Source organism: Myzus persicae, unplaced genomic scaffold (assembly GCF_001856785.1).
Source record: "Myzus persicae strain clone G006 unplaced genomic scaffold, MPER_G0061.0, whole genome shotgun sequence".
NCBI classification, from domain to species: domain Eukaryota; kingdom Metazoa; phylum Arthropoda; class Insecta; order Hemiptera; family Aphididae; genus Myzus; species Myzus persicae.
Genome location: NW_019104133.1, coordinates 548,751 through 692,929, shown reverse-complemented (window position 1 = coordinate 692,929; position 144,179 = coordinate 548,751). Strand labels below are relative to the sequence as shown.

Genomic DNA, 144,179 nt, shown 5'->3' with positions numbered 1-144,179 from the left:
AATTTTTAGTTTATGTTTTGGTAAACTAATTTATATTTTTACAGGGCTATGGCCTACGGATTTAATAATTTGAACACCAAGGATTAATAATAAATAATACCATTTTCGTTGAAATAGCTGATAAATGTTGCTTAAAAATGTCATAATAATAATATTAAATATCATTATAAAAGGAGATTACCTATACCTCGTTCGTGGTTAAATTCCATACTTGTATGATCTACCTATTCTACCTAGATATTAAGTATTTATACAGAACATATTAGGTATATATTAGGTAAGTAAGTATATTCTGACAACAATCATTTCTTCACTCATTTATCATTTAATTCATGTGGTAATTTTTGTAATGTCCATCGGTTAATATTTATAAATATTTAATTAATTTACAGTTATAATTTATAATACATTTATTTTGAGATATTTACCAATAGGAGATCATCTTGAAATCATTTGTTATTAAATAATATTCAAATAATTTGAACTGTACAAAACAATTTTTTTTTATACCTATACCTTAACAGTAAAATACAATAAAACTGGGCTTTTGATGGAATATTAAAAAAGTACCTTATACATTAAACGATTCAACAATACTTCGAGCCTTAAGGACTGCTGTCTGATGTTTAATACGTGATTACTGTATGGATATTCATAATTCATTTTTTGTTAATTATATGAGGGGTAGAACGGTAAAAGGGCGTAACCTCATCCACCACTATATTTTTATTAGACGCACAATAGGTCGATTCGTTTGGAAAATACCAATGCGGATGCATGAAGTATTTTATATCAATTGGCAATCTAAATTTCACCTGTAGTTTAAATTTTCAAGTTTCAACTAAATATTTAAGTACACCTGTCGGCTGTCACTCATTAATAAGCGAGGAATGCGGAAGACTAAATACTACGGTTTAATCGAGTTTGATAAACGATGGCATTTGAACATTTTCGAATATTGTAATAATGACGGCCACTGTCGCCATAACGATGGGAGACATTTAAAAAGCTATACACAACAAGTGGGTCACAAGTGCTTGTATTATTTCAGTACTATAGGTAAGTCACAAATCGTGATTACAATACCTACGACACAGTGAAGGTATAACATACACTCCGACCGCAGTAATATGTAAAAGCTATTGTTATTAATTAATAGTTATTATTCGAGAATCCTAAGCACTAAATAATATAAGAAACAATTTTCGTGTATGTGTAAATATATAAAGATTTTATAAATAGGTACTAAGAAAGTAAGAACACTCTCTTTTCGCTAATGTTTCTTTAGTGTTTTAAATATTGATTAATATGAAATGAGGCGTAACAATATGTGTCAGTTAGTATAAAGCCCGATTACTGCAGCAAAAAAAAAAAAAAAAATTAAAAAAATATTTACACGAAACGACCTAAACGCTTTTGCGTCAAGTCAACGAACAACATTGTGCTCGTACGAATAAAACTGTAACCAAATGTGTACATAATATAATAATTATTATGTTATTTATTATTGTTAAATATATTATCTTTTAATAATGATTATTATAACAACAACAACAATAATAATATTATTGTGCGTATATTGAAAATGTGTGTAGTTTCGGCGGGCAGACGGTTGCGATAACCTTTGCGGCTAGTCGCCCGCATCGGTGGCGGTGACGGTGGTGGCGGCGACCGGGACGAACGAGTGCGCGCCAATTCGTGCCGATAGATGTCGCTGCCGCGCGGCGCATTTGTGGCCGTCGGGTGGGACGCGCGAAACGCCGACCGCCGGTGGCCAACGCGTGACGCCCGATGTGGCCGGCCGCGGTCCCACCGGTGGAGCGTCCGGTTTCCGGCGTGCAATCCGCACGGCGGTCGTGCGAGAAGCGCGCCGCGCTCGGAAATCCGCATCCGGCCGCCCGGAAGTTCGCACGCCGCGCTCCGGCCCCGCACCACAGATATACGGGTGACGGACGTCGCAATCATCAGCTTTGCGCAGTGGCGATATCGTAACCAATGAGGTTTATCCGAGGTGCGATTATTGCTAGTTGAAAACTTTAACCAATACCCCGCCATGTGGACATGAAACACTGTCCGCGTAGGCAATTTTTGGCGGCCCTAACGGGCTCATATAGGCACATGCCTCGAATCCTGAGTTCTTCCCTCTGGTGGGTCGCGGGAACGCGATGCCACGGACCAGACGGATGGAGTTCATCTGATCCGTTCGACACCGTCGCACCACCCCACCCCACTCCTTACGTGCTCGAAACGTCGGCTGATAATCGCGTAATATCGTTGTCTCCGTCTCACATGTGTGCGTACAATGGTGGTGAGTTGTACGCTCAGTAAATCACTTCTAGCTCTACCAGCAATTGTTTCATATTATGAAGTTTAAACCCCAAGATTATTGTCTAGGGAATCTAATAGGCTTTTTGATTATATTTTAATTTTAAACACTAACTATTTACAATTTTAAAATTAAATTATCGTAAAGAGCCAATGAATCTGCCCCAGATAATAATCTCGCCTTTAAAATTGTATAAGAAGTCAATCACTGTAATTTTTAAGCTAACGAAGCCAAACATAGTGATCAGAATTTACTATGATACACAAGTGTAAGACGGAGACAACAAAAGTCCTTGTAAGTTCCCCTTAGCCATTTCTCAGGAATCGTCGAAGACGATCGGGTCAGGACTACTTTTTTCCGAATATATATAATAATAATGTATAAAATATATAAAATGTTTTCCGTTCACATGTATTTGTATTATAAGATTTATCATACTATTATTAATTTTTCCGTCATAATGTCTGGAATGCGAGACTTATATAACACAGACGATGCATTTAAAACGTTTTTGGAAGTTTTCAACCTTCGAGTTTGAACAATGTTGTTTTCTTCACCATTCCAAGTATCATTGTAGACATTCCTTATTATCTATTATTCCTAAGACAATGATAGGAACTATATCATTATAATCGAATCACACGTCTGTTTGCCTACACTGGCCACACGCGAATACGCGATACTGGCGATACGTCATGTTGCGAGTATTTTTATCGTGTTTTGACGATCGTAATAATAATAATTGTAATCTGTAATCGGACGGTTTTATTGCCTGTACACTTTTATCGGTGTTTGGCTAAACTATAGATTCGTCATATCAAGACACTTTGTACATATTTTATAATAATTATTATTGTATATTATTATACATGTACCTATATACTTTATTACAGCATATAGTATGTATTATAATAACTACTATAATGGGCCTTTATGTTTTTGAAACACAGATTTGTCGACCGAAAATAATTCCATTTGGCGCTATATAATAGTACAGATCAATCTACAGAGTGGTTGTTTTATCATCGGCGCCCCACCTGTTACTTATAGTCCCGTGTATAGGATTTACACAGCGTATTAAAATTCACACTTGAGATACCTACATACTTCCTCTACTGAGTACATACATAATGTATGTTCGCAATATATAATATGAGTTGATTTTTATCATGTACAATGATTATATCTTATCAGTGTATTTATGATACGATTATATTTTTTTTTAACTTTAATGCTAAAAATATATTTGAATAAATTATGAAAAATGACTCAATATAGTAATCAATATTTAGGTATGTGGTGTATGTTGTCTTAAGTTGAAAATAACATTAGGTAAACAAAATCGAATAACATGCCTGAAAATTATTTTCATGATAAATCGCATTCACTCTAATGTGTATACAATTGTACAATAATATAAACCTAGATACACACACCTGGTATTGAAATTAGATATAATATTATGTTGTGTATTAATATATTAGGATGAGTATACAGGATGAGTATAGATGTATAACAAGGGCGTATTTAACTTGTGTGTACGGTGGGAGGGAAGGAGAAGTAAATTATTTTTTTATATGTGCCCACGTAATACTTATAGGTATTGAATTCGAATTGAAAAATATTTTCAAAACAAAAATGTTTAAATAAATTGATGTATCATCTATAAAAATGAATGCGAGTCAATAATTAATGTATTACACTCATTATACCATCTTTTACGTGGACAGTAGACACTAGCCAGAGATTAATCAACATGTAGGACAAATATTCTTTTTTATTAATGGATCATGGATTAAAATTACTTTTACCACTATGCTCCCGTAATTCAGTTGATAACATTTCATTGATAACGTTCGACAAATGTTTATTATCAAAATAATATGTAATATGTAAATATCAGTATGTCTAAGAATTTGATGCCATATAAAAAACGAAAAAAATTTCACATAGTAAAAATATTAATGTAGGTACTAAAAATTAAATCAAAGTATCTACCTATACTTATAAAATGCACTAAAAATGAAAATGACGACCTAAGTATTAGGTTTTCAAAATCTTAAAAATTCAACATGCATTCTACAAAATTATTTAGTATGTTATGATAATTTGATACATTGATTTGCAAGGTTTGCACTGTTTGCAGGTAGATAATGCATAGGGGTAAATCCTACCCCTATCTATTAGTTATCCTTATCACAAAATTGTTTTTTCTCGTTGACCCCCCTTCTTGAATTTTCACCTGTGGGGAGCACGATTGTGTGAGTAATGAGTATGATGAACTCATTGTTGTAGACACTCCAACACAATAACATAATAAAAAACATTATTCACAAATACTTTAACAATAGTAAAAACACCGCAGACATTGCAGGATAATAATAATGTGTGGGTAGTTTGAGTATGTAAAAATCCTCGGTGGCTGTTTACTGCTATATAATTTTCGAGATAATTTACTGTAAGAATCTATAAAATATAATATTTTATAATATTTTTACTTTATTTTATGAATCACAAGCTATAATAATACAGGGTGATCCATTTAAGAGGGTACACTTCTTATCATATGTTCCTATTTAAAAAAGTTTTAGAAAAGCATAAATATAAAAGTTTTAAAAAAACAATTTAAAAAAAATACTTATAATAGTTTAATACTTTTCGAGATAGTTAGTGTACCCTCGTAAATGGATCACCCTGTATATACTAATATGAACGTCCGAACAGGTTAGACGCTCCCATTACACCTAATATAAGACAATGTCAATTGATAATAACATAATATAAAATAGTACATATTATAATATAATATTATCTTGTGTTCTACGGTCGGGTTTGGAGGGTCGATGGCCGATGATAAATTTATCATTACGATTAGTGAACTCTCGCCCCCGTACACAAGATGCAGAGCTGGACTTCAATGTTGATTATTAACATTATATTTACAAGAAGTTTTAAGTGAAGTCAGTTTCAATTCTTAAAAAAATAAATGACATAATAAATTATAATGGAACCATTATAAGCCGGTTACTAAAGATTGTCGTGTTAATGTGGGTACATGTTAATTCCACCGGCCTTAACCTGAAATAAAATTAGTAATAGGTTCATTATTTGTGTATAGATTTATTGTATCTAGGTATATTAATATATATTCCAATACTAATCTTAGTAACTTTTTAACACTAATTTAAAATAATATAGAATAATCAATAATGAGTGACTAGTTATAGTTAATACAAAATGAAAAGAAATATATATATATTTACCATCAGTTGTGTTAACATATTTTTAGGTAAAAAAAAAACGTACCGGTGGAATTGACATGTTAAAAATCTAACCCTAAAATCCACTAAGTACCTATAAATCGGCTGAATTTACAATCGGCAATTAATGGTTATGGTCTGGCGTCGTTACTCTTTTTGTATTGACGTGCACCACGGTCTTAGATTTCCGTTATGTATATACCTTCAAACTCATAGGTATACTATGTACCTATAAGGTATTATTGGTGTATGATATAAAATATGCACGTGAACTATCGATTGATAATAAATTAATAAACGACGTTTGTCACAACATGACACTCTTGGAACGCATTCGTATTTTTCCGCTGGTGCGAATGTGCAATACAAAATCATTATAATAATTAAATAATATTAATTGCAAATGTAATTTATAATAATTTCTATGACTATTATTATTATTACGCAACTAATATTGACTATTGTAATCGTTTGTATTATAAATCGAATACCGATCCCCTTAACCTTATTCACGTGTTGTATACTCTCCAATTAAAATAATAACTTCATTGCACGAGCTCGTGTTTAGGCGCATACAGCAGGCACGATATTGTTTTCTACTTATAGTGCCTACCTAGTACCTAGAGACTTCAATAAGATACAACAATAATTATAGTTATTGGGTAACGAAGCACTAAATTAGCAGATCGATCACAAAATTCCTGCTACTGAGACACAATAATATATTATACGTACCACACACAAGCGGCTAATTTTTTTGAGAATTTCGATGTAATCGTAATCACTGTCTTGAATGCTCGGGTGATCTATGTATCGACGAGATTGGCGGGCAAACGTTTGCAACACTCTGAGCAATCCTAAAATCTAAAATTATAGTTAAAGTGCATCATTATTTCATTATAACCGCCCATGTAACTAGTTATTTTTAGTTTTTACAAATGCTTGAAACGTGTTAATTAAATACAAATAACCTAACCATAATATTATACACCCAGCCACCGTAAGACAACCTTGGTATACACTACTTACATTATGGAAACTGCAATATAAGAGTAATGAACACTTGATATCCCTTTATGACTTCTCCAAATCAAACGTCTTACCCTAAAATATATATTATCAATTATTTATTTCTTTGATGACGGTGCGTGACTTGAGTACTTTTTGTGGGGGCGAGAGTGGTGCCCAAAGTCACCACAACCCACGGCTACGTATTTGATCATTATATTGACGGAATGCAGACTCTTATACCTATACGAATATAATGATTAGACAGCGTTGGGTCAATTACTTTTAACAAAAATAATGAAGTTACGTTACTCGTAATACATTAAATAGGTATTTTCACAGGCCGAGTTTCTGAAAAATATTTAACGGTGCTTATATTATATTCGACAACATGAGTGCCTTGGGGGCTTCCGCCTTAAATCCCCAACAAACTACCCTCTCTCTAAGTGTATTATGGTTGTGGTACAAAATTAAACCTATATTATAATAATACATTACTTAGGTATGGTTAAAATATAAATATAAATGTAAATAATATTTTATTTTTCTATTATTTATAATTGGGTATATTTATATAGTTACTACATAACGATAATATTTCTTTTTTTTAGTGAAAAGGTATACTTTATTATCAGTAAAATAGCCCCACCGATTTGTTCTCCGGTTGGAGTCTGCTAGTTATGGATGCCTCGTTTTATCGTGGTAGCCGGTAGGTATGTAGATAATAATATAATAGTTCTAAGAATAAAGTTGAACGTAAAGGTTCAATAATTAATGATGAAAATTGATTTTCTCAACATAAAAAATGTATCCTGATGAATCGTTTTAAATTATACTGCTGCAGAATATACCGAATATTCTGATGATGCACCTATATATGCATATCATACAGACACGTACGTGAAAACGTGCGGGAAATATATTTGTTTATTTTTCTCCGGAAGATAAACCAAGTTAAACTTAAATATGTACCTAAATACCTAATAAGTAATAATAATAATAAGCAATAATATGTGTGTGTAATCTTTAGACCAATTGAATGACAATGACGACGCGTGACGATCGGTATTCAAATTGCATTCGAATACATTGCGATGGATTCTGAGCGCTGCGATGATGTGATTGATTCCGGTGTTACTTTTTTTGAGGGGGGGGGGTAATGGGGATAATATATCTCTCTGCAGAGCTTATAGATTCTGATTGAAACGATGAATACATCGTTAAAATTATATGCTTTTTAAATTATTTTTGTGACTATTTATAGATTTAACTATTTTATACGATATTCAACTTCGAGGGCGATTTCTGATAAAAAATTGAATTTAGAGAAAACAGAAAAATGGTCTTATAACTGTAAATACATTCAATTTTCACCAATTGTTTATTTTATAATTTCCTACACACGTTATAATTTTCAAAATTGTTGACTTGTTTTGAGCTGTTAAAACTTTAATAGACATTTTAAATTAAAAATTTTTTTTTCCTTAAGCATCAATAAAAAATGTTAGTTGGGTCAACAAGATTAAAAAAATGAATTTAAGGTTCCTCGTATTAGTTATTATAATATCAGTTGAAATATATTGAAGATACATAGCACGAATTTTGTTTATAAGCATTTTAAGTTCAAATGTTGATAAAACTCATTTAAATCTCAAAAATTTCAAATTATTTCATAGCTAAAATTTTATAAAATGTTCAATTTAGATTGAAAATGTAGAACTAGGTTTCTCATAAGTAGTTCATTATTCAAACTGTAATCAAAAATGTATTCAACCACGGTTTTAATTAATAAATCTCAAGTTCATACGTTTTGTCATTTTTGAGAAATAGTAATCAGTGAGGTGGTATTTGGCTTTTATTGATAAAATACTACTTTATAATACTATAGATTAAAAAATATGTTGTTAAAAATAATGTGTTTAAAATGTTTAATATTAATTATCTAACCGAGTATAGTAGTGTATAAAAAAAACGGAGCTTTATGGCACTATGAGGGGGCGTCCCTCACCTGATGTTTATTTAAAAATTATCCATCCTCACCTAAAAAAAAATTATAACTACGCTACTGTAAGTTCCTAGTTGCGGGCATATATGTGTGTACACAATATAAACTTATATTAGTAGGTACTACTACAAAGGATTAAGCAATTTTAGCTTTTTTTTTTTCTACAAAGCTTACGTGGGTCGAGAAAAATTTAGACCTAATGGCCTAAAGTAATGGGTCAAGAGTCCAAAAAGGTTGAATGGAGGTTCTAGAGAATAGTCAGATTTCGTATTTTTTTAGATTCTGAGCGAAGCGATGAATGTATTGATTTTACAAATTATGTTTGTTTTTTTTGTCTGTACACATGATAATTGGTTGAAATGACATAAATTTTCAGCTTCTAGAAACTAGTTGGTGAATTCGGAAGGTCATAATTTAAAATACTCACTAGTTTCCAAAATCACCGGGAAAAACAAAAAATAATTAATGTTAAATGGTTTTGGTGTACCTACTATTAAAAAATGACTGAAGAAGCATAACATTTTCAGTTAATGTTTAAATTAGTATTTTCTATACTCCATTACATTTTGAAAATATTTTAACTTATTTTGTTATTTTTATAAATATAAGACATTTTCCATTATTATTAGTTTTTTAAAAATGAGTGTTGATTGTAAAATGTTGGCTCGGTCTAAAAGCTTGAGAATTTAATTAATACAAGGTTCCTCGTGAGATTTATATACCGGTTAAAAAAAACGAAGAATATTCTCGGACAATGTAGGCACAATTTTCACAAACCGCATAAATTAATTTTACACAATGTATTGACGGGTTTCTTAATAATAATGGAAAATAAAAACAACAAAAAAACTACATAGCAAAAACATTTATTTGTATAAATCTGCATAGGTAGTCCTTGTAAGTAATTTGTTCACTTAAACACATCCTCTTTGACCATCAATTGGCTTCAGTGACTTCTCATCGTAAGGTGAGAATATAAATCGACCGTTGGGGGGTCTATGAAACGAACTCGCAAAGTCGTCGGGCTTACGCGGTCACGAAAATTCCAACCAACGGAAGCGTTTCGCACTCTGCCCACAGCTTGAACACGAGCGGCGCGGCGCGAAAGTAAAGTTAAACAGCTCGTATGACTGTCAGAAAAGCCCAAAAACACACAAAACGTGGTGCCGACGGCTGCACGGTAAGTCGCAGGACAAATCTTCCCTGATGGTCGCCAAAGAGACAAAAAACTTCGGACGGGCGAATACGCGCAATGGAGAACTTGAACGGATTCGGAAAGGTGCGGCTGTAACTCGGGACTTAAGACATGAGGTCATGCCTTTTCAACAGTTCGAGTGGGTTCGTCAAGAGATCGGTGAAAACCTCAGGTTTGATCGAATCCTCCGGTGCTGTGTTCATCGTCATAATATTAATCTGATAAGTACGTTTAGTTCTAACGCTCTTACCGTATTATACTACCTTGGCAGAAATGTCCGTCGTAACAAATATTATGTACCGAGAACTGAATACCAAATACCGTGACTATAAGTTTCAGACACTTACGTTGGCTATGGCAACGAGTTTTCTAAGTTTCAGTAAATCAAGAACATGTATCTAGATAACATCAACACTGTTATATTTTGTTTTGCAGTGCACTGTTTGTGTTTTTTTACACTAACATTTACATTAAGGATATACATATATTTTTTTTTTGGTACAAAAATGAAAAAACAATACTATTTTACATTTCTATGATCATTTAGGTATATAGTTATTGATATTATATATTATGTCCGCCGTATATATAATGAAGTTATTATACGCATACAAGCATCAGGCGTTACCGATTTACTACAAATTACCTGCTCTCTATATTACAATACGCAATTATAATGTATTATGATGTCAGTAATGCTTGAGTTGCTATTACCTTTATGATTGGCACATTTTCGTATAAGGATTTTAATTGACTTACAGGTATCCCGAGTAAATCGTTGTAATTGATACATATATACTAGTTACTAACACGTTTTCAATTAAATACTACCCCACTATACTACATAATATCGTAGTATTACTGTGTTTACACATTTCAATCAATGATATAATAATACGTCATTTACAAGGCGTAGATACCGCCGAGTTCAATTCAGGCACTTGGTCATTTTTGAATAATTTTTTATAATTTTCTGTAGGCGTTTGCAGTTTTTCACTCCACAAGTAGGTACAAAATAAAGCGTCTACATAATATTACATCATGAAAATTCCCTATAACTGCGAAGACTTGAAATGTATTTTGTTTTGTGATTATAAAGTAGGTATATGCCTAGTTAAAAAAACTGCTTTGATTCAATCGGATATAATATTGTTGTTCATTATGAGTCAATAAAGTAACATTACGTGTACGAATAGTAAGTTATGAAATAGCTGGGTAAGTCGAGTGCAAAAACAAAACAACCTTTTTTCTTGACACCAATTACTTACTAATTTCAAATACTTACATAATATTATTAAACATATTATTGCTTTAGGTATCAGTGATGCAACTAGGCAAAATGGGTACCCAGTATCATTTTTAATAAAAAAAAAGGCAGGCTTTAATATAAGTTTTTTACTCTTATCCTCGTAAAAACATTTTGTGGTTGATAAATTGTCGATTCATAAAATATTCCAAAATATCAAATAAATCTATATTTTTTTAAATTAAAAAAAATACAGCAGGTAACCAAATTGTAAGTTTAATTTTTTTGTTATACATTTCATATAAGTCTCTTCTATAATTATATAGTACCTAAACATATTATTTAAATTTCAAAGTATTTATTGGTTTGTATACATTTTTTGTTATTAAGTAATGAGTTATGCTCAACATACAAAAAATTATATTTATAGAATTACATGATATATATTATATTTTATAATATACCGTAATAAAATACAATTTTAAATTTGAACCAATGAACAAAACCAAAGTTGAAAATTCATAACCTTCATAATAATTTCTAACTGCTATAAATTGAAATTAATAAAATTTGTTCTCTAAGTTCATATTGAACGCAAAATTTTCAAGATTTGTTTTCAGTAAAAGTACTTCAAGGAATATCTAAAAACAAACTTCATAAAGTTCAAAATATACTTGTACTTAATTTTGCCTTATGAAATTGCAGCTTACATTGTGTAAAATATATTCCCATAATTTTTTGTTGACTTGTTTTATTCACTGACTATACGCTATTAATAGAATAATATATTTGATGACACATTAATGCCGATCCCTGTAAATAATAGATAATATGCAATAAACATTCAATATTTTTAGTTTCTGATTGGAGCTATTATAAATGTATTGATTTCAAGGTATTTTTCTAAATAATCAGGAAAAACAAAAAAAAATTTAATAAAATACCTGAATTTTTACGTAATACCAGTTGTTGACAAAAATGTAGTAATAGTATTTTCTGTATACTAACTCAAAAACGAATAGCAATAGAGTTTTTACGTAATATCAATTTTGTCAAAAACTGGTATTACGTAAAAATTCCGGTATTTTATTAATTTTTTTTGTTTTTCCTGATCATTAAGAAAAGTACCTTGAAACAGTTGAAACCAATACATAGATACTTGAAATTTCCATCAAATGATTATATTATACAAAAACACACATCAGTGTAAAATCAATACGTTTATCGTTCCCTTTAGAATTGAAAAGTTTATAATGAAAAATCATACTAATTTTTTAAGGGCATTTGAAATTCAAAGTTTTTACAACATTGGATATTTACTCGTTAAATAATCTATTTCGCCTCAATCAATTTTAGATATTTTGTTATAATTCAAAAACGAATAATCGTAGACATTCGAAATTCGAAATTTGAGAAATGAAGTTGTTAGTTGTTTTTATTCTTAAAATCGTTGATCCAAAAGCTTGACAATTGAATAGGAACAAGGTTGCACGTAAGTAGTTTATATTGGAATCAAATTTATAATAATTTAAAGTTACAAGACCCATTGTAGTTTAGCAATTAACCTATCTAATTTTCTGCGCGTAGCCTATTTTACAATTATAGACAAAGTATTTTTCTTGTTAAAAAATTGAAACACAATAATCATAATAATATATTATTTAGTAAACTATTTTACTTCACTTACAAAAAACAGTCTGGACACGACGTGCTAATATTATGATAAGTGATAACACATTTTATTCACTGGGTTTAATGTATATAATATACTATACAAGTATACATATATTGACAAAATTGTGATAAAAGTTATATGTGGTTTAAAATTAAATGTATTTCATATTAATTAAAAAGTTTCAACCCTTTACCGATTTACGATACATTTGGTTCATTCACTACTTTATTGTATAAGATATTTTGAATAAATTAATATTTTTTAAATATTACTTATACTAGGTAACACGAAATTTGAGTGAACTTTTAAATCTGTAGTCTTAAAACAGACTTATAAATTGTAAACATTATTTAAATTTAAAAGGTAGGTTTGTAATACTGTGTACTGTAGTGTTATATAAAAGTATAAAATGGTATTATAGGCACAACAGTAGATTTATATTTTATGATCATTACCTAATCAATTTTAATTTAAACTTTATCAGTATTATGTACTCGTGGACCACTAGGGTTAGAAATTTGGATGGACACAGCTCACCCAACAAAACTATTAATTTGAAATACCATAACCGTAGGGGACTCATATCTAAATCAACGAGGGTTATTTTTGCTTTTTGGAGAGTTAAATCGTAGTCACAAAGGGGGATTAAGCTGCCCCTTTGTCCCCCTACTAGTTACGCCAACGCGCTCATGGCCATGTACTGATATCATGGAAACATTACAATACATCTTAACAAACTAATAAAAAATGCATTGAACTAAATATAGAAAATCGTAATTAAATTTCTGTTTACTCAATCAATATGTTTAAAGGAAATTAAAGATGATTTCGTCATTCTGGTAAATAACTTTTGTTTATCTGTTACATTCTTAGTCGTTCATTTCAAAGTTATTAAAATGTGCGAGTATACATCGCATATATTTGTGTATATAAACATAGTTATGGCGTAAGCAATTCGTAATCAACACTATTTTTAGTCAAAGTAATTAACTTTTTAGATTTCCATTTTATAAAGGAAAACCTTTAATAATCAGGAACTTAATTCAAACATCAACTTACGACCAGTACATTACAATTTATAATATACAAACTACGGACCACCAACATATTATTACCTACAGATTGAAATTAATTATTTTGAACTAATATGTTCTTACAGTTCAAATCTTCATAATTTCTCATCAATATAAAATTCAGATGTAAACTGTACTTACAAATTTACAATTCCATTAAAATTCTATTTGAAATGAAATTCACAATGTTATGGCGTAGGCTACTTCCAAGAAAATTGATTTTGAATAAAGTATCGCTATAAGCTGTAACTAGTAATTATTATAATTCTAATTAGAAATCATTTGAGTGGAATATAATAAATAATAAATATTATATATAAACCCACTATAATCAATAATATGTACACGTAATACATACAATTAAATGATTTTGAAACTTATTAAAGTTAGGACAACAAGTTGTTACATAAATTGTCATTCAACGATTTTTTTCTTACAAATTTACAATCTGTGACTCATGGCGGATATGATGAATTATTTTGAAAAGACGACGTGGAAATATTTCGTTGACATTATATTTTAATTGATAAAAAATACTCGTACTACCCATTATTTTTATATCACGCATAACTGTTTGTAGATAATATTATGAAAATGTCTGATGACAGTACGCATTAAAGTCACTTAAAAACTATTTAGTATTTATTTCTTGTCAGACCACTCCGTGACCTACTGCAGCAGCAGGCTGCTGTCGTGAAAATAAACATTTTTTAATTGTTATTGACATTGCGTTTGCCTACAATACGTTCATAACAATTATTATAATATTCGCAATGCAATCAACGAAATTCTCGATTACCCGGTTAATTGCCCGCCAAGTTCCTCTGCGGTGTTTCATGTCGACGCGTGAAAATATTTCCTTCCTTCCAAACATAATATTATTATTTTCTTGCGACGCGTCCCAGCGCGGACAACAACAAACAATAATATAATGACTAATGGGGATACGGATATTTTCCGATTTTTGTTTACCGGTTGACGTGATAAGAAACGTTGAACAGCACCATGTGTAGAGTGTCTATTATATACTACTTATTAGGCACATTATTATCGGTATATAGATGCGCAGCACCGGAACATTATAATTTAACACGTTTTAAATAGTCAATTGTACAGAAGGAATTCCTATCACATTGTCAACTCGCGGTGACGTGGAAAAGACATGTATAATGATATGATAATATACAATATCATATATGGTATAATGTGTAGTTTTGTTTATTTTTTAGGAAAGACATGTCATTATGAAATTAACTTATAATGGTACGTATGTAATTCTGTACGATAGCCGATAGGTATAAATATAAACCTATGGTAGATATATATAAATATCATATGTATATTAATACTAATGCAATACAAATGTTCGTAAAACCGTTCCTATAGGACGTTTTTTTAACACAACACACCTATAGATTATATTAAATATATTTATTTATTTTTATTTATTTTTAAATACATTATGCACCTCACTAAACATGTTCATGCGGATCTTAAAATACATTTTCATGTTAAGTAGACGTTAAAAAAAATTCATTTAAAGTACAATCTTTTTTTTGATTGATTTTTTATATATTCATATTATACTATAATAGGTATTTTTATACTAGATAAGTAAAAACATCAATATATTTTATATTATCGTAAAATATAAAATCGACTACAGTACAGAACGAGGCTAGTTAATTATAAATAATTATTAAAGTCATTGTTTTCGTGGTTAAATTTAAATTGAGGAATAAGTTATTTTCGCTAGCCATCTTTGGATTTTTCTGCAGTCATTTTGCCCACTATATAGCAAATATAATACTAGCTTTTAACAAAAAATACTAAATCGCCTGCAAAACAAGCAGCTTATCGCGGTGTATATTCAAGTCATTTATTTGATTTATATATTAAAGAGTGTGGGTGATAGATAGTAGTCCCTTGATGTTATAATAATATTATAACCTCTTGAGAGTTGGGACTTCAATAACAACGGGTTTGAGTAGTAACAAATAGTGTAGGATGTAGGTAATAGTGTAATACGATATGTATTTTTACGTTTTAATCAATTTGTAGGCACACCTACTCATCCTATATTCCTATATGAATTCAAAGCTACCGACAAAATATATTCTTATGCTTGGAAAACTATTTTTAAACACAAATATTATGCACCATGTACACTTACTGTTATAAATTATCAATGCAATTGCAAAATAATAAGTGTCAATTGACCATAATAAACTTGAAAAATGAAGGTCATTTACAAAACATTAAAAATTGTACTTTATGAATGTATGTACACTATGTAATATAATTATTGATTTTTGTTCTGTACCGTACATTTTTATATGTATTGATAAACCATATTATAAGTAGAATATTTTGCCATGGGAGTTCAACACTTAACTAAAATGTTACAATAATAAATTGTTTTTTTCTTCAAATATTCTCAAAAATGTTGGTGAAATATTAGCATTTATCAAAATATTATAGTGATTTCAATGGTAATAGATTATCAGGTATTGCACTATAGCAGCGAATGGTTTTATAATTTAAAGATTGTATAATTAATAAACTGTAGTCCGCAGAGCACTAATAATTAGTTATCATAATAATTAATTACCATAGCATTAATGTAAGTATATTGTATATTGTGTAGCCATGATGTCTTCTATAATATAGAATATAGATACATGTAAATATATAAAAATACAATAGACAGTTTTAAAATGTTATGAAAAAAATACAGAGCTCTCCTAGGAAAAAATCGGTTTCTCATAACACAGCGATATGACGTGTATAAGTCACAGTAATTCATCTTCACTGTGCTATACAATGCTTAGGTAATTGAAAAATATAACTTGTGGAGCAATTTATGTTTATCCATGTCAAAAAAAGTCAACAGACAAAATTACGAGAAAAACACTGTTGTCACACAAATTGTATGCATTCCTCACTTAGCGCTCATAATCCAGAAAAACATGATAAACGTTTATTATTCAAACACTGTTTTATCGATTAAATTTATCAGGAAAACTATTTTACGTTTGAAGTGTAGATACGTCAATGAATTAAACCTGAGACGCCGTTATATTTAAATTACTACGTAGTTTATTATTTAGCTTATACTATTAGTATTATGGAAGGTCATAACTCATAATACATACTTTTAAGTGTATTATTACCAGGGTTCAGGTCATTATAACAGCAATGATATGTTTTGAAAGACGATATAAACATACATATATACATATAAGTACTTGAAATTTTAGTTCCAACAATTTTGGAATGTATTACACAAAAAAGTAAAATATAATAGGTATATACCTACATTTTCTAAAAAGACATCGATTTTTTCTCTTATTAATCATACATATTAAATGAAAACTATCTTATCGTTAACAATGTAAATATATTAACCTGAGGTAGTACTATCATTAGTCATGCAATGATCTATGGTTATATTAGTATTCGCTATAATCACTTTCAGTAGGTTGAAGGTGCGTTGCGAGGTTTAATATCTAATATTCTTAATTTTTACTTCACGAAACTCAAAAGTTGTAACACAGTATACCTATAGAAACTCATTCTTCTTCGCTCATGGTATGTATAATATATTTATATGTATATGTACAACATTCATGATCGAATACTAACCCAGACAGATTTTATACGGTAATTTACTGTAATTTTTTATTCTAATTTCTAAAAAAAAAATGCAAATCTGTACTTGTGTACATTGTATTACGTATATGTTAGTCTAATGATCTAAATATTTCTTACTATATTATTATGAATGAAAGTTAATAATAATATTATTATCCAATAGTTATTGCACTTCGCGAATTACTTTGTAGAAATGGTTAGTATGGACGGGGGGAAAATATAGTAAAGATAAAATAAAAAAATATTCCATTACCTTTTGTGAGCTTCGACGTGTCAATATCATCTGCATGACGTGTAAAATTAAAAATACTAATTAATTAAACTCACCAATGTGTGAAAATCTGCGATAGGATATGGTTTATATCATGATTGTATTCAATGATTTCATAATACAAAACAAATGGATTAATATTACGCACGTCTGATAAACATTCAACAAGTGGCATGTTATAATACCCACATATTGCACAATCCAAGTACCTAAGCATTATTTTATTTTTTTAAGCATATAATATTTCAATAGTTAGTTGACGGATACATTTATGAAAGCAAACAAATACGTCTTGTAGCTGAAAAAAAAAACAATTCCACTGGATCGTTCATAATGATTACGTTATCCCTTGAATGTAATTTATCAATGAATGACATTGTATATTGAATAGTAATTAAAATCATAATTGCAAATTAATTGTTTTATTTTTAGTGTATAGGAAATTAATGTTACAGAAAAAAGTATTGCGCACTTATTCGGAGTATTAAATATTGATGTAATTATGTACAATGTGCATTTGTTACTATGAATAGACATTCACATCTGTTAAAAGGTTAATAATATGTTATTTTAAAACTTGTTATTAAAAAATTCAATACAGTAATAATTGCACTATCATCATCGAGGCAACGATCGTACGGAAACTGTATCTTTGCTGTGGTCTATTTGAAAATTAAATATTATTTATTATTGCTTTGTTAATAGTTATAAAACATTGTTTGCACGGCATAATTAGATTTCTTTTAAGTGGGTTACCGTGTTTATAGCTTAGGTTGTACACCTTATAATGGCTCATAGCGGTAGCACACACACTTAAGAAATGGTATGACCAGCGGGCAGCAAGTGATAACTAATTTTTTATTTCTTTTCTAACGGCAATACCTACCCAATCATTGACTATCCAATTTCGTTTACACTGCGTTAGGCATGCCTGTAAAATTTCTTTATAATCGTATCATACAATAATTATGACTCTCAACTAATAAAACCATACAACTTGAAACGTTTTAACCATTCAATTTAAAAGTTCTGAATTCCATTCATTTCACTTCACAGCATAAACTGAATTGATCTGGCCGTCTTCACCAAATCAAAATATTGTCAGTAAACAATAGAAAAGTATATATTATACAGTTTCAATTAACGATATTTATATTTCTTTACATATTATGTGTAGTACATATTATTGGATAGTGTGTACACCGAGTGAATTTATATTATACATAAAAAGATAGTAAATATTTTTCTTCATTCAATCTTTTAATTAGTAATAATAAAATAACTATCTTGCATAATTAACTCGTATAATTTTAAGTCACTTAATAATTATTTTGATACAGTTAAAATATGAGTAATACAACATTACAACTATACATAACATAAAGTACATAAGAATTAATATAGGAACATGAAATACTTTTAAAGACTATTTAGCTTAATAATCGTTGAACCCGATTATTTGTATATTTTAATAATAATAGAACATGATTAAGTATGTCATTCTGGTGAGTGATAAATGATAATAAATGAGTGAGTGACTGAGGTAAAGTGTGAACCTTAATATCTTCTACATCACAAATGATTCCACCACACTAGGTACCATCGAATAAATTATTTAGCTTTATGCCACAATTTATACCTATTATTAAAAAACAAAATAAGTAATGCACATTACTATAAAATATTATAAAAATAAAGATGATCTATTATTATTCGTATGACGTCATAATTACTAATAAATAATAACATGTATCTATTATCTATATCCATGCAATAGGTTTGCCTAGGTTTACGTGCAACAATTAATTAATACATCTATTCTATTATTGAGATGCGTGCTGAACTCAAAAATAGTTTTGCATGATCAAATAATTAATTGCCACGGTAATCATAAGTATACACTTATAGAGATCTCTCAAGGTCAGATTTTCAATGCAGTCTTTGCCGTTTAAATGGACTTCCTGGGAAACAATTTTGAACTTAATCCGATGCTTTTCCAGCTTGAGGGTGATTTTCACCACGTGTAGGATTAAAGTGTTTCGAGGTATAATCGTATAAAGGTAGATTCCGGGTAATTAATCATATATATAGATTAAACATCAAGTAAGACCCGGTAAAAATCCAAGAGTAAATTATGTTTAATGGGAGAATATGGACTTGGACGGAAATACACAGCTGCAGGCGGAGTGTCAAGGCCACGAGTGGCAGTTTTTTTTAATATAGTGGTTATAATTATTTTTATTGGAAAAAAACCCCTTGCGTACATTTATGACGTACAATTGAATAGGTAGTTCGAGATTTGCATGATGTAAAAACGAGGTGGTGTATCAACAGATTAATTAATTGAAAATAATAATGTGTTTACTAAATAATAAAATATATGAATAGACGATTAACTTCCATGTGTTTTTAATTCAATAATCACGGAAATGACATACAATAAATTATTAAATCAGTATGAATCAACAAGTATCTACTTGATGTCTATTGCTTATATGTAGGTATTATATTTATATTTACAATACCTATATTTTATATAAAAGGCAATGTGTGTGTATGGTTGTAGTTTATGGACTCAAAAACTAGACCGATTTTCATAGAAATCGCAGAGATTGATTTAGAGATACCAGAGGAGTTTAGACTTTAGAGAGTAGGTACTTGTAAGTTGTAACCATGTCCAATGGGTGGGCGGCTGAACACTTTTTATAATATTTTTTGTTAATTTCATACAAACTATAAACTTCTATCATACAAAACTTTGTAATCTATCCTTCCGTAGGCCAATTGCAGAATATATTTGGATTAAATTCAGAGAATCCATGTTTTTCACAAAGTCAATTATTGTATGTTGTATACTCCTGCGTAAGAAAACCAAATGATTTGTCCGAAAGTTTAATATTCAATGTGTGGCTTATTTTTAAATAATAATTTTTTTTATTGAATAAAATATGAGATTCTGTATACAAAAACTTCGTTTATTCGAAAAACAATAAGTATAGTCATACAAATAGCATAGTTTACTTCGTTCTGCCATTTCAATACGTACTTACCTATATATATATATTGTTATCGTAAGTACAGTATAGCACTATAGCGTAATTTATGGTAAACGGGACCAATCCTTTTTGGCCGTATTACGTCCATCGATAATCAATACAGAGACCACAACAGTTATAAAATTATATTACTATGTTGTACCTATGTGGTAGGTACCTGATTTGCACACAGATTCCGTTGACTTTGAGCAACGGACACCTTAGGAATACTAATCGAAATGTGACGACTTATTTTTTACGCGTTAAAAATAAAATGTTATTGTTAAGTTCGCAATACCATATGTCATTAACAAACCGAACGTTCTTATAAACCTACGTGTATAATATAATATACATTTCTGTGGCGTTTCAATGTTACTCGTAAAAATTGTGGTGACAAAAACTCGGCACACAGCTGCTGATGCCCCCGGTGGGAAACGTCCTGAGATTTTCAGACCGAACGGCCATGTTTCCGTTATTTATGATGTCTATTGGCTTTGGAAAGTCGTGTACGAGCCAAGGTTACATTTGAAAGTCCAACAGGCGTTCAGCTAAAGACGTCCCAGTTGGAATAAATCAAACAATGAAGTTGAACTTGTTTTTCAGTCACGTATGATTATAGTTGCAAATTTTAATTGTAGTTTTATTACAATTGGACATGACGTAGGTACTTGTTCAAGGTAGCGTTCGGAACTTTGCGTCATAATATGCAGGATCGTTCGCGGGGAATAATTAGCTTGCCGATCACACTTATTTTAACATGCCATTTTGCCAATCAAGTTTTGTGACCTTATTTTGACTACCTATTATTATATTACAACGAAATATAATATACCTTAATAAGACGCCCTACACTAATAATAATATTATATTTATATATAAGGTACACTTTCTCGTTCCTGTTAATTTTCTGCGTGTGACATGACATCAATAAAACGCGTTGTTTGAATCATAAAATTAACATATTATTACTTTTGATTGTAATCTATAGTATACCCGGTATACGTTAAAATAAAATCGCACAATTTCGCCAAGTGATCTGTTTGATGTTTAAAATATTAGTCAGCCGAGAATTATAAGAAATAATATCATTAATTACTATATAGATTGATATCATTGATACTAGTATTTATAATCAATGGATATAGGTAGGTACAATTTTATGATCACTTGATTCCTATTTAAAGTTTAAAATAATATCCTCTTTCCTATATACATTACACAGGATGATTTTTTGTGAATGCTCACCCCCCCCCCTCCTCTTTACTTTAATAGTATATTTAAGCATATTCTGATATTTAGAATTTTTAAGTAAGTAGGTACATCTAATGACCATATTTTTAAATTTCTGATATTTTATGTTCTACTTAAGGAGTGCCCTGTGGCGATACAAACTTCTATTTTTCAAATGAGAACCTCCCTTTTTTACAGCAAAATTATTTAGCAGAACATTTTTTTGAAAATTTGTGTATTTAAAAATTCTAATGAGTTTCTGAGTTATTAAAATGTTGATTATAAGTACTATAAGCATAATAATCCTTAAAAATGGTTTTATAAGAATACGATTATGTATAATATTAGATAATTTTTATAAATTATTTATATTGATAAATCAACAGTAATTACTAACTTTTTCAAATCGTCTAAGCCCTCTATGGCCCTATCTAAACTCATTACTATATTCATTTTATCATTTATATAACTTAAAAACTATTAGCTTTAATTTTGATTTAGATACATCAAAATTCTCAAAAAAATATCTACTTAGTAGTTAAAAACGAAAAAGGACTTCCTATTAAAAAAACGGAAGTTTCTATTGTCACAGGATCATCCTTAAGTGGTACGAAAATTGTGGAAAATATGGTCATAAGCGAGTACGGATTTAAAAATTCCAAAATTCAGAATTATAATAAATGCATAATTTAAATATAAAAATAGGGTGAACATGTTTAAAGAATCAAGCTAGATTCGTTGGTTAAAATAAATAAATTAGGTCATATGAGGAGCCTAAAATATATTATACACAATCAAATTAAATTAAATTTTTCACTTAGGAGTTAGGACATACGAATGTTGATGTTTGACATATGTGCATGAAATGTCTTGAGTCGCTTTTAACAACGGACTGGGGACCTATTTTACCACTAATCAATATTGACAAACGATAACTTATTAGTTGAAAACAGCCACTGCAATAGAAACATAAATATTGTCGATAAATAATAAATGGTAACGTTTACATTGATTGTTTAAAATTACAAATTAAACAAAAAATATGTAAATACGTACAATCACATTAGGTTTACACGACAAGAATTTAGACTGCAGACTTTGTTTTTCAGGATAGGTACATATTAGTTTCTGTTAGTTGAACAAATAGTGTTGATATTTTTAGGAATCATGTTTGAGATTATAATGCACGTATTTATATTTAATGTTTTTTTTTTATATATATTTATTGTTTTAAAGCAATGTAAAAACATTTGTCTATAGTCTACATTTTACAGTGTAACTACTAAAACTAGAATCTCTGACCATAATATTGTATTGTTCTACTAGAATATGACTAAATTGATTCATATTTTCATTCCCATTGAAAATATTTATATACATTTAGACGCAATAGGAACTACATAGTACACAGTACGTAATATTATCAACTATTTATCTCAAACAATACTCGTCATTTCAAATGAATTCCAAAACTCAACATAGGACTTTTCTTATTTAAATCACGTCCGTCAAATCTTGGATTTTGTGGTATAGCACTATAGCGTGTAGTTATAGTTATGTGTTAGAATGTGCGTGCATGCAGTGTAATAATATACTCTAACATTATAACGTGTAATAATATGTTTTAAGCAATCAGTTTAATAACTCGGGTTGTATTATATAATGCTATAATTCGTATTATTTCGCATGACCTATCCGTTTGACTGCATGATTTTACAAAACCGTTCGAATCTTAAGCGTAAAATAAATTTCTTAAGTATATTAATATCCTCGAAATAGTGTAATTAAATATAGACTGGAAGACACATTATACCATGATGTAAGGTTTCGATAATTTATTCAGAATTAATATTACTATTATAACAACTCGGATTGTATTATATAATGTTTATAATTTGCAACTTACGTTTTCAAAGTGTATAAAAAGTATATGATTTAATACACTTGTAAGTTTACACAGGAATAAATAACAGGAAATGTTAAGACACCCCCATAACTTCTCGGCGTTTTTTTAAAAAATTATTCATCGGTCAAAACGATCGTGCGAATTGGTCACCGTGACCTCTGGTTGACAATGTGTGTTTTTAAGAACTGAATGCGACGAGTCGCACTCGATTTAAATAACGACGCAATAGTAACTGGTATGATATTGTGAAATCCGAGAAAAATATATATAATTCGCCTCCAACTGTGAGCGGTTGAACGAACCTTAAGTTCTATTGGTACCCACTTATACACACACATTGCGAACCAAAAATTCGGCGACCGATTGAAAATAAAAATAAAATAATCCCAGTCGCACGACGAGGCGTTCATGCATATAAAAATACGTCCGATGTCGTACACAAACGACGGTCATAATATTTCTGCAATGAGCGCATGGTTCAGGGGTCACGGAGACTTTAATGGCAAACTCGGCCGTTCGTTATTATTACTAAACTTCTAAACGCATATAATTAACGATTTACGTAAACTAAATTTGTTCACGGCAATCAACACCGCAGACGTGAGCACTACTGTATTATACAGTGCACGTTAATATCGTGTTATATATTTAGCGCTGCACACTGCAGTCCGAAATCGCTCGTAACGGATCGACTCGCGAGTCTGTAATTATCAGCGGCGCCACTGTGTCTTACCCGGACGCGTTTCGAGCGGACGCGCTATGTATATATATATAAATGTATTTATAAATGACGCATTTACGTTCGTCTTATCAACTAAAAGTGATTTTTTTTTCAACCATATAATTAAAAAATAATAATATAGGTACTATACGCCATACGCCGGGTATATTAATCCAGGCCGATGCATCAATCACAATAATTACTCCCATCTTTTTTCCTATAATAATGATAATTTAATCAAATAAATTATGATTTTGATGATAAGGCAAGCACGCGCAAGGACCATATTTTCAATTATGTAGGTTTTTCTATACCATTAAAATATTGACGATAGACGATAGAAATGTATTTTTAACAAATGAAACCAACCTTTTTTCAGTTAAAATGTTGAGCAAATAATTTATTTGAAAGCGCAGTCGAATGCCGGTGTGTCTAAATCGACGATTCTGAGTGCCTATGTGTATAATGTATAAGAGGAAAGGATAAAAAAATTGGTTTTACAAGAAATTGAAATATATATGTATTTACTCGATATTAAATATAGTATTTATTATATTAAGGCAATTTTTAAAAACTAAAATGTTAACGGATTATTATAGACATATTAAATTACACTTATATTTTCAAACCATCATAGCCCCCATATCTTCGGCCATATTACTCAACATCATTAGACTATACTGCCGTGCTAGGCGAATAAGCAGTTATCTCCATCTAAGCAAAATGTTGGGAATAAGGTAAAAATAAACCAGCCCCGTCAGTGAAATACCTATAAGGGGGCAGTTGCCTCCCCCCTCCAGATTACGCCCATGGTGTAAATAAATATACTTCAAAGTGTATACAGAAAACGACTGTGAACTGAAATATCATATACCTACGACCATAATCGTGGTGTGATGCGGTCATTCATTCATAGTGTGTTAATAGGTATATGCAAAGAGACTTGGGCTTATAACACTGTACATACGGCATGGGTTTTTAGAGCACAGGTCTTAATTTTTGCACGCCGACGGAATTCGCGTTTTTGAGGTTTCCCTGGGAACGGTACGTGTTTGAAAATCACACACGTGGTCGACGGCGATGGTGTAGCATGACCAGTAGTATGACAAGCCGTAGTGTCAGGTATGTAAGGCATCTAAGGTTCTCATCGCGGGTACAGATAACATATAAACGAGAAAGCGCGTATAGACAGACGCTATATTATTATAATATTATGTATAATATATGTAAGCATGTACGGAGCGCAATGACTGCAGTACACACTCGAAGTACTGAATATCCGGAGAAAGCTTCAGCCCCCCCCCCCCACAATATTTTGAGCGATTATTTGATATTTTATTCGAGACCGGACTTGTAATACATCATACGCGTGTATCGTGCAGGATGTCATAGACACAATCTACCGTTACACTTTTAAATGCCAGCAGTGCGAGTGGAGATACTCGAGCGAAATATAGCATAATAAATTTTATGTGGAAGCCTAACCTAATCCATAGAAGATCGACGGCCGAAGACTAGCCGCCGCCGCAGCATAATATATATTTTAATATTATGATACGCTCGCCGCGTGTGTTGCGTCAGCTTGGGCAAAAATAAAATCGCGCGATCGTGCAGGCGGGCGCACATCGACGTGGGAGTGGTTCGCGACCGGGTTTAAATTTTAGATAATTATTAATTTTATTTTATTTCTTTTTTTTTTTTTTTTGCAAGTCTTCTGATTTAACGAGCCATCATGGCCGGCGGCGGCGGCGGTGGACCACACGTATTATAATACCACTCTCGTGCGTATAATTACAAGCCGGCTCGGGTCCGCGGCATCAAGGACTCCGTATAATATTATAAAATGTAAGGGCGTACAGATTATGATACGAGAGCAATTATCTCGTTCAAATTACAGTCATTAACGGTCGCGCGTGTGTGTGCGCAAAAATCTAGTTTCTCCCGGCCGACTTGACGGCGTTTTAAAATTCGCGACTCGCGCGGACAACGGCGAAAAACCCCGCGCGTGATGTAATCGCCCGCCGCGGTAATAGTCGCTAGCCTGTTATAATAATAATGTTGTACGCTCACACAAGAGCGGCTGCACGTCATGATCGTCCCGCGAGATCCGGTCCGTTTTTTTTCTTTTTTTTCCCCCGATCGTTTTCGTTCTTCCTGTGTGCCCGAGTGGTACCCATGTGTGTATATTATAACCGTGCGTCTTTCGCTCGGGATTACCGAGGGAAACGATTATCATACTTTGTGCGCGCGCCCGCCGTTTGACCGCCGCCGTGTGCGTCGAGCACATCATTACCAACGCACACGGATAGCTGGTATATATTATGTCCCGCAGGGGCGGGCAATTGGCCCTTGAATAGACCCGCGAGCCTCTTTTATCTGGCCCGAGCTGCGTTTTCAAATTACATCATACGATTTTAAATATACTCTACATGGTCTATTTAACACCAATTAAAATGTATATTTCGAATTTTTTTTCGTTTTCTATACCCTGGCCCTCCAGATTAAATGTTCTAAACGTTTGCCCTCTAGTAACTCTGAGTTGCCCATCCCTGTTATACGACCGTGTACCTAGGTGCTGTACATTACGGCGATTGGGTATAATACCGTTGATCGTATTATTTTGATATGTAATAATATATTGTGTGTCTAGGTATGCGTGCATACCTACGGCAGCTAACTAGCTCTGACACGTTATAAGCAATCGGCAGTACAAAAAAATTGTATTATAACTTTCAATATTAGCCTCCAGTACCGAGCCCGAACGGTATACCTGTACATAAAACTCGAATTTCATTGGTCTACCAGAGATCGCGCGATGTGCTTTCGTCAGCAGCGTGTGACGTCGCGTAAACATTGTAATAACATAGTGAAATGTATACAGTGATGAAAACTCAGTGTTCGTAAATTATTTTTTTTACAGGTATCGAAAAAACACTCGAATGACGGCCTCTAAGTGGTTCAATAATAATTAAAACGAGTACATATTTTTTATCGCCAAAACATTATTCATCCGCACAAATATTTTCCTATACGTATTACCTACGTCCCACAATAATTACATAATATACATTTTCATAATTTTTTTTTTTTATCTAAAAACCTCCACCTTATCGCTGCAGTGTAATAATATTTATTGTGGCGTAGTGTCTGGCTTCAGTCACAAATGTGCTCTGACTGCAAGCAACGGTCGGTGCCACAAGTTCCCGGATGGGTGACCACCAGTGTTCTTAGTGGCAAATGTTTGCCACATATACAAGTGTTCCAAACCAACCATATCCTCCCCCACAGAAAAAAAAACTACCAAGAAACCCCCCAATAGCCTGTATGCTACCGCGGGTTAATTAATAAAAAAATGTATTTATTATTTAATATACTAGGTATAATATTTAATGTATGTGTATCATAATGGCTCGGTGAGGCACGGTCGTACTCTCAATCTAAGCGGTACGTACTGGCAGTCGTTGCTGGCACTCGGATGGGTGACCACCCGGGTTTTTAGAAACACATACAAAAGGGTTCCAACCAACAGTTCCCGCTCCACGCAGTACTAGACTTATGACCTTAGTAGTTGAAGCCTTAATCCAAATAAAAAATATAAATAAAATGTATGTTATAAATTATAGTAAATATCCATCATTATAATGTTATTTACGTTTCATACACTATATATACATAATAAATTATGTAATTAAGAAAGAAATTAATTACATTTATATATATGTAAATAATTTCTAAGAAGTGTTACAGAGTATGAAGTAACTATATAATATAGATAATAATGGAGTATTAACAAACAATTTAAAAAGTACTTTTCCTAATTATTAGTAACAATATTTAAAAAAAACATGTTGTGTTATTAACATTTTAAAATATTAAATTTACTGATCTAGCCTATGTTATTTATATAGTATTCAATTGATGAACGAAGTTAAATATATAGTAAATACAGTACTGTACAATAAATAACACTTACAATAATATGATTCATTTTTTAAACATTTGACACTTGGTTAATAACTAAATATAGTGGATATAGAGTTGGAGTTGGAGTGTTTTTATAAAACTCTAAGTATTTTAGTGCAGATAATATTAAATTTCATTCAGTGAATTAATTTAAATATTGGCAACCTATTATTAGCCGTGTCTTAGGATTTATATGGGTAACATATATTATACTTAATGATAGATCAGTCAAATAAATAATTAAAATGAAAACGTATGAGAGGTGTCCATCAGGAAGGAACTCGGATGAGACATCAAAATAATCATTCAATTATATTATGTGTATAAAAAATATTTACAACCATAAAATTTTGATTTATCATTAAACGGTTTAAAATAATTAAAAATAAGTTTTTATTATTAATTAATAGTAGTCAAAGTATAAAGTTTTAACTATAGTTAAAGTAGTTATGATAGCTATTTTTGTATAAAAGTTCATAAGTAATAGTATTTAGTCACGTATTTTGGTTTTCCCCTGATATTACTCATTGCAGATGCCCTTGAAATCTATATATAAAAAAAATAATAAGATGCAATGAACCTTATTATATCATATAATTAGGAGCTTAAATATAGAGAGTTCGTTTTTAATATAATAACTATTTACTCTTCAGTGTGCATTGAACTGATATTATTTTGTTTTAAGCTATTATTCACAAAATCCTTGAAAAGTATAAGTGCAACTATCTTCGCAGCGTACAATATTTCTTATTTTATCGAAATGACGTAAATCGTTATTTTACGTATACGATTGAACTATATAAATCATATTTGAGTAGTCTATCTATTTGTATCAATAAAAGGCAATGTTTGTGTGTGTGTATGCGCGTTCACAGCCAAGTCTAAGCACTAAAATGGTTCTGAAATTTGGTTCATAGGTGATCCTATACCTGAGGATATGCACTTCGAAACCACTTTTGCTATTTCTGGCATTGTTAAATTTTTCTAGGGCAATACCGTTCATGATCAGCTATAATTAATACGTTTATTTACTAGGTAATCAAAGACCTAAGACAAATGACCATTATACAAAATACAAATCCACTGGCTTCTGATTGATTTTCATTCAATTTTCGTCAACAATTCAGCAAGATCCGTAGTATCATATTATGATTATTTTTACTACTTGATCTTTATACTAAATAACGCATACATTTTAAATATAGCCGAATCGCTAAAGACCATATTTCTATATAAATATAAATATATATATTATATTGTTAGAATTTTAAACCTGTTTTGCATATTTGGTCAAAATATCCCGAATAACTGTGTCAAAAATCTGTGCAGTTCACATTTAATGGAGGTTAAGAAAGGATAAATGGCCATTTCATTTGTCAAAACTTTTTTTTTTTTAAATTGATTATGTTTTCTATATGTATGAATGTACAATGTACTAAATTGCAATACCTAATATATTATGCTGTGAATTAGCAAGTATAATTGTACGTTTGATAAATAGATATAAATCTTTAGAAATTTCTTGTTCGATTTCACTTAATGACGTATTATTTAAAAAAAATTTCACACAAAGTAAATAATAAATTATCCTTTTTTAGACCCTTTGGTCCATACAGGATTATTCTTAAATACCTTGACCGAATAAGGCTGTAATTATTTATACAAGTAAAACTACTCTCTCCTTCATAAAATGGGAGTCAAATTACCAAATTTGTTTTATATGGAATGATCTGAACAGTGAACTTATATAGTTTATACCGTGTATAATATTGTATGAACAGTGAAGAGATTTTTATGTACAAACATACATTTAAAAAATATAATAACATAATGTATATGTAAAATTATTTAAGTAAATTGTACTTATGTTACCGACATGACCAAGTTAAACGTTTCTATATTAAGACCAATATCAATACAACCGTTGATCACCCAAGCTTTTTTTGTGACAAATATTTTTTTTTTTTCCTGCTTACAACTGGGAGTTTTTTGATATACAGAAAAATATAGAAATCAACTACCTATTCAATTCCGTTGACTTTATAGTTCAGAAAAACACGGAAATAAATCAAGGGGTCTTATCTTTTTGCATAACTTAAGTAAACTGTCTAAACTTGTCCACATGTAAACGTATACTTATATTATTTGATTAAGCAGGGAAACTAGGTGTTTAAAACATCAGAAAAATAAATTTAATTGCGAATCAGCCAGTAAAAACTTAAATATTTTTTGTAATTCGAAGAATGTGTAAAAATATTTCCGCCTTAGTATCTTGTAGTGTCTGTGCTGATTATGCAAGCTGATAATAAAACAAAATATTATTTTTGAATGAATTCTCATATCTGATAATATTATTGCGTATTCGCGTGCACACGACGTAGTCCTTGAGACAAAGTAAAACATTTGTTGGCAACGCGTTTTGGAAAATGTCACCACTGGACGGCCAGTATAATATAATATATATTCCTCGTACCCATACGAATCCGATGGACATATCCAATTATAACACAAACACGGAAAGGATCCAGCACATAAAATAATACATCTACGCATAGGTAGAGGTACATAGTTTTTTTCTCCAAAATATGTCATGTCTATATTAATCCCTCGAACTCATAAACTTTTAACTATCATTATTGCACGTAATGGTATATACTTATGCACGCACCATATCGTTATATTATAATTGACCGTGAAGCGACGGACTTTTAAGGTTTTTTCTTTTTTAATTGTTTTTCCTCCCGACACACATAACATATTATAACCTCGCGTGGCCGTGATTTATGCATATGACATATTACAGCCATAAGTGCGCGGTAATCAGATATAGTACCTAGGTATCTATCATCCATTAGGTATACACATAATAATAATACATATAGTAACACGATGCAGCGACTCGCGTGCTTAACGATCGCTTATATTATAGCGAACCATCCGTATCGGGGGGTGGATGTCATAGCGTATTATATTATTGTAGTTTATCATCGTGTGGAATGATTCCAAATCGCCTATCGAGAAACCTGCACAGTAGTGATTTCAACACATATATAAGTAGTGCGCTATAATAATGCGATTCATATTCATCGGTTCTTAAATGCGATGCATACCACCTCCGTTAAACAGCATAATATAAGGCATCACGTATCGTCATAATATTACTGTGATACAATATAACTTATAATAATTTATCGTATAGTGCTATTATATGTACAGTCATACGAATTGACACTATACTTACGAATGGAAACTTATCCGTGAGTGCGATGTATATAATGTATATAGTATATACCACTTAGATTTCATACCTATATATATATATATATATATATGATACGTACCTATACGTTCGTTGCCAAATTCACCTCGAACTCAAAAGTATATGATCTCAAATCGAACTTTTTAATCGTATAATATGTCCACCCGAACGCGATCCGAACAATTCGGTGTGATGTCGAACTCGTACTCTCTGCTTTGAATGGTTCGATCCACCTCTACTTAGTACCCAGGACGTCACTGCAGCTTGATTTTGCCAATCATTTATAATCATAGGTGAAACTACGGGTCAGGCCAGTCAGGCCCTGGACTGATCTAATACTGACTGAATAAAATTTAAAATTCAAATGAAAAACTTATTTTGTAATTAGAATTTTTTTTTCATATTTGTCATTTGGCCTTTCCTAATTACATTTCCAAGTTTCGCCTATGTTTATAATAAATGTATACATCATACTTCCATGGTACAATACCTAATACCTATGCATATACAAGTATAAATAATTTACGTAATGTATATACATCACATTATTATGGCCTATGGGTGTATATTGTAGATATAGTTTACTGTCTATCCATGACATGAAACACGTTTTATTCATGTATGTACGAGAAGAGTATATTATAATTTATACTATATTATATTATTTCGTCCTTCTATATACGAACGATTTTCTCTCCCAAGGTGGGAACTAAGAATTAATATTATATTATACTTGTATTGTTTAATAAACAAAAAAATACGTTTCTATATGGTCTTATATATAGATGAAATGTAAGTATTTTGACACTTAACTAGAATTATTTCTACATGACACGCTCTGTGATTTTATTGTAGAACAGATGTACAGACTAGTGACTATAGGTACATTAAATAAACGCGTGATCCAAAACTGTGATTTTTTTAACAGTGAAGATAACATTAAAAAAAAATTATAATTTTAAACATTGTAAATACATTTTTCGATTTCAAAAACGATCCTACATTGGAGAAAAAATAAACGGAAAATTTGTCCAAACGGTTTGACACCGATTAGACGATTTTACCGTGGGAGACTCGCGGTAGAGGAATGTCATAGGAAGGACGACGGTTTGTTTAACACAATCATAACTACTAACGTATACATACTAATTAATCACTTTCGATACTCACTATTGTAAATATATTAACATTATAAACAATTTAATGTCAGATAATTTTCTCATTCAGTCACGTGCATAATTCGTTAATTATTACCATAAGTAATCCGAAAATAGAACAATTTATATAATATTATGCACAGCGTAAATTTAATGATACAACCATAATAATAATTATACACTTGCACGTGCGATTTAGCCTATAATTATTAACACAAAGTCATATTTCTATAGAACCTACGTATTTTTACCAAGACATACCTACTTTATAATAATAAAGTTTACACGCACGTGCTTATCTACTTTTGAAAATTTCATGAAAAATGATATCAGAAATAAAAACAATTGATCGAGGCATTGTTGTGGCTGTAACAATTTTATTTGAAATATATATAATAATAATAACAGCTTTATAAATGCATATTATTATTGCTCATACCAAATTATGAAAATATGTATCGAATTTAAATAGATAAATTCAAAATGTCTTTATAGGAAAGTACGATAACCACGTGATATTATTTATTACACAACATTACGTTTGTATTTTAATCATAATAATAAAAATTAGTCTAAAGTAAAACAAAAAAAATAGTTTTGATTAAAATTTACCAAAAATAAGAATTCATTACAATTTTTGACACATTAGTCACATTTCATACATTATAGTTTATGTACGTATAATAAATATTTCGTTGATTATTTTTTATGGTTTGTGGTTCGTTTTATCGATTATAATAATTCTTTTAAAATCATGTTACATATATTTAAATGACCTTTAAATTTATCATGTGCACCTGTAGGTATATTATAATATACCTAGTGGATTGTTTCTATAAGGAAACCTGCTAAATAGTAGATACATAGATATCATAATATTATATATTGATATCATTGAAACCTTTAAAGTTGTATATAATACATTAATATTGCAATATCTACATTTATTATTTTTAAATAAGATTTTTTATTACGATTTACTACGATTGGAATACCTAAACTAAATATGTGTGTTATACAATAGATGGGTTAGGTAGGTACAAATTGTAATGATAACCTTAAATAAAATTAACAACATGGCAATTATATAGTTGGGCTGATTGAAGAAGCCGCCTTAAGAGGTCAGCGATTGTTACTTCTACCACAGAATAAATGAAATTTAATTTAATTCTTGCTTCTACTTTAGGATCGATACTATTTAAATAAAAGAGTACAAGTAACATTAATTGTCGTTCACATATTTTTAGCTTTAAAATAGTATAGTGAAAATAAACCTTACATTGCAGTAACAAAATTAAAATCAAAATGAATAAATAGTACGATTTCAGTATAAACTACAACACTAAATATATTTGTTTCATATAACCAACTAGCTATTGAGTGAATAACAAAAATCGTTTATTCAAAAATATATTAGTTAAAGAAGTAGTGTAAGTATAAGTAGATAAAATATGAAGTGTTGTGTTTTAAGTTTCTATTAATTGTAAATATTATAACATAATATGATTATAAAAAAAAACTATATCTGTTCGTATTACACGTATACCAATATCATTTAAATAATGTATATGTAAACTAGTAATAATGAAAAAAAAAACCATTAAATACACTCATGGTTCAAAATTATAGTTTATAACACATACAATCTATAAGTGTAAAGTGTAGATGTCGGTACTTTATTGAGTAAAAACGATGATTCATTCACAAATAATATAATACAATTTGAATTCTTCAACGATTATTTAATTATTTGCAGATTGTATCTCAAAGAAAATTAAACAAAAAAAAAAAGCTTTAAATAATAATTGTAGCGAAAGATTATAATATTTTATCTCAATTAATATATAAAAGTGCAAGTGTATACGTAACGCCTGAAATATACTGATGGATACAACACCGATTGCACACACATAATAGGTGCAATAACTGTGGAGGAATCCGATTGAGATTCTTGTGTTATTCATCTGTCCTACTCCTAAGAGTGCTCATAGATAAATCAAAAATACCAAAGTCACATCGTAATCGTAATTAAACAGAACGCGACATTGAGTCATTCGATACTATGTCGAAAAAAATGTCATTAGGTTGTTAATAATAATTGTATTAACAGCAATGCCACTGCGCGCGATATTATCTTACTACGAAATAATCCTTTCACGTTAAAACGTAATTTGTATGTTATTTTTTTAGTGTCCATTTTCGTCGAATTTTCAAACTGGATTCTTTGGTGAAGTCGTCAAGATGTCCTTATATAATATAATATAATATACGTTTCCAAGAATTGTCAACAAATAAAAAAATAGCTCTGTCGATTTGGTATAAAATATCATTCGCGTTCTGTCACCCACGGAAGTGATGAAAATTATTGATCACTTTCAAAATTAAAATTGACAAAAAAAATTGTGGTGAAATTTGACATTTTCATCCCGAAATAGGAATTATTGTAGAAACAATAGTAATTTGTTATGTCAATAGCATTCAAACAATTTCGTGTCTAACCAGAAGTTATTCTCGTGTTTTACTCTAACAGTGTATATTATTGTACATAATTTACACCTATTATTGTATAAATCGAAATTTATTATAATTACCGAGCTGAAACAATGGTTCACTTGTGGGTCTTCATAATGATATATACCTGTTGCAAGGGTTACCGACATGTTTCTCCATTGCACATATCTTATGGTCATTACTCTTATCAAGTTTTCAATTAGAACGAATAAACACAAATTATGTCGAATTGTTCTAAAGTTAAATTTGTTTATATCATTTCAATCGAAAAATTATATTTATATATTACTTAAGACTATTTCGTTTTATTTAATATTTTTAATTTATTTATTTTACTATTGATTACATAACTCTTATGTAAGTATCTATTGTGATTTGTAATTACAAGGGCATTAAAATTATTTAATTTCATAACTGATTAATTGAGTGTAATATACTTATGTATATTTATTATTTTATAATTCCTACTAAAAAAACAAATAACAGTAAATAAATAATAATAATATAAAATATCTATAAATGTCTGTTAATTACATAACCTGATAATAGTACTAAATAATAATAGTACTGTGAGCATATTTTGACGTTTACACAGATATTTATATTATGATTATCACTTAATAGCAAATCCTTTCGGTGAATTATGTGCAAACCAATTAATACAGGCAGATTTGTTATTTAATACCATCCGTTCATTAATTTATGTTAATATAGGTAGAATTGAGTATTAACCAAATCTAAACGTAAATAAGAATATAAAATGTGATAATGATAATATAATATAAGTCAGTGTTTACTATAAATAGTGATGGATAATTTTCTGCAGTTAGCGTATGGAATCATTTAAATGAATACTAAAACAATATGCGATTTGCCCTTGATTATGAATTTAGGGACCGGATTTAAATGACCGAAAAAAAGCCAAAATTGCTTAAAAAATATTTTTTATTTTTTACTACAATATTATTAAATTAAATTCATATTTTAATATTTAAGGAAGTTTAATAATTCTATAAAAAACAATTGAAATGACTAATCAGTAATCGGTGTGGGTTTTATCGATCAATAACATTATCTTGGGGCTATATCATTCATTCCAAACTTACTAACATAAAACTATTTTTATAAGATCATGTTAAATTATATATTCAGCTATAGTGGATTATGATCATTGCATTAACCTAACAACATATCTTTCATCTATATTTTGATGGATTATCAAATTTTTCTCTAAAAACTCGAAAAATCTATAAAAATGCAATATAAAGTATCTCCTTTGTAGGTTATAATTAAATATAATTTGTACTGTTGTTTTTAAATGAATGCGTTTATTTGTACTTATTTTAAGTGACATTTAACCTAGTTTAACTAACGTAAAATGTATTTATTTTTTTTATATTAAATATATTTTTTTAAACAATAGGTACAATGTTTTGTGTTTATCACAATACAGAGCACCCCTAGCTAGACCCAGAATGTTTTTACTCATATAAACAAAACACAAATATATAATTATATGCTTATTGCTTATGCATTATGTGTATACTGTATATTATACTATGTACTAAATAAGATAGGTACCTACTATAAATTACTTTAATTTTTGAATAGTAAATCACTCATAACAATCGTGCCAATAACTATAATTAAAAGTGTATATAGATAACACAATAATTAAATTACATATTGACTGTTGTACTTTCTTTAATAATTGTTATCGCTACGTTTGGTATATTCAATTTTTAACCCTCCCCGGTACATCGCCGTAAATCATCTTAAATTAACAAATTAAAAATATTACATGCACGTCATAATATAGGTTATCGGAACTTAAATCAATCTATTTGTAGAATGCAATAAATACATTATGAATAATAATATTATTATTATAGACTATAATTTATAATAATGTTATACTCGCGTTTTCATAAGCCACAAAATCTTAATAATTGGATACATATTTTAGAAATACATTTTTTATTTAACCATAATAATCTTTGTATAATAATTTCCATTGCACAGTTGTAATTTGAGCTTGAAAAAAAAGCTATTAACGATTTACTAATAACTTATTAGAAACGGGTAATCTAGCATATTCATGATAGTTATCGTATTATTCAACAAATAGATATAATTTGCCACGAAATTCAAGAAAATGAAAGTATTATATTGATTAAGTGTATTATGAGCTTTATACTTGTTTGCATTTATTTAAATTCTAATCATATGTATTCATGTTAATACATAATGATACATAGGTAAACAATAACATAAATTGACGACAAGTAAATGGTTATGTATATCTATTCTAGATTTGTAACTTTGTGCGTACTCTGTATAAGTAATAGATCATTTTTTATACTCATGTACGATAAAGAATAGAATACATAATTTTTAATTGGAACAAGGTTGCAAAATATTTAATCCTTTTAGCTTCCTAAAGAAGTAAACAAATAAACAAGAAAGGTTTTTATTTCAGACTAAATATTATGAAGTTTTATTCTCAAGTATTTTACAAATCACGAGGAAGACCATATTATAAACAATTTAACTAAAGAGAATAATGTACACAACTTTTACTTTTGTATGAAATTAATTAGGTTTAATTTGTTGTGTACAATGGAGGATACTAGCCGTAGAAACAAAATTTATAATTGCCATCATTACAGTAAAAGAACAATTTTTATTTTTACTTGTATTTAAAACTTTTATGTTTCTATCTAATATTTTTAAATGTTAATTCTTGAATTCCGAATTGCAAGCCAATAATATTTTTAACCATACCCAATTTAATAGTCAATAAATTAATGTGGTAAGACTTATGCAGTCTCTCAAGTCTGCAATTTGCGAATGGAATGAAAATAAAAAAAATATTTGATTGTAGAATATTCTCGGGTAGACTGAAAAAAAGTCATGAAAATAAAAACCAAATTTTAAATTTTATGATATTTTTTAAATATTATATAATTTTTTTGATTTGTATGTTCTGTATTTAATTTATTTACCAATCATTAATTTTTAATCATTTAATGAATGCTGTATACAAGTACGAGTATACCTATCATACCTAACCAGGTAGTACGTGGTCGGTTCTATGATTTAGCGACATTTGTAATTAGAAAATTAGAAAATCAGAACTAATGTCTAATAAATATGATATGTATAAAATCATTTACCAAACACAACTTTTATTTACGATAAATAAATGCCTATTGAGTGGTGACTAGTGTTCATTTATATGTCGACTGATCGTATTATTGTACAACTAGGTACTATGTATACGGTTTAGAAAATAATAATCTTTTATGATGCTAATTTATATACCTTATAATAAACCTTTATTGTTGTTATATCAGTCATTTATAATATTAAATTAATATCATTGAATACTTGAATGCAATAATGTATATTATATTTATTTTTTTTATTATTATTAAAGAAAAAGCCTCGATAGCGTGACTATTGGCTAGTTTTTTTACATGGTAATATGTTCTTAAATAATTTAAATTAAATTGTACAATTCTATATTATATTATATTGCATATATCTTTATATTTGTCGACAGTACAATATGTAACAATACGCGATGTATATAGGTAAAATCTATACTACATTATTACGAATACGAATACCTCTTTTACGACTAACAAAAAAGGATTTCGCTCAAGATATTTAATATGTTTTTGCTAATGGATTACCCAGACATGGAAATTTGATCACATTTGTCAAAATATCAAATCCGTTTATGGCGAACAATGGTTTTATGTTTACTTAGCTTAGAGAAAATAATGTTATAATATAATTCAACCAAGGACTCACCTAATATTTTACGCCTTACATTTCCAATTTCTGATAATTTATAAGTTTAAATACAGGATGATTCACCAAATATGCTCATCCCCATTTTTCCTTTTAAAATTCTGTTTTTGGAATTTTTAAATATACTCAAAGACCATACTTTCAAATTCTTGAATTTTTTTGTACTTCTACTTGAGGAGTGTTACGTGGTGATACAAACTTCTGTTTTTCAAATGATAACCCTCTTACCCTCTTTAACTGTAAATTAATTAGTGGATAATAATTTTGAAAATGTTGTTGTACCACATTCAAAATTCGAATGAGTATTTTTTTTTTTATAATTTATTAGGCTTCAAAAACAAAAGTTTTTAGCCTGTAATGAGTATTTTCTTAGTTATTAAAATGTTTGTATTTAGGACAATTAAAGTCCTTAATCCTGGGACGTATAATCCATACGTAAAATTGGATCTAGTATTCATTATAATATTGAGCCATTTTTATAAATTATTAATATCGATGGATTAATATTAATGAGCACAATTTTAGCCCCCATATCTTATAAACTCATTAGTTATTACTATGGACCTTTTATCCTTATTCCTTAGAACACAAAGTTAAATAACTCAAAAACTATAAGTACGAGATTTTATTGTGATGTGTCAAACATTTCTGAAAAATTATCTACAGTATAATTTATAGTTAAATAAGGGTGTCTTTATTTGAAAATATGGTCTTAAAGTATAGGTAAAAATTAAAAAATCAGATTTTGAATAACTGCATTGTTGAAGAAAAAAGGGGGTGAACATGCTTGGTTAATCTCCCTGTATATTTATTATGTATAAATGATACGAATATACAATTCCTATTAAACGGCATATTGTGATGATAATAATATCATGTAATAATTTAGGTAAAATACAAATTTCAAATTATATCCTTGTATTTGTAGATATGTTTATTTGTATTTGACAATAACAGGTACCTACCTAACAAAATATTCATGTATTTATTAGAAGAATATGTTAAGAATATAAAATATGTTGTTTATATAATAGGTACATAAACTATTTACAAATTAAGGTTGCTGTTATATTATATCCGTATACTGTGTAGGTATAGCCGGATTACTTCCTATATATATTATAATATGGTGTCTAGACAACTCTAAATTACTATTTAACGATGATTCAAGTCTTAGTGATCGTAGACATTTTTTTTTATACGTACCTATACAGCTAGTGAATATTAATGCACACACACAAAATTATCTTTGTAGGACAATCGTTATATCAGAATATTTATTTGAGTATGGGTATATAATGGTTTTAATTTTTATTTTTAAATAATGTTTTCTGGGCTCCAAATATTTTAAGTCAAACCAATTTTGAATTATCTACTAATATATGACATCAGTTTTGTACATTTAAACCTTCATAATATTTTCGTAGAACATTTTTGAGCACATTTAATGGTTCGACCATACATCTGATTCATAAAAATCTATATTTAAAATATTTTGAGTAGGTACTCTTCTATTGTAAGGCTTTAAAAAAGTTATTGATGGAAAACTGAGAATTGCATAATGATTAAAAATAGCTTTCGTAGAACACGGCCATTAAGTGTTACGTTACGGTCTGCGTTACCGAATTTTCGTCTGTAAAAATAATTCAAATTTAAATTTTACTAATTACAACTCATACTCGATTGTACTGTTTTTAAAATAGTACGGAAGAAAAACAAGAGAAAATAACAAGTGCCACACGATGTTATGGAAAGTGATTGAGAGTCGGCGGCGATGAAAACAAAATATACAACTATAATACATGTAAACATGCTACCGTACCATAATAAGTTCCGACATTTTTATTGGCACTGATTCCGCAAGGTTATGGGCATAAATAATGTGTGTGATTTGCACAAATTTAAACGGAATAGAAATTGTTTGCGTCGACGAAACAATCGAATCATTTAATTTGCACGTCACGCCTAGCCATCACTTCGGCAGTATTGCAATATTATAGCAAAGCGATACTATAAACGAAATACGCCAAAATAATTTGGGAAGAAAAAATTCGATTCGCAAATTGAATTAATTTCGTACAGACCTTGAACCGCCGAGACCTTGGGACGAAATACTGTTATCGTCCCACGTGCATTTCACGTGCTAGTGGTTAATATGTGTTTATTATTTCAATTCATCAAACGATCGATTTTTCGTTTCTTATCTACCCATATGCCTAAACTTACTAAAATGTTTATTTTTAATAACATAATAATAATAGTTATAAGTAGGTACCTATAATGAGTAATAACATTATCCATGATTATTTGTGTATTAACGGGTGATAACTCTATCTGATAACTCTACTGGCCTACAGCGAGTAAAGTCGCTGGGTTTAAAATTAGTTATTAGATTGTATAAATATTATTAGGTACTTACTATTATTGTATACCCAATGAATGCTGTATTATTATTCAATAAGTTGCAATGCACCGAATGGCGTATTATTCGTTATAACATGTAATGATTATACTATTATTTTTACAATTCGTTATCTATCTACGTTTTAACTTATAGAACAATATTGTAATACTATCACCTTCTAAATTATACTATTGTAATTCTTCCACTCATTCTAATTTTTTACAGTTTTTTAGCTGGCTGATGTAAAAATGATTATAACCACAAATATGTTGACTATGCACTTACTTACATAATAATACAAAATAAAGAAATTAAGTTACTCAAAAGCAGTGACCCATAGAACATTTGTAACCCTTTCCAAGTATAATAATAAATTGTATGCAGTCAGTGAGTCCAATTTGACTCTTGTATTTGTGACTCGCCTGCATAATGTAAGTACACAGTGTAGTCAGTGTAGATATACAATCAGTTTTTACAGAATTACTCATAAGCCCAAACTCCAAAGTATAAAAAAAATGCATACTTATTGTACATATAACATTACCAAACTATATAGTTTTTATGAATCACGTTGATTCAAGATAAAGTAACCACATTCCGCAAGAGTCAAGGGATAAAGTAGTTATTGTTTATAAAAAACAATTGGTGTAGGTACCTATTATATGCATTTGTCGTAATACAAAACCTAAAATCATTTGAATTTGTACTGTTTTCAAAAAATGTATTTTAGATGTTCAACTTAATATCTCGTATAATATATTTATATAATTTTAAATTTTTCGAGGAAGTGAGAAAAATTTCTTTCGAATTATTATAAGAGCCCCTAATAGTTGGTTATCCAATAGGTCTTACAACAATAACCGTCTGTTTTAATATATACATTAGTGATGGTTAACACATACAAATCGAGATATCTTGGCGATTCTATCCCTCTGGAAAAGGAGATGATGCGATAATGTATATATTGATGCCTCGTGCCAGTGTTGCCAGGTGAAATTTCAATCTCATCTTCAAAAAGTTTAGATCTGTACCATTAATCCCCAGATTTTGTTTTTTTGACGTGCAGTCGTACCTATCATACATTTATACACTAGAACGCTATTTGTGCTTAAATATTAGGGTGGTTATAGGTGCATATTAGAACCTATATTTATACAACTAATGTCATATTTTTACTTATGCATATTTAGTGTGTGTATATTTTTGGCCCTTTAAAAAAAAAACGACAGTTTTTCGTTGGAAAACTGTATTCATTATCATTCGATAAAAGGCCGACGGAAATCGTTAATTTTTTTTTCCAATACCACTTACTCGTCGTACGAGAATGACTATTATACACCCATAAATAAGAATAATAGCATACGATAGTATTATACACACGTCCTTTCGGAATTAGAGTTAAGATCAACAGAGGTAAACACAATTGTTTCAAACATTGTCATGGGACTCGTATGCGCATAAATCAGACTGATTTATCGGTTAGATGGCCATGCGACAGTGGAGTTATTTTCAAATATACAAGCTTATAATATTGTTATGTACCTATCTACTATCAGACTTCCTGTTTGGTAAAACCCTGCAGCACACGATATAGTCACAACGATTGGACATGTGCAGCAATAAATAATTAGCGATTGTTTGTGCGATGTATATGTACGAAGAAAAAATACATAAAAAATATAATATAATATTTTAAAGTGATTAGGGACAAACCGATACTAATTTCTGCAGAAATTGTTATTTGCAATAAGATAATGTTACATACGATATTGCAAGTGTATAGAATTCATCGAATCGTAGTGTAATTAATTTGTGGATTTTAAGAATATTTTACTCGCATAAATGCATGACAGTGCAATGTAGAGTAGTACATTACAGTATTTGAATATTTGATTAGATTTTTTAACTGTTCTCTTTGTTTCAATTTCTAGATAATTACTAATTTATGTATGTTTATTTATAAATTATATAGTTGTGTAGTTATGAATTGTAGTTACTAGTATAGCGATGTCTATTATGAAATCAAACGTAATGGAAAAAAAAAATTATAGTCTTATAGTCTTGGCTATTCACCCACCACCACTATAATGGCTTATACATCTATAATAAATCTTATTTATGTGTATAATTGTATAAATATACTCATAAGTCATAGGTATCCAATATATTACTGAGTACGTAAATACTATAAGTGCGTGTGCAAGATTCACGTTTAGAGACTTTTATCGGTTCAAAGACTACGAAGACTACATCTGCAAAATATTAAAATAGCAAAATAAAACGCAATTAATTTGGCATTTATCTATTATCCGATCGATATGCGTATTGTAAACAAAATCTCGCACATATACAATACAACTTTACGACTATTTGGCGGGATGCATGTAAGTCGTTCGCGTTTTTCTCAGACAAAAGAATAATGAAGAGTAATGATATTACATATTATTACTTTTGTGCTACAATTTCAACCATATTATAATTAAAAATAAACTCCTACCGTTGTGCGCTGAACTTAATCAAACGAAAATAATCTCGAAACTCGTTCCCCCTACGGCCCTACCAAATAGCTATGCTTATTTATTTATTTTAAATACCATTTCCACGTAGAAATAAAATATATCCACGGACGGGCATTTACTTATGCAATGGTCTCCGCTTTTTTTTGACTCACGACTTAATTGACTCATTTTTCTCATTCGACTCAAAAACGCTGATTCTGATTTACGCGTAATCTAACTTGCAGCAAAAAAATTCGTCGATTAGACTCACACACCGGTAAATGGGGTGATTTTGAAAAGAAGAATAGAAAATCCCAATCAACTCTGGATGGATTTTCATCAAAAATCTATTGGGTAAGTACAATATTTTACTACTTTATTTTTAACTAAACAAATCGTCTTCACAAAACATTATTTGTATTGTTATACATTGAATCGCACACAAATAGCCGACATCTCAATGAATATTTTTTAAGTAATTAATAATTAGTGTATATTTTTAATTTTTTGATCGCACTATATCGACTCATTCGGTCGACGGACTCAAATGGTCTGGTCCCAAAGTGATTCTAATAAGCGGCGACCATCGTATCATGATCCGTGTGCTATTATACGGCGTGCGCTGTATTCATATTGGTATATCATCGGATTTTTAGACACGTCTCGCGGCTGTCCGACCTGCCAAAATATCCGCAAAACCACATGTACACATATTATTTCATACCGTACAGAATATTGCACGCTGCACATACGTGTGCGTGTGTGAAAATCGAAGAAAACGCCAAGACTGTGTAACGTTACACCCGCCGCCGCCGTCATCGTGGCCGTCTCGCCGACCAGACTCGTCGGCAAATATCAAATGTGAATATTGTGTGCGTCGTGCGTGCACGCAAGTTCAGTGAACCACGCCATATATTATTATTATAGGTGTACCTGCGTACTATATGAAACATAGGTGAGAATATATAGTTTTCAAAACCTGCGCCGCCATCGATATCGCGAAAATGTAATGTATTTTAATATGCTTTCGACGGTTTATATTGGTACTCGTGGTATATACAGGGTGAATTTTTTTTTTTTTAAGACCACCTATTTTATACGCCGACGTGCCTCTGTCACTGTCGAGGGTCCCGACTCACGGTCACTGCTCGCAGTCGTGTCCTTGTTGTATTCCATCTATAGGTGTACAAAACGCGTACGGCAAAATTGCTTTTTAGATAAAATAAACATATAGAGCTTGTGACAAATATTCAACGCTGCAAGATTTTCGGAGAGATTTTCATCCAGCCCATAAAGATTTTACCGTGGGAACTAACGAGTTCGGAGATGTCTTACCACAATCACGAATTGGCGACAAGAGCATTCGTTGACAATATTTTTACGAGTCGTAATCATTTTATATAAATATTATTATACATATTAAAATAAGTTGTAAACCATAAAATTGCATAAAATCATTGTTTCAAGATATGTGTACAGCGAGAACGACGAGAATACATGGACTCCGAGTAAATAAAATCGCGAATAATTCTTGTCTTAGCTATCTAATAAAATAATATTATATGAGCCAAGTGCCAACAACACTAGTACAATAAATAGTTCTATGCAAACATTTTTTTCCAATACTTAGGTATTTATTATTGGTATCACTAATTGTTGCCTTAAATTTAGGTCAATGAACCTAAAGGTTAGGTTTGAATGTTAAACATTACAAAAGAGATAACATAAAAAAATATTTAAATTAGGAAGATTATATAAAATTATGTTACAATTTTCGAGCTGTTGAAGAATGCAATGATTAGATCCATGAAAAAATTATTGAGGATGTTCAGCTCATATAAAGAATAGGTGAATTTATTTAAGAGTAAAAATGGTTGAACTATAATTACTTATTGTAATTAACTAATAACAATATTTTGTTTTGCATAACACAATATTATGTTTATGCTCAGTGGTTTAAGTGGGAACAATGTCACCAACAACGTAGGAGCGTTCCCAACTTCTTGTTCTCACCAAAACCACAGTCTACATCTAACCAAACTGTTTTAAGAAGATCATGAGTTCTAAATTTTCATCATTTTTTCTTTCACACAAATATTTGTTCACAAAAAGTATATGTTAATAGAAAATACAAACAAATTCCCTCCTAAAAAAAATGATGCTACCTACACATATACTGTAGCTCAGTAAAAATAATTTTCAATTTAAAGCCTGAAATGTTAAAAAAAAGAATTTAAATTGTAAAGTTGTTTCAGTTGTAGATGTTTCATAAAAAAAAACAAATAAAAACAAATTTAAATTGAATATCGTGTTAATAAATGTCTTGTTAAGCGTCCGCCCGGACTTTTGAGATTTAAATTAAAGAGGACGCATGATCTAGCCTTAAATAAAAGGGAAGACTCCGCCCCCTCCATCCACCAACTTAACCACTGTTTATGCTGTATCGTAGTATGTAGGGTATACAATATAGTGGTGTATCGATTATGATATTCGGTATTTGTAAATCTTTTATAATGTTATACATTGTTATGAGTATTAAGTATAATATGCAGTGGGTATTGTATATTATTGCTGTACATAAATATTGAATTACAAGAATGATTAATTGTCTTAACTTTTTACAATTGATTTATTTAGTATAATACAATGAATATATGGTTGGTAATAATTTGAACTTCAAACTCTTTTTAATACAAATATAAACAAAATTACAATTTTCATAATACATTTAACTACTGACCCACTGTACAGTGTACAATAAGGGTTGACTATAATTTGTAGTAATTAAAAATATAATGATGTAAGTAATCAAAATATTTAATAAGCTGATTTTATGGTTTATAATTGTTTCAATTTCATAACTTTAACAGATACTACAATTATAAAGAATGCTACTAGCAAATATATTTCTTAAAGTCAGTTTAACATACCCTTTACTCATTTATTAACGAATTCAGTATTTTTAAAGAGTTATACAAGGTATTATAATTAAAAATATTTATAAAACTCACCTTTCATAAAACGATTTTCAAACCTATTATATTACTTTTATAATAATTAGAAACTTGGGAAGCGACTCTGCAGTATATTAGGTTTCGACTTTTCGAGTGTGCCTCGTCATTCAGTAGGTCAATGTAATGGATGTGTTAAATTTGATCACAACGATAAATCATTGTGTACGAAAAACGATTCTGATCGGCGACAGATCGTCAAAAGTAGAACATTTCAAATTCCAATAATAAAGTACAAAGAGCACAAAAAGAACCAAAATACGATCAACAAAATTGTATCATGAATACCTAGAAAATGCTTTTATAAATATTTGGCGAAAAATTCAATTATCTAAAGTTGTTTGTTTTTGATTTAAACTAAAAATCAAAATCGAGTTTGTCGAACACCGCTAGTTTGAAAATATTCTTGTTTATCCATGATTTATTAGTTTGTTTCTTTTTCACGATAATTTTAGAAGTAGGTTTTATTTATTAGAATTTATTTTGACGCCTTCCACCACCCACTAAAGATTAAAGTACACACTACATTCAATTTGTTACTAGAAACAACCCTCAAATATTGAGAATTAAAGCATTTTATCTGTTAATAAAAGATTCAAATATATTTGAAATAAAAACAATATATTATTGTTTCATTCTCTATGCAACCATTAAATCACAGATTAATAGATTATGGTATTTAAAAGTTCATAGTTCATGTTTTTTCAAGGTCAAGTTCAAATTTCAAGTGCTTTTTATTCAATATAATTTTGATTAAACGGTTTAATAGATGAAATAGTATTCTAGGACTTGAAAACGAAAATTATCTTTAAGATGATGATACCCACGTGTTTGCAAATTTTCATTCACTTGTTTCAATAGTGTGCTGTGAGTCTTATATTAGAGAGAATTGATCTATTATAACTAAACTTTTGGTAAGGTAAGAACATTATCTGTGCTTAAGCATCGTATTTTATTCGATATTTTATTTTTCAAGCAATAAATATGAGTATTCTTAATTTTTGATATATCACAAATCTTGCTTGAAAATGGAAATATCAAAAAATCGATGACGCTTAAGCACAGATAATGTTCTTACCAAAAAGTTTAATAACAATAGGTCAATTAAGTCTAGTATAAAACCCACAACATCCTATTGAAACTAGTGAACGAAAATTTGGTATGTCGTACTTTTGTAAGGCGGCGAAAACAAACACATAGGGTATAGCATATACTCTTAAACGAACCATATTACTATTTATTTTAGAAAACAACGCATTTAAGTGATGGTTAAAATTTGCTGAGTACTGTTAGATTACACTACATAATAACTAATAATTATTGTACAATATTTGTTTTATTTGAAAAGTACAATTTCAATGTCAATTTGGAAAGCACTTACATTTAATTGGATTCGCCAATTTCGTCCTTGAGTTTGATAAGATTCGTTTTAAATTATTGGAATCTATTGCACCTAAAAACGTTATAGGTGAGTAAAACTAATTAAAGACATTGGGCCTCGTTTCTTCAACTACAATAGTATTATCTACATATAACTTATATTATATAACTATAAATTTGTACTTATGTTACAGATCGTAATTTTTTTCCTGCTATAGTCATATGTGGACAATGGACATGGTGCTTTAGAGTTGGGCTCAATGCCACCAAAAATATTGAATATATGATCAATTCTACTAATCACTAACAAGAATACAAAATACATATTATACAACAACTGCAAAGATCACATAATATAGAAAAGTGTTTTTTTTTTTTTTGAGAACTTGTTAATAGTTTTATATAAGTAATAATTTGAGTAATTTGTTTTCAGTTTTAATAATATATAGCCATACAGGCGTCTTCAACCTATTTCGGATCTTTCAATAAATGTATATTTTTTTTATAATTTCTGTGATAAAGTTACGATCAAGTACGGCGCGTCATAATATTTACCACTGGATTGAGATATTTATATAAAATCGAGAAAACGTATTTATTTTGCTATGTCATTATTTTTTTCATTTGATGAGCAGGATACGTTGCAAAATGTTTTTCAAAGTTGTGTTATTATTTTTGTAAAACACTTCGTGGATGAACAAGTGTTATAGTTCCCGTGTTCTAATTATTATATAGACTTTTTGATACTAATTTTGTCGTTCTCTGATCACTGGCATATAATACCTCCTAATTATTGTTTGTGCTATGATTAGATGTTAATTTCTTTTTGATTAGTTCTTTTCTATCCAGTAAAATATTAACCCCCCCCCCCACGTACAAACAACACAGTTTTATCAAATATCCGTCTTTTCAACTAGTTTAAATTACTACCACATTTGAATCTAAACTCTGAGACAGTAGTTGGCATTCGATTGTTCATAATCAATAAATCATGAGAAATAATTAAAAATCACACATCAATTAGCTTGCTCTAATACTTACTCGTACTTCTAAAATAATAAATGTATAATGAGTGACGTATTGCATGTACTATAAATATAATTAGAACTAAGTACGAATGATAAGACATTATTATACTTTAAACATAATAAATAATGCTTTAATTTATTAGGGTCATCACTTATCTCAACGCATTATAAGCCAATCATTCGATAAACTTTTTTTTTTATCCAAAATCACTGTTGAATGATGTACCTGTACAATGTTCAATTGATTTCAGCTTAAACATTCTGTACTGTCTATTCGTTATTATCAGTTTTTGGGCTATATATAAATACAGTATTATAAGTTATAACGTTTAAGGATTACTTTGAGTTTAACTATATATATTATAAGAAAGTAATAAACGTACATTAATGGGTGCAAGTAGAAGACGACTAGAACATGTATAATAGGGGACATAAATACTTTTAGTATTCTTCTAATTAAAGAAAATGGAGCGATACACGTAATACTATAATGTTTATCTGTTAATGTGTATTACTAACCTATTTATCAAAATTATGTGTCAATGATGAGGTTAAAATATAAAAAATCATTATCTAATGACTAGGTAACAATATAGCAATAAAGTAAACACAGTTTATACTTTATAGTTTATACCTACGTAAAAAACATTGTATACAGTTTTATTTCTTAGATAATCTTAGATATTTAGAGGCAGACATACACTTATAGATTCATTCCGTCATAATCCAATATATTATATTATTATTATTGATTAAAAAATATGATAAATTATTAAATTAAAAAAATGAATACCTGCGCATAAACCTTGATACGTTTTATGGTAAAGACTTTGCAAAATTCTTAGTGTATTAGGTACTAAATATAATACATTCACCTTTTTTCCCAAAAGCGAGTTTCAAAGATAAAAGATATTTTAAACATTACATTTTTTCGGAGCACAATTTACTTTTGAACTTTAGGTAAACTCAAAATCACAATGTCCGTAGTGGAGAGTCGAATGCGGTTTTTGGCTCCAAAATGGGCGATCAAACGTCGTTGTCGAAACAATCATCGACACCATCATATACATACGTCTATTCGTCACCGATTTAAGCTTATTGAATTGCCAAGGAATGGGTGCTATCGGAATTCATATAGCCATATAGGTAGTTAATGTTATATGCATTCATTCTGCTCGCTACTGTCCAGTGTCCATGCTCGATAACCGACGGGACTTGTTTAATTTAATATTATATTACAATAGATGTTAGGTAAGACCACAAATCCGGCGGGTGTGCTAGACGGATGGTGTTTCCCTGGTACATATAATTATTACCAATGCGTATACATACATATATTATATACAAGTATACATATTAATATATTACTATATAGGCGAGTAAATAATATAATGATACAATGACGTGTGATTCGTGCGCCAACGATCTGCACGAACGAATAGAGCGTTTGTTGTATGAATAATAATATATGGTAACAATAATTAATTATATTTTATAAGTATATATAGACGCGGAAATCGCGCGGACGACGACGTGGTGTGGTGCGCGAGAGTCTGTCTATCTCTCTATCTATCTCTCTCTCTCTCTCTCTCTCTCTCTCTCTCTCTCTTTCTCTCACTCACTCCGACTCTATTTAGGTATCTATACGCACGTATGTCTCCGTTTTTAGATTCGCAATTTTTTTTCTTCTTTCATAACGCGGTTCCGTGAACTCACCCGCAAAAAAACCGGTCGTCCTGACCTTAACCGCCTCAATTATTATATATGTACGAATTATCTATACATTCATCGCACCGGGTGACGCGACTCGACCACAGAATGGCACAGTGGGCCGGGTGCACGAGAGCCGATATAAGATCCGGATCACCTTCGGGGTGGCTATATTTATATTATAATGTACACGTTACGTTTTTATTAAATATATATATATATATATATCGTTTACCTCTATACTACCATTATAATGTAAATACGATAAGCTGTATATAGCTCGCCCGCTCGCCCGCGCAGTAAACACTTGGCCGCATTATAATTTATTTATAATAATATTATGTTCAATAGGTACACGATATTATAATATCGCTTACTAGGTATATGCTTCAATCGCGCCCCTAGGATATATTTATTGCTAGATACGCACATACCCTGGCAAACCTATATATATATAGATACCAAGGTATAATGCGCCCATAAATAGTGTAGGTATGAGGTACCTGCAGGTATACACGGGCAGCAGGCGATGGTCTCGGTAGTTTTCCGCAGAGTTCCCGCCGTTACTCGTTGTAAAACGGGAAAACTCGATGTTCCGCCCTATGCGCCGTTTATATTATAATATAATTTATATTTATATATAATATGCACGAAAAGGAACAATAACTACGCATGTAATGTATATAAATAATATGGTAAAAACAAAAAATAAAACGAACAATATAGTTAGGTCGCGTCTTACCTGCTGCAGCTTTTTCGCAGTGTAGTATATAATATATATTATATTATAAATATAAATAAATAAATATATATATATATGTAGCGGCAGCGGTGGCGTTGGCGACACGCTCGTAAAATATAAAATGTCTATGTGCTCTCGATTCACGACTTACTGCACAGTAGTCGTATATTTTACTCGTGTGTTATTAATTAATATTATCGTATGGTATGAGCTCGCGCTGACAATACGTGTATATATCTATGTGAGTATGCACGTATCACGTATGTATGTGTGTGTGTGTGTATGTATGTATGTATGTATGTATGTATGTGTGTACGAGCGTGTGTGTGTGTGTGTGTGTGTGTGTGTGTGAGTGAGTGTGTGCGTGTGTAATGACGAGCGATGATTTTTTTTTTTAAAGATATTCAACTGGTGAAACGCACCCTTGGCCGTCGTCACGCCGGTCGACTTATCGGTACTGAAGAGCCAAGTTCGCGCGTTATGCAAGAGAACGGACGGGCAGAGAAAGAAACAGAGAGACACCGCAGAGGGATGGAGAGGGAGTGAGTGAGAAAGTGTGGGAGGGAGAATGAGAGAAAGAACACTAGCTATTACGGACAGTAAGGAAACACGGCGGTGACGATGTCGCACGGATAGGCGGAGAAAGAGGTTATTCTTTTTTCCATTTATTTTTCCGCCCACATCTCGAATCTGCAGCGGCGCGGAGTCGTCGTCGGTGTGTGTGCATCTGATATAACGAGCGCTGCCGAATATATATAACAGCGTCCGCCACACCATCATGTTACAAGTACCTATATTAAAATATACGCACTTGTATATTATGTATATATGGGACATATAGGTATGTTTGCTCGATAACGATACTGATGGTATAGGATATTGCATGATAATAATATAGTAAAATATCACGGGCGAGTGCTTACAAATCACGTGGCTGCCCGTCGGCCCCTAACGACTTGCCATTCAGGAGGACACTATATTACCACCGGTCTCCCCTCAAAATAATTGCGCAAACGGATCTCCTCCCGGGAAAATGGTGCGGCCCACGTGTGGTACTACACGAGTGCAAACTGCGTTACATAGGACCTACATAATAATAATATATAAGAAGCGTATATACCGATAACCTGCACGATGCAGGGACTCTCTGATCCTGAGGTATCCCACCCGCGTGCCCGCGGCACTTTATGGGTATCGGAAACACGATTCGGATTACCCGCGCAGGGATCGTATAATAATAATTATTATCACTCGCACGTATACTATATAATATTATATGTGTGTGTGTGTGTGTGTGTGTGTGTGTGTGTGTGTGTGGTGTATATTGTATGTGTAAACGGCATCATATAATCCACCCACGCGCCCCCGATGTGACGACGACATGATTATTGAATTTTGGATTTCGTCGCGCGTTCAAATCTATTCTGTATATTTTCACATATACCTACGACGTTATAACCTTTTTATAATAACGACGGGTATAACACCAGGGACACCGGACACGCCGTCTCGGCAGGCATTTCTGGGCCCTGCAGTGGCTTCCTCGGGTCCGACTCTGTACAATGTGGGTATAATGTATATAATATTTATGCACGTAACCGTGTTATGCGTATTGCGATGTATCTACGCAGCAACTATATTTTATGCAGTCATCATTCGACGATATTCATTATTATTCTCGAGCGCGTGCATTATTGCCTGCAAAAGGCTGTAGAACTAATATTGTTTCAATATAATAACAGTATATATCGTATGCACTATATATATGCACAGGATAAATTTCACGAGAGCTGTTTGTCTGAGTTCACTAAAACAATTAAAAATATTTTCCTTTTCCGTGCATACTGACGGTATATTACATGGATACTATATAATATTGTGTTCTCAGTTTCAATGAAAGAAATCGCCACTCGTTGTTATTTCATCACATTACTGGCCTAATCCGACAAGCGTACATCATCAGGCAAAATACGCCTAAATCCGCGAACGATTAAACAACTATTCCATCTGATTTCGTTGCGTAATAGCTAGTACCTACTTTAAGTATACAAAAAACAACTAGAAAATAATAATTGTTTTTGTAGAACTCCGTGTGTACTTTAAACGGTTACGGCTACAAGGAATTGTTAAGTTTTGAAAACAAACATATATTTGTATTACTGTCATCGTATTTGCACGTTATATAGATATGCGAATTAAACACTAAAAACGTATAAGTAGACATCTACTGCGTCTTCTTTAAATCGAATCATTTATAATCCAACGTTGAAATACCGTAATTATTTGTGATGTCAGCCGAAAACAAGTACAAACCGGATGATTACATCACGACAATGGTTATATTATTACATACACGCATATATGGCATATGGCATTATGGCATATGATCTGGGCCGATGACGGACAGCTTTCTATTTATGAAACTTAAAATAGTATTTAATTGAAATGGATTCTATGAATTATTGCTTATGCAAGTTTTAACTATTCTATTGAATAATGTAGTGTACAATATTTTTCTTGAATTTTCCTATAAATAGTTAGTACATAAACAATTTATTTTTAAATAATTATACAACTTATTTTTGATCACTTATAGACATACTCCTTAAAATTCCTACTACATACTGCTATACTAACATTTTTTTTAAAAATATTTTTAAAAATTAAATCATTCTGATTTTCATTAATATTGTATTTTGAATTAACAACACTTGATTAACACAAAACACTTATATTATTACCTATTTTGAGTTAAGTTGTCCCTCCTATGCTTTTAGTTTTTATTTTTTATTAAATACGTTAAATTTTAACTTTTGAATACTTTGTAAACCTCTACATTGCTATGACTTTTATTTTCATAAGTAGAATGTATGTAGGTATTTGAGTTCTATCATTCTATGTATAGTGTACACATTCTACTAAAATTGTAAACAAAATATTAATTTGTGAGTAAATGATTAAATAAATCGAATAATTCATACTTTGTAGTGTATATCAATGCAATAAATCGTCATAATAACATACGCATTATTTCGATGGATATCGTTTAACCATTTCATATATTATTATATAGCTATTTACTAATTTTGTAAAACATTAACAACAAATTGTTGTCACAATACACCTTAACATAGAATAATATGTACTTTGTAGTTATTATAACACTACGTCTAGTAGACAGTTATTGTCCACCGCCTAGTAGAAAATAAATCATTGTTAGTATTTATTATACTACTATATTATCGTCAAAATAGTTGCCTATATAATACTCCTTAATTGGTACACATATTATAATATTATAAATGTGTGATTTCGTTGAATCTAGCATTATATATGAATTATTAATAAAATATTGTAATACCGGTCAGTTTTTATTAATTATATCAATCACGTAACGCGGAAATGCAATCTTTATTGATACTCAATCATCAAACCCTTTCTAGTCACGACGGTTTGCTAAGATATTGCATTTCAAACCAACTACAGTGTACCTAACTATTTCGACAAACGATAAAATCTCCAAACACTTTCTCTGCGTAGGTACTACTCCATAGCAGTTAAATGTAGCCAAGAAAATTATATCGATTACATTACATTATGTGCGTGCTCCATGCCGATAGTTTATCGATTTTTCATAGCATGTAATAACTGAGTTTATATTATGTTTAATGTATAAATATAACTACATATATTTGATTTATACGAAAGCCCGTGAGAAAATCACAATCTAAAAAACTGAGGTGTGATTGTTATTGTTAAAGTATACTTTCTAAATGTCACATACAATAAATGAGTAATATATTTCGAACTGGTATTTTATAAACTATGATGTACCTTACAATCTATTATTTTACTTGTTGTTCAGAATAAATGTGAACATTATTAAAATATTTTTTTTTACTAAAAATTCGCTTCGAAATGTAGATTTATAATAATTTTCAATGAAAACATTCATGCCATCATGTCACGATGGAGATTTCTAATTAGAATAATTGAAAATAAGTGAAGGGCACCAATTTTTAGTGTACATGTCTAAGGAAATTAGATATTTTTCATACTGATTTAAAAGAGAGATGGAGAGTTTAGGCATATATCTAATAGAACAAAAGTTAGAAAGGAACACTTATAGACATATTTATATATATATCTTAAATTATATACTAAGAATGAATATATTTTAAATTGAAGTCAACAGATCATTAATTCACTTACCGGAACGTTTGATGCTGTTATGTGACACTTAATAAGAAAATGCACATCAAGTAAACTACACTGCGACACTGTTGATATTATATACAAAATATAGAATTTTTTTACAATTTGAGTAAAAACTAAAAAAAAACAGTAAATTTCAGTTTATAAATAGCTAAAAAAGAAACAAAATACATTTTTGAAAATTATATCATGTCTAGAAAAAAATGATATTAATAAGTTAAAATCTATGCTTTATTTAAAACCGAGTTACAACTTATTTTTTATTTATAAATAAATTCGATTTTCTTGAAATTTATGAAATTAATATATCAATGAAATTTATTTTGAGAACTGAGAGTTTTCATTTGAACCAAATTTATCCTATTTTCTACCGGACACTGTGCTCAAAATTAAAGGTTGGATAATTTTAACTGCAACAAAACGAGATGATCATTGTAAATCCAATATAGTATATATATAACATTCATGAATGTGTCAAAACCATATGTATCAAAACTGAGAAAAAATTGCAGTATTCTTACATCCAATAACCATGGATGCCACGGATCATCTATAATAATAATAAAAAGTACATTTAGTGTTGTATATCTAAAAGTGAAATTCATCAATGGGAAAATGTTTTCAAATACCTAGATATAGTTATATGTAGGTAGTTATAATATGTGTTCATATGTTTAATCTAACTCGTTTTAGTAAATTATAATGGGTCAGAGAAGAATGTAAAATTGCAGATAACCTTACGGAGCAATAGGACCCTATATATACAGATACCGACAAAATAATTAAATTCTTGGAAACAATTGAATTGTACAGTTTAATATAATGCAAATATCACTCCATATATCTAAATAACCCAAGCCCGACTGTATAACTGTAAGCCAATAACCTTGCCGTTGATTCCTAAAAATAATAAAAAATAATTGATTACCTAATTAATGTATTAAGACATTTGTTTTACTCTATAGTCTATAGGTATATGTGACTGCGATCTTTTACACCAGAAGGTACGAAAATATGCACATCATTATTAGTTATACGTTTATTGTATACAAGTTTTTCCCCTGTGATTCTATTTAACTCGAAATTAACAATGCTTTCTCGTAGATAAGATATGTACGATTCTTGTGAAGTCGTTAGTAGATGATTAAAATATGCATTTTTGGCATTTTTAACTAAAAGGGATAGATGATAACAGTTTTTAAAATCAAATTGCTGAATGTATACGCGGAACGAATCATTAATTAATGATTTTTTATTATTTCTATACGAACACTTGTATAATAGATAATCATATAATTTACAGGTAGTATATAATCAAACGACTATATACATTATATAGGTATGACGGTATGTATATTATTAATATTTTTAATGGTATAATTGATAAATAGGTATGTCGCATGTATATCTATCATATTACATATAGATAATTATAAATAATAATAATTTATTATACGTAATAAACTTTGCAGTATTGTATTTATTTGATTGTTTTCAATTTATATAATAGAAAAGTTAATTTATTTTGTTTTGATTTTATTTTCATACGGAAATGAGTAATAATAAGGCTAAGTAATTGCATAACCGTGCCATTGAAGACAATAAACTTTAGGTAAAATTAAAATAAGAATATCGTATATATTATGAATAAATATAATTCTCTATAGAATATTCATATATATGATTATTTATTACTGTATATAATCGTATACATACAAAAAGCATTACACCTAAAAATACTAATACACTATAAATTACTGAATCACTACTTAATCATGGATATCTGAAAAAAATATGTTTTTGAGTTTTATGAAAAATATCTAATACCTAAATAATATCTTTGGTGATTCACAAACAATTTTCACCCTTTTTTTCTCATCAATAATGCTAATAACCTGATTTTTGGAATATTTAAATATAATTATAACTACATAATTACAAAATTATATAATTTCGAACTCTTGAGATTTTTTTTGGTAGTTATAAGAGTGTCCCGTGATGATACAAACTTTTATTTTTGGATGACAACCTCCCTGTAAGTATTTTGATTTTGATACATCAAAAGTATAGTTCTTGAGATATTTTCTTAGTTATTGTAAAACCATTTTTAAGGAGGAGTAATATCCTTAATGTAAACATTGTAATAACTGAAAACCCTGAGGTTCAAATTTTTTATAGGTTTTAAACATTTTCAAGAAATTACCCCCTAAATAATTTATATTATAAAAAGAGGGGATTTCATATGAAAAACGGAATTTTATATCACCAAAACTTCTGAAGTAGAGCAATAAATATCCACAATTTTATGGTGTAAGTATATTATATATATATTTGCATCATATAGGTAATAATAATATTTTTTTGTTATAATTAGTTCTAAAAATATATTATATTATTTGATAACACCTATATTTGATGAACCAACTTAATCAAATTGAATTTATTACATGTATACCTACCTATGCAAATACGAATATTAATAAAAGTTCTGCAATTCCTAAATAGTATATAATTATTTTAATACTAATATTATTAATTATGTCATTGACATATTAAAATATGAGTGAAACTCATCAGCTAATGTATATTTATGCTATTTGTTGTGATTAAAATTAATTTTAATAGTTAATTGAAAAATCATTTTGTTATTATAATTAATCATACAAACGTGTAAATACTTAGCAAAGTTTCCTAAACTTCATGCATTTTCATATTTCTTCAGAACTCAGAAGCCACATATTCAAAATCCGATTCGACAAAAATTTATTTCATATAATAGAAATCCGTAAATTTATGTTGCATACTTTTGATTATTTTACCAAATTTAAGTGATTTTGTAAACTTGAATATCTAGACATATCCAAATCAATCAAAGCATATTTTATATATTAATAACAAAAAAAAAAAATTTCAATAAAAGAAAATGGAATTTGAAAAATAAGGATCTTTAACCACGTAGTCATCTATATTTTGAACCATACGGTATATTATCTAATAATTATTTTTACTTTGTATCTAATCCTAATGTATGATATTATATTTAAAATGTGATTCAAAAATACATTTTTTTTTCATTTTTTTTGCCAGTAATAATAAAAATAGAATGTACATTTTTAAGTATTCATAAAATGTTTGAATAAAAATGTATTTTATGAAGTTTATTTCCAGATAGGTCAATGCGCCAATGCATATAATGGTAGAAGTATATAACTGAATAAGATAATAAAAATAATTCCATATTATTTTAGATATATTTCGTGAAGAAATATTTCATTGTTTTTATCACATAAAGTGCCAAACCCTGCTAATTAGGAATTACCTACATCAAACGTGATTAACTCATTTCAAGAAGTATTACTTTAAAAATGTTTTAATAATACTAAAATTTATTGTTAAAAATATCAAAGAATGATAATTTTTATTAAATATTACGGGTTTGAAGATATATTATGTTATAATTTTATAAATGTATTAACTTTAAACAACTGATGGCATTCACGTATACTATTATGTATACTAATTACATTTTAGTTTTAATTAATTAAATCATACGCATTGGCAATACATCAGTAAAATTAAAATTAAACTTAAAAGAAATATAAAACTAACAACTCTAGGTACATTGAGAGCATGACAATTGTTATCTTGTATAGTTGTATTATTATATAGTACTATATATACCTACACACTAAGCCTGCAATACAGCGTTTAGTATTTATCATTTCAATTTTATTATTATTTTGTATAGAACTATGAAAGTATAATAGACTGTACAAATTTCCAAGAAAACAAAAAAAATAGTATACACCTATTAGTATTTTCATTTTTTTAAAACAAAAATGTAAATGTTTGTCTTTATAGAGTTTAAATGTTCTTAGTTACAGTATGTATAGTTTTTTTTATATAGGTACAACCATTGTGATTCACACACTATCACAAACGCTTAACTTGAAAACACCGAAAACTATGTGCGCGGTTTAATAGTTTTTTTTAAATTAAAAAACAAAAAAAAGAATGTGTCACATACATTCATTAGCATAATACACGCATTATTATAATATGGTAATTGGTAATAAATAACAACAGACGATGAGTAACTCTACTTTCAAATAAGTGAGGTAATAGGAGCGTAGGTAATAAATTTGAAATCGACAATAATATTATAAAATAGAATTTTATACAAAATGGAAACCTTCGATTGAAATTATTGTAGGTATTACGCGTTGGCGCCTACTGAAGAAAAAAATAAAAGTCTTCTGTGTCCTTCGGTCGATTATCATCAATATCTTGGCAGTGTAAATATCATACGATATTGTTTTCGTGCCGCCGAAGCATCCGCCGCCACTGTAATATTTATATAATATGAATATTATAAATTATAATAGTATAATAAACACCTATGTATTTACGATAATATGTATGTATTACGCACCGATTCTTCCTTGTTGTTTGCATATTTATTATTGTTATTTTAATATGTAATAATTTTTTGTATTCTTTCGTTTGTCGCATCGTTCATTGTAGCGAGTTGTACACAAACGTTTTTTTTTTACACATAAACCATTCTCGTTTGTATAACCGTATAGGCAATTATTATTTAATGCTTATTGCATGCGAGCTCTATATTATAATACTCGGGTGGCTTTATCGTTGTCGATATACGCGAGACTCACAGTTAAAACTCAAAATATGCACATCGGAAGTCCAAAAACAAATTCAAATTCAATATAAAAAAACAATACGGAAATAGTAATTCAATGACGTCATTATGCATTATAATGTATAACCTGTAGTCTGGTCTGTCTGCCGTGATTTCAACTCCGTGGACGATTCCACTATAGTTAGTTATAATTCCAAGTTTTATCATCGAGCCTGTTATTTAACTGCATAATATTATGTAAGTCTCCCTGACTTTATATTACAGGGAATGGCCAGTTGTGTAATTGTGTTACATTTCAAATGGAAGCACCCGTGGATAATTGCAAGGCAGTTAACCGTATTGTATTAACTGAATGATATATTTATGTGTATACACTTATTGATATTTAAAATGGACCAAAGGGGCCCTTATATTAAAAAATAAAGTTCGTCTCCGGTGGTGGCATAATACCGCAGCTGCTTGTCATTAAAGCCTATGATGAAATGGATTGTGTGATATATAATAAATTATCTAACCCTATTTTGAACACATTTTAATATCGAGTGTAGTGAAAATTTAAATCTCTATAATAAAATAAAATTACACACGTGCACATTAAACCGAGAATAATTTCTGTATAGTGCCGGTGCAATTAATCCATGATGGATTTTTTTTTTTTATTACAAAATAATAAAGTTGAAGAAATATTAATGATAATAAAATATTTATTGATGATTTATATACCTACATGATAATGTTTTTATTAAGAACTATTATAGTCGAACAGATCACTTTAAAAGTTATAATTGTGCGTCAAAGTCATTATAGTTTTAATAATTAAATCTACCTAATGTGTATTAAATAGTTAAATCTGTTCGATGTTTCGAGGTCATTCGGTTACCCTTTATGTATATTTACTTAATATGTTAATAATGTGTGTGGCGTTTGATCAAAACAAAATAAAAGCTTTACAAGGACACAATACGGTTTGGAGTACCTTCCTTTACTTGTAACTTATAATTCTCGTGTATAGCATGGAATTACAGGAAACGCTTTGTAAAAACAACTCGCAGTCATACACGTGCAATTGCCAATATTCGTACCTACACAATAATACACATAGAGTATGCAATTATTATCCTGATATTCAAGTGCTCAGTATCACGAATCATAAGTATACCAATAAATTGAGTTAAGTATAAGACGAATGTGTACCACGTGTAGATTATCAATATAGTCTCTAACAGATATCTGCCGTCATACATCGACAAGTGCAATATCATTTTTGGACTTGACGTATTGACTGCTTATTCAGTAAGGTACGTCCAAACCTTACTGTTAATTCACGCATCCACCATGGCAAGATTATGACCAAGATAACCAAGATAATACACAAAAAATATTACAACTTACTACTGTAAATATGTGCTATAAAATCGCACTTCACAATGAAGAAACTTATTTTTATCGTTGCCGCTCCTGCACAAAATTGTTAGAAACAATGCGTTAGAGTACTATGCAGTACCCTATAGTTTTAATTTGGTCGGTCTAAAATAACTGGATCGTCATTTACATCAATGGCCTGATTTGGAAGGCTGCAATACGCTCTTTGTCCTATAAAAATCTGTGATACAAAAACGGTATTTGAAACACGATTTTCCATACCATTCGTAATTAAAACTGACATGATCGTTTTTTTTTTTTCTCAAAAATATAACTCGCCGATGCCTTTAACTTTCCGGCTAAATTTTGAAATTCGCTCAGAAATCCTCCCATCAGAAAATTCAAAAATAACTAATATATGTATGAAATTGGCCAGCAACAGCCAACGGGTGTCGCAAAATTTAGGTTCGGAAAAAAATACTTACTAACACAATATACTTGCCCGTTTTCTATATTAAAAGTAAAAAATTCAAATATATTATTATATTGCTATTATTTATTATAGTCACTTGTATGACCGAAGAAACCTGCAGTGCCATCTACCGACCATAATATGCACTATACGTAACTTCTGGCGGTTTCAAGATCGGAATAGTTTACTGTCTACGATTTTCAACTCTTGTATACCATAAGTGACTGCGACATTGGATAACGGTTTATCTAGTTTTCTGTTTCTATTTTGCCGTCATTAATATTTTCTTTCAGGTCAAAATCTGATAAATGTATTTGCAATTCAATTGAAAACAATTTCATAGGTACTACGTATTATCTTTGTTTCCAATCGAACAGTAGAGTTTGTCACACTTTTTAATGCCTAATGCAGTTTACTGCAGTTGCGTATTTTTTTAAGGATGGTGTTAATCATAAATATTATACAATATAATATGAACGATCTATAACTTTGATTTTAATTCAAAAAAATATTTATTCATTTCGTCTGTTATAGTCAATTGATAATGATTATAATAAATTATAAAACCAAACGAATATTCCTTTAAAGTTTAATTATTGAGATAATTTGATACGACACGTCTCAAAGGTGTCTGAATTCACAAGAACCCTTCTTGGATACACCACTGAATTTAACTCGTGTTATAAATATTGGTAAACATAGTAGGTAAGTACTACAAACGTGATTAAAGAAAAGAAAAACTAGTTTTTTTTCTAGTATGTATTTATATCTTACGATTATGATTTAAACGTTGTGGTCTTACGTAATATTCCGAATTACGTCTGATCGAAAATCCATCAAGTGAAGTTTATTTACCGCATTCTTCATACTAACAATTTATAGACGGACTTATAAAATTTGGACAACTCAGTACAGGGATTATAGCGGTTTTGTAAAATATCTTATTATTTTACCAAGCAAAAAAATCAATTTATGTTGGTACTAGCAATTTTAGGTGCCCGTACTAAGACAAATCCTGCATCTTTCAGCACAGTTGATCATCATCACTTACAAAGTTATGTATAATTTTATTCCAATGTTCCTGTTACGAAACTGATCATTGCATATTTATTAATTTTTTTATTTTTGGGTAAAATTACAATCTATATTTCAAATACAATATGTAAATACAATAATTTACAATTATAATCGCAAATGACATAATTCATTATCTCGCCATATATTTGAAATAAGTGAAATAATACAACCAACTGAACCAACTATCAGTCTGCACTCCATATATGGGCTATAAGCTATAACAACAAGTTTATATTTTATAAAATCACGAAATGTTTAGTAAACTTAATATAGGTAACACAAAAAAATGGTAAGACAGAAATAGTTCTAATTTAGCAATGAGTATCTTGATATTATACTTTCTTAATTCTTCTGCGTCCACGGTCACATTCAATTTCTTTAATTGATTTTTAAGCATTGTTAAAAACCATTTATAGTTTCAAATCTAATAGCTCATATGAGAATTTCATAACATTATATTGGCAAGTAGTATTAATAATAAATACACTTTGTTTATATTTAATAGACTATAATAGCCATAAGGTAAGTCCACAGATAAACATATAATACATTATCTGAGATGGTTCTTTAGTTCATATTTTCACAACTTATAATTAGGTATGATAATATGTTAATTCAAGTAAATCATCAATTAGATATGTTTGGTCTTGGTCGTATAATCAAAACGTTTGGTTTTATTTTTTCAATTTGAAATTAATGCATATAATATAATAGTATTTAATAGAGTTCCTAATATTTCTCTGGCCGATACAAAATCAACAAAACATCGTTGCGATAGGTTTTCGGACAAGGTATATAATATAATGTCTATAAGAACAACCCTTCCCAAATTTTGTGTATATACATAATATACTCGACCGCAGGACGAGTTGCGGCTGTGACACAAAAGGATGGTTCAATAACTATAATTTATGTAGGTAGCAATACAAAGTTTAGGTAGATTGTATGCATATTATTCTAGAATCCCGAGATTTGTGGATAGATGAAGAAATTAAGTCAAGGTGAGTCGGTATATGCTGAGACACACTCGAACTCTACCCTAATGAATCGATAGAATTTCAAATTTTGGTCTGATCAAAAAACATATGAACGGCAACCAAACGGTGCTCTGTAATATATTATAAATTATAATTTACAATCAATGTGAGTCATGAGTTATATTTCTTGTCTTACACTTTTACCTATAACAGGGGTGGGCCACTGGCGGCCCTCAAGCCTTTTTTATCTAGTCCGTGCTACATTTTCAAATTACCTTATAAGCAAAACAAATAGCTAGACTTTAATTTTCTACAAATTGGCCCACTAGTAACTTTGAGTTGCCCATCCCTAACCTATAACATGTTGCGTATTATGATTAAATATATCTTTTTTGTTTTTTTGCTTAAATCACAAAGCTACAAAGGGAAACTTTGATATTGAAGGCAGTCCTTTCCATCTTATCGTTTATTATATATGGTTACCGAGACAATTGTTTTTTTAACAAAATATACAGAGCTCTATGTCTCCCACACTCAAATTTATAAAAAATAATAATCTAATACATCAGTATACTACTCTCAGGTGAAAAAAAAAAGTTAGACTGGCTCGGTGGTGTGTTTAAGAGCTTTATCGAAATTGGGGGAGTATTTATCTTATATGCATTTTTGATTATTCTCAGACTAATACGTTAATATACCTATAGAGGTAAATATTATACTTTCATTGCTTTATCAAAATATATTATAAATGATAGAAATAAGCCAAAGTGGGATATGACATATTCATCCCCCCATTCCCCTTTGAGCGCACGTCTTTAAATAAGCCCCTTAAAACATGACAGTAAATTCGATACCATACTTCGGTGTTAAATAATATAGCAATTGTGTAACACGGCGTGTCGTATAGGCAATAAAGGTACATTATTTCCATGGAAAAACATATTATTATAATTTATAAGTAGTACAGATATGAGATATCTTTATTCTTCATAGCACCTACCACCTAAAGTTAAAGCTTATAATAGCGTAAAATGTGCTATGTGGCACATACTTCAAGCTCATCATTCATCTAATAACATTACTTTTACACTATCACGATATAGTTAATAAAGTTATATTTTTGAATATTTTGCAATCTACTGATTTTGTAATATTATTATATTTTCAAGTTGCTTGCATAATATTGAATACGTGTAAATTAATTGCATAATTCATATTGCTAGAATTAATTGACAATTAATTATTGACATAATATAATAATCATACAGTTTTTAAGATAATCATTTTTTTTTTATAACAATAAAGAAATAAAAATTGTTTAAAATTTGTTAACATATCAAAGTTCATACTTGATAAACTAATATCTTATAACTAATATATTTTAATTTTAGTAAGACATTATTGTCGTATTTAAGTACCTGCGTTATTTAAATTAAAAACCTGTCCATCAGTCCATTCGTTTGTATTTGCAATCATTTCAAAACAATTCAAAACGTTCGTGATTATCAAAATATTGATCAATTAACAATGAATATTAATATCGTTTTTATTTAATTTAAAAAAACATCAGAAAAATAAGTTATTAGTTCTGAAATATTAATTTGAAAACGGGTTACCGTTTCTATTTTAAAACGATTATATAATTATAGATAAAAATTTTTTTTACATTGTTGAAGTTGATCTTATTTGTGGTCTTTTCTGTGTTTGTACCTATTGCTGTGACTATTTTGGGTTGGCATGTTTTTTCTTAGATCGTTTATATATTTATGCATTCTGTTAATATATGTACTCGTACGTACCTATATTTATTTTTATATTAATATATATATTTTTTTATATTTATATTTATTGCGTCAACAACACACCACGCAGGTTAAACATTGAAGAGGTTCTTTCTTGATTATTAGGAATTTGTGTGTTATCCCCGTATCTGAAGTTATCTTATTTGGCGACGGTTAATTGTATTTAAGTTCTATTATTGTTTATTTTATGACATTTTCGTAAATATTTATAACAAAACTTTTCTCGACACATGAATCACGATGGTTCACTATAGCACACTCTAAACGTATAGAAAGTACGTAGGGAGTCACACCACCAACTATCAAGGGGACAACGATAGAGCTACCGATTGGAGTTTTTGGCTTCTAACAGTCCAATGCAGAAAATGGGTGTATATGAATCACTTAAGTATGTTAATTGGATAAAATATGAATTTTGAAGTGAACGATAATGTCTAAATACTCTTGAGTATTTACAAAAAAAACAAAATATGAAGATTTGGTTAAAAGTTTATAATATTACCTATTTTTAATGAAATATTAAGAATGTTTTTCAGAGTGAATCGAGTATTTTTTTAATCGTATGAATATCTAATTATTTAGTTCCCCCAAAAATGTTACAAGATTTCCACCTATGAAATTATTTTATTGATAACTTATGCAGTACTAATTTTATTACGTTTAATTAAAGAAATTGTAGCAGAGTTATTTTTAAAAAGTAATTTCTATAAAGTAACATCAGTAACAAGTCCAATAAGTTAGAACTGGTGGGGAGAGGATATATTAAAATATATACAATATACAATAAAAATGTTTTATAAAATATTTTTCCGCCTCAGGTTGTAGTAGGGTGACCACCTAAATAACCACTCCTCTCTTGTGCACACGGCACACCACTATTATAACATGTTATATTTAATGTTATTTAATAATATTAGGAATGAGTATAAAAGCAATCATAATGGGAGGTACTACTCGGATGGTTGTAGTTTATTTGCTCATATTATAAAATGTTTATACTTTTTAAAACAGTAAATGTATGGTTTTGCATATTAAAAAAAACGTAACACTTAATTTTCAAACTAAAAAGTAATAAATTGTGATAAAAATAATGTTGGGTAATGCAAACGTAACATAATATATTGATTAGTAAGGAACGCAATTGTATTACTTTACAAAAAAAATTATCCAACAGTGCCGTTCTATCTATAAGAAACAACTGTAGTAAATCTTAACTTAGGTATAATATAGAATCATATCAATTACATCTATTATTGTATCCAAATAACTGAAATGGGTCAAATATTATTTTAATTAATTAAATATTGTCTTCGTGGTTCACATACCCAGTTTGTATTTTGTATGTGTTGTAACTTATAATGGTTGATACATTAATGGACTTAATTTAAACCACTTGTACATTGTAACTTATACAGTTATATTTAAGTTGTACTAGTCCGTATGAATGACTTATTAGAAATTATATCATATACTCTATACGCACACATATATCATTGAAAAGATATAAATCTTTTCAAATAGGCATAATTAAATTTTTTTCAAAACTGTAATAAGTAGGCAGATATACAGTGATAGTGTGTCAATGGTCTATTGTCTACCATACATCACTCAATTAGAAATCCTAAACTAAATCTATTCAGCCTAATATATTAATGCCACATCGTTACACTATACTGGTGTCTGTGATATATTCTTCTTGTATAGTTGTATAAAAACATACTTGTCTTATTTGAAGCAATATACTAGAGAATATTAATTTACACTGAATAATTATAAAGTATTATATACTCCAAACAGATGAACATACATATAATAAAATTGGCCTTTTCTAAAATATATTAACAGGAATTTGATTCCACAGGCTGTCTACATTAATTGTATAATAGAATAACACTTTTATAATTGATACACATTTTATATTTGTTTTTGTTTTTATTTTATATTTTACTTTCACCTAAAACTAAAATAGATACACAGGATTATTTCACAAAAAAAAAAAATAATAATAATAATAATAATAATAATGATAAAGAAAAAAGGAAAAAGAGAATCCATCCACTTGTAGCATTTTCATAATTGTAAACTGAGATCTTAATAGTAATATGTAGAAATGAAAAAAAAATATATATAATGAATATGTTTGTATACAGACTTAATTATTGTAATCATAAAATAAACCAAATACAATACAATATTGAATTACTACAAAAATTAAAAACTAAGTCACGGAAAAATAATGGGATGGGTGAACACCATTCTGGTTTAATACATTTTTAAAGCGCAATTACATTAGCTATGGTACCTAATTGATAATGGGTCATAAAATACAATTCTTTTTAGTAAAAAAAAAAATATATATATTTATATTTGTATTTATATATTTACCATATTATAATATATTTAAAATTATTTAGGTACTCTTTCTACTTAAGTACCTAAAACATACATCAGTCATAAAAATATCATAATTTTTTTTTCTTCTCCTTTAATTAGGTAATACACAATATCGTAGGTACACAACTAACGCTATGATTTACTTAAACTATTTATTGATTTTTTTCATAAATTAGTATTGTATATCTTAATATGGGTACCATAGCGACAACTATCTTAAAAAATAATATTTTATATATAGGTGGGCATAGTTCATTTAGTGTAATGATTGGAAGTTAATTTATTTCATCAATACAATGATATATCGTAATTCATATAACGAAATGCATATATTATATTTATATGCGTAATTGTAACATTTTTCAATCAATCCATAGATTAAATATAAATTATATGTAACCTATGATCGATTAATTTTTTTCTAATTGAGCAAAACCAAAAAAATATAAATTTATATTAAAATTAATATTTTAATATATATATATATATATAAATATACATACATTTAAAATAACATCAGTTACAAAATAGAAACAATAAGTCGATTTTTCCAATACAAAATTAGGCCTAAAATTATTAGGTAACCTATTTTTGTACAGTTAATTTTATTTTTTTTACATTCTTTTCTTACCTTTTGATAATACATTTCTTTTAAAACTAAAATATATTATTAAATACTTGGTCTTAAAAAATATACACAAGTATTCATAATACGATGCTTACATGCTAACATCCTATACATTATTTTACATCATTTTAATTACACATTATTAAAAAAATGTATGTCTATACCTAATAAGTAGCCTACGATTTATAAATAATAATAAAAGAAAAAAAAATTAACTTAATGGACTATTTACGGAAAAAAAACACTCTTATAGTAGTTTAAAACTTTTAAATATCATAAACAAATTCAAAATATTTAAAGCTTAAAAAAAAATACAACACAACAGTCTTAAGTTACAAAATAAATAAAAATAAAAATAATTTTTTCTTTAATTAAAAAATATTATATTGCTTTGGTGAACATTCGGGACCAATTCATCATTGTTTAATGATCTCAGAGATGAGGATTTATTTTTATTTTGTAACTACAACTGTTAATTCTTAGACTTAGGATACATATATTTAAAAATATAATATTCTAGTGTTGGTTCAGTATAATTTGTAAAATCACACACTTTGAATACAAATCACACAAAATCACTCAAAAATAATTTCGAAAACAAAAAAAATAACAAAAAAAGTAATAAGATTCTGATTGCACATATACATAAGGGTAACATACACTAATGTGTATACTTAACTGTAAATTGTAAATGCAAATGTAAAAAGTAAAATTATAATAAATTTAATTTTAAATAAAACTTATACAAAAATGTACATTTATTTATTATTGTATTCGAAGCTTGAGAAAATGTAGGTCCTTGTTTTTATAACGCGTGTAGTTTCTTGGTATTTAAATAAACAAAAACATTTTTAATGGCAAATGATATCGTTGGAACTTATATATTTGTCGATTAAAAAATAAATAAACATAGAGATAAGTATGCGAGACTAAAATTGCTAGGAATTTATAAAAGTGCCAAACAAACCAACATTATTCATAAAAGTTGTTATTACAAAATAAAAATAATAAAATAAATAAACGTTATTTTTGAATAAAAACTTAAATGATATTGCTCGAGTTCGTTTGATCCAATCACAGTCAACAGTTACAGAAATAAATAGATACAAAAAATATGTATACATACATATAAATATGTATAAATATCATTAAAAAAATCAATAGATTGTCCGAAACAAAGTGCGTGATGTTCACTTTGTCTTGGTCCAGTGATAGTCATAATAAACTACAGCGTACCGACGGCCCCTCAGTACAAATACATAATAATAGATTATAGTCATGGAGATTTGTTACTGCGCGGTAATCATTCAACCGCGGTGCTTATCATTATTATATTTCGGTATATTAAATAATATTACGGTGGAATAAAATATATCCATTATTGTGAAACCCATATTATATCCGTACGATATGCGGGTTAAGTCAGATGGGGGTTGAATGTTGGCGGGAGGGTGGGTCAACCATGTGTCGACGGTTTGGCAATCCAACAAACGACGGAATAGAGAAATAATAATAATTATAATAATAAACACGAGAGGTAAACGTGCGCGCGATCGCAGTTTGTATAATAATAATTATAGTGGTAGTGATGGTGTAGTGTAGTGTAGGTTGGTGATGGTAGCTTTATAATTTTTTTTTTTTTTGTTTTAGTAGGTAACTTCACCGATGATGACTTTTTATTCTTCTCATTATTCTTCCTCCTCTTACCGTTGTTCGGCGGTACGCGGCGCTCGTGTTTCGTCCGACCTTTTATAATATGTGTGTAGTGTTTGGGCGTGGGGTTGCGGTGTAAGAATAGTGTAATCGAACCGTGGGTGGGTCGTCGTCGTCGTCGTCGTCGCGCAGTCAAGCGGGTCGTGCGAAGTATATGAGAAATAGTAATAACACGTCATATTGTAAGAATACGACAAAAACAACAACAACAAAACAACAACAGCAACAACAACACCACTTGGCGATCGACGACGTCGTGGCCACCACCGGAGCACCACCCGACCACTAACAACCCCGCCGCCAGCACCACAACGAAACGCGCGCGACTGTGCGAGCACGGCAACGACGACATCATCTGCGGAAAGGCGTCGTCACCGCGCCGTGCCCTAGTCACCCGAACCGCTCTTTGACGAGGAACATGAGCTTCTTCTTGCCCTTGTACGCCAGCTTCATGTTGTCGAGCAGTTGCGCGAACTGCGCGTGCCCGTCGTGCGCCAACATGAACGTGTCGCGCGCCTTGCCCAGGAACTCGATGAAGTCGGCGTAGTGGCGTGGCGATATGTGAGTGAGCCGCGAGTGGGTAGTGTTGACGTACGCAGCGACGGCCGCCTCGAGCAGGATCCGGAGCGGGGCCCGTTCGTACGACAGGCCCTTCATCATGCCGCACCGGGACGATCCGCCACCGCCTCCGCCGCCCCCACCGCCGTTGTTCCGGTGGTGGTGATGGTGATGGTGGTGATGATGGTGATGGTGGTGTTTGCCTGTGAACAGAGAGAGCAATACACCGATTAAGATTTATCATACGTGCGCCCAGTGCGAAACACAATTATGCACAATTTTTAGAATGTCATGGCGGAATCTATAAAATCTAAAAACAATATCGCCGGTAAGTAGAGTGGGCAGGGGAGCTTAACGGCCAACTGAATGGTACAAAACTTCGCTAAAACTACGTTGGCATGAATTTTTAATGGATTTTCGCCTTTGTAGGGTGAACTTAAAATTTCTGTTCGAAAAATGGAGGGTCCACACCTTTAAAGGTCGGAAATCGAGTATATAGATGGATACGTTGGAAAGGTCATTTTCAAAGAGTATACAGCAAGCGCCGCTGTTTTAAACGACCTCTGTTCGGAATTGTTTTTTTAATTTATAATTGTTTATTCAAATGTTAATCATAACCACTTTTCTGCGCCAAGTTTGTACGTATACAGGTATAGTTTTCAATAAATCTTAATTAGATTGATTTATTATATTTTGTACGACAGGATTGGAAAAAAATATTAATCAGGATAAGAAATAAAAATCGTACTGATTTTATATATAAACTATCAGAACATACTTGTACAACTTGTGCGCACCGAACAAAACTGAACATTTAAATAACTAAAAGATTTCAAGGACCACACTCAAGACATCGAAAAGAACACGTGGAAATTATATGAATTTGTCCCGAGTCCGTTCAAGCCTTGAATCTAAATATCATACCAATTGGTATTTGTAAATTGATTGAAGTTGTTTGGTCTTTTGGATTAACATTTTTTATTGCAAGTACGTTACACGACTTGTATACTGACACGATGAGTCATTTTTTATTCATAGTAATATCATGATTCAACGAACATTTTTAAATCGATATCAAGTTTAGTCAAAATTGTAATACGAATTCCATTCAAAATAAATAAATGTATAATGGTTGTTTAAATTGAAATTCAAGCATAATAAACAGATACTTTTGAAGAAGAAAAATGGCCGACAACTGGCCTTTTGTCAAATAGTCATTGTGTTCATTATTTATTTTAAAGATATTTTAACTGAATTATTCATTTTGAAATTAGAATAAAAATATAGACTTAAAAACACTAAACAAATTTAGGAACCTATTGAAAAAATTAATTTACAACTTAACGTACGATGTACCTAGTATTTTAAATGAGTTATTTAAATGTTAAATGTATTGTCCTATACAGGAGCAAGCCGGAAAAACTTTTTACTAAAATACGCCGTAGTTTCATTAAGTTTTCACAATTTTATCTATTGATTCACAATGGCCTCGTTTGAGTGTATTTGATACAAGAAAACTGCAGGTTATTATTAAAAAGCTATATTAGGATATATATATAGGAATATAGGATCACATATTGTCAAGTATTATATTATTATAAATTATAATAATGTTATATGACACAGTTTTTCAGGTGGGATCATTTGTCGTCACATGCATTTTCCAAATATGTGTAAGAATGTACCGAAAGATCAAATAAGTAATAACTATAAAAAAAAACCCCGCTTTTTAGGTGCTTACTGGTGTCAGGTGGAGGCAGTGCGTGGGCACAAGTCATTCCGGGTGGCGTCATCGAACACCTACGTAATATGTCAGACAGCACGGTGGCGCACTGCACGTTCTTCACCAACAATGGGATCATGGTAGCCAATTCGTTTTTGCCCAGAGAGTGGCTGAGGGCGCAGGCCCAGTGTATGTCGTTAATGGCTGGATGAGTGTCCTGGAAAAAAAAAGTCGGTCGTCACAATACGTTATTGTTACAATAGGTACATAATATAATTGTTGTCGAAGCGTGAAATCAAAAACTGATGATGATGGAGTACGCGGTTTGCGTTTTGATCTAAAATTGATTGATAAATACATTTAAAGAGACTATAGTTGAGACTAAAAGCACTCATAATAGTTCCCTACGTGGTCACTCAAGACTGCAGAATCGAACTATCGATATCGATTAGCACGATCAGCCGGTGCTATTATATATATGTAATGTATGACGCTTATTAGAATCCCAACATTTAGCATTCGTAATAGACGAATAATAATGTAAAATCGAAAACTATAATTTCCATCAGGGTCTGGGAGGTGGTGGGATTATCTTCTTTTTAAATGCTCTATGTTCCTCGAAAACCTACCTGATTGTACGCCAAATGAACGTTCTTCATAGCGAGCATTGCGAGTTTGTAAGCGCGGTTAGGGTATCCGCGGTGTTCCATGTAACGAGCGATCGTAAACAGCTGTGATGAGGTCATGATATGAGCTGCTGCGTCCAGCACTATCTGGTAAGCCGATTCGAACGCAGTGGCATCGTTCTCGCATAAAGTCAGAGCGTTCAGTGCGCAGTTCGGAGGGTCCTGTAATGATAGTAATAATTACAATAAATAATTAATAATTAAACACGAACAGTGATATTAAGGATATTAACATATTTTCTCCTATAAGTGTACGTCGAGAGGTGCTAACAAATTTGTCGATGTAAATATTATAACGATACAAATAAAATAATAAAATAGATACCCAGGGGTAGGTAGTTTATTTAGATGATTTTGAGTTATTATTTGGGTTCAAAATTAACTCGTCTTATTTTTGAGTAGACGTGTGAATTTCATTTAAGGTAGGAAATAACGTAAAGCGATTAGAAAAGTTAAAATGTATTATTAAGTCTAATTTAATTATTCATTTGTAATTACTAATTTGTACGTAATGCTACCAGTGTAAATTAAATTTAAATTAAATTCATCCAATGGCCAAAGTCATCGAGGCTTTATTTAATAATAATAAAAAAAAGTTAAAATGAATTTGAATTCTTGGAACTGAGCAACCGCCTAGCCTTGAACCTCAGTATAGTAAATACAATTTCGTTATGAGAGATATTCTAATACTTAATACATGTATATAAAATAGAGACAATATCCGGATTTTGTACAATTAAGCGGTAGGTAGCATGAAAGTGTCAGTGTACATATTATAATGTATAGGATCCTTACTTTGGACGCGCACTGGAGCGCCAATGTACGTGCGTAACTCGACAGTTTTTCTTGATGTTCAAACGATAGGTTTAATCGGAGCATTGTACTGTGAGACATTATGGTCGTGGCGACTGGTCCTGTAAACACGAAAAGCGTACGGTCAGCAACAAGGAACGTATCGCGTTCAACGAGCATCCATTTAATATACACAATATAAACGAATATATAATAATATTATATTATGCATATGTGTGCTCCGCAATGTCACGGCGTTCAAACCGATCATGTCATATTGTTATATTATTATAACGTACCTGTGGCTTCGGTGGGCGTGAATAATTGAAACCAATTTTGCATGACGGAGGTGAGAGCGTCCATGCCGACTTCTGTGGCACACGTCACCAACCATCGGACCATTTCGCGTCTTCGCCAGTTCAACGAAGCCAGAGTGATGCGCATTACCTTTGGAAATCACAAAAAACCACACGTTATAAGTTATTGAAAACGAACATCATTATTATTATCAGTACAATAATATACTATTTCCGCCAAACAGCATTGTGCATAGATATTTTTATAATATATACCGTCGTATTATATCTAACCGTCTGGCACTATGCGGGTGATAGGTATATAGTATAAAATTATTTAAACACGAAGGCTTAGCCAAACGAAACAGAACACACAACCCGCTGAAATCGAGGTTTTTCAAAAAATATACTCGTCCGGTGGTTATACGCACTTGTAATCCGAGTTCGAAGGCGACGGTCAACAGCGGAGGATGTCTGGGACCGTTCTCGGGAGTCGCGAAACGAAACGCGTCTTGGGCCAATTTGAAGAGGTGCGACGAACTGTGTATGTGTCGTTGCGCAGATTCCAGTACGGTCCTCAGTCGAAGTAGTTCACCTGGAGGGGGGAGGGGACACAACAGAAAAAACAATAGTTATTAATTGAACAACAAACGGAAAACTCAAAAGTATAACGACCGCTTAAACTCAATCAAACATACCTTTGGCGGCGCTCAGCATGGTGGACGCCAATGTGCATTGTTGCGTTTCGATGTGACCCAGCGTGAACCAACGAGGATAGCGGTTCAGCATGACGGACGAAGGGTTACCGTTCGGATTGTCCGAGTCTTCGTGGTCCTCCAGGATCGGTAATCTGTAAGGACACATTTTATACCCGTTTATTAGGTTGGTAACAATAGTATATAAATATATTTAAAGGCGATGACGTCAACTCAGTTGCGCGTTTTCTAAGGGAACCTATACTAATTTTATCTATGTGACCTTCAAACGACCCCACCCCTCGCTCACCCGCAAAAAAACTTTCGACGATATAGGCGATATATAGTACGCATAATGTGTATACTTCAAGGTCGTCGAAATTTAGGTTTTAACCTAAAATTGGTGCAGGCAATTGCGTTAAAAGTTCTAGCGGCATGTCCTTTAACGCGGAATTCCGGTGACCCTGTACTTTATCGAGTGGTCAGGGAATAAATACACCGGTAACCACAAGTGGTATACCAGCCACGCAGTATATATTACCACGAATAATATGGGTATGTACACTCACCTCATGGCCCGCAAGCCGACTTCGTACGCCAGATCAGGGTAGTAGTCCAGAAGGGCGACAAACAAAAAACGGGCGAACGTGTGCATGGGTATGCTGTCTCTGTGCACGCCTAGGCCCAGGCCACTGGTCGGACCGCCGTCTAGGAGGACGATGGCTTGTCGGCGTAAAACGCCCACCAGATTCGTGTCCATGTCCAACTCTTGTAGTTTGGCTATCAGTCTGTCTTCTTGTTTGCACGCCTTCTCCTGTTGAATCAGTAAAACAAGACAAATATTTAATACAAAACTAAAATAGATATTAATTCTATACTATAGGGTATACACTTTACAGCAGCTGTATGTGTTAGTCGGTCTCACCGGTATTCCGATTATTTTATTTGTCACTTTTTTTCGTTTACATTTTATAAACACACATCGACTACATGAAAATACCATTATTATTTGCTCAAGTATAGTGTACCTATGTATAAAACATGAGCGTGTGTGTAAATTGTCGGTTTAGAAGTCGTTAACGAGTTTAATTATTTATAAATGTATAAATAATCTTTATTTGCATTTCTTTTTTCACACCGTTCTCGAACTCAACTCTGCTGTGCATTCAATGGCATCGTTTAAACTACGCTGGCCACCAGACGACGTCTAACATAATACCTCTAAACCGGTGAGGAAAAAATTTAAACATATATAATAATATATATACAAAGAAATGATTGATTCAAACATCGCGTACAACAATATGATCCTAACACGTTGTACACGTAGCGTATCTTACACGACGTTGAATACGAATAAAAGTTTTTATTTCACGACAAAGAGCATCCGGTATAGAATTGATATTTCATTCGGTTTTCAAATGGCGTGAGGTGAGTCTACGGTTATTGTAAATCAAAAAACGCTACCCCATAGCCACTGCTCTACACAGACGAGACAAATACTCTACAGACCCCGCGCATGTACGTCTTTTGCGACGATTTTTTGTCTCACTCACAACGCCTGCCCTGGTTACTTGACGTCGACATAATTTATACCTGCACCCGACATTCCCCTACACCTCCGAGAACTGGCCATTATTCATTTTCCAACTCATATACCTACAAGCTTAATTATTCATGATTCAAGTAATTTTTTTAATTTATATAATTTTCCACTATTTACCACGTATATTGAATATTCTAATTTAAAATATACAAATGTGAAATTATTTTTCTATTAACGTCGAATTTCAGAAACTTTTTTTTTTTTATTGAACTTAAGCCCGGTGACTAAGGCCATGAACTGTGGTAGGGGTAAGGTTGGTATGGTGGGTTTGTTTTTACGATTGTTACGGTTGTTACGATAGGTAGCAAACACCTGTATGTGTGGCAAAGTTTTGAACTACTATGAACCCGGGTGGTCACCCATCTGAGAACTAGTAGCTGTGGCCGTTACTTACTCACAGTCGCATTCCGCAACTAGTAGCAGCCAACGCGCCACGCCAAGCCACATTTCAGAAACTGCAGAACCAATTTCAATAAACATCATACCGATATAGGTATAGATTCTCGAGACTCGGAAAGTGGTTTAAGCTTCTTTTAACCTCTATAAGTTGCTATAGGGTGGCTCACGCATGAATTCCGTTTTTGTTCACAAAATGGAATAATTCTTGGTAACACTTTAGACAGGTATAGGGTCGTCAAAAAAAATTGTAATTAGTATAGAATAGCCCATGACCGGCCATGCGTTGCTATAGGATTTATTTTAAATAAAAGAAATAATATTCAATGTATTGATTGTTATTCAAATGCACAACAAAAGACAATGCCCTTATGTTTGTAAAGCTTATAGATTCAAAAACCACTCGACTGATTTTGATGAAAGTTTCAGTGATTGTTTTCGGAGATATTAGAAAAGTTTAGAGAGTAGTTTGAAAACCACGTTCGAAAATATACCAAGATTGGGATTTATCCATCTCGGTCGAAATACTTCACAAAGCGAGGTACACCGCCAGTGATGATTTGACCGTGAACTAACTGAGGTAAGTACACTAGAACCGAGATATACACCAATATAACGAATAATAGCGCCGTATTTTATGTTTGTTCATATTTTTCCTCAGCGAATTCTGATTTTACTAATCTTTCTAAAAAGAGAGATATTAATATATTTCTCTCACATACACACACACACACACATATATATATTTATGTTAAGCAGTCAGTGGTATTTGCACACGTATCCATATAATTTAGCCCAATTAATGTGAGCTGTATAATGTATACTGTATATATTAAGCGTACAGAATATAATACACGAATTTAATTGTTAGCGAATAAATAAGCGGACGAGATACCTACTTACACGACGAAAAAAAATTAAATAAAACCACCTTTGTAGTATACCATACGATTCGAAACAAAATAATTGTACGTTTTGCATCTAATAGTTTAATAACTATACTCCTATGTAAGTAGGTAATAAATAATACTCAAGGTTGGACACACATTATACCTACCTAGCTATATATATTATTATATATAGGCAAAGCGGGATATAAATTAGAGTTGGTTTAATTTTAAGTTTCACAAGCGAAATTGTTTTCTCGATACGACTGTTACGTTAGCTAGACGACCTCATTATTTTTTGATTCGTAACATACAGCGCAGCCCTCACCCCTAAAATATGCATATACGTCGTTTTTACAAGAAGCTATTTTTTTCAATTAAGTCTACCGCGAAGGTGTTTCTTTTTCATTTTGAGAAACAAAAGTACAATCTCATAATAATAAATATTAATGTTAATGTTTGAAAATTAATTTTCATACGCACCAAACTTTTAAATAGAAAATGATAAATAAATCATAATTATGTATGGAGATTGCTGTGACCTGGATTTATTGTCTGCGCACACGTAAAACATTTAATTATGAATTTCGTATTCATCTGTATTATTAAAAACTTCACCCTTTCATATTATATTAAAATGAATGTATTTTTTTTCTTTTGGCGATTGTCATTAATAAATGATGAAGCGTCGTTATTGGAAAAAGACGACTTCGACGCAAACCGATCGCGAGGGTACAAGAATTGATTGAAAAGTTTTTTATTATAATTTTTTTTTTTGTATTTCCAAATGGATTTAAGGTGGTTCTCCGACAACAATACCTACAAACAATAATATTATAATTCACACTGCGTAAAAAACACATTTCTCGATGAATTTTATGTGTGAACGAGGAGTGGAGACAGGTGTTGGTGCCCGGGTCGGTCGGGGAGTGTACCATAATGTAATTTTTTAGTGTATAACCTACAGGTACGAAAATGTTATTACCGCGAATTAATGGGCATTATTTTTATAGGCGTTTGACGGGTTGTGAGCGGTTGCGGAAAAACAGGTTAACTACACGCGACGGCGATAACGGGTTGGCTTCCATCGAATCGCTATTAGTACTTATATAGCTGGATACGTCACGTGTGGGTATGTGCGTGTGTGAATAGAAATTAGGAAACTGTACGCGTTGCTCTGCACATACACCGAACAGTCGTGTAAAAGACCAAAATTCCATGTGACCTTTGTCCAAATGATAATAGTAACTTTATAATAATTACTTTCACCGATTTTCAAAAAAAAAAAAAATAATAATAATAATAATCTAGCACTCTTAAACGGTCGTGAGTCAAAACGCGACTAGTCATAGTATACTCACGTTACGTTGGTTGCGTAATGACTTATAATACATTCGCACTCGCAAACACGCACACAAGTTTTAAACGTGAGTATAATATTAATCAAGCAACAATCGCACAAGTACAGGCGAATATTGTTGACCTCATAACGAAACCATAATACATATCACCCGTAAAACCGGCCTAAGGCCGTGAACTTTGAAACCTGTTCATGGGCGCGTTAGCGCGCTGCTGACCGCCGTTTCGACACAGTGAACTTCTCTTTTACCTGGTATGCGGTATTACGTATATACTATTTATACGGTAAACTACGTGTATATTCTAACGCGTATCCGAAATCGTGTCGGCCGCCTATATCCACCCGATCGGCCGGTTCCGAATAAAATAATGCGTAAGATTTACAAACGAGCGCACAAAAATATTTACGGCATAATAGACGAGCGTATTATATAACATTATTTTGTATCTCAACGAGCGCCGCGACTGTCCCCGTTATATTTTGCGATTGATGATTTTTGAAGAAAAAAAGGAAAATCGTCTCTATTTTTTTATCTAATCCGCGACAGAGAACCACCATGGTGTTTACACGCATCTAAACTTGAAATACAAAAAAAAAAAAACAATTTTCATCAACCCGCATATTCATATTGGAATAGAGCTGTAAATAAAATGTTTTTGGGTTGCAGGCCTGCGGGAAGTTCGTCGTAGAGGAATGCACATTATAAATTATTATATATATTATATGTGAGTCAGTGGGCGGGCCGATTGAGCACAGGGGCAGCAGAGTACACGCCCTGAACATAATGTGCATTGTACCTATGTATGCTATCCGAGTTTGGGTTGCAGGGTTTTTGCAGTGTAAAATACTCAGACGGACGTCGTCGCGATTATACTTCGATAATCTATACAAGAAATCTCACGAAAAACATAATATGACGTTCGTCCGCATAGGTATATACGCATATAATAAAGGCCCCCGAGAGTGTGTGCCACTAGACCCATACGCTTACTGTTGACAATACGATATAATGACAATAATACAATAATAATATATTATAATGTGTACAGTGACACACGCGCGAGCGTACATATTTTTCATATTGTTCGGAGTATAAAACTGCGGCACTGGCACAAGTTTTGTAAGGAACTGGCAGAAATCCGTATGAGTAGATCCCACATGCTGCGAAAATGAATAATAATAATAATAATAGTATACTAAATGGGATATGAAAAACGATGAAAAGAAATCGACCAACGCGCGTATAATCGAGTATTATTTGTGCTATACACGGATGGTTGGGCTGGCTCGAGCCTTTTAACTCATATACATATTATTGTATACATAAAACATAATAATAAATATAATATATATAATGATTTAATATCATGTGCCTTCGAGTCTCGACATATTTTCTACGTGGTTGAATGTGTTATATTTTATTCCGTTTCGAATTCTATAGTACAAAAGTTACAGAGAAGAGGAAAATAAATGCGGAGGCCTACCTTTCCAAATATCCACGTAAAATAATATAATATACGGTATTCCAGAACACACACACACACCCGCGCGCACTTTTGATAAATTTAAACCAATATCGTTCTTATAATTCATGGAAATAATCATACACACATAGGTATTTATAATTATAATATTAATTACAATTCCAAAAGTAACACTTGTTACTATTATGATCATTATTTTCTACTACAAGTATACAAATTTCGATTCGACAATTTAGCATATTAGGTAAACACGTGAAATATATGCTCAGCATAAAATATTAATAAAAACACGACGGAAATAATTACGTTAGGAAAATTGGACAAACACGAACGGCATATATACATTGTGTGCGTACAGCGCGTAATTAAGAGACGCAAGCGGTTTAAAATATATTTAAATTTTTATGTTTGCTTTCGGGTATACACATAGTGGGTAATTAAATATTTTACAACTGCAAATAATATATGCTATTACGCGTGCGATTCGAACCACACATAATATAGCACATGTATTTGGATTATACAGGATGATTCAACAAGCATGCTACCCTCATTTTTCCTTTAATCATAAATTTGATCACATTCTAATATTCGAAATTTTTAAATATACGCTTAAACCATTTTTTCAAGTCTATGATTTTTTTTTTTTTAATTTGTATAACTAAATGATAAGTGGATAATTGTTGATGCACCTAATTCAAAATTTAAACGCAGAGTTTCTCAATTATTAAAATGTTTGTGCTAAGGATAATTGTCATCGTTAAAAACGGTACATCAAAAGAATAAAATAGATATAATAATAAATCTAGTATTTATTATACTCACTATAAGGTCATTAATAAAAATAATTAATGCCGATCGATTAATATTAGTCACTAAAATGTTCAAATCACCATATCTTCCAAAGCCAATATCATAGGTCTACTCATAAACTATTGACGTTGAGTATATTTACAAATTAAAAAAAAAATCTGATTATGAATAAATGCATTATTGAAGAAAAGGAGGGGTTGAGCATGCTTGGTCAATCACCCTATATACCACGGCGAGCAACATTTTAATCGCCTAAACACCGGTTCGATAAATTTAAAAAAAAACTAGGTTAAAAAAATAAATCGAGTTATTTTTAACGTCAAGAAGGGACGAATGCCGCACGACTGTCTACAGGGACTAATACCGTACATATATCTAAAATGATCATGACACGCGCGGCAGTAATAACGGGGTTGGCGTGCGTACATGTATATCGGTTGCCAGGAATCAGAATTCGCTCGGAGCAGACATTGTGTGATAAATGTCGCAAGCAGTCATAAAAAAATGGTTCTCTGCGAAGTGCTGTTAAGTCTACAATTTATACTGCGCAATCAATTTTAATAAATAGTCTACATTAGTTATTATAATGTGAACAACATACTGCGCCCGGCAATGCATTAAAAGTTAAATTAAATATATTTACACGGCGAACGAGCCAAGAGTTGGCCCTAAATATTTGTATATTTTATTTTCGACGATATTGTACAGTGCATAATATAATCGGTCGACCGACTAGACCGAATTCTGAGAATTAAAAACCGGTCACACATGACTAGCGGGAAAAAACTTGAAAACTTACCTGAGCGTAAAGTCCGGGAGGCATGTTGCGCTGTTGGCCGAGGCCGATGAGGGCGACTTCGACCGCAAGCGACAGGTACGTTTCGGAGCGGTCCTGCGAACCGACGACGGGTATGTGGGTGAGGCGAGGAGTGGGTCGCAGGATGCCCTCTTCGGATGCGTTGGCGTCTGTACGAACAAAAATCAAACGATTAGCTATACACATATTTATTTATTTACTGTCATTCACAACCCCTTTTTATAGGAAACTTGTAAAAACACATTATATAATAAAATAATAAAAATAATGCATAATAATAATTAACAAAAAAAAACAATAACATTATAGATCAGTGTACAGTAGCAGATCAGTAGGCCTTATCGAGTGGATTATCATAATATTAAAGCTTACAAGTTTTTCGGTTAACTTTAAATCAATTATTTTTTCTTTCTTTAAAAACAATTGTAATTAATAAATGCACATGTGAATGACGCAAATATTTCAAAAGTAAGTAGAATGATTATTTTCAATGAAATTGAACTCGACCGTTCATATTTGTATATTATGGATGAAACACCATAACTATAAAAGCACTAAAAATAAGAGTTATGTGAAAAATGAGAATGGAAAAAGTTAGGTGTTGGTATATTTTTTTATCTATAAACAAACAATAGTTTTGAGGAACACTCCTGGGAAAGTCCAAAAAAAAAAAAATACCTTCTGCGCGATTACACATAATATTATACGTAGGTAGGCAAGGAACGTACCAAAAAATGACGACGGCGAATGAGGCACATTTGGATCAGGAACTATAGATGCATCAGTCAGTGTGTCGAACAGGCAGCCGATCGGTTCCATCGGGTGGCCGACCCATCCTTCGGTCCAGCTGTTGTGCAGCACGGCGGTCTGTTGGTTGGAGCCACCACCCACGCTGCCCCGGGAACTGCTTCCGCCGTTCCGGCTGTTCGTCCGCTCCGGGTACCGGTAACCAGAAGAGCCGCCACCGCCCATGTTTCCGCTGCCCAAGCCGCCACCACCGCCACCGGACATCGGGCCGCCCGGCGTGCGCGGAGGTGGATGATTGTCGTAGTAGGTACAATAACTGTTGCACCTAGGCGCGGTACACAGATTGGGGCGGGGAGCGTCCGCGAACGCGGTGCACCGATAACTGGAACAGCCTGCGCCACCACCGCCGGGGTAACCGGACCGCGAGTCATTGTAACCGCACCGGGACAGGCTGCAAGCGGACGACGAGGACGACACAGCGGCGGCGGCCGACGACGAAGACGACGACGGACCGCCGCCGGACGACGAAGCGGACAGACGGTCGTAACCACCGCCACCGCCGCCGACCATCGGACACGACACGCACCGGGACGAGCACGGACGCGTTTGCGAGTAGGTGTCGTAAGAGCACGACTGCGCGGGACGGAGCTCGTAGCACCGGGTCGGCGGGTTCGAGTGTCGGGACGGACACCGCGGTGGCGGCGGTTTCTGGCTCTCCTGCCACCGCCGCTGAGCGTCCAATTGCTGCTGCTTCATCGTGCGCACCACGCACACGGCCAACCTGAGCGCGGCCGCGTGGTGTCCGTGCGACCGGAGCGCGTCTACGCGAGAAGCGCAAGTGGCCAGCGCCTCGTGCCACAGCGGCTGTCCTAGCGAATTGAAGCTGCCCGATTGCGTGCTGTCAGGTATGTGACTGCTGTACGTGTCGCTGGACAGCACGTTTTTCAGATGAATGTTGTCCCAGGACATGCTCACCGCGTCCAAGGCTCTGCGAAAAAAACCAAAACCGAGTTAGGTCGCGGTTGAAATATCATAAAAACAGTAGGTACCAAGTACCGGGAATGGGATTTTGGTCGAAAAATTGACGGATTGCTTAACGTCAATCGCCGCCTAATAAATATTAGGTTCTATTATACAAATATCAAAATATTAGACAGACGTCATTTTAGACGGAAAAATTGTAGAAACTTAACGCAATATATACAAAGGGGATGTGAGGCATTTAGTTGAGATATTTTATAGTAGGATTTAAATTTTAAAATGAAGAATATTTTGTACTCCTTAAATTAAATGCTATTGCATTTGGTACTTGAATTATCATTAAATAATATTGCTTATGATTATTAAAAAGTGGTTTTAACACAAATTTATGATTGGAAAAATTTTAATTTTTAATTTAGTTATTTTGTCAAGTGTAAGTGATGTCTGAGTAAATACTAAATACAATTTTTCTATAAGAACAATGGCCAATGACAAATTAACAATACATAGGTTACTAATAAATAATAATATGTAAATATGTAACTGATAATATATGTTCTTTCCTATAAATTATATATTACATATAATAGTTATAATTTAAAAAACGTATTAATGCTATACATCTATATCTGTCATTAAAAAAGTGCTCGACTGTTACAGTAGTATTGTCTATACCTGTGAAATATCGTCCTGTTGATTCGCTGGCTCGTGCTCGGATAACTACTTCTATACCTCGGGCTGGATCTGCTAGACCGAGATGAAGGCCTATAATTGACATTGTCCACGTCGTCGTCCGAACCATTCTCGGGCAGTTGATGGTGATTTCTCTGAAACGATATAATAGATTGATAAGCGGTCAACATCAAAGTATACGAATAAACTGAATGTACATTAATTGTAGATTGTATTGGGAGTAACTAAAATTAGTGCTTAGAACCAATACCTATAGAGATGTTTCAGAAAATCAGTTGTATATTTTGTTTTAGGCTTGTAAAGTAATTTAATATATTATAAAAAATGACCATTTAATCTTTTTCAAGTTTTACAATTCTCTGACTTTCCCATATCTATTTAGAATATTTTTATTTAATTCTCCACTCTTGAAAAATTTTGATTATACTTATTACACATTTATTATCCAGAATTATTCAGACTCAATAATAGTTGGAATTTTAAAATAATTATTTTCGGCCATGATTATAAATACACCTTCTAAATTATAATTGACTTCAAAGTTAGAGAATTTACTATCTGTTGAAATTAAAATATTTTCACTAAATTCTCTCACTTTTAAATCACTATAAAATAATTAAATTTTTATTACAATAAATTACACAGTTAATAATATCACATTAATTATTTTAATCATTTGGTTATGATATGAAAAGCTTCAATTTAAAATAATATTAATAATAATAAAAACTAATAATTGAATATTTGATTTAATATTTATTTGGATGCCGATATATTAATTTCTGATATGCACTGATTTTGGGAAGCATAAATAAATACCTAATAATTACTTATTATTTATTTCAGAAAAATCAACAAAATCCCTGATTTTACATAATTTCCATATTCCATGACTACGGACAAATCCCAAGAATTATTTATTTAATAGTGATATATATATATATATACTAGGTATTTAAGTACATAAAAGTAGGTGTGTAGATTTAATATACCTACCGTAATTAATGTATGCATTAATATTTAATATAAATTGTATAGTATATTTCGTTCGTGGTTATTCTAATTTTCGACGAGCGCAGTTTAGTTGCCCTCAAGTAGAATGAGTATTACGATTATTATTTCATGTTTTACCATGTTGAGGCTTTAATGAAAGGCGGCCAAAAACATAAACTTAATAACATTAATACAATTATTGTGTTTAAATACTCGTTTCGTTATACTACAGTAGTATCATATCTACACACCGTATGCCCGTAATTTAAAAAATATCTAGGTATATATATTTGTCCATTAATATTAGTTGACGTAATCGTTAAGTACGTAGACCGTTCGTTATGGTTTCGTTTGGTATAACGATATCCAGTGCAAGACCTTAATATCAACTTTTAGGCACTAAGGACCATTTTTTCCCAAGCCCTCAATTACACCCTAGACGTGCACCCAAGGGCCATTGTAATATTGTTTTACAGGTATACTCACGTCGTTGAAGGCGGGCGGCAGTGCCAACATGTCGGGGTCTTCGGGCGGGCATATGTCGACGTGCGTCCACTTGTCCAGCAGTGTCTTCCACTGGCCCTTGTCGATGGCCGTGCAGTGCGGGTTGAGCACGATGCACACCCACAGGGCGCCCAGCTGGTCCCACAGCTGCCGGCACTTGTCCGTGATTGGCGTGCCCTGGGACTTCCACAGGGCCAGCCGAGGATCGCACAGGAACTGTTCGGTGATGAGCGTCAACATCCGGGCGCCGTTCGAGTCTTGGGCCCTGAGCATCTCACGCACCTTGGCGAAAAGCGAGTTGAGCTGCTTGTTGGCATTGTAATAACTGCCATGCGTCAGATACGATCGGACCTGTTCGCACACCTGTTCCTCGTCCAAGTGCCATGTGTGTTCGTCGTCCGCGCTCGGACCTGCCGTAGGGTCGGGCGCTCCTGCGGAAAACATAATCAGACACGGTTAAAATACGTTCATACGACGGACGGTAAATCGAATTAGATATTGTATTAAAATTATATGAAGAATATAATTTATTTATTGTGTAATCTGCATAACCGGACGAAAACGCGAACGCCATAATGTACGCGCGCGTGCACTGTCGAAAAATCATATTCGCAGCACGCGATTTTTAATAATATTTTCATCATCATCGTACGTCGACGTCGACGTCGTGTTATTATTATTATTACTATTAACATCATCGTTGTTATTATATTATTATTATTATTATTATTATTATATTATGCTATTTCCGATTACCCGATGCGAGCGCGCAACAATCGCTAGCTATCACCAATGCACATGATTATGTATATGTATAATAATAATAATAATAATAATAATAACAACAATATTATGACCTCCCACCGAATGCCACGACGAGCTATGTGTTATTTATTATCATTATTCACGACGACTGCAGTACGCCGGCACGCGCGTAGTATTCAGGTATATCACCTGAAATTAACAGTTCTATACCACGCAGTGTCGTGCGCGGTCGAGAACCGCTCGAAAGTTAATGTATGTATCGTATACAGGGTGGTTATCCGAGCGCAATACGACGATTGCTAGTTTGTTACACGTACAACAGAGGTAACTAATATTAAAATATCATTGGTATAATATGCTGTGATAAGTAGATAATAGAATGTTCGGGGGAAAAAAATAAAGAAATAGAAACTCGTTTATTGTACTATATATTATTATTTGATCGTTTTCACTGGGAATGAAAAAATACCGATCGAATTTTATGCGCATAGGCACTAGACGGAAAAAAACCGTATTACCAGTCTTCGCCGGTTTGTCGAAAACATAAAACGCCAAGGAAACAGTTTTTTTATTAAGATCATATAACGCGCATATTATTGTTGACAGTGAAGGGAACGCGTTTCAATACCACGACTTAATGTATATATAATACGCGTGCGTGTGTAGTCGATATCAGCAAACGGTTGTGAAAGAAATTCAGAAACATAATGAGCGGCTCCGACTGAAAATACAGCTTGATAATAAATATTACCTACCTATATAATAAAAGAAATATATCGAGTCGGCGAGGAAAAGTAATCAGAAAAAGCAACGTTGACTGCAGCGGGAGGCAAATGATATAAAAAACCTACGTAACGTCAATAAATACTAAAATATATGTTACATATATATATATATACGGAAATAACGTATAGGAATAACGTCGGAAAATTCTACCCCAATTACACACGGCGTTCGTTGTAGCCAGAGGAGTATAGCGGTCGTTTTGTTGGCTTCCCGAATTGATATATAATAGCCCCCGAGGCCTTTGAGAACCTAATTAAATCTAAAAAAAAAAATAAAAATGGGAGCAGAACGAGTTTGGCTTCTATATTATATGTGATATACACACAATTTTATAATGTTTATTTATAGAGAGTATTGAGCAATGTTGTATATATGATGTGCACCTATTGCCTGATATCAATTGCACTTATTTTGCGCGGCATAAATATTATCTACATAATGGTTGTGATTAAGTTCGTCGAGGTCGAACTGCATAATACTATTTTATTATTTTATAAAACCACCGTGATATGAGCTCGGTGTACGACTCCGAAATCGTTGTGTACAATAAAGTACTACCTAGCCTAACCGACGATATTATCTCCGTCATCGTCACACGAATTTCGTCCAACTATACTCTATAGAAACACAACACAACGCTGAAGCGACAATGAGACGTTAGACGGAGACAATAATAATAAATTGTGTTTGTCGATTCCCGAGTAAAAGAAAACATAAATTCGTTACACAACGCTCGCGCGTCCTACCGGGAAACCGTAACAACATCAATAATAATATATAACTTCAGATTCTCTTCGGCGACGGTTACTGCAAGTGCACACAACGACAACACCTCATTTTCCTTTCATTCGGCGTTCTGTCGTTTTCGACAGAACGGACAACGTGAGCGGATTAGGACGCGGGTCAGACGATGGACGAGGTTTCCCCTAGACGACCCGACGGGATAATACCTATAAACTGGTATAAAACGCACTGGCGTCGAATACCGAAAAGGAAAATCTTAAAACATTCGTCACCATTTCCGTGAGGTATGCATGGGAGGTGTATGGCGGTAAGTAAATCAGAATGTGCAGTCTCCGATTTTTTAATTTTACAGAAATTCGATAGCCGCTTCCACTCGGTTATATTAAGATCCTAAAATAACGAGTGACGGAACAACGTCGTCCCGCAGCGTCTCCGGTGCATGAGCTTAGCCGATTATTCCCGAGAGTAATACACAGGTCGTACGTGAAAACGGTCAGAGCAAATAACTGCAGATGAGACGCTGAGTGAGTCGATGGCGACGTGTCTTGGTTTTTAGCACCGTATGGGAGAAACGGTGACGCGAAAACATTGTAAACGCGCTCTCGCGACTCGCCGTTAATGAATCGTTAGTGAAACGTTTTCTAGGTCCCGTCGTTGGTTTCGTGAACATGTTTTCTCCGTAACTCGCGCGCACGCACACCGGAGTGGCGATAAATCAAATTCACCGAAAATTAGGCACAACCCTCTTTTCGTAATGATTTACAGACGGCGGCGTTCTGTAATCGATTTTGAGTGAAACGATCCCACGGTACGCGAGCCCGCACACACGCACACACTCACACCCCACGTACGCTCAGACAAAGACAAAGTGTCCGTTTGGTTGCCTATACGCGAGTGGTGGCGGTGGCGTCGTTGTACGCTGTAAGACGGGTGAAGGACGAAATAAAAATACATTATTATATTATATTAATTGGTAAAACACTGACACTCGACGGGACGACAACCGGTTTTCAGATTTTTTTCTCTATCACTCCTCTCTTCGCCCCCGCCAACCATCCCCCATATTCTCGCCGCCCCGGCAAACCGTACTGTACGAAGTACACTGACGGAGGGAGACTCATAAATCCGATATTTCCTATATTATTATTATGTATCGTAATAATGTTTCTATACTCGCGCTGTATACAACACACATGGCCAGAAACGGAAGACGCACACGCGTATTATACGTATCTATAAAATAATTCGTGTACGAATCACCAGACAAAACCAGTCGACGCTGCTTTTAAAATAAAAAATTACGTTCGTGGAAACCTACCCTTCTATAATTAATTATTATTATCATTATTATTATATTCGTATCCAACAAATGCAGAACTGCCTAAACGACCGCCACAGCGGCCGGATCGATGAATATAATCGATGAGGTTTCATTACTCACGCACGTGTAAAAATAAACGCGTAGAGACCAACAGCAAGTAGCCTCTCCGTATGTGTACTTTATGCGCATAATATAACGCGTGTGCGGTATTATTGCTGCAAAGCCAAACGTGAAAGTCGATTTTTCTAAGGTCTTATTTCCACGGTAAAATATAAAATTTGATTCTGTCTAAACAAATAACTTGTTTGTCCGGCATTATAATGAGTTCACGCGTGTCGCGCCGGGACCAGAAATCCGAGTATACATGAACAAATAAATGTAATAATATAATATTTTAATATTTTTTCTCCGAAATGTAATTATTATAATGTGAATATGTTATACATTACGGAAATCGGCCACATCTTTTATTTTTGCGACGGAAGTAGGTACGACAAAGAAGAAGACGCGGCATAAAATATTCGATAATCGTTCGATTAAAATACGACGACGACATGGATAATATACATTATATTATTATGAACGGGTTGGCCAATACATCATATTATAATAATATTATATGAGTTGGGTTGGCGGAGAGAACGACGGTATTAAATATATTATAAATGTATACACTATACACTGCCGGGGCGGCCGTGCCAAGATTAATATACGTGGAAAACAATGGAAATAACACCGGATATTACAGTTAGTGCAATTGCTTGTAGCGCGTGCGTGCGTATATTATAATATACGCGGCGTTACGTGAGTCCGGCCTCCTGGCCCTCGTTTGCGAGCGAGCAGCTCTCTGTGAGACATTTTATAATATTAATAACAATATGTACACTTAGCGCCGCCGTTCGATTTATTTATAATATACATACGCACGCACGAGGCGTAGTGTTATTATTATTATTATTATTACTATTATTATTATCAATATTACACCAGTCGCCACTACTCGTAAGGCGGCGGTGGCAGCAGCAGCTGTTGGCCTGGAACGCACGTCGGAGGAGGAAATGGCGTCGACGAAATAATGATAAAAAAAAACCGAATCACTTTTTTTCCTCTCCAACGCCCCCCCCCCCGCGTCCCCTTCCGGGCTTTCCCCGCCACCACCCATCGACGGTCCGGATACTTATACACTAATCAACTAGAAAGTGTAACAAATTATGCGTACCTATATATACAGTATACACTCCAACACTATTTTATATATATTATATATACTAACCGACCGACCAGCGGCGGTGACGGAGAAAAATTTACTTTTTTCATTCGTTTTTATTGTTACACAAAAACCGTGGATTCCACTTATGTACGAGTTTATAATACTACTGTATAATATTATATTACCACTGTTCTGATGTTAGGTATACCTACCTATGCATACTACTCAGTCCACAGCAGTACTTTACTGCGGATACTCAACACACGTATATAATATTATAACGAGTGATTGATGAAATATAATACATAATATCATTTATTTATTTTTTTTTTATATGAGTGGATTTTTAATTTGTATAGTGAAGTGTTAAATGACGTGATCAAATTATGGTATAGATGTGAAAATTAATTTTTAAAAAACGATTTCCCACTTAAGGGCTATACTCGAAGATAATGCCTGGTCCTTTTTCTTTAAATTTGGCAACAAACTATAATAACACTATATACCAACCGGGTCTAACTTACTATAATAATGACACACATAGTTCACGTTTTTTTTCTATATTTGATAAAAATAAAAAAGGTCAGTGACGAAGAAATGTTATTAGTCGATGAATTCGTTACATAGGTTTATATATAGACATCGAATTATTGAACAATAGCTGTTTAAGTTCATGCATGATAATATAATAATTGTTTTATTTAGTGAAGTACTTTTTATACAAATTATTCAATTATTTTATAGTAATTAATTATGTAACTCTTGAGATTAATCATAAAATGTAGGTACATAGAATTTACAAAATGTGGAAAATATTTCAAAAACTAATAACGATTGTATTGATTACCGTTCTAAGTTTACTTAATTTGTATGTTTTTAAATCTTAATAGTCTAATAGGCGTATAGTTTACGTAAAAAACATAAATAGAACACAACTCTTCATTTAATTTCCATAAGATTTACAATTAAATTTGGTTGAATCTTAAACCTTATTTTTCATCCAAATACATTTTCATAGTATTTTAATTAAAAATTTTAAACAGTGTTATAAAATATGTATGTACCTTCCTATATTTTTTTATTACACGGATATTTGAAAAGAGAATTGTTTGTATTAAATAAGGTAAAACATATAATTAAAAAAAGTTATATAGATGCGGATACTTTATTTTTAAATTGCGAAACTTTTTTTTCATATAAACGTATTACAAAATTGAATTCTAATTAAAAACTGATCAGCTACAAGTTTTATCATGCCAGATCTACTTTTAAATTGAGCTGAATTAATTTTTAGCCAAGTCCACATATTATATATGAATGTGATGCCATTTTTTTTTCTCGTGGCACATTAATTATACTCGTACTATTTATTGATACATGAGGCGCGTTCAGAAAGTGTATAATTACTAATAGGTAGAGTCTATACAAAAACTTCTAATTTTAATTCGTTGTAATGATATAATATCTAAATAATTTACGTGTTTTAAAAATTATCTAATAATCCACTAAATATATATTATCATGATTTATAAATATTTCCCGTTTTAATTTCGACAGCTATCAGAATCAATAACGATAAAAAGTGTTTAGTGTTGAAAATAATTTTTAAAAAAATACTTTACTAGTTACATATTATATTATGCGACAGGATGACTTATATCTCAAAAGAAGGTCTTGTCTTATCCGAAAACACATAAGCCACTTTTTACTTCCATATATGATGAACCTAAATACTTCGGTCAGACCGTTATTGTTTGGATAACTAATGGGTGCTTTCTAAAAGGACTTGATCCTGACAAAATCGAGTTAATAGTAGAAATGGAGATCGTAGGGACGGCCAGTGCGAATAAATACATTATAGTCGCGGGAGTTTGTTTGTCGTCGTATATATGCCACCCTTCGCGTCGGAAATGCGCCGATGCAACAGGAAAAATGGAAAAATTATTTCAAAAAACGTTTCATATACATGCACGATATTGATGGTTATATGATACAAGTACCTATAAGTGTGCAGACCGTACCTGTGTAGGGGGTGGGGTTTCAGGGTTCAACCATCTCTGTAATTTTCTAGGATTAAGCTAGACATTTAACATGTGTTTTTATTTCAATAATATTGAATAACCCCGTCCTTGCTGCAAAAATTGGTTTTGAGTATAGAATTGTATGTGATGTGTATACGATAATAACCGTGTTTGGAAATGTGTGTGATCGTTCCCCTTGAAAACCAAGTCACCTGAATATAACATTAGGAAAGATATTTCTAAGACATTTCTGTTATTAGCCTATAATATATGAATGCATATAGTAATCGTGATAATATGGCATCGAACATTTTTAATATTTTTTATTTGTTTCGCTCAGATTTTTTTACTATTTTTATAATAATTTATAAGCATCATAAATTCTCTTATTTACAAACAAATTAAGTGTTTAACCCTTATTTTATGTAGTACTGAGAGCAAATAGTTTTTTTAGCTCTGCAGCGGCGTATATTCGAGAGTTCGATATTTTGAAATTTCGAAATGTACGTAGGTACCTACGCTATTCATTTGATAAAAAATAATAATAAATAAATCGTTTGTCCTCCAATACGACGTCATTTCTACTGACGAACCTATTATAGTAATATTATGCCATTAATAGCGTGTATACAATATACATATGATACATATATATATATATTATGTATAACATAGTAATACATTATACGTGATTATATTATCCTGTGAGCAATTTGAGATTATTCGTGCAATATTACATTATATTATTATATAGGTATATTATATTATATATTGTACTATGGAGGTCAGGACTATATTATAACACGATATAGTTATAGGTTACAGGCGAATATTATAATACACAGTATGCGTATACGGCGGTTTTGTATAAAGTAGGTTAAACACGGAGATGGCTCGCATTCAGTCTATATTAAATAACAAAATTTGATACAAACACAACAAATTATTACTATATTCTATATGGTGTACCTATCTACAACTAAGTGATGTTTACTTGAAACGAACTTTATAGGCCCGATAACCCGATGGCCGATATCGATAGAAACAATTTAAAATTAATAAATAACAAAAATTAAAAAACATTTTTTGTTTTTTATTCAATATTAAATATATATTTAATATTTACATTATTATATATAAGGAAGTATATATAAGTATATATACCTATACAACATAATATTAAGTATTAACCGAGATAATAAAAATAATTTATGTAGGTTATGTCATTATATGTTCAAGTACCATATATTGAGATAAAACAGCGGATGCCAACATTACTCAATTTAATGGCATATTTTCGTTTCTATAAATATAATACTCATACAGTACCTACAATAGTTAATTATCAAGTAAAAAATCTACATTATAATCTTGGATCTTGAGTGAAAAAAAACAATAAAAACCGTATAATTATATTAACATTATGTATTAGATTATTACATAGTAGCGTGCGTCTGGTATAGATAAAAGAAACAATAAATAGTAATACATGGTTTTCGTTTGAGACATCTGGATCGAAGAGGAGCAGAGGGACAACGCGTGTACTGCATGTAGCAGTAATAATGGACCGCTTTCCGGAATTTTGTTCATTTATCAAATTTTAAACCATCCGTCCAATATCTACTCGATACACGACCAAAAATCATTTTTCTTTTCATTTGCCCCGCACAACGTTTAGGTCACGCACGGCGGGTGGCATAAGAAGTTCAATTTGTAATATAGTCGAGAATATTTGTCCATTATTCGTACATACAGGAACATCAAAATTCTATAGATTTACCCCTTGCGGCGCGACAGTTGCTTGATAATTCAAAATAAAAAAATCTTCAAACGTGCTATTTCTATACAAGCCCCTCATACATTTAAACGACATGAAAATGTACTACACGCCACGGTGAAAATCCAGAAAAACATCAATTTATGGTTTATGGTTTCTATTTATAATAATAATAATAGTACCTAATATGTACAAGTTGTTAAAAACGACAAATCCTCGGTCGGTACTAAATTTAGTGGCCGCTTACAACCATAGTTACATTATTGAAAAGTCAGCCCGGAACAAAACTTATTAAGTAGTTATTATTATATAGACAATCCCAATGACTGCAATGGTTGGTGTACTAAAAACAATCGTACTTGCGCAAGTAAATTGGAGAAACCGCCGATTTTAATCATTAAATTGGCCGGAAGTTTGAAATTAATGTTTCGAGAATAAAAAATAAATAAATTGCGCTCGCCGCTGAATATAATCATAAATTGATGTATAATTGTAAATGGACCCCATTAATTTGTATACGCGAATACAATAATATGGTTGGCGGTCAATAAAACGAGTCAAATAAACTTTATTATACCTAGGTATTATGATATTTCTTTCCGCTTTGGGTAAGTTTTTGCTCCTAAAAACTCTGCTCGATAGACTACTTTCTGCTAGGTAGGTACTATATATTGATGTTTCAAGTTAAAAATCAATACACCCAAAGTAAACATATCATTATCTAGCTGAACCAAGGTTCTCATGTTGTACAATAATACCAAATATAAGACAAGTGGAATTGAAGACGCAGAATACTATTTCAGTCATTTGTTCGAATTGTGATTCAAATCGTGTGGCGTTAACTTCAAAAATATAATATATGCATTATTATTGGTTTTGTAGTCAGTTATTATACTCAAATTGAAAAAAAAAAGAACCGTAAATAATATTCCGTGATATAAGGTGTGATCAGCCGGGATTTCCCGTAAAGCCAACAATTCTGTAGGAAAATTTAAAAGCACTAGTTGTGGCGTCTATGAAATATAGAACTCAATATTTTTGCTCGCACCTTCATTGAATACACGAAATTAATTGACTTTTTAGACTTACATCATCAAAAACATAATTTATTGAATCGGATCCTCCGTGCAGGTTACGCGACAATGATTTAAAATTTGGACTTAGTATAAAAATGTAATCAATTGTATTAAAATCTACATTCTAGGACTATTAAGTCAGGTAAATAATATTAGACTGTTATAGGTATTATCACATTCCACAGCTACTGTCGCGTTTGTCTTAATTAGGAATCTCAACGTTTATGGTACATTGCTCGTAAAAAAAACAACACAACTATCTGAGTACTGTAGGTACACCAGTGACCAGTATATAAGTAAATTATGATTTCGTCGGATACATAATAAACCGGTGCCGAGAGAGTAGGGAATGATGGAATGATAACGACTGCACCGTGTGTGCAGCATATTATATTATTTTTACAACGTCGAAAACCGTTATTAAACACATATATATATATAAAATCTTTTAATTTGTTCTCCAAAAAGAACGAAGATGAAAAAACGTCCGTGTCCCTCCCGCGTATGTTTCGGAGGCAACGACTGCAGCAACAACAGCGAACACACAAATAACGACGACGTGCGTGGAATAAAAAATCGTCCGTAGATGCGAAGGACATGAAAATAATATGATAGTGTACACCGGCGGTCCACAGATAGATGGATAGTTAGATCCCGACGATGATCGCACCGCAGAACAACAATAATAATAATAATAATAATAATCGAAAAAAGAGGACCATTGTTACTGTTTTTTTTTCTGTTTGTTTAAATACATTATTCACGGCTGACAGGTGGTGTCAAACTAAATGGAACTCCCCTTTTGTGCGCGCTGCAGTCGTCGGGCACAACTCTCGGGCGCAGGCCATTAAAGTTCTTTTTTCGACTACACAGCCCGCTCACACACACACACTCACACTTCGGTCGTACGTCCGTATTTTCTATTCTACATTTTAACACAGACACACACGGACGAATGTGTAGAACGAACGTAGTTACAAATAATATTCCGTGCGGTGTATACACTTCCTCAACAGTGTTATAAATGCGTACAGAAAATAATAATGTACGTATAATACGGGCAGCGGCGGCGGCGGAGAGGACTATGTATGCGGTCCAGACTGGACGGTACAAAATAATGTGTGCGCTCGCCGATCGCCCGCTTGAACGCTGTATAATATTATATAAACTATTAAGGTGTTATTCTAAATTGTATATAAATAAATGATATAAAACGAGTGTAACTTAATATTATAATACTATCGTGTAAACAACAACGACTCACCGGCAATCTGATTGATCTCGGAACGCTGCTGCAGGATCTCGTCGGCCAGTTTCTGGGCCGTGGGCAACACTTCCGTGTGGTGTTCGGATATGAGATACTGCACGAACTTCTGCAACTGTTGTCGATCCATTTGCAACAAGGTTTCTGGAAAACGATAAAAAATTGTGGTGTTATTATATTTCCAGTACCTATATAGTGCTACATAAGCTACTCTAACCTAACAAATTAAACTACTTATTTGATTTCACGGAATTGTGTCATAGCGATAGAATAATAAATTATCGGATATTATGCATAACGCCGACAGCAACAAAACAACTATATATTTGAAATGCACGCGCACTTGCTTGCGTATTGTACATTTAATTTTAAATACAAAGCAGTTCATTTCAAAAGTTTAAATGTGGTTAAATTTGTTTCAAACTAAATATTTACAGTGATCTATGTTATAAGACTTCTCTGTGCTTTCTGTCTATTTAATTACGATTAACGAAATACATAAATAATTGAGTGGGGTAGATTCAATCCAATTCAACTATAAATATTATATTAATTCATTGAATTAAAAATTAAAATTATATAAGTTTGGTGCCTGGTGGATTAACCCATAATCATAAGTTAGGCGATTCAAAGTAACCTCAATACGTAGTACAATTATTTACTATTTGCATAATACACGTCAATACATAACAGCCAAAGAAACTTTTCTTGGAAAATGGTTACTTAAACTTTAATGATGTTGTGGCCAAAAGACATTTTTCTAAGTATCTGCTGTCGTAATATGTAACAACATAATGTCTTTCAGAATCAATACCAATTTTTTTTTTCTATTTTAAGTATAACGTGATGTCCAAAGCAGGTAAATTCAAGCCCAGCAGACAGGGGAAAAAAGGTTGACACGACCCTTCTTTAAGGTCATATAATTTTGTAATGAAATATAGTTTCCAATTTTTATATTTATAAATAATAAATAAATAAAAAACTATAAAATTAGTGAGTAGTTATAATAATTATTAGCAGTTTCAATGTATCATTAAAAATCATTTAGCATTTCCAAGAATCTAAATAAGGCCAATTCATAACACATTAATAACCTAAACAAATTGGTAGAACCGATTTTTAATTCAGTTTTTTTTGGGTGATTGAGTACTATTTTTACAAATGTGTGCTTCGTTGTTTTTGAATTCGTTTGATTTCATTTTGTACAGAGAAATTGTCTTCAATTTATAAATTATTCAATACAGAAGTAATTAAGGAATTATATCGACCAAAAATATTACATAATGAATCCGAACCGTGTTATACAGTATTCCGTAGTTTTGGCTTAAAAATTAAATTGGTTTGAGTTTAAAATGTACCCTTTTAATGCCCATATTTTCTGGACCTTTTTATAATCGCCGGTAATACCTTTATTCTCAGTATACTACACAGTGCATACAATTAGCATCATCCAATCCAGTTTTAGACCATATGATAGAAGAATTATGTTCAAAAAAATAAATATATTAAAGTTAATAATTTTAATCAATAAACTATATTATGACTTTCGAATGTGAGTGATTTTACAAAATTACCAAATCAATAACAATAAGAAAATGAATGAGCTGAATCACATTACAAGAATAGTGAGATGCGTTAATGATAAGTCAATTTCATCCAATAATTTGCTGTATTTGAAAAAAATTTTGTGAACAATAACTGGCATATTATGATGTTTCAATAAAAAATAAAGCAAACAAATGAATCTATTAGATCATAATATTATGTACTATTGAGTATTAACAAAGTTTTTTTATGAGGTCAATATTTTTTGTTCATATTAAATTAACCATTAATTAAAAAATATATTGCGTAATGTTGTAACTAATATTAATATAAATTTTATTTAGTAATTTTTTATTAATTTATGTTAGTATATTAATTATACAAACTGTATGAAGATTGTCACAACATTTTTTTTTTACGTTAGATTAGTAAACTGTAAATATCAACTAATAATTGGTATTGATAATACGTAACCCAGTTGAATAAACTATATATTATCTTCTTAATATGTAAAAATGAACAGTTTTAAGTAGGTAATCGGTATAATATGTTATATAACTACTAAACTACACAAAATAGAAAACTCAGACTATTTATTACATAACATTAATACACTTCACATTTTTTTTTTTTGGGGTATATTTAAAATATTTTAAAAGCAGTTTTTATTATATTACCTATTAAGAAAACTTTTTATTTACAACCACATTGGTGGCTATTATAAAATTGTTTTATAAGTTTGTAGAGCATTAAAATGTACCTAGATATTATATAAATTTAATGGCGTTATAAAAATTTTTTAAAAACATTTTCCTGCAGCTCAGAGGGCGATCATCATGATTCTAAATGGGTGTACATACAAGGGCCAAGATGCGATAAAAAATATATTGTTTATTATGCGATTGTCGACTTGCGTAATCATACCAAGACTTTTTTTCGTAAATCTAACTTCTTACATCGCAGTTACACGTGCCCCTCACACGAGTTTTAATTTAGGTAGAAGCATAGTGTATATACATATATTTATATATTATGATGGCTAAGAGACAACCAAAACAACGGCTACTTATTTTTTTCATTCGTGCGCTTTCCACGTTTTTTGGCGACAACAGGTATTTTGTCCGATTATATTTATACTTCTAAAAATACCTATAAATAATAAAATACTGAAAAAGAAATGTAAAATTGTTTTTATTCTATTTTCCAAAACGATGGCTCCCATTCGAAAAGGATATTGGATTCGCCAGTTTCGTTTTGGTCCCGTGACCAATCTATTCTGTTGTCGAAAAATAATGGGAAAAAACATTGAGGTTAAAACCAATGTACCATTGACATCTCCGAGAAAAATATATTGTCGAAAAAAAATTCATAGGTAGCGTTTACACGGGCGTTACGCCATGTGTCCGGGTGTGTATCATAAGTTTTACGTAACCCATCGCCGCAATGCCGTGCCACGCTGCCACGAATGAGCACCGAACTGAAACGTCTTAAAAACGGAATTTTAAAGGCTTGTTTTGATGCGGTTACTTTTTTTTATAACGATCAGTAAAATGCAATTACGCAACATCTATTTCATAAGTGAATCAAAAGTGTTTTGGTTGTTGTTGTTTTTTCCCTACAGTTCATTTTATTAACCTCCGGCAGCGTTTCGAAATAAAAAATCTAACAATTTTTCTCACTCTGTGACTTACGGTGTTCGCGACAGTAGAGGGATAGGGAGGTAAAAAACGTTTTTCAGTCGAATAAACAAGTCTCCGGGTGTCAAAAAGTAAATGTTCTATGTATAATGTATATACAAAATATATATACGAATATGTATGCGTGGGTGCGTATACGTATATAGTATAAAAGGAATCAATTGACTGTTGAAAATGTGAAATAATCAATATAAATACGCGTCAAATTCAAGAAAAAAAAGATTCGATCGTATAATATAATATTCTTTAAGCGCACGGGTAAACGAAAAAAATACACTTCAATTTTCCCTTAAAAATCTCCTTTAATATATCTGAGTAGACAACTAAAAAAGTATTTATTGAACATTTGCATTTTTGAGGAGAAATTAATTTTTATTCGTACATTTTATATTATATTATATTTGTGGTTACAAAGTAGTTATCCTAAAAAAAGAACCTAGTCCGGGTCGGTCAACTTGTTTAGAGCTATAAATCTCTCGATAGTTTAATCAGTCCAATATGTACGTGGGTAGATATAATATTATAGGTATATAGGCTATAGGTATTTTGTCAACTACGGAAGTCGATATGACATCCGAAGGTATTTAAATTAGCATTTTAATATGAAAAACTATTACTATCCATACCCAGGGTTACCAACGTGCACAACTTCGTCATATTTATGAAATTTATTATTATGTATATGAATCGCAGTGTTGAAACCCAACTTTTTCTGTAGGTTTTTTTAAAACAAATACATTCTCCTTTGATACAATAAATATGGCAATATTAGTATTTGAAATTTAATTTTGAAAAAAATAAAATAACTGTAAATATGTTTTAACGTCACAGCGTATAAGAGACAAGAGTACAACCAAAGTAAGACACAAACTTTTAAATATTGTATGGATATTGAAGGGGAATACAGACATTTTTAGATTCTATACAACATACCGATTCATATGAATATTATTTTTATATGTACCTACCGAGGAAAATAAAATATGCTATCCACGACCTGGAAAATCGGACTTTCCGGTGAAAGACTGTTGTGGCCTGTGGGGGCAACAGTTATACATTTTCACCAATTTTCTAGACATTCGATCGAAAACCAAAGACACACCACAGAGTAAGTAATAAGTATAATAAAGTATATGTGTAAAGTAATTATAAAATATTATAATATATTACTCAAATCATGTCTCCCTGTATACGCTCACAAGTGATTTCGATTGCCATCCTATTACGCTATTGCATAATATAGGTATTGTATTGTTATATTATTGCATATATATACTTTTGTTTCATTTATTTTTCTAAAATTATATGTATTATTTTGTTTTGTTTATTAGTGGTGCGCAACCTTTTTTGATCCATGACCCCCAAAGGGTTATTTTGGGTTATTTTGGTAATACGACCCCCTCTTCCTACTAACATTATGTATGTGAATAATATATATTTACTTCAGTCTTAATGTATACAAACATATTATTCATATAAATTAAATCGTTAATTTTAATATTTCTTTAATTTAATTAATCCAAAACATGAAAAAAAATACAAAATTAGAGTTATATAAAATTTAAAATTAAAAAACTACTGCAATTATATTATAATGATTGTCAACATTTTAATATTTTTTAAATAATAAAATTGCTTATGAATTATTTTAATGAAAAACCTATAACATAATTTACTTAGTATAACTTTTCAATTTGGTGTAAAATTATTGGCGACCCCCTAATAAAATTTCGTGACCACCAGGTTGCACACCACTGCTTTATACTATGGTGCCGATCAAAACATGGGACTTATTAAGTCTCGTTTACATTTACGAATAGGATCATGGGTTTGATTTAAACTCACGGTTCTCTATGAATTGATGAATTGATTCTGAGACGATTTCGTCTGATTTTCTAACCTAGAGACATCAGTTTTCCGTTCAACAATAGCTGTACTTTCCTAGGTAGCAGTCGTAACAACCACTGGTCCGGGTATTGTTCGTAATTATAATTATTGCAAACCGACAATTTTGATATTGTCTCGAAGACTTTCACATTTCGCGTGTGAACACCACAATAAGATAAATATTATACTATGATAATATAATATTATTAAATCATTATATTGTTGTTGTTTTTGTCATCGTTCAGTAAATCGAACGTGTCCGCAATTTTATTTATAGTATAATATAATTTATTCCTCCTCGGCGTCACAAGTATAACGTGTATATTATAGAAGTAATGATATATAACATATAATTATTGTCGCACACATTACGGGACATTCATGTACTAATGTTACATTAAAAATTCACATACACACGCCGCGAGAATAGCACGAACTTCCGCGTGGCAAAACAATAATAGTATTATCATATCATTGTTAAATTATATAATAAATTATTATAAAATTTACGATGGATTCGCCGTCGAACGTAATGCATATTATATATATTGTTTACCTGATATCGGGACCCTGAGCCTGACACTGTCCGCGTTCCGTATCCTGTACAAGGACAAGGCCACGACGTGGGGGCACCAGAATATGTCTTTCGTGTCGCAGCTGCATGTCACCGACGTTATCTTGCACCTGTACATGAACAGAGAAAGAAAAAAATATCCATTAAATCAAATCAAACAAAGAAACGTTGTTAAATTCGCAATCGAAATGGTCGCGTAACAGAAAAAAAATAACACTGTTCACAATACCTGTATATACAGCTCTTAGGAGTAAGATTAGGATTATACGAGGTTTTCTCTCAACTCGTTTAATAGTGGTATTTGACCGAGTGAGACGAAGATAAAATATAATTAATAATTATTGGTTTTCAATAAAAATTATTTTAAAGTCTTTTTCATAAAATACTTTTGCACACAATAGTTTAGATTGTTCACGTGTTAAACATTATTTTTCCTGGATAGACTTCGCGTAAAATCGTTATACCTTGAAAATAGAACGTTCCGAACACATGCAAACCGCGTATTTATGTGTATTAAGTATTTAGTATAATAATATATGTAATAATAAACGACACACGGTGAAAATACAAAATGGTAAATCAACGTATACGTGTAATACGAGCAAATACCTATAATATGCGCGCGCATTGCCGCACTGCGCACGCTTATTTTAAATTGAGTTGGAGTTCGAAACGATTGCCCTACGAGAACATAATTAAAATTCAACTGCATGACGACGCCGAGCAAAAGGATGCGTTTCAAACCCGACACGAACGGACGCAGTGATCTACTACCAAACCTCACCTAGGGTTGGGTTTTGTCAAGTAGGTTAGGTTTATACATTATGCAATATTTAAGTATTGTTGACGAGAAAGAAATAAAAAACTATTAACGCAAATAACAAAATGATGGCCTTTTGAAAAAATAATAAACGTGCCGCGGACGACGTAGTTATTTTTTTTTTGCATTCATTCTGACCCTGCAGTGTCATAATGTCACATAATATATAAAGCTGTATTAAATGATGTGAATATTATATAATACGAACACGAGAATAATATGTACGTGACATTACACGGATGTACACAATATATATGCGAGCGCGTCGTCGTTCCCCTATATCCTTTTTGTTTTCGTAATCATGAAACGGATACATTTCTAAGCGGCAAACCTATCTGTGTGTATAATAATATATTATAATTTAAAAGTAGGCGTAGACAATAAAAAATCAAAAAAAAAAAATGATCGGACGACACAGTGACGTACCTACATTACAATATTTATTACATGTACAGGATATATTTTTAACCACAACCGACTGCGGTATGTTATATATAATATACGACGAAGTTAAAATATTATGATAAATAGTATATAACATATAATTTCACATGATATACCTATATGGTCATATACACGTATATTTTAATAAAATATTAAAACGATTTTTTGATTATATTATTGTAATAGTTTTGATATTGTGTCGTATTCTAAAATATATTTTCCTATGTATACTTATACTGCAGATTGCAGTATATTATATTAAGCATATTTTACCTGTCGAAGCTGACTGACACTTTGTGTGTTTTGTTCTCTTGGTCGGGATGGTTGTACGACGGCGATCCAGGTCTCTGGTTCCACACCACACCACTCAGATGGAATCCTGAAACACGACAAACACACTTGTTAATCGTCTATTATATAACAATATTAAAAATTGTAGAATACAAATATTATACATTGTGTATTATAATCACGTGGCCGGGAGAGGGGGGCGCTGTGAAAATATGCAACTTCAAACCATTAAGAAAGATTTGCACGATACCGATATACGATACGAGACGCACCGCGGTGCTGTAAAATACGAAACAACAATGATAAAACGAAATATACGCAAGCGTACGACGATGCGAAAAATCCTCTTTAAGCATATTACAATAAATATATATAGGTACTGCGCGTACAATACGTAAATAATATATATGTATGTATTGTAATAATACTTGTACGCACGCGATTCTCACATGCATTTGTCTGGGGGATTTGTGACGGGCAGGAGACCCAGAAGGACTATTGATCCGACATTGTAAATTATTCGGAACTCGGCAATAAAAGCAAAAGAAAGGAGACGGGGACATTAAATTTTCAACGTTTGTTTTAGGGCTTTAATAAAAACGAGGTGCGGCTTTATTACTTGGATTATAAAACAATACAAAGATTGACACCAACGGATTTCCAAAGCCATATTTTTTCCTTTCTTTTTACTATGCCATTGCAGGGCTGTTGTATAATGTATATTATATACAATATACTTTACCACTCGGCACGACCCGAGGAATTTTGGAGAACCGACAGTTTAGTGAAAGACCAAATGAAAAATGACTGCGTTGTTAATCAATACATAAAAGTTTTTTTGTATACATGTATATAAAAGAAAACATTATACATGGGGCTGTAGTATACACGCCCAACAGAGTCCGATCGGTGGCTGTTCGGGGGATGAGTTGTGGTGGTGGGGTGGGGGAGGTTCTGTCGCTGAGGTGCACTTCAAAGGAAAAACTACAATACGTGACCCTACAATACTATACCTAAGCATTGTATACACATAATATATATTTTATATGAGGCGGTCGAGATCTAATTTCCTCTATTCTTCGTCGCAAAGAGTGATGGAATTTTCAACATGAAAACCACCACTCATATTATATACGAACGGTAATTATATATTTCATATTATATTACGTGTATATACAAGAAACGATTTCCAACGGTACATATGACATATAAATACGACGGAGGTCCTAGAGACGACGCACACGTGCGCTGGAGTTCGAAAAGTCCCCGACCGAGAGATACCTTCCCCCACGAGCCTCCCGAGACCCCACCACCACACTCAACCACCCCTACGCACCACAACTGCTGTGGCATATGCGTACTCCTCCGGGGAAGCCTCATTTGCGCCCTCCACCAACGGTCGAGACCACGTGCGGTGCACGCGTAATGATAACACCACGCACACGAAATAAGGCCCGGAGATCTCGTCGGTGGACGGCCTTGACGCGTGCGTGTCTCGTGCGTGAGGCACCGGCAACGCAGCATCCCACACGCGGTGGAATGACAACGCGTCCGGTACAGATCATCGCGCGACCGTGTACGTTTATTTATATTTTATTATATCAGACGTGTGTGAGCGCACACGCGCACGCGCACGTATTGTCGTAATAACACGACACGTACGTGTGCGTATATGATATTATTATTATATACAGCAAAAAAAAAAATAATAAGTGAAAAAAAACAACAAAAGTGACGTCATTATTGTCGTGTCGGCTGTAGCGGCGGCGGACAGGTTCAGTGGCCGTGTTGCCGTGTCAAGGCCATCGTACCCCAGTCCACCCAACCACCACCCGCCCACCCACCCACCAACAGACCGTCGTCGTCATCCACCGCCGCGGCCGCTACTGCACCGCCACTGCACCCGCGACCGACGACGTCGACGACGCCACCGTCGCGTTTTTATATACACACATACAATAATAATATATACATTTATGACAGCGTAAAAGAGTTACGGACGTGTACAAACGGCAACGTTGCATCGCCGCCGAGAAATACGACGAGGTGGTATTCTACACACACAATATACACACACACATGTGGTCTCGACCACGGTCGACACGGACCGTGAAAGGATTTGGGACACGGAAAACAACCAAAATCGATAAATATATAAGAAAAAAATGTATTCCGGCGGGTCTACCACTCATATTTTTAGGTGTTTGGACCCGAAAAATCCTTTTTCTCTGCCGACACGGACGCGCGTAACTAAACAAACGTGATGATAATAATATTATTTACGTCGGCGCACAGCAGCGATGTCGTCAGGGGGACATGAAGCGATGACGAATAATAATCATTTTTTTTTTTTAAAGTATTCACTATTCAGTAATAATAGTAATAACGATGGAAAAAAGACACCAACCGTGCACACGCGTTTTCGGTGCGTATTGATCTCTAGTCCGAGGGGCGGCGCGATACTTTACACACCGCCGTCGCCACCGCCGCGCTATTGCCAGCAGGCACTTATGGGACTCTCCGGCCGCAGCGCCGCAAACGCACACACACAAACACACATCTGGGTACAGTTTTTTTCGTATAATTTGTTTTGCAATATCGTTTACTTAAAAAAAATAAATATTTTTCTTTCCGTCAAGCGTCCAATCCGCGAGACGTTACATAATACCGTTTCGCTCTCATAGCCCGCTTGGAGTATTATTTTATTCCCTTCTACAGTTCGGTTAGGTGTACTGTAAACACGGGTATAGCATCGGACGAACGGCAAACGATTGTCCGAAAGACTATGTGCGCATAGGTCGCGGAGATATTTTAACACACGCAGCCAGTCATGGAGTATATATACGATGAATGGACCGAAATACGCGAGAGGGGCGGTATATATATAGTATATACATATAGGCACGTAAATAGTATTGTAGACACCGTAGTATGTATTATATATATAATACATAGTATATAAACTATACAGAAGTGTATATATATACATACACACACACACAAGAGTGAATGAAAACCGTGTCAAGGTGAGTGCGGCGGAGGCGGTAGAGGGGAAGCATGGTCCGTATTACGGCGAGGTCATGCGATCCAAAGCGGAGAGAAGAGTAGGCGGTGACGAGGGGGGAACGCGCCGTCGAACGTTGGCTGATAGGATGGTGTGGAGCGCGCGGGGTTAGCGTAGTAAAAGTCGACGGTTTGTTGTTTTCGTTCTCTTCCGCGCGGCGGCGGTCTTTCGCCGTCTCTCTTTCCGTTTCCGGAAAACACGCGTACTTCCCTTCTACCTCCACCATCCCACAGCACCGCGAACATTCGTCCCAGCCGACGATCATCAGCTGATAGCTGCACCCTCCCCTACATCATCGTATATACGCGTGTAAATATGCTGTATGTGTAATATAAATACGGAGAAAACTCTGAAAACAACGGTAAAATTATCGGAATCCACTGCAACACGCGCTATTGCACCGCGGGAGACCAGCGTGAAGATGCAGTAGGAAATGGTGTCGTCACAATATTATGTTACCTTCTATAAACTGTACGTTTGGTCCCCGGGAGTTTCGTTTTTTATTATTCTATCGACTCCGCGTTACACACGTGTTGTCGTCGTGTATAAATAAGGGGCGCTGCGACGTTCTAAACTACGGACTCTGCCAAACAAACACCGCGTACATTGTATACGCACAGAGACTTTGGCCCCATCGACAACGATTAAGTACACGATAATACGCGGCGCGCATTCCCCGAAAACACCTAACGCCGCAGCCGCACACCTATCCGCGCCGCGGAGTGCCAAATTTTGAGTTCTTATCTGGGAACGCGCACTCCTGGAGCTGCCAAACTTCGAAATCGTATTGCCAAACGACGATGTGACCCTCTCTCTATATACTGCCTCCGAATCGGTGCCCCTTCCACCCCATCTGGCCACTTTTCAATAATAATCCTTGCCAGCGTTTTCTGGCCAAAATCATCCAAGCCCCCACCTCCCCGTTAGCCCACTACACCATACCCACCACTGCAGCGGCCGCCCGGGGCCGAGCCGGTCCGCATGTACGTTTTTAAACGGAAACCTCGGATATTCGGGCCAACAACGCCCGATGCCAAATATTCACAAAGTATGTCTGGAATAGGAGCCAAAAAGCTTTAAATATACGACGGTTCCGTTTGTTTTTGATCGGGAGACTTTTTGAAGGATGTGGCACGCGCGGCGAATATATACACGAACATATACGAACAAAACTCCGACCGCGTACATACGTGCTCGAAACGAAACTCGCCCGAAACCTTACGACCCCTTTCCCACTGCTTTTTGACTGCAAGATGCCCCGTGGAGAAGTGTGACTCTCGTAACTCGTATAGGTTCATGTGCTACGGATATAATATAATATAATTGTATTGGGTTAAATCGAGGAGACTAAAACGAGTGTGTTCACGCCACATGTAGGTATATACACAAGTGCGCATTTATTTTTGGAAAAAAAACTTCAGAATTATTATCGTCGTTATGTAATAACATATCGCTAGCAGAACTAATTGCTCATTTTTGAATTTCGTAAGTCATAACGTACTTAGTATTATATATAGCGGTTCGACTACAAGCACAATAGATAAACACATGCGCAGTATATCGCGAAAGACAATGCGAATTAATCTTAAATTATACAGAAGATGGACAACGTGAACCGGTGCGGAACGCGTTTATTTGGTAGCATCAGATAAAAAAAAACATGGTGGCCGATAATGATTTTTAACGACCGTTAAATTTGCAAGCCGAGCCAATATTTTAAGACTGCCAAGACGTATCATTCATTTTTTGGCCGAATTTTGAGCTCCAATAGCGCGGGTGTTGAGTGCAAGGGTATAATAGCCAATTGGTAGTTTTTCGTGTGTATACGATACAACAAGCACTCGTACAATCGGATAGAAGATTAAGAATATACTATGGGAAAATAATATCATGCAACAATTTACACCGTACACCTTTGAAACTATACTTGATAGTTATTTACTCTTATTCTCTGCGGAACGTTGTTTTTCTTTGACTACGTTGCTCGTGCAAACCGAGAAATTATTATACAACTAAATACGTATACGAAATAAAATGAAAATAATTATAACGTATGGATGAGTTGTATTACAGTGGTAAATTCAACAGAAAACAAGAATATCATACAATGTAGCCGTATGAGAAGATGGTCGTTTTGATTGTGCGCGTAACACAGAGTTCTTAAAATATTTCCGGACAGTGTAATTGATACATTAGTAACGCCAAAAAGAAAGTCGTAACGTACTGGTACAAATAATAGGTATACTGTGAATTTTGTACAATACAACGCCACCATGTATAATATAATAATATATATTATAGACTATAGAACTATAATAATATAACGTAGGTAGTATTATAGGTACATACGTGATAAATAAAACGAGTTTTCTATCTTATATTCTTATTTTACATTATACATAATAAGACAATATTCCATTTCGTAGTGTTTAAAAAAATAATTTCGCCAAATTTCTGCAATAGTGCCAAAAACGAGGATAAGAAATATGGCGGAGAAACGTGTATTTCGAAATTAAACACAATACAAATGGAGAACACAAATCGTGTACAAAAAAACAGTTTTCCACCGAAACAATATTAACACCACATATACTATATAAAAGTACGAATTATAGATGTTAAGACGTTCAATATGTACGCAGTCGGAACGGCTGTCGCACACAATAATCGTATCGAAAAGTTATCGACCAAAAAAACAGCGGGGCTGCATCGCATGTAACGCGCGGCCGCGGCGTCCAAACGATATTATTTATATCGTTCATCATCATCAGCCACCGATCGATAGACGGACACGCGCTAAGGATATACAATATAATATTATTATTATTATAACAATAATGTCGTACGGAGCTGAGGGACCTATGACCGAGCACGTATGCAGCTCGGCGAGGGGGAAAGCTTATGAATATCGTTGTTATTTTTAATATATATATATATATATGTATTATTATTACAAATAAATTAATATAAAACGAGTGGTGGTGGTGTATATACGTGTTATAGGAACGAGAACAAAAAACAATAATAGTAATATATTATAATATCGTCCTATATAGTATTTTTTTTCCTTTCGCTCAGTATAAATAATAACGAACAAACGACACACAACACGTGTGCCCTACACCCCCTACCACACACACACACACAGACACATACACAAATAGTAATAAAAAGGTACCCCCCCCCCTCACGCGCACAACACAAAGTATAATAATATGATGACGAGCGGCCGAACGGAGCCGACGATATTGTGTGTTCGGCAGCGCGCCCGATCGGCGACGGGCGAGTTCGATAGGGGTTGTATGGATAACTTTGTGTTCGGCGAGGATCGGGGGAGCGGAGGGAGGCGATAAATTAGAAATGACTATTAGGCCGCGGGGAGGAAATTTACATGAAAATCGCTGGCGGGCCGCCGCGCGTCCACGTGTGCATTCGGCACGGATCGATGTGCGTTGCGCGCGCGTGTGTGCGTGAGCATATAAGCCGCGCGAGCTAGCCAACAGCTAGGGGATGAATCACCGTCGCCGAGCGCGCGGCCTGCGGACGACAGACACGACACGACACGACCACCGTCGCTCTGTGCGTTTTTTATGTATATAAATATATATATACATAATGCGTGTGTACTTTGGTACGCGGGGGGGGGGGATGAAGAATGGGAAAACTGATGGTTGGGGGCGGGGGGAAGCAGAAAAAATCCCCTACAAACGGCGATAGTCGTTCAGCGAGAGAGGTCGTTGAACGCACGCGCCAAATATTGGCCGCCGCCGACCGAAATGTCAGTGGTTCCTCCTATATAATATACACGCAAGAGGCGACTCGGTGTCGAGGCGACGCGGCTGTATATTTTTCGCGGTCACGTGACACGGAAATGTACGCGACGGCCGATGGACGACAACCGCCGCCTCCCCGCTACGTAGAATGTGCCGGCGACGGTGACGTCTCTTCTTCTTTCCTCTCACCATTACATATAATTAATACTATGACATTTTATATTATATTATAATATGTTATCTTTGTGTATATGTACGTGTGTATGTAAGTATGTATGTATGTATATATGCATGTTTGTGTGTGTGCCTAATAATACGATAAAAAACCAGTGTTTTTTTCTTAACACCGAATAGACTACGCAATAGTTAAAACTCATAAAAATGTTTAACGAAAAAAATGATTATAAATGTATGTTTATTGTATAGTTTGATATGAGATAATATTTGTTGATAGCTTAACGTTAGATATTTTTTTTAGAAAAATATGATTTGTCGTTTCGTATAAAAAAAAAACTAATGAGAAAAAAATTCTTAAATTGTTAAAGTGAATCTACATACTAAATTATATAAAAAAAGGTTAACTGAAAGAATGATGATTGTCTTACATTTAAAAAAATCATCTTATAAATACATATATATATATACTTCTTTCTTATACGAATGAACCACATCGAGTCCTTGTGAAAATTGTTCAACGCTAAACGCTTCTTTTTTTTCATTCGGCAGGTTTCCAATAAGTTACATAATTTATATACTAGCATGGAGTGACTTTATTATACTGAACAGATAGTTTGAAATCATCATTTATTTCGTTACAAAATAGATTAAATACCTACTAAATTTGTTTTTAGGATAAACTGTATAACAATAACCACCATATATAATATGGCCTTTTAATACAAATTTTACATTGAATTATCAGAATTCAATAAAAAAATGTTTCGAAAAATTCCAGACAGAATTGTATATGATAGATGTCTAAAAATTCATTCAAACGCTAATACCGTGCAATATTACAGACGTTATTTAATTCACAAGGCCTTGCTCGATAAATGTAGGAAATAAATGTCAGTATAATCGGTAATTATGTATACATTCTCCAATATAACATTAAAAACTGAAACTAACTGCACTGTTTGTACAAAATACCACAAAATGCTATTTAAATTCATTAAAAAATAATCATAATAATTTCTGAATAATTACGAATAGCCGTGTCTTGTATTTGACATGAAAATAACAGACATAATATAACTAAGAATAAGCCGAATTCGAAACTGTCATAAATGTCATTCAATAAAACGAGTATAATTTATGAAAATGTGCTTACCGAACTATATATGGGTGGTTTCTTTAAGAAGAATTTTAATATAATATCAAATTTCCAATATCCAACGATGGAATTCTACTTTTGTAACGCATGTCGCATATACGGTTAAATAGTTTAGAAAAACGATGAAACTCAATATATTAGAACCTATTATTTTGATATTAAATTGAAATGATGCCATTAAGATGATAATATAATATCCCTAATATGCGCGATAGTTAAAGGGTAATTCGATTTTAATTAAAACAGACTTGGGGCATTAGAATTGATCTGCAAAATTACAAACAAAGTTTTAACGAGAAATAGTTAGAAATGAATTTGGACTACTAAATTACTAATGCAGACAAGAAAATTATGGTTTATTAAAGAAATACCGACATTTATACTTCAAATCTGGTAAAGAATAAACATTTCAGAAAATTCAACTCAAAATACTTTTCCAAAAACATTTTAAATATATTAATCCGGACATCAAACTTATGATGTTTTAATCGACTATAGTTAATATTACCAAGTCTTTTATTATAGAATGAATTTTTTTCATCAATAATTTGTGATAGTTAATTTTATAAAAGGTAATAGTGAAACACTATTTAAATACTTTTATAATATTATATAACGAATAAATAAATATTATTCCAAATCCCTTAAATTTGTATTTATTAGTACAACCTTGATTTCAAGGCAAACTAAATGGTTTTAAACAGTAATTAAAAATATACATAAAAAATTACATGAAATAATATCATTATCTTATACATTTTGTGTTTATTCCAAATTTATTTCATATTTTGCCTTAATTTAATTTTTAAACAAGAAAATTGATGGAATCACAATATTTTGACAAAAAAAATAAAAATACACATTATTTTAATGATGCATTGTTGAAATTTAACGATATTTACCTTTTTATATCCATAGTTATATATTTTATGATAAAATTATGATAAGAATTCTTGAATATTAAAATGTTTATTTTGTATAGCTATTAAAATTATACCAACATAATAGGAATTATAAGTTTATGTTGAGCACTAGCTATATACACTAAACATATTAATAAACAACTAGATAAATTAGTTAATATACGACTCTAAATTCTAATTAAAATAAGACGTTCTTATCCAAGGTCCTATATACATTTGCTAATGTGCTTAGTGCCTTAGTTAAAACAGGAGGTTATGTGTTACAGCATTAACCTACTATATCATCTTAATATAATAAATAGACTTGTTTTCAATTACCCAGAAAAATTAAGTAGTTTTAAAACATAAATTATATTTAATTTAACTTTCTATGACTCAATTTCTAGAGATAAATATTAATTTAATATGATATTAAAGAAGTTAAAATAATTTAATAGGTATACCAAATATAAACTACAAATTATGTTTACATAAAGTAATTAATTAATTTTAATAATCTTAAAATGTATTTAAAATTTTTAAAAATGTACGATTATTATATTGTTTACCGTCTATGGACTATTATAATGTTGTGTATAGTAATATAAAGAAAACAATCATTATTATAATAAAAAATAATAGAACTATTATGAATTAATATAAATAGGTATAATATAATATAATATAAATAAGCAAGTACATAATTTGTATTAAGCTTGTAAATTGTGGACTATATGAAGAATGCTTCAACCACAATTTCACCTCCAAGAAACACTAGTTATGGATAGGAGCGCTGATCCCCAATGTATTAGTTAAACACTAATGTAAATATGTATACTATAAATATGAGGTAGGATAAATTAAAACGATAAAATCGTATTAACAAAAATCATCGAATGCAGTTATCATGTTTATTTTGTTAAGTAAAGAGTTTAAAATCTTGCACAACATTCAAGTTGTCAAGAGCCAATAGGTATTATTTTACATAATGTGCGAATTGTAAAAACCTACTAACAATAGCAATATATTATATAATAATTATTAGAACAGTATAGAAGTCATTAAATAAGTATAGATACTATATAATATAATTTGTTTGAGTTTAGCACAGAATATTTTTTTTTAATAAATAAATAATACTTCCAAGTAAAACATTTTGAGTATATTAATTATGCCTATTATAAAGATGACTATTGTCTGTTTCTGAGTATTGAACAACAAAAATAATATTTTATTTATTTTAAATTTCATTCAAATATTAAATCATATTAATGTGTATACTAAACGTTTTTTCTTCTTACGGAAAAAATTAATTTTTTAAAGAATTACACACTATAATATTATACTGGTTAAAAATCTACAAAAATAATAAGAGTATAGACTTTAGCATGAGCACATTTATTATTTAATAAAACAAAATTATATTTTTTAAGAACTATTGATAATGACTTGATTTTAGGAACATAATGTTAATCTAACTAGTAGGAATGTAACGAAAAATCATAAGGCAAAACCAGTTTCTAAAATGCTATTAAAAATATTTTAAAATCTCGTTTTTATTCATTTATATTTTCCCTCGGACTGATGATTTTATATTTAATACATAGTAGTAACGGAGCAAAAAAAATATTTATATTTATATACATTGGGCACATATAGGTATATCTTTTAAAAATTAATTCGATCGAAACGCGCATTTAAAATGCTAAACATGAAGCTGCAAATGAGATTTCGTCAGCGGTGGGCGTTTCAAATTATTAATTAGTTGTTTAAACAGAATTTCATTGGCACTCTAATCCCAAGAATAATATTTCAATGGCCATTTTTTATCATAAATAAATACGAAAGTATGTATAATATAATATTATAGCTTTGATCTTAGCAGTGTCATATTGTGCAGCAGTGTGTTTGCTACTTTTAAACCCCACCAGGCAGGCAGGCCAACACAACACCACGCCATCGGTTCGTTTTATTAGTCGGCGATTACACTATTATTTTATAACATATTATTATTATAATGGATTTGAATATAATATAAGGACTGCGGCGCGGTAATGCTGTAGCAGGTCTCTAAACAAAGGAAAATCGATTTTTAATGAATCACTCTGTATATAATATAAATACAGAATGACAATATCACGACATTGCGAAATAAAATGTGTTTTCACAACACCCCGTGCGCGCTGACATTATATTGTACATGTATACACACTAAAAGGAACCGCACACACACAATATAATAATGTATTTAATACGCAGCTATAACGCCAAGCTGCAGCAGTCCTCCGCCGCAAGACATGGCAACGCTGCGGTGTCTCGCAAACCCGGGTCTCTGTCGTCGCGCATTATATAGTACCCTTTTAGTAATAATAAGTATCGTATAATAATATGTATATAATAATAATAATAATAATATATTATAATATAGAAATTTCCACAGCAGTATAATAACATAAACGCGCAAACACAGCCGTCGTCATTTTATAATGGTCTGGTTTTATGTTAATGACTTGCGCCGCGCGCGCGCGCGTCCGTAAGTCTTTCTTAAAATATGTATAAAAATATTGTTAAACAAAAAGAACCGGTCCCGCGCCGAATGGCATGCTATATACAAGTTCCGGTTAATGTATATTTATATATTTGGTGTGTGTGTCTGTGCCTGTATGTATATTGTATACACACAATATTATAACGGATTTTTGCTCACCGCTTGTGCGCAATTTTTTTTCTTTCCGGAAACGGATGTACGACCATCAATTTTACAACGTTCCAATTACAGTACAAATTAAACCAGCAAAGGGTGTGAGTGTGTGTATCGTGTCTTATTAACAATAAATTAATATCAATAATCATTTTTCCTATTGCCGATCAAGGGCCGAAATATGATTAATATAATAGATGAGACGGACAGAAAAATGACACGACTGTTTCATACATTCGACGGTTTTAACATTTTTAACATTTCAGGACTGTGTGCTTAACCACGAAAAATAAATTAAGACAGCCCCCACGGGTGACAACGAAAAAGAAAAGATATAAAACATAATATAACTACATATAATACATAATATAATGACTTGATAGTTGATGAGCATATTAAGTTATTTTAACGAAGATCTTGTGCGTTTGTTGTGTCTATACTTCATAGTCTATGCTGTCAAGTGTCGACAATCTACGCATTCGCAAAATTAAAGTAAAAATATTACACAATATTATGTTAGACGAGGAAGAGTCATCGAAAAACTCGATTTGCAAATAAAATGTTTTCCGGCTATATGTATTATGTTTCCCGGAACGGCAATATTAATAGGAAAGCGAGTTTATTTGATCAGTTATATACCACTGTCGTCGTGCACACAGTGGGACACACAAACTTTAGCAATTTCGAGAAAATATCGAGTTTAGTCTTTCTGGAATACAAATTCCTCCGATTAACGTGTAAAAGAAATACATATAATAAAATATATTATATATAATGGAAAACACTTAGTTTTGTCGTCGTCGTCACACCGTCACCGCTGACTGCTGTCGATTTGCTTTTCGTATTATATAAAGACAGGAAATCATTTTAAATTCCGAGTACACCTTTACACAAAAACATCACTTTATCACTCACCTTCGTGCGCGTACCTACATTTCATATTTAGTAAGCAGGTGTACCTTATACAATTTCAGAATATGCGTCATGTGAACAAAAAAATGTAAAGTATTTATACAAGTATGAATTCGGGCATTAGCTCAAAAATTAATTGACTTCATAAAATACTCATTATAATATTATATTAAAGGTAGGTAGATTAAAATAAACTGCCGAACGCATTTATATGTACATACGCTAAATTCAAAAATAGCACACGTAAAATTGTATACCTACCTAATGTTGTTTTTTTTCGCAATACATAATACATTTCATTAAAAAAATACCGTTCGATTTGTCATGGATTATTAGTTAAATCTAATTTCGAAATCTTACGTGTTATGAGACAAAAAAAGCAAACAAATTCTATCAGAATCTTATACAAATGATTCAATATGTCGTTATAGACAAAACGCAAGTATAGATTTTTATTCATTGTACAGTGTTTCCAAAGGTAAATTAGACAACGAAGAAGTCCTCGTCTGGATCTATGTTTAAGCATATGTTCTGAGTAAATGAATAAAACAAATTCCAATTTCAAATTATCTTTTTTATTATATAACTTTGATTTGGGGAACCATTGGACAATAGTAGTCCGTCGTCGTCATCGTTTCAGTATTAGTCAGTCAGTATTATTATTTTTTTTTTTTGTTCCTTTTTATAAATAAACTCACAAAGAGAATAATAACAATACATTATGTAGTACAAAATTTGAGTAGATACTATTATTATTTTACGCACCATCGAGTAGAAATTTTAAAGGTAAAAAAAAATATTCTTTTTTCATAACGTGCAGATCGCTGTTGATTGCGTGTACTCTGCACGCGTAACGACTTATATATTTTATTGAACATACGTATATCATCGGACTAGAGGGAAAACTCAAAATTATACCGAGAGCATAATATTATAATGCGTCTGTTGCCGTTTACAACACAGCAATAGTTGGCAGGAATGCGTTCCTTACCCACTGCTGTTGATGTTCACTCACGCACGCACACCCTTCATCGTCGGTTTTTGACGAAATGAAGGGCTTGCACATTTCTAATAAGTTTTGGCGAGAGGGCACACTCCACTAATGTATATATAATATATACTCAAGTCCGGAAGTAACCAATTACAAGTGGCTTTTGAACGAGACGACCACCTTGCACTATACCGCGTGCGTTACACTCGAAACATAAACCGACACATCGTGTATAAATAAAACACACTAACGATCGCTATGACAACTATTACGGGATATTATATATATATAGCTTGCAACAGCCATGGGAGTCGGTTATTAATTATTATCATATTATCATTGTCGCCCGGCGCAGCGGCAACCCCGAACGCGGTTTCTCTCCTCTCAAAGTGCGTTTACAATATTTTTCATATATTATACATTTTATATTAACAATGAGAATTTGAATATTTTTAATTATGTTAAGTGGCCCGCTAATACTTTCCTGATAAATATTCAACATAAATTTACATTTAATGGTAATTTGGTTTTTTTTTATGTAATATATTTATATTTTAATTCTTTTTTCGGTCGAAACAAAAAGCCAGAATAAATAATAAAGCTTAGGTTTTAGCGTTAAAATAAATATTAAAAAATAAAACCTCGCGGACAGCGACGTGTAACCACGTAAAATAATAATAATAATAATATGTGCTCGGTGTTCCAGAGCTCCGCCGGGAAACACGCGAATTCCGTAACATATCGGTCCGGTGACCCACACGGCACACCGCCCACCGTCGTCACACGGTTTTCACGCGTTGACGCTTTTTCAGCCGTTTGTTCTCTGCTCGCCTTGTACACATACAAGTGTAATTTCATTACGGACATTTCAATACGGTTGATGGGCGATGGGTGGTGGTGTTGAGGAGGTGGCGGAGAGAGAAACTGTTATAATTGAGAATTGTTTATTACACGTCGCGTGTTTTCAGCGATTGCGTATATTATGTAGCACCATCACATAATGTAGTGTTTAACACGAACCACGTTTTTGGTTTTTTTTTTTTTATAATAGACCCCCTTAACAGTGTTAACTTTTTGAAGGCCATTGACAGTTTTTATACGGGTATTAAGTGTATATAAATAATATTCAATTATAATGTCGGTCAACATTTATCGGTGAAAATATTATGTCTGATACGAGAAATACGAATGTATGCCCGAAATACCAAATGGGCATTTTCATGAGTATACTCGTAGAATAAAAAACATGGTATAGTACGATACTACTTTGATTACAAATGTGTATTAGTTTAACTGTATATACTTAAGTTCCTTAAGATAATCACGCCTTTAATCACATATTACTCTACTTATCGTACAAATATTGTATAAATTATTTAATTAAAAAAAAAAAGAATAAATGGCAAAAAAATATGAAATATTTTTAACTAGTGCGCCTCATGAACTATGCAGCCTAACTACCATAATAGTTATAGCCTAATAGATATTAGGTACTTTTAGATTAAATTTTTGTGTAATGTATATTTATTGAAAAAAAAATGTTACGTTGTAATATAATATTTAAAGAGAACCTAAAGAGTCGTTCTAGGTTCGGTTGCAAATTACAATTACCTAAGTGAAGACTTAACAAATTATATAAACCATGTACATCACAAAAAAGGTTTGGTACGTAAGAAAGATAGGATATACGATTTTTTTTTTTTAAATAATATTTTCCAAGTTTCTTCCCACGCATTTGTTCTCTAAAATGTACAAAACTTTAAACTATTTCGTCAATAATATATGGCGTATGCTTGGACGGTATTCCGAGTATATTTGGATCGTGTCGAGGCGTGGACCTGAAGCGAAACTAATTGTGGAATTGGCCGAGCAAGAACGACGAAATACTCAATACAACGAACCGTTTCTCCCATTTCGAAAATCGTCTCACCTAGTGTATTGGCGACGTCGGCGTCATAATAATGTAATATTTATATATAATTTAACCTACATTATATAGCGCACTGATATTACAATATACGACGACGTCGTCCATACGAGGACTGGTTATCGTAGCGAGAAAAACGAAACGAGTTTTCATTTGTTTGCGTTATTTTCGTCTGGTCTTGGTTAGTTTGCGTCGCCGTCGATGATCGTATAGGTAACGTACGAATACGATAAAATGATATTATTACGTTCATGAATTATAAACGGTGCGCCGTACATACACCCCGGTCGGCAGCGCGTCGGAGTGAAAACAGAAACGAAATAGCCAAGACCGGTCGGTTGTCTTTCGGGGCGCTCTGTATGACGCGTAAATACTCACGCACGGACATGTGTTGCCGCGACCGGTGCCAGTGTGTGCGGGACGGTTTCGTGCGTATGTGTGCGAGAGCGTACCACCACACACCGTAATAATAATAATAATAATAATAATAATAAAAGAGACGAGTCCTAGTGACAGCGGAGGGGAGAGGACGTCAGCGGCGAGAGATTACGCACGCACGCGGGTAACGGGAAGAGGAGGAGCAAGCGGCGGCGGCGTCTGCTGCTGCTGCTGCTGCTGCTGCCGCCCCTGAAACGCGTTCTCTGAACCGCGTGTGAGTGTGCCCGCTAATGTGTGTGTGTGTGTGTGTTTGTGTAATTCCAATCTCGTTTTCGTGGACGTGGTACGCCACCCGCCGGCGCGCCAGTGTGTGTAAGTACGCGCGCCCCCCGGCGTCTTTACACTCGCGCTCACGCACGCACGCATAAGCCGACCGACCGCTGTCCGCGTAGACGTGTGGTAGTAGTAAATAGGTGTAGAGTAATAGTAATAATAGTAGTAGTAGTAGTAGTAGTAGTAGTAGTAGTAGTAATAGTAGTAGTAGTAGTAGTAATAATAATAGTAGAGTAGTATTGTTGTAGTAGTAGTAACAGTGCGAGTGTGTGCGCGTGCGTGTGTAGTCGTCGCCGCCGCCGCCGCCGAGTGGTTGCCACGTTGCCGATCGGAACGTTGCCGAGATAGCGCGAGCGGTTTTAAGGGAAGGGTGAGCGGCAGTGGTGAGAAGGGCTGCTTATACACGACGCGGTGGCGGCGGCGTTTTCCTTAATAGCCGTGTACTCTTCACTCCCACCGATGGCCGAAACGATGCCCTCTTACCCGCCCTCGCGACGACAAAGCGAACACTCTTCCATCGCGGTACATATTATACGGGATACCCGCGCCACGGACACAACCCCCCAGCCGTCGCCACCCTTCTTTCCGCCGATCTATTAAGTCTTCTTTTCGACTTATTCGACCCCGGAACGAACGACGATTTCTGTCGAATCGTTTATCCACTATTTTGAGCACCCCTGAGAGAGAACGAGGGCCAGGTGTATGTATATGTGTATGGGAGTGTAGTTAATACTGCCAGTCAGCTGCCGCACGGAAACCACTTGGAACCCGTCGAGACCGCACCACTCGGTCGCGAACTCTTGTATAGATTTCTCGGTTAGATAATGTCCGGCAATCCTTAGAAAATATATCACTCGATTCTTCGGGTCTCGCAAGTTCGATCTATAACGAGCAACGAATATTATATACACGACCGTGACGGCGTTGTTCCATCTGCTAAAACCGCATTTTTGAACCCATGTGGTTAATGACGACGATGCGCGGCGGACCCTCGGTCTCCGAAAGAAATTGGTTTTCTTTCTTTCCGTCTCCTTTCTCTCTCATTTCCCTCCCTCTCGCTCGGACGGCAGACGGCCTACAGACGTCGTCGAGGGTACCTTTCGAATTTCGGGAAAAAGAAATGTACGTAAAAACGGTTTTTGTGAGGTAAAGACTGTCGGTCTGCTCCCTCGGTAAAATAAATAACAAAAATTTCACACGCAGCGCCGATTTTATCGGCGTCTTCGGCAACAGCCCCCACACGATCGGCGACGAGGGTGTTGGCCGAAGAGCGAAAACAATGGGGTTCGTCGTCGCGTGGGGTGGCGATATGGACGGACAATGGTGTAGTAGGCAGTGGCGTACATATGGAGGAGGAGTGCGGAAAGACGTTTGCTGCGCGAATATTGGCCCCGGCAACGCGTTCGATTTGTTCGGTTTTTACCTCTCTCGCTCTCAACTCTTCTCTCTCTGTACTACACATGGCGCGACAGCCAAAATCGTCGTCGTCGACCGCCGCACCCCACATAACAATTTTGTATTATTCAGAAACTATAGGTAAAAACCGTTTGTTAAAAATAATTTATTATTACGTATATGCGAGAGCTAAGGAATGGATTACGATTAATCGTCCGCCATTAGAATCCTACCAATGTGCTTGGTAGATATAAATGTATAATACAAGCAGGATTGTCGAACCGCTCTCAGCAACGATGATGTGACAAAAATCGATTTACGTGTGGATCTATGTCTCGGTTTATACGCGTCGATCACCACAGCACAAGAATTTTTTTCATTTAATTTCAATATGATATACAGTTTACACATCCTGTTCTATACACGGAGTACGGAGTGTGTGTGTGCGTGTGTACTGCTAGTCCCGTACCTATACCGCCTTCAAAACAATAATTACGCGTCCGACGTGAGTTATTTAACACCACCCTGTCGCGTGTATCATAAGAAACAATATAATGTAAGGTTTCGTATTTTAGTCGTATAATAGACTTCCTATACAACACACATAATATTAAACTGGCCGTATTTTATTCTTTCGTTCAGCTGCTGCTGCTGCTGCTGCTGTAGCAGCACGTATGAAATCCCTTTTTGAGACACACAAAACCGATTCTTTGTCCAACACGACGCCATCTTGTTTGCTAACACAAAACGAAAAAAACATGTTTCGCGGGATGTGCAAAGATGATAAATTAATCACTTTTTTCATTTGAAATCTAACCTCTAGGATAAAGAAAGGGCTGTCGACGAAGCAAGAAACTGTTTTTTTTCTTTCGATTACGACTAAAGCGAAAATAAATAGTAACCGCTGGTGTTTTGCGAGCTGCATGTAATTTGTTGTATAGTTGAATAAAAAATAATTAGGCCAATTGGAGATAAAAATGAAATACAGATTGCGAAGTTATTCTGAATGTACATTAACCAAGAAAATAAACATAATTCATGCGAAAAAAATCCATACGTGTCGAATTTTATGAGTGAAAATTAACTATAGTCATACTTGGAAGTTCGATAAAGCGGTGCGAGTCAGATCACGTGGTCCAGATATTACTGAGCAACGGCTGCGTACGGCGATCGCCTTGCACTGCTTATCTTGTTAATTGTTATTGTTTTTTGGTTAATCACTAATGGTGATGGTGTGTCTTCCTTTTAAATGCCCACGACCTGGTTAGGTCCATATGGAAGCGGTTATCAGCAGCACGCAGCTGTTCAATTTTCGCGATTATTTTATATTTAATACACGATTTATTTTATTGATGTTGCGATCTGGATCAATACACATGAATGATGAACATACGAACTGTGGTAACGTTACAGGACGCAGGAAATAATGATAAAAAAATAAAAAATAATAACGCATGTCGAAATAATAGTAATAAATAATAATAATAATAATGATAAAATGATAATTCATACTTTTGTTTGTCGAGGCAGTGGCGGCATACAATACCCAAGTGAGTAACTATATATATATATATATGCGTGACTATTGTTATATTGGAAACGCGATGACGCCAAATGTTTGTTTTTGGGCAAAGATAATAAAAGGAGAACCCTCTAGTGGCAATGCTGCGGCGGCGGCGGCAGCAGCGGCGGAGTGCTGCATGAGAGACTATGCGCGCAGGGAAAAATATTTGTTCAGGTTTAGCCGAGGAGGGCGAAAAAAAGGTCTAATATTAATCGTAATAAGAACTATACACGTCCATTCGTCGCGTATCAGCATTCTGCAGTAGCAGACACAGTCACGGCCTCGATACGTTGAGAAAATTTTAAAACTGACGAGGGTGTAATATTATATAATGATGAAATGGCGAAAACGTCAAACTCTTTCATTGTGTTTTGTATGTTTTCCTTGGCTTTTTCGCTAATTCATTGGTTTTAATATTGTCAATCCCGTAGGATAAGAGGAGCGATTTAAACTATACAATAGTATTGTATAACAATAAAACATAATATTAAATATGCCTTCTATTAATAATGAAACGCATTCTGTCGCGTATACGGGCTCCTACGCGGTCATCCTACTCTATATAATACTGCTGGTACATAACAAGATGACGGTCAGCCAAGGCCCTCTTCTATCACGTTGTTCGAGTATGTGACGCCTACACCACCCCCCTCGCCCCATTCACAACCACAATTCATGAAGGAGTAAACGACGGGACAAGAGTTTTGCCAATTGGACGTGAATAGAGAGCCGACTAATTGAAAAACATCATCCGAGACGGACTGCGGTCGATTAAAATTGTGTATCTGAAATCCTGAACACATAATAGTACGGCGTGTAACCTAACCGTAATGCCAGTTATTATAATTACAAATTAAAAAGATAATCAATTTTATCGAGAATTATTGTTAGTTACAAAATTAAATAATACATGTAATACATAGTGTTAAGAGTATTTACAAGTAGGCACCTACAACGAGACGGTTCTTGGGAAAACACGAATTTATCGGGATGGCTTCCGGAAAGACAATCGGGACGGTGCGCAACCAATGGGAAACGCAATGTACGATAGGCTACGGCGACGACGGTCGAGAAATCGTCATGATGCATACCGGAAATTCCTGAAATCCGTTCGCAGCCCGAGGCGGCAGCGGCCTTCGTAGTAGACCACGCGGTGCTCGGCGGGCCACGTACGTCCTGCCCGTGCCGGTTAAACTCTCGACCGGCGGCGATTCTGCGAGATTTTTCCACGCGCTTTTGGCTGAAGTCCAAATAATAATACTACGCGCTCCTTTACGAGGTTGTTGCTCGTCCCTCACGTGGTAGTCGTAGAGATATTTTTCCAATTCGGCAGATAAATAATGATAATAATAAATACATACTTTCTACACGCAAGCGTCACACTTGCGCCCGGTGCGGCGCGGCGTGTGACGTGTGCGCGTGTGTGAAACGCGCCGGAGACTACTGCAGCTAAATTATTACGATGACGACGTTGGTAATAATAATAATAATAATAATAGACCACATTTGCACATTAGCATTTTCATGAATATACAGTCGGCGGCCGACTCGCAGAATTAACGACGTACTTGTATAAATATTTAAAAACGAAAAATATTTTATATTAGTTATTGTAATTTATTTTAATTCGTATTCTCGGGAGGATGGGAACGAATGAGTAATCGTGGGGAACCGTGGCGGCGGGCGGGAGGAGGCTCGATAATAATAATTACCGCGCGCGCCTATGTGTATCGACGTTTCCCTCCTCACCCACCCCCCAACCGATCGAAACGCGCTTTTGAATAATGCATATCCGCCGGAACACCTGGTGGTGGTTGTGGAAGCGGCGGCGGTGGTGTGGTCGCGGGGACGGTGGCCGCGCTTCCCGTCGACGACGATCGTATTATTACTATTATCATCGTGACGAATAAAAATACGCGTGCGACAGCGACGGGCTCACGACGTCACGGGTATCGCTCGCGCGTTCGCCGTTTACCGATTTTTCGTCGCCGGTTGTGACTGCACACAATTATTCTTATTATTATTGTTGTTTAAACGCGACGGAGATAGTGAGAGAAAAAGAAATAGATAGAGTATGAGAGAGACAGAGCGAGCGATAGAGAAGCGGGCTAATAAGAATTTGAAATGAGGTCCTCCTCGACGGGGTTGAATTTCCCCGGACGTGCCCCGCATGCATTTTACATAATTCCGCCGGCTATTAGATCAATATGACGCGGGTGCGTGTGTATCCCCCACACGTATAATACATATCTGTATATATATAATACGTATGTGTATATATTATACGACGACGACGACGCAAACACACACACACACATCACCGCCTCCCTCTCGCGGAGGCCGTTTAACCCGCGCACCACAGCCGTCGTCGACCATCCTCCTCGTCCTACTGCTCCTATGTGCTACTCTATACCGCCGCTATACTATTACGACTATTATGCGCGCCCCTCGCGAAAAACATAAAAAAAAATAAACCAAACGATCGCGTTACACATTGATGATTTTTTTTTAATTTTTTTTTATTTTTTACTACGGACGACCGTGATCGGACGCCCGTGTCTGTTTTTCCGCCCCCGTCGACGTGGAGTTCGACTATATGATACACCAACGACGCGGGGGCGGTCTATCTGCTGCGACCACCGTGCAGGTGGCTTGTGAAACGGTCACGACGACGAGCTCGACAACTTATAATGGATGGTTACAATTTTGATTTACCCTGACCGATATTCGATATTTTACATAATATAATAATCTATAGACCGCCGAGTTGGTACTCACCGACTTGCAGCACCCGGTCCACGCATCCGGTCTCCAGGAGCTTAAGTCCTTTGTAAAACGACAGGTTGCTCTGTTCGGAGTTTTGAGACGATGAGCTGGCCTGTGACACGCGTATCAGCGAAGAGTACATGAATATGTCACGCTCATTGCGCGGAAACGACCAGTAGATGATCTGCCGCTGTACCGGTTCCGGTATGCGGCTGTACCGTTCCTCGATTCGCTGGAACGGTATGTTCTCGGCCACTATCCGGGCGGTGATGTCCAACAGCGAGTCGGGCGACCGGAGGGTCGCCGACCCGCCGGCCGACGACGACGTCGACGCACCGTCCACGCCGCCGTCCCTGCAGCACGGCCGCTTGTTGGACACGCCAGCACCGCGGCTGCAGCACGGCCGTTTGCACGACGCCATCGCTACGACGCTACGACGTTACTACGACGACGGCGGTGACCGATGCTATTGTCGCTGTTTTTGTTGGTGTCGCGGCTGACGCTGTTGCTGCTGCTTCTGTTGCTGACTACAACGACGGCTCCGGCGGCGATTCGGCGGACACGCATCACACGTACGCATACACAGTGGGCAAGACGACGACGGCGGCGGCGGAAAAACGCGACGCACAGAGGGTTATACGGCGCGAGAGGGACTCGACCCGCGGACGACACTGTCGTCGAGAGACAAAAACCCGTCGGACGATCGCGGCGCAGCACGGCAAACGACAACCGGACACGCGAACACACTCGGCGGGATGGCGAGGAGAAAAAAAAAATTATCGGAAAATTTCGAGAGAAAAAAATTTCGCGGATTGCAATTTTTTCACGACGAAAAAATATTACTTAACGTACACATTTCGCGCACACACAAAAACACGATACGACACGGTACGATGGACACACACACGCGCGGCGGCGGCGACGACGACGGCGAAGAATAAAATAATGATATTATATTATATACATATACACGCACGCACACGCCGCACACACACACACGCACAACCGTAACGACGAACTGGCCGCGCCCGTATCTCGTTGAACACTGAACGGCGGCTACGGCGGCGGCGGCGGCGGTGGTGGCGGCGGCTCACCGTTGACGTTCCCCTCCGCGTCGCGGTCGCAGCGCGCGCCGCGGCAATCGTGTGTGTGTGTGTGTGTGTGTGTGTGTGTTTGTAAGTGCGTGTGATCGTGTGTTTACGTACGTATGTGTGTGTGCGTGTGTTTTGCGTGCGTGTGTGTGCGTGTGTGTGATTGCGTGCGGGAGTGCACACCGCGAATGGCACGCGGCGACCACTATCGATACATCGCGACCGTCCAAACACAATCGATATCGATATCGATATAACAATATTGTGTGTGTGAGACGATGTCGTCCCCCGACGGCTTTTTTTCCCCTTTTTCCACGTACGCGCGATAATGTAATTATCATTCGCCGCCTCCGCCCGGCTCACCGGCGGCATGACAACAGCGCCGCGGCGTCACTCTCGCCGACTCGGCCGAGGCCGCGCCGGGGCCGATCAAAAATATCTCGGAGTTCGAAATGAACCGATTCCGCATTTCGGCGGCACCTCTGTCCCGCTTGGCGTTCTGACGGTGGACGTTAGGTTATTGTAAAAATATCACACTTGGTTTTCTTCCTGCCGTGTCGTCCATTCGTTTCGTAGAAGTGAAAAATTAACCGTAACAACGTCGTCGTCGTCACTTAGTGTTACCAAAAGTGTAACCTCCGTCAACGACGACGACAACCACTGGTCAAAAACACCTGTGAACGGGATTAAAGCTTTTACGCGTTTCGACCACCGCCGACGCCGCTCCGGAACACAAAGACCGTGAGTTTTGGCACGGAGAATTCCGTTTCACCGACTCGCGCCCGCTCGTTTGATCTGCCGGACTGTCGTTATTCCTCCCGACCACCGGCGGATAACTAAAATAATATTTTCTTCTTTTCCAAACACAACTAAATTACATTATTATAATTATTCGCTTTACGGGCGAAGATAGTTAAATTATAAACGCGTCGGCCAATCGTCGAAATAAGACCTTCGAGTATTTTTCACACTATTTATGTCATTTTATAGCTAAACATTACACGTGAGAATATTATTAGAGTTCCGACTACTATTATATTTCAAAAAATAATTTCGGGAACTGTACACCTAATTGGTCAGTGTTTATCGCTTGTGCATTCGTAAAAGTATGTCGACCGCCGCACTGCAGCTCACGCGCATTGTGCATTATTGTGCACATAATTTATCTCGTTTTTTGTTCAACATATAATAAGTTGTTGTTAAATCGAATTGCTATTTTAAGTTTATTTTTCCGTTGAACCGCCATGTCGGTAATTATTATTATTCGTGTGCACAGTGCTGCACTTGTACGGCTATCTGCAGATGGGAAACAAAAATTATGTCTTTTCGTATACTGCCAAAACACCCGAATGCATATTATTTCATGATAAAAACAAAACAGATTTGATCAACGGTTTCGAGTAATACGAGTGTACACGTTCACACAGAACACGGTCCAACTGAATTATTTACGTGCACCGCAGATTATTATACTGGGAAGTGCGGAGCAGTAATATCATGAGAGTTCATTTTTATTGTTTCTCGTATTAAAATCGACGCACATATTTTATCGATAACACCGTAAATGCGTACGATATTATAATAATAATCCTTGTGATGCATTATTGTAATAATAGATCCGCGACACGTAAGTGCATATTCTCTCCCCCCCCGCACTTCCCAAGAACCGCGGTCACAACGAATTCATCACCAGTCATCGTCGTTCCCTACGTCTTTCGATAATTCGCAATGCAAGACGCTTCTACCACAGCGTTCAGCATTGACGAATATTGTACACCGTTTGCGTTTTGCCTTTTTATAATAATATATTATAACAATATTATTATTATTTTATCGATAGTACATAACATTATTGTTGTTATTATTTGTATTGTATTTTCCCAATCGCGTCAAAACAGCGCTTATTATTAATTCGGCTACACTGCTGATGCTGAACAGCATAACAATGTAATTACTAATTACTAATTAGTGCGATGATTTGCACACGCGTTCCGGAGCGAAACGATCTGGTAATCGTCGAGGAAAACGTAATAATATTGGGCCATCATATATTATTATTATTATTATTACTATTATTGTTGTTATTTGTGCTGCTTTGGGGGTACCTGCGGATTTAAAAAACGCCGCGAGAGCAGCAGCTCACGCTCGTCTCGTAATAATGCACGAGGCGCGCAACCGTTGTTATCTCTCTGCGAAATCGACTAATAAACATAGGAAATTATTTAAAGCCGCGTAATTTACTTTTAAACACACACGTCCATCACGCGCACACACGCACGCGGACTTGTGTTACGTGCGATGAAACAACTTATTACTTATACGTATAATGCGTGCGCACAATAATCTTCTCTGGCATTATGTTATTACTGTGCTTTGTTGAAAGCAAATCGAAAGAGTTGCGAGCGGCAGCTGCGGCGGCTGAGCGTTCATAATATTATACACACATTATATAATATATACGATATACATATAGGGGGAAAACGACTGAAACGAGTATAGAGCGACGTATAGCTGAAAACTCGATTTTCGCGGACATTAATCTTGAAGGAAATGCTTGTGTGTCGCACTAGAGGAAAACGCCAGACGCTCGCCGGCGAGTTTTATTTATATTTATATGTGTACCTAGTACCTACGTATAGGCAGTGGCGTCATTTCAGTTTTTGAGAGGGGGGGGGGGCAAAAATTTTGACTAGCCCATAATAAAATAGGAAAAAAAACCACTCGTTCACAGTTTTACATTACTACATTACATTATAATTATAATTACATTTTTATCTCAATACTAATAGCCTTCTTCTAAGTATTGAAACGTCAAACAATAGCTATAATCCAAACGAGTATAGATATACTATCTACAACCGTGCCATGAACTATAAGTCTTCTATTATCTAATATACATAAATTAGAAATACATAATATACAGATACCCTATAATTATTTACACATAAGCACGAGCCACGAATCATGGTTAAATTTTATTCAGCGATTACATTATGAATCATGTTTGCTGGCTTGAGGCCGAAAATTAGCCCGACACCATACTTGGCCCGATAGATGTCCGCTAATAACAAGGGGGGGGGTCAAATTCCTCCCCTACCGTGCCCCAAATGACACTTACTCAGAGGACCGAACGACGAATGTCAAATATCGTAATAATAATAATAATAATAACGATGTATTGTATTATAGAACACGACGGTCGAGGACGGATAAACAATAAAATCGAGCTATTTCCATAGATAAAGCAATCGAGTTTTGTTATTGTACCAGTGTACCACGGTATACAGTGTAATAAAATAATAATATTGTATAACGTTGTGTGTGTGCAAGTTGCGCACGTCGGCATAATAATTTGACACCTGCGTGATTATTGTCCGGTCGTTTTTTCGCATCGCAACCACTGCAGCACTGCAGCTGCACATTGCAGTCTGGCAGTCATATACCAACACATTATACTTATGTTACACTAAGTATCGCGCATAATACACTTCCATACTTTGTTCCTTTGTCCGATTATTGCGTCACATTATAATATAAGGTATTCGTTATGCCCGAGGTGATATCTTATGCGTTTCAACTGCAATATTAATAAACGAAAACAAAGAATCTATTCCGTCACCGTCCGCAAGCTATCACGGGACGATTAATGATTATCAGTATTTATATTTTTCAACCCCACGATAGTTTTACGTTATATACACACACACACACATATATATATCATCTATCTGACTGCGGAGTTGAAGTGCGAGATGCATTGCGTAATTATTGGACGTAGACGTTTTGTAATTAGCCTCGAGATTTACAAGACGTCTAGATTTATTCGGACGAGGACGACGGGGGCAATGCGAAAACATAACTTTTGTCCGGAACGTCCCTTAATTTTATTTAACGTTTTGCTCTCTGCCGCGCCGTTGCGATAACTCTGCAGCCGTAGTCGTAAATCCCCCAGCGGCGGCGGCGGGTCAGTTGACTTTCGAGCGCACCGCGGACAGTGCGGCGGCGGGTCGGTCCACGTACGATAATTTATGCGGTAAACGTCCAGAGCGATTTATGTACCAGGAACGTATACTACACACATGAGGCGGCGGTGATGATGGTACATGGTAATATATTGAACGAATAATGTAATAATATTTTAACGTGCGGCAGTAAAATCTTCTGGAAATATTATATGCGGGACACTTTAATGCGTTTATGAAGTCAGTCCCCCCTCACAATCTGTCCAAATACACCTCGGAAAAATTGTACTTACAGCTCAATTTGTAAGAGTAAGTGTGAGTTGGCTTTTGGCGTTTGTAAGTTCATCGATTTGAAGCTATAGCCAAATGTTATCGGGAGGAGGCTAACTTCACATTAGCTCCCCCCCCTCCATTACCGTGACCAGACTACACAAGATAGCGATCCACTAACAATTACCTACAAACAATATTAGACTAACCTGACAGCTTACAATTGGCGTGTAATTGTGGCAGCGAGGCTTGGACGAACAGCTGGCGCCTCTTTTAAGTGAATTTCGGTCACAATTTAGCTCTGAGGAAATCACAAATTTCAAAGACTAATTTACGATTTCCTATACGAATTAAGTTCAACAACTTACTGAAATTTATCCGGTATATTTTGGACAAAGCGGTGGGATCAACTTTCAACACGTACACTTTATATATATATATATATATATATAATATGAACTAGTATAATACTACCCGAGACGGTATGGCAGTACGCCAATATACCTTCTAATATACGTATCCTCCTGCACCTCTGTATAGTTACAAGAAAACATATTACACATACGCACCCTTGTCACTCGGTGTATAAACCATCTCATATAAATATATAATATATAAATATATATATATATCACTTTATCAGATAGTGTATAATCCCGATCCAGATGTCTACTTGTTTCGACCACAACATAACATTTTATTGGGGTGGTATGGATGCATGGGTAGAATATATTATGTTAACAAAACCCTGCAGAAAAAAATTATATTAGCATATAGTGTTTATGTATTATAATATGCATTGTTGCAAAATGTGTGTACTGCAATATAGTCCACGTGGGGTGAGTGGTATATAATAGATTGGGATTAGTTCGCAACTAAACTTTTTGGGACTTCGGCGCCATCGCTAGCATATAAGTAGTCAATATGATCGTATTTTATCGTATAATGTAGAACACGATACTATATAGGTACAGTACTTGAGTAACATACGTAATGTATTATTAAATATATACGTACAACAAATTCATCAGTATACGGTGAAGTATACAGTGATAGTATGCGGCGTGGCGTTATCATCGTTGGTATTTCGGTCGGTAAATGGTGATTATTTTTTAATTTTATTTTGTAAGGATGCCACGCGAATTCGCTCCAAGGCCGTTGTTGCTTTACTTTTGTTTCATCAACTGCCGTGCAGCATTGTCGCCATATGCTACTTATGCTCGGTAATCGCTGCAGACCAACCACACGCCGTTTTCGAACTATTAATTCAAATGAGTATAATGAATTATAATAAATATACGAGGGCACCGGGTGTCTTTATAACAATAATAAATAAGAATAAACTGAGTGAACCGAAACGTTCGATATACTATATACGTTGCCGAAATCTATTGTAATACAACGACCCCAAATCTAGTGGTTTTTTTCTGAATTTATTTTCTAAATATTTTCCCCAACACTAATTCGTCCATATAAATTGTTTATATATACATGTATGTGTATGTAAATGGTAACTAGAAAATGTGACCACTCTCCCCGTTGAGATGATTCAAATACACTTCGAAAACTTCAACCCCCCCCCCCTAATAGTTTGTATTCACACGGTAGTTTTTAATAATCATCGTTTTTAATAGACAATTATCCTGCATAGACTTCTCACAGGGAAAACTAAAAAAGTCAAATATTTATTGGGGGAATTTCCAAGACCATCAAAATTATTCAGTATTGTAGCGAATTAACATATGGGAAATGTACAAATAGAAAAAAACTTTAAAACACGTGAACAAATAATATGACCCTATATTTGGGCATCTGCATATAACATTTTCATAACCTACTTTTAAAAATTGATACTTTGTCGTTAATTTAGTATCAAAATCTTTATTTAATTAAGTTAAACAACAATTAACAAGTTCGTAATTATAGGCCAACGTAAATTGCCATGTATACATTATGTGAGCGTTTGCAGTTTAAATTTTGACGAAATTCAATATTCAAATGTACAGATGTTTTCTTCTCATAGGATATTTGTTATTTTGATATATTCTTCAAAAAATATTGATCGTGGAAACTTGAAACATTCCAATATTAGTACTTATATTAATTGAATTATCATTTTCTGAACACGCGATTAAATGTTAAAATTATTTAAACTAATTGAAATAGCTTCAAATTTAAAAAAAAATGTTTACACTCAGTCAGAAAGTATTATGGAAATCTAAAAATAAAGAAAACACATGGGCTATTATATTCATCTATATGTTCTACAGGTGCAACCAATGCAGCGTGATCTGCTCTTGACATTTTAGCCACGTGTGTGACCCCTCATCATAACCAAATCTTTCAGAATAAATTGTAAGTTGTTCCTTATAATTTGTAAGTAATTATAAATTGATTCCCTGAATTCATACTTATTTTAGCCGCCAATACTACTTACTACTATTTGAGGGTTTATTATTATACAATATTCGTACTCAAATTTATATTTATAGGAATTAAGTAAATTAATTATGCTGTATCTGAGGTTATAAATCACGGAGCCACCTATGGTTACATTTTATTAGAGATTTTAAGTTCTAATTTTGACAATATTGGATATTCAACTGAAAAAAAAATTATGGCTCTAATGATTTTAGTTATTTTATTGTAATTCAAAAAATATAAATCGTAAGGACTTGACACATTTCGCCATTATATATATTATTATTTGTATGCAAAATTTAATTTTCATAGCATTCAGACTGATTTTAAGTTATTTGAACCGTTCAGTACGCTATTTAAACTTATATTTTAACAGCAATAATATATATTTATGATAGAATACTACAGTAGTAATTATATAATACATCGATGTTTTTGGCCAAAATTAGGTCAACCTACTCACTATATATTATGTCCTTATTACTAATAGAAAAATAAATAATTAACAGTCACATAAATGATAAAAGATCTATAGACATAGTGGCTGACATATCGTCTCCACTCGGAATCGTTATTCTTAACCTCTTATAGGTATGCAATTCTTTATCATTAATTCAAATTTAACACATCCATTACACATATGTGACCTGCTCAATGTAGAGCCTCGAGGTACGCTCGAAACATATAGAATACATCAGAACGGCCATATATTTATACACTCAATTTAAATTAGGTATACCACTGTATAACATATTTTAGGTTAACCATTATGTAAAAATAAGTACAATGTGCACTGTGCAAAGTTATAAAAATTATTTAAATAAAGGTATATTATTTATACTGAAAATATAAATACAATAAACGTGTAATATGTTTGATTATATATTTTGTCATGACTTATCAATGAATAGTCATTGTTTTGTAGTTCCGAACAAATTTAATGTACACCATTTTACTGGTAATAATATACGTACGATGTACCTAATTTAAATTTTTATCGATTTTTGAAATATATAATGTCATAATAATATATTTATAAATATAATAATTATGTTTATAATTTATACAGGATATATTTGTTCAATGTTTGGTACACTTTTAGTTTTTACCAATTCAGTTATACGCTCTTAGTTCTTATTTATTTGGTTACAAAACAACGTGAAATAGAAAATATTTATGATTTAAGAGTATTCTTCGTGCGACGTCTGCTGCTCGGAGGCAGAACTAATGCCACTCATTGATCAAGTTGATTCATGAGTACCAAATGAGTTTAAAACATCTTTATTTTTTATATAATATTACACAAGGGAATGACTCGCTAAAAAACTATTGTGATTCTAAACGACGTCCCGACAAAAATAAAACAATTGTAATTGTATGAACAATTTAAGTATTAAATTATCTCGGAGCGACTATATTTCAATTATTCTGCGATTGCGAATCTTTTCCTTCCTTTCTTTTATCTTCTCATTTTTTTTTTTGTGTACCTACCCAAAATGGCCAAAATAATGCGAGACGACTCGTTGAGATTTCGTAGGTTTTTCTGACACTGTACACCCACCACTTTACCTATACAATAATATATATAGTCACGGTTGTAGTAATATATAGGCACCTCGTACATTGAAATATTCCAATTGCTCTGGCGCGACGGATTCTTGCAATGGCGCAGCTGACAGACGCGGGCATCGCGATATCGTTGAAAAAATTATAGTAAATCGTAACGTTTTTAGAGATCGATGATGTCCCGTTCGGTGGCATAATGAGATAGTTCGACGACGTTCGAGCGAGTGAGGGAGCGTGAGATTGGCGAGAGGGAGAACGAGAGTCCGACGGGAACGGTGCCCGCGGGTCTATCAATTCCAGCTGTCAGGTACACCCTGGCGGTTCCGTGCTACTTGGATTGGCTGCCATCCAACATCCAAACGCACTTTTGGCGATTGCGATAAAGCTGCTGCACCGATCCGGTCTCGTTTAAACAATGCGACTTCCTCCCTCATCGCGCTCGCTCGTACATGCGGTATGTGGGTACACGGGTCGAAGCCGGTGGTATATACTATGTACCTCTGTATAAATATATATATACGCGTAGGAGGCGTCGGATTTCCAATGGGCCACAGACAATGGCTTAAGCTCAAAGGGGGAAGTGAAGTATTTCAAAGTTTAGGCATACTTATACACTATATAGGTATATTAGACGGGGCGTTGAACCGGCGAAAAATACAATTTATTGCTTAAATACACACACACACACACCGCGCTGCGTATACCTATATAGACGATAAGACCTAACGAGGAAGTAATAATAATAATAATAATATAGTATACATGACGTATGTACGTATACGTATATAATATAATAATATGTATACATAGAAGTCAACATTTGCATATTATATTATATTATTATATAGCCGACGAACAACGAGCACAAAGAACGAGATGGTGAAAAATGAAAATAGCTAAGTAAATCAACCTTAAGCGCTACGCTATAATATTACCTTTATATACATTGTACTATACGGTTATGGAAATATCCGTTTCTATTGAAAACGGCTTAAAGAAAAAAAAATACATTTATGTAATTATGTTAGTTCATAATGAACTATTTGGTTGTGCTTGTGCGGGCCGTTCAATATTATATACGCCACCTACATATTATTATTCTCTTACACCCGTCGTCACCCACTATTCATTTTTAATGAAGTCATATTATGCAGTCCATTGGGAATATATAATAATCCACCATATTTCTATAAGCAGTTGTGCTTTAATGGATGTTGAGCCTCTACGGTGCGTCGATGCGCACGCTGAAGTATACGCAGATAACAGTATTGATAATAATTCACGATAATTTAAGTATTTATGTTTTTGCAATCAGTTATCATCAATAATAGAATTTACTACTGTTATTGTTTAAATGTTTAGTTAATTGTATAATGTAGTTTGATTTATATGAGTATAAAATATTTATACTATATTTATTAATTTCGTGCAGTTTCGACAAAGTCAACTGTCAATGATTTCCCATTGAATGCACGACTAAAAATTACTAATTCGTTGTATTTTATTTAATAATTAAATAGAATCACTGGTATTTGCTTTGATTAATTGTATTTCCATTATACAGAGAATCCTTTCAATTATTTTTGCAACATAAAAATGTCACATTCAACATGGAATGAACTCGAGTCTGGTACCCATATTTTTTTTTAATTAAACCAATCATTATTTTATAAATTTGTAAAAGGATTATATTATTAAAGTCATTAAAATAAGATTTTGTATTCCTAAAATCTGACCGGTTTATATCGAATCGACATTTTTTCAAAACGATCAATATTTGTAAATGAGGACAAAGAATGACTTAAAAATAACATTAAAGTCAAGTCAATAAATACAATCAAATGTTTTTATAATGAGTGTATAATTGGACCTTTCATTTTTAAAATTGCTCACGAGGTTTTTATTTAATAAATAAAGTGTACATTGAAAAAACAAGTAAAATGCTGAAATTAAATTAATATATTTCGGGATAAAATGAGTATCGTTTAGAACCGTCTTATCACACATCAAATATCGAACGGACAATAAATAAACGACGGACTGTGTTAAAAGTAACAAAGTCCATAAGATAGAAATAAGGTTTGAAATAAAAGTCATACTAAATCACAAATAATGAGTACACTACCAAAAATGCCTTTAGGTAATACTGTCCTCGAAATCAGTATAGAATAAATAAAATAAAAATGGAATTATTTTTCATCAATAATTTTCTTATAAAACAACATAACATTTTTCATTAGTATATTTTTTTAAAGTGAAAGGAATTCCGTATAAATTTATATTTGAATTTTAAATCATAAATTGTATAACAAGAATTCAATCAAGAAGAGCTGATGGAGGAATAATTTAGATAGAACAACGTTTATTCGTTTCGATTTATATTCAAGAGCCAATTACTATAGGTACGTCAATACTGCTTACTACTCGAATCTGCTGTTTATAAATCTCTTTTAGACTTTGTTATCGTTGAATGTCGTATATATAATTTAAATTTAAAAAAAAAATGTATTTTCTTTGTTGCAGCTTATTTAATGGAATATTGAAATCTGGTTAATTTATAAAATGTATGTAATCGGTTTATATACATTTATAATTATAAATAAAAAATAAAATAAAAAATCCAAATTTAAATTGTTTGAATTATAATATTTTAATATTATTATTATCGAACCATGGTTCATAATATACTGTAGATATTATACAATTAAAAAAATATAAACGTAGAAATCGAATGTCTTTATACTAATAATATTATTATACATATTTTGTACCTATTATGTTTATAATTTTAAAAAGCTGATACTGCCATTGTTTAAAATTGTAAATGCATTATATCTTAAAATTATAATAAAACGTGTTTAAAATAAAGTTTTAATGTTCTAAAATAGATCAAAAGAAATTGTTTGAATACCATAATATGACATAATATGATTCAAATATATTTATATGTATTTAGTACACCTAGAAAACGATTCGCTTACCTCGTAGTTTGAAATTCGTCTTACATTCGGCCAGGTGTATGTGCGTGGAACACAGAACTCGTGAATATACTTTTTAGTACACAATATCATTCCGAGGGGTCACATTGGATACAATTATCCACACTACCGTTTTGTGCAAAAACCTGCGGCTAGCTGTTTACCAGGCAGCTTGGCAATAAGACCTCGTTCATATTATTACACTCAGATAAGCCGTAAACACGATGCAGTTGTGCCTTTGTCTGCACAAATAAACTTGGAGTGTGTCCGGCACCCAAGGTAACCCTGCTGCCTACTCTTCGGAGGAAATATATATCTTCTAAATTCGTCGGGTCTGCAGATAACGACCAGGAATGAAGACAAACAACTAACAAGAGCTTGCAGCGCAGTACATAGTATTCTGTACTCCTACATAAACAACCTTAAACAGTAAAGCTTCCGTTAACGGTCACATCTACATACAACAATCATTTTTTTTTTTTTTTGTCCCTTCAAATGTTATAAAGAAAAAATGCTTTAGAAAACGTTCTCTATGTTTATACATAGCAGGCACACTAATTAACCGTCGTCCTATATTTATGTTTTAAAAATAGGAAAATGGTAAATTATTTTTAATTATTTACGGATGTTAATAGTTATAGGAATTTTATCCGACGATAATGCGCGATTACGTTATGGACACGACAGGCTGGTGTATTTTATCATGTCTCATTTTAGTCACTTACCCATTAGTGTTCAATATCTGTTGGAAGCGAATGCTATGCCGATAAACAATTAACAAACACATCTAACTTTAACATGACAAAATTAAGAAAACATTTTTAATTATTCAGAATTTTTAAAGGTTGAAAATGTAAAATCGAGTATGTTTATTATACATAATATTAATATATTATGATATAATTTAGTATATAGGGAAACCCAAGCTACCAATCTCTTGCAATTAAGAAGCAGTACTTAAATTATCATGGAAATATCCGACGGCAATGACGAAATGAAAATCGTAAAACGTCGTAAAACCGATTCGGCGAATGTCATAAATGATATTGTATATTATTATATTATATACTATAATAAATTCATATATATATATATGGTTTTACTTGCGTTGTTCGATAAAATACTACACGATTTTTGAGACTTAAGCTTGCAGAACTTTATAATATAATCGCAGTTACCTCTATTGGACGTTCACCCCTAAATAGTAAAAGTAACTTCTGGTCCCTTCGGTGCCCGCCATGACGTGAAGTTTCGATGTATTGCAAAATGTCGTCATAAAATAACGTGGTTTTACTAGCGTGTATAACTTTTTTTCGACCGAAGCCAATAATATGGTCAAACAAAAATAATGAATATTGAATACCTCTATCTATATATTATTATTACATTGGTATAAAAAAACAAAAGCGTTTCTGCGAACCGTGTACGTGTATATTATGCTGTACGTACCTACACGAGAAATTCGTCGATTGAAACAAAATATAGTATGACGTTTGCTGAGGGAGACAAAATAAATTATTTAAAAAAAAAAAATCAATAGGTCCGAGTGTTTAATTTAGAGCCAGCGTACGCACATATAGTACGGTAAACCTATTGTGCTATCGATGACGATAAATACAATAATAAGTAATATCAACGGGCGCACTATATTATTATCATGTGTGTACAGCGTGCGCGCGCGCCTCTCCTTGCTGCGTCCGTCCGATTAATGATCTCGGCCGTGCATGCGACAAAATAATATCACCGAATATCGTCGTTGTGTAGGGGGAAAAAAAAGGATATCGGCGTAACTATAATTTATTGCTTTCCCGGACCGGCCGAACAAATTGTTCCAGCGGTGCACGGAGGCACGCCGACCGGCGAAATGTACTCTGGTCTTTTTTTTTTATAAAAAATATTATTCAAACTTAACGCGACCCGCCCGCGACGATCCAGAAGCGCGAGAGAGAGGTGGCGGCGGCGGAGGCGGAGGGGAAATAATAATAATATTGAAACAGTTGCGTCGTCTTAATTTCCTTCGCTCGGCCGATTTTCGTGTTGTTCCATCGCGTCTTGGGTGTTGTGATCATCGTTGTCGGCGGAGAGTGTTCGGTCCCGAAAATCTATAGAAAAATCGATAACGGATAACGATAATGCTGCAGCGCGTAGTCGATAGTTGCTCAGAACGATATCGTTGCGGGCGCGCTCTCGTGTGTCGCGCACGCGTGTGTGTACGTGTGCGTGTGTGCGAGCGTATTATATTATACGATTTTTTTCCCGTCTCACTCGCTCGTGATTAGAGGCGGGCATGCGCACAGCGTTACGAGGCCTCCTCCGCCGCCGCCGCCGCCGCCGCGTATACATAATAATATAATGTAAATCGCGTTTTGTTGTGTTACCCCATGCCGATGCCGACACTGAAGCGTCCGCGGCCGCCGCCGCACGACCGCGCTGGTGGCCGGTGGCGGCTGCTGCCGTCGCCCGCCGCCGCGCCGCTACCATTCACGGCCGCCTTGTGGGGGAGTAGACGGAGGACTCGCAGCTGACGGCCGCCACCGCCGCCGCCGCCGCCGTCTCTTCTCGCTTGAAGACGAACCTCACACGGTCACTCACACTCGTTCCGGGGTCTCCCGCACGCTCCGTCACACACTCGCCGGCTACAACTCGCTCGCTCGCTCGCTCGTTCGTTCGTTATCTACCCATTAAGCGACGTCGCCGCGCCGCTCGCTCCGTCCACCGCTCGAGAAACACCGACGCACGCACGCACGCACACGCGACGCATAAGCGAGCGCCCGCACGCACATGCTGCCGTACGACGATCGTTTTGTTTATGTTCGCCGACCCCTCTTCTGCCCCGCCGCCCGACCACCGGCCCTCGGCGTCGCCCCCACGCCGCCGATGCAATAAGTATAAGGTGCATCGACGCCACTGCCACCGACTCCGCAGTATTATGGTCCTCGTCCGCGGGCCAATCACCGACGCCCGCGGTAGTATAATGTGCGCGGCGAGAGATTTTTCGCTGCCGAATTATTTCTGCCGGAAAACGTTCTCTCTCTCCCACCGCCGCCGAAAAACAAACAACAATAATTAAGTAATGTACCCCACGACGATGACACATTTTTCCGAAAGTACCAGCTCCGGGTCCAGTGGTCGATGCGATGGGGGGGGGGGTATACGGCGGGATGGTATCCGTCCACTTTTTATAATTCATATTTTCCATCCCTCCGCTTATTTTCTACGACTGTTCAAGCAATATATATATGAGAACTATATAAACTATTAAGACGTCCGTTCACTGATTTTGAGACACTTCTAGCTCCACCGTCTAGCTCCAATATTAATGACGGGATGTCGTTTTCATACAGATATGATGATCGCGAGCAAAACAACGATGAAGTTACGCTACCCAACATCGACGCGAATTGTTCGTTTGATCATTTTCTCGTCGGTCCCCCTCGCGGTTTACCGTGCTCGGTGTTTTACACGGTCCCTGCTCGACGAACACGAACGCTCGAGCCGTACTGCTCGTGTGCCAGTCGCACGCGTAGTTTTCTGTGCAATTATTGCAAAATAAATACAAGTTCGGTTTACACGCGCCGATGACGTGTTTTTCGTGTGCGGCCGAAAATCGGTCCCGTTTACTTTCGTAAGCAAACCCGACGACGACGACGACGACGACGACGACGCTCGGAAATGTTGACTCATCCGCGTGCACGCCGAGATTTTAGGGTTGCATCCACTTTTCGTGTCCCCGGGGTACACACACACTGCACGATTGCAAAGAATTATGTTAACTAAGTTTCAACTCCCGGGATGTTTACATTTATTTTCGAAATGTCCCTTCTTTTATATAATACGTCGGATACCGGGGGATATGTTTGAACACGATGCATACTCTTAGTTGTGGTTTTTGCGATGTTTGCTGTAAACCGAATTAACGTTTGGAATTTGTATTCACACGGTTTTTATCCTTGGACCTTGGCAGCTTGTTGATATTGTATAATTATAATATAAATTATATAATAGCCAGATATGTTCAAGACGCGTATATAGGAATATTGCAGTAGGTAGGTACCTACTTTAATTACATCAATTTCAGGTACTATAATATTATTATTCAAGCACCTATTCATATTCATAGCAGTGTAATATATTATTATAAAATATATTGGCGTACATTTCGTTAAAAATTTGTAAAACGATCGATATTAATTTGTTAATATTATTTAC

The 144,179-nt window shown here is 33.3% G+C and overlaps 1 protein-coding gene across 1 annotated transcript; it reads right to left on the bottom strand.

Moving 5' to 3' along the window:
- Positions 1-70,074: 70,074 nt before the first annotated feature.
- LOC111039110 (zinc finger SWIM domain-containing protein 5-like) lies at positions 70,075-128,103 on the bottom strand. The gene is made up of 16 exons (XM_022322434.1): positions 127,695-128,103; positions 105,626-105,731; positions 104,071-104,198; positions 98,386-98,529; positions 87,404-87,852; positions 85,907-86,058; positions 84,232-85,238; positions 83,486-83,652; positions 76,710-76,954; positions 76,144-76,295; positions 75,877-76,040; positions 75,449-75,596; positions 75,153-75,271; positions 74,301-74,519; positions 73,690-73,888; positions 70,075-72,151 (listed from the first exon to the last, which is right to left on the bottom strand). Exons 1-16 carry the CDS (start codon positions 128,101-128,103, stop codon positions 71,781-71,783), a joined length of 4,179 nt encoding a protein of 1,392 aa, XP_022178126.1. The 3' UTR covers positions 70,075-71,780.
- Positions 128,104-144,179: the final 16,076 nt, after the last annotated feature.

What these genes read in the sequence shown, in the direction of transcription:
- LOC111039110 (XM_022322434.1), bottom strand. Translation starts at nt 128,103, where the DNA reads ATGGCGTCGTGCAAACGGCCGTGCTGCAGCCGCGGTGCTGGCGTGTCC. An exon ending in TGCCGCCCGCCTTCAACGAC is followed by an intron (nt 86,059 to 87,403) that starts GTGAGTATACCT and finishes ATATCGTTTCAG; the next exon opens with AGAAATCACCATCAACTGCC. An exon ending in AACAGGACGATATTTCACAG is followed by an intron (nt 85,239 to 85,906) that starts GTATAGACAATA and finishes TTTTTTTCGCAG; the next exon opens with AGCCTTGGACGCGGTGAGCA.